This window comes from Schistocerca piceifrons, chromosome 2 (assembly GCF_021461385.2).
Source record: "Schistocerca piceifrons isolate TAMUIC-IGC-003096 chromosome 2, iqSchPice1.1, whole genome shotgun sequence".
NCBI classification, from domain to species: Eukaryota; Metazoa; Arthropoda; class Insecta; order Orthoptera; family Acrididae; genus Schistocerca; species Schistocerca piceifrons.
Genome location: NC_060139.1, coordinates 925,281,808 through 925,403,703, shown reverse-complemented (window position 1 = coordinate 925,403,703; position 121,896 = coordinate 925,281,808). Strand labels below are relative to the sequence as shown.

The 121,896-nt window shown below is 42.3% G+C and overlaps 1 protein-coding gene across 2 annotated transcripts; it reads right to left on the bottom strand.

The window, feature by feature from the left end:
* Positions 1 to 6,131: 6,131 nt before the first annotated feature.
* LOC124777339 (N-acetylglucosamine-6-sulfatase-like) lies at positions 6,132 to 75,057 on the bottom strand. 2 transcript variants are annotated; one of them, XM_047252704.1, is made up of 9 exons: positions 74,691 to 75,057; positions 39,763 to 39,822; positions 33,465 to 33,668; positions 19,566 to 19,724; positions 11,209 to 11,379; positions 10,554 to 10,755; positions 9,909 to 10,222; positions 9,560 to 9,676; positions 6,132 to 6,627 (listed from the first exon to the last, which is right to left on the bottom strand). In XM_047252704.1, exons 1-9 carry the CDS (start codon positions 74,823 to 74,825, stop codon positions 6,472 to 6,474), a joined length of 1,518 nt encoding a protein of 505 aa, XP_047108660.1. In that variant the 5' UTR covers positions 74,826 to 75,057; the 3' UTR covers positions 6,132 to 6,471. The 2 variants fall into 2 exon arrangements, with proteins under 2 accessions (XP_047108660.1, XP_047108661.1); XM_047252705.1 differs by having other exon boundaries at positions 74,687 to 74,756.
* Positions 75,058 to 121,896: the final 46,839 nt, after the last annotated feature.

Below are 121,896 nucleotides of genomic sequence, written 5' to 3'. Positions count from 1 at the left end.
TACCCAGATCCCTTTAAAAAGTTCCTCGAACATTTCATTTCCTTGAGGGTCAGTTGTAGCAGTACCCCCTGCCCCCCCCCCCCCCCCCCACCTGCCCCACAAATTCTGCCAAGGCCAAGTAGTATATTCTTTTCTACAGACAAGACAGATATTAATTCCCTAGACACATCCATATTCAAATACAAAGATATGTAATGGGCAGAATACAGCACTGTGCTCGGCTATGCCTGTATAAGGCAACAAATGTATGGCACAGTTGTTAGATTGGTTATTGCTACTACAATGGCAGGTTATCAAGATTTAAGTGAGTTCCAATGTAGTGGTATAGACAGTGCATGAGCAATGGGACACAACATCTCTGAGGTAGCAATAAAGTGGGGATTTTCCTGTATGAACAGTTCACGAGTGTACTGTGAATATCAGGAGTCTGGTAAAACATCAGATCTCAGATATCACTGCATCCAGAAAAAGATCCTGCAAGAATGGGACCAACGATGACTGAAGAGAATCATTCAACATGACAGAAGTGCAACCCTTCTGCAAATTGCTGCAGATTTCAATGCTGGGCCATCAACGAGTGTCAGCGTGTGAACCATTCAACAAAACATCATTGATATGGGCTTTTGGAGCCAAAGGCCCATTCGTGTACCCTTGATGACTGCATGACACAAAGCTTTACACCTCACCTGGGCTTGCCAACACTGACAATGGACTGTTGATGACTGGAAACATGTTGCCTGGTCAGATGAGTCTCGTTTCAAGTTGTATCGAGCAGATGGATGTGTACGAGTATGGAGACAACCTCATGAATCCATGGACCCTGTATGTCAGCAGGAGACTGTTCAAGCTGGTGAAGGCTCTGTAATGGTGCCGGGGGTATGCAATTTGAGTGATATGGGATCCATGATATGTCTAGATATGACTGACACATGACATGTACGTAAGCACCCTGTCTGATCACCTGCATCCATTCATGTCCTTTGTGTATTCCAACAGACATGGGCTATTCCAGCATGTCCCGAATTGCTACACAGTGGCTCCAGAAACACTCTTCTGAGTTTAAACACTTCTACTGGCCATCAAACTCCACAGACATGAGCATCTTTTCTCCATGGTTGCTGGCGGTGTTGTGATGTTGTCTCACACTAAATGTTCTTTATACAGACATTCTACCACTCTCCACTCAGTTAGATGTGGTGACCATGCAAGAACACCATTTCAATGTACAGGTGCTGTTATAATTGTACCCTTCCCTCAACAATCTTCGTGATCGGCTACTATTCTCTTGTGGCTGGAAGAGAATGATTTACTGGACTTAGACACTAATGAGATGAATTCTTTCCACTTCTGATTTTTTGCCAGGACTTGGTCCTCCTTATCTAAAAGGCAAATAGTTGTCTCTTGATGGACTAGAGTGACATTCTCCATTCCACCAGGGCACAGACTGCCTCTTTTGCTCTCCTGATTTCTATGGCAGTGCTTCTCAGCCTTTCCCTATTCATGGACCAATTCTCAATCACAGTTTTCATTGCACCCCTTCCCCCATTTTGTTTCATATGATAACAATATTTAAATACACTGTTTGATTTGTGATGGTATGTACCGGAACCCTGCACCAGAACTTCTGAAAAAAAGCATGTACTGTTACCATTTTTAACACCCTACTTTTTCAAAACTGGGTTTTCTGCATTTGCTGGTTTGAAAACAAAATACAGATCTTAGCTAAACACACAAAAAGAACTCTGAAAGATTATTTCTAATACCAAATCCTCCTTCAAAAAACTTTGCTCTGTGAGATTGGCCCTATGGAGTAACTAATAATTATAAAACCTGCTTTTAGTTTAGTACTAAGTTAATTATTAGATGCATTGTGTAATACTGCTACAGTCCTCTTTATAAGTGGGTTATATCAGTATAAATATGAATTTTAATTTCTTATTTTATCAGAATGTGTATTGCTTTTCTTTTCTTTCAGTAATATGATCAGTTTATGAATTCACATTTTTTTTCTTTTCTATAAGCTCGTGCCTAACCATTTAGCATTACCATGACCCCCCCCCCCCCCCCCCATACCCACAGGTTGAGAATCACTGTCTATGAGATGGTTGCATCAACGCCAAGGCAAGTCAAGTTGATGACGTGGCTCACAAATTCCTACACATTGCCTTCATGTTAAAACATACACAGCTGGAAGTGCAGCTTCTATTTAGTCATTTTGAGCAGTCATTTTGGCAGCTTCCTTTCCTTTTGGGTTCTGTTCTTTGTGGGAAGAGTAATCAAATTGGAATCCTACTAATGTAATACACTTGTGTCTCTGACCAGTGAAATGACTGCCCACTGTATTCCACATAGAAGATGAAGGAGAAACAGATAATGATGCAGAAGAAGACATATATCACTAATGTAACACATAATTTAAACAAAAATGTTCATCTGCATTGTAACAGTTAGATGTCTGATTTCAGTATATACAACAAAATAACAAAACATGTGGTAATGAGATTTAAAGTATAAAAACCAGTCAAGTGAATAAACTGTCCTAACAGTGGCTGTGGGAAGATCATTCACTGTCTTCCTCAATTGTTTCAATCAAGGACCCCCACAAGCATAGTTAAGATTAACAGTGCCTTACAATTCAGTTTAACTCTGATTTGTACAACCACAATAACAGAAAAATAATATTCAAATAGACTTTGTCTTGTTAAAATTTAGAGTGGATTCTTAAAATTTAGACAGGATTCTGTATTCTGCTGTGGAGGTTTGTTTTCAGTGATGAACCAGTATTCATTTGTCTATAAAATGTAAATAGGTACAAGGGTACGAACTGGGGAACAGTATTATGGAACTTTAAAGACATTCCTGAGAGTTCATTATTTCTATATGTGCTATGCGAAAGTATTATGCCATTTCTTCCTAATAGAAGGAAGGAAAGTTGGTGGGAGAGAACTGTAGGATTCCTCTGGATAGGTGAGAGTGCACTACACAGAAGAAACATTTACTTAAGGCTAGGTCATACTTTGTGGTCTTCTGATAGAAGGCTCACCGGTCAAAATATGCAGAGTGCAAAACTGATCATGTACAAAGTACAGGCACTTGAAATACCAAGATTTTAACAGCACATTGCTCTGAATTTACCAACCTCTCCAGAAAAGCTGTCATACCCAGAGTATACTCTGAAATGAAAGGTGAACAAAAGCCAAGTAGACAGCTCCAAAATATTTAACAAGACATGGAACATATACCGACAGGATATCGTCATAGGAGAGGGAGTGTTCATGGCAGTCAACAAAAAGATTATGTCTCTAAAATTGTATCTCATTGCAAAGTTATCTGAACATGAGTAACCAGACAAGGTCAACTCAAATTAATCATCTAATTTTTTACCACCTACCTGATTACACTGTAACAGCTGTTGAATCATTCAAAGAAAGTCTATACTCAGCAGAGTGGAAGTACCTTAATCACACAGTATTAGTTGGAGGTGACTTTAACCCATCAAGAAGAGACTGGGATGCTGCACATGGTACAGACAGATAACCTTGTGCAGTTCTGAACCTTTCTCTAAAAACAAACAAATAGTGAGACAACCCACACATAACGGAAATATTTATTACCTAGAGAAGCTACAAACAGGCCTGAACTTATCGACAGTGTCAGTAGAGACACAGGGATTAGCAATCGTGGTATTACAGCTGAAATAATTAAAAAAGTTAATAAACCTATCAAGAAGTCTGGGAAGATTTTATGATGGAAAGAGTACGTAAAAGTTGTTAGCATCCTGCTTAGACAATGAATGGACATCATTCAGTTCCTATATGATGGACATAGAGGAATTATGTGCAAAGCTTAAATTGATTGTTAATCTTGTTCTGGAGCACTGTGTATCTGGTAAGTGGATTAAGGATGGAAAAGACCTACTGTGGTTCAATAACAAAATGTGAGAAAACAGATTGTTGTAGCACTCTTGGTTCAAAAATGAACTTAGACATGTCAACATTCAAAAATTGGTAGAAACTTATGCATCTGTAAAAGGTGTGATCCACACAACTTCCACACTCATAGATTAGTGAAAGAGATAGTTAAGAATCCTAGAAAATACTGATAATATGTAAAACAGCTGAGTGGATCCAACGCTACTCTTAGACCAGTCAATTGTGGCAAGAGTAGACAGCAAAAGGAAAATTGAAGTTTTAAATTTTCACGATACATTCCACAACGGAATGTATTGGTTTTGTTGAAATGAGGCAAAAATGTAAATTAATGCTAAAAAAAAAAAAAAAAAAACAGTCTCTGGTTGCTGAAGCTACAATGCGAGTAGCATATGATGAGAGAGGCAGCCAAGTGGTGGGGATAAGGAGGAGATTGGGGCAGCTAGGGGGAGGGATGGCAGGTTAGGAGTATGAGCTGCTGGTGGAAGTGTTAAGGGACGAGGTTAAGGAGGGTAAGGCGGCTAGCTGCAGTTGGGAGGTTCGACGAAGTGCAGGGGGGGCACAAAAGGAGGAAAGCAGGAAGATCGTGGGTGCATTGGTGGAATAGAGAGCTGTGTAGTGCTGGAATGGGAACCAGGAAGGGGCTGATGGGTAAGGACAATGATTAACGAATTAACGAAGGCTACAATGATTAACGAATTAATGAAGGCTGAGGCTGGGAGGGTTATGGGAACATAGAATATATTCCAGGGACAGTTCCCACCTGCACAGTTCAGGGAAGTTGGTGTTTGTTACAAGGATCCAGACGGCATAGGCTGTGAAGCAGTCATTGATATGTTGGAGTTAGCAGTCATGTGTGTATGAGACATGCTTGCCTGTGTGTATGAATGGTATGTGTCTCTCTTTTGCAGATGAAGGCTGTGGCCGAATGCTTTATGTAAGTGTCTTTTCATTGTATCTGTCAACAACTTAACATGTCTTTTTTTACAGCAAGTAGCAATCTGCCTTCTCCCACATTGTTGTAATTCTTGCATTGCATACAATGATAGCAAAAGTTATGTTTCCCAATTTGTTTCAATCTAAGAACATAGCTAAACCTTCAATACAGATATTGGCTTCATTAAATGCCCCATCTTCTGCAGTTGTTACACTAACAGCAAAATCATTGTCATGCAAGATTGTCCCTTCTAAATCTCCTTTATTGCAATGCTTTTTGTCCTTGCTACTTGCTACACCACATTGCTAACTTCAGTTTTGTGGCTTTATGAGTATCAGCTAACTTTCTTCCACGGTTGTCAGAAAACAAAAGTATGTTGTACTTCGTTGATGATATCTGAGGGCAGTTGCTGTTACCTTAACTCTTTTTACCAGATTTGTTAACAGCCTTTTTTCCATCTAATTCCACAAGTTAACTACCTTTCATGACTGGAAACTGATTTCTGCTTTTTTTCCCCCCTTTGTGAACTGGTTTGTTCTTCTGTTAACATGCTGTTTGCAAAATCCGTCATCATTCTCACAATCATCATTACTTGTGACAGCACACTGCCTCTCTTTCTACCCACGACCATCATTTCATTTGCTAAGTTTGATACCTGTTTGGCACTTCCTTTCCACTCTTCGTAAGTCTTCTGATTCCCATTTTGCAATTTACTTGTTTTATTGTTAGTAACAATGTTGTGATATCTGCAACTCAGAATTTTTGTTTCTTAGATGTAAAATAACACTATTTAGAAGTTCCACAGCTTTTTGTTAACTTGAAGTGTGTTTGTTTAGTTTCAGAATTTCACTATTACGATTCCTACAAATTCCCTTTTTTATGGCAGAAGTGTAATTTCTATTTGCTTGATCATTAAACACAACTGCACTAAATGCCATCTTGAGCAGTAAAACAAAGTATGAAGATGTAGTTGGTTTTTATCAACTTTATAAAATTTAATCAAAAACTTGATGTAGTCTCACAAACCAGTTGTATTTTAATTCTGAAAGTGAATGTGGTGCTTTGGATTGGGTTGGCTTGATTTGGTGGAAGAGACCAAACAGCAAGGTCATCGGTCTCATTGATTAGAGAAGGACAGGGAAGGACACACACACACACACACACACACACACACACACACACACACACACACACTATGTGTAATGGTTTCTTTACATCAGAATTGGTTTACACTGTGTACAATCAGATAAGAAAAAACACCAAAGTTTAGGTGTTATCACTTACAAAATTTATTAACACTAATGCCAAATAATATTAAGAAATCATCACATTATTTTTAAATGAGCTTACACAGTGAGCTATTGGTTCCACAAAACACATATGTTTGTGGATAAGGCATTTTGGCTCACTGTGAGAGCCAGCTCAACATCTAGCTGACCGTGGGGAAAAAGTAGAGACAGCATATCATATTAGATGGGATACAGACAAAACGACAGTAATTACACAGTAATTTACTGGGTGTTGCCACCACAACAAACAGTTCTGCTAATATTTTCTCAGTGAATTATCTTAAACATTGATCAACTGGAGTTTTTAAGAAATGTGTCATCTGGTCATTAAGGAATTACATTTCAGTCCCACACAAGATGAAAGATATTTTAGTACTTTCACATACCACGATTCTGAATCTGAGGATAAATTGTATGCCAGATTTGTTAACTGGTATGGGTCAACATTCAGATTGTAAGCTTCTTTGTAGTTCTGAAATATAAACAAAAATGAATTATTAAAACCACATCAAACTGAAAGCAATTTTAGAGGCATTAGTGTAGTGCCTATTCAGGATATGACTATTAATGATATAAAATTGTGTGCTAAATCTAGACTCGAACTAAAATCCCTGTCTTTTGTGGGAAACTGAGATGGTAATTACAGTGTTACAGGTGCATCTAAACTGAAGTTCTGAATTAGTAAGTGAGGTATGTTTGAACAGCTGAACAGGAGGAGCACTTCTAGGAATGTCGGAGATTTGATACCATTTTCTTCTCCAGCAAACATTTATAAGTTGTTGCAAAGGCTGATTTAGAATGAGCATACTAAAATAATTTACTGGAACAAAAATAAAACTTTTCTCAAGAATGTAGTTCCCAGAGCTAAGAGCCTTATGTATTTAAAAATGTAGGTAACTATTTTAATAATTTAAGGAGTAAAGGTAATAACTCCACAAACAGTAGAAGTGTTGAGTCTTCAAAAGAAACATAAATAAGACAGAGAGCTTTTATAGATTTTGGAAGAATACTTCTGAGCTAGAAAAAGAATTTGCCTGAATACAAAAAGGTCCTCAGTTGTGTCCCTTCTGATGACTCAACACATATACTATTCATTGTGTTGTCAGGTTACTCCTTAAATTATTTACATTCCAACAGGACTTCCAATTACCATATGTAATTGAGAAATACTAATGTGATCAAGTAAATATTAAGCTAACAACAGGAGATAAATAGCAGCTATTTTGTGTAACTGAGAAAGCAGCTGCTTTTTTCTGCTGTTGCAGCTTTCTTTCTAGCTTCCTTATTTAAATTTATCTGGCAAAAACATGAATAGCATTGAGCAGTACAGTGATAGTTACTGTTAATACAGCACACACATTGTTTCTGCGATTTGCTTGTCTTTTGCTAATGTATACTCTGACTCATTCCACATCCCTGAAGGATCAACTTCTAAATGGAAAAGTCTATCGAACCTGATGAATGAATGTATGGATGAATAGGGTGTTATGAATTGTAAAGTAGAGAGCAGGGGGTGGGGGCACAACAAAATGTGAGTGGTATACAAATAGTAGAGGAAAGAAGATGGCTAGCAGAGATGGCAATGACTTGGGGCAACCAAAACTAGACATGTTACGAGAGAAATGAGATTAGATACTAGTTTGGTGTTTATTCTACAAAGTAAGTTAGTGTGTCCTTCTCAGCACAATGTCTGAGTGACCTGCTCAAACCTGTCCCTCCTAGAGGAAGGACCTAACAGTTTCAAAAGCTAAAAATAGTATCCACACTTTTAAATGTATTTACTGAAATTTCACCCCCTGAAAATAAGTATTGGCTAGCCAGTCTCCATCCTAGTAATTTTACATCTAAATGACTACTCTGCAATTCACAATTTTGTGCCTGGCAGTGTGTTCATCGAACTACCTTCAAGCAATTTCTCTACTGTTCCACTCTCAAACAGTGCATGGGAAAAATAAACACTTAAATCTTTCCATGTGACTGCTCTTATTTTATTACAATTATCAGTTGTCCCTATGTAGAAGGGCACCAACAAACTTTTTTGAAGTTCGGAGGACAAAGTTGGTGACTGAAATTACATGAAAAGATCTGCTGCTATAAAAATGCCTTTGTTTGAATGACTGTGATGCCAACTCATGTATGACATTCATGACACTGTCTTCCCTATTTAGTGACACCAGAAAATGAGCTGCCCTTCTTGGAACTATTTTGATGTGCCTCCTAAGTCCTATCAGATGCAGATCTCACACCATGCAGCAATACTCCAGATGAGGATGGCAAGGTGTAGTATAGGCAGTCTCTCTCATAGATGTGTTGCACCTTCTAAGTGTTCTGGAAATAAATCACAGTCTTTGGTTCACTTTTCCCACAACATTATCTAGGTGGTCATTCCAATTTAAGTTATTTAAAATTATGATCTTCACATATTTAGCTCAATTCAGTGCTTTTAGATTTGTGTGATTTGTTATGTAACCAAAACTTAGAGGAGATGATACTTCTGTAAGCATGCAATTTGATTAAAAGTCGTAGAAGTTGCTTGTGGGGAACAGTGTTAAATGCCTTATGAAAATCTAGAAATATGGAATCAGATTTGTGTGATTACTGTAAACGAAGTAATAAATAGAGATATTTAGTTTTTTTGTTCTAGTTGGGAGAAATGCAAAACAAACAATAAATAATATAAGATATCTGTCCTGGGATGGAAATATGAAAAACAAAATTAAGGGATTTCAGAGGGGGGCATTATCCTCTCTATGTGTAATATTTCTTTGGAGAATGAGTGAAAAAATTCTACCAATTCTGGTTATTGAACATGATCCACGCTACAATAAAATAATTGTTGTAGCATCCTTTATGTAAATTCTCACAATAAATAATTAAAACATGACTTGTGTGTGCCTCCAACATGTCAAAGTCACCAGAAGTTGTTGTCCCCTTCAGCAAAAGCTTCATTGCATCATACGCAAACCATGCACTGAACTTCATATCCTCCTGTCTGCCACCAGTAGGTTTTGAAGATGTTACTTTCTGTTATTTTTCATGGATAAATTATGAATGGAGTGTATGCAATCAGACTTCTATTTCTTTTCTCAGAAACTTTAGGTAAAAGCACAGTTTCATCTCCCCACACTACATACATGTTGAGGGTCATCTTGCACACGCAATTACACTCTGCAACAAATGGCATGGAACTGACACGACACGTGCACTCCCTCTTAGAGCGAGAGCTTGCAACATGTTCTGCATCATGTCAATGCGTCGCAAAATGTTATGCAGCACATTGTGGGACACTGAGCAACATTGCAGTGTCATGTAGATTGAGTGTTGTATGTCATGTTAGGGAACATTTTGTCCTATCCACAGCTTAAATATGCATGCTCTTAAAGAATATACCGAGATATAATTACCTCCGAGTCACTGAACTGGCAGTAAATAATATTCTCTGCTGAAGACATATAGCGTAGACAGGTGTAAGTGTTGTTACGTGAATCCTGACACTTGCAGGATGCTGCTTGAACACATTGCTATAACATAAAATTTGAAAAAAAAGTTAAACTTATTTACATCAAAATGGTCTTTCTTAAATTGTTACATTTCTCATCAGGTCATAAAGATCGACCGCAACAGTATTTATTGTCCCCAATGAATCAACTCCTGATCCAGAGCAGTACACAATACTGAGCTTGCATTGGAAAATTAATGTTTGTGAGAGTAGTATAATGAAGACAATATATTTCCAATGTGGAACATACTTACACTGATATCATTATCCACTGGTAAATGGCATTTTGGATCAATCGTTTCATCATTTCCTTCACCCACATATTCCACAAGAAAACCTCTTTTGTTAGTTTTGTTCACAGATATTAATAACTGTTTAAATGATTTTCCATCCATATTTATCAAAGGTGAAGCATTAGCAATATCAATAATGGTTGGTGCCAAATCTATATTTAAAACAATATCATAAATAACCTTTTTCTTGGGAATACCTGGGCCCCTAACTAACATAGGGACGCTGATATCAAATTCATATGGCTGCCTTTTATCCCAAGGTAGAGCAAACTGACCTGCAAAGGAAACATGGCTTGATATATGGACAAACAGTAAAGAATCTGTTGCTTGTAGAGTAGCAACACAATTAAGATATCAAATTAGGTTAACATACGTGAAGTACAGGTTACTGCTAGAATTCTCTCAAAGCAATCAGTAGACAAAGATAAAAAATATTTACATCTTAAGCAAAGATTTGTTGATCCTAAATATTGGAAACAGCATTACTCATTTGATCTTGAAGTAAGTACAGCTCACTCATTTACTGTTGTCAATAATATGCTATGTTCCACTTTTTTAAAAAATCTCTCAATTGAGAGCAATGCATGTAATAACTTGAATGCATACCTATATGAAATCCATTGTCAGATGTGTAAATAATATATGTATTGTTCAGTACATTCATAGAATTTAATGTGTTTACTACTGACTCTACCATATCATCCACTGATAACAATGTTTCCCATCGTTTATGGTAATATCTATCAAGTGTTTTCAAGGTAGTTGTTGGAAGCTCTTCAGGAGGCATACGTAGAAGCCAGTGCTTGTGCTGAAGATAAAAAAGAGGAGAAATTAGACACAAATACACAATGAGTACTCAACAGAAACAATGTCCTTTTGCAGGACATTTAGTTCTCAGTTGCATCCAGTGACGCATTAAAGGAGACAGGGCAAAGTTGGATTTTAATACAAAAAGAATTTAGACTGAAATACAATATTGCTTAAGGAATAATAAAAAACATAAATTTTAAACGGTGTGTTAAAAAAGTCTCTCCGCAGTGCCTTATGATTGTTAGCCACAGGTGCCGTATGCCGCAGTGAATATACTGAAATTAAACTCAGTGAATTACAAGTTATTAATTTATTGAATAATCATTTTTACTTACAAATTTTCACATTAAATGTCGAAAGTGCACGCATGGCTAACAATCATACGACACTGTGGAGATACTTTTTGAGCATCCTGTAGAACGAATTTGATAATAAATTTTGTGTGACTTACTTTGCTGGGAACATTGAAATTTTTTGTTCTCATGGCTGTGACATGCTTGAAGTAACCACTGTAGCTTTGTGCAGGTGTGAATGGTGCATGAGGTGCTGGTGGAGCCAGCATCATAAAAAAACCAGAGGACAGAACATCTTTCTGCTTTAAGAATTCCAAGCTGTATGAGGTCTGCAAATTTTTAGAAAACCTTTACTTTCTTTTTCAATACAAAAGAGAAAATTTTAACACAAGAAAGCAATGGCTCATGCTCATATTATATGCATAAATTATGCACATCAAATCAATGCAAAAAATAAACAAATAAAATAAAATAAATAAATGAATTTACAGATATACACTTTTTTCACTTTGGTCTTTATCTTTCATTGTTGACACACAATGAAACTAAATTTTGTTAAAAAAAATTTTGCAAAAACAGGCAGATCAGAAACTTAATCCTAGATACAAGGTAGGTGCCTTGCTGAAGACATGGCACTTTTGAAATAATTGTTATGGCATGTAGCTGTGAAGCAAACTGCCATAGAAAGAAGCCCAGAAGTCACTCAAGTGGAAAACCTACTTGGTATTTCCATTATGTGGATGACATGTCCATCATCTGGTCCCATGGAAGTGGCTATCTCCATGACTTCCCTCACACATGTAAACCAAAGATGAAATAGATAGCTGTTTGGTCAGATACCAGATGTCTAGCCATCCTACAAAGCCAGATATTCAGCCAAACATTGCCATGGAGTATGTCATAATACACAGGTTTCAGCGAGTCCGCAGTAGTCAGGCGTTCAGGCGTGGATGACTGGGAAGATTTACACAAATTACAACATCATAATTCATGAGTGAAACGAGCAAATAACATGTTGATGTTGTGACAGTGCCACAACATTTAACAGTGCCGCCACGACAGTACGCGCAAACGGCGATAGAGGCGCTCCGCACCTCGGCTGAGCGCGAGAATGCCACCTAGCTACGAACGGCGCCGGCCGCATGTCACGGCATGGCAGTCGTATGAGAGAGACTGAGTTGTTATCATGTAACCAGCTATTGTTTCTAAGTTTGAATATCCACGCAATTATTGGTGATTAAAGGTTATAACACTTTTAGGCGACAAGGTCGGATATTTTTTTTTTCACTGCATTGTGGATTTGTGTGTTCGTGATGGGGCAGACATGGAACAGCTTATGCAAGCACTCATTGAACAACAAACACCACTGACGGCTGCTATTCAGGCACAACAAAAACAGCTGACAGCACAGCAAACACAGCTGTCGGCTGCTATTCAGGCGTTGTCGACGTCGCTTACTCACCGTCTGTCTTCCTCTTCTTCGCCTCCCTTCCCTCCTTACGACGAGGCCGCTGAAGACTGGGAGGATTATGAGAAGTGTTTGCGGCAACACTTCTTGGCTTTCAGCGTTGTCGACGCTCCTATGTGTAAGTCGTTATTTCTATCTTGGATTTCCCCACTGATCTATCAGCTGCTATCTCAGTTAGCCCCTCTGCGGGAACCTGCCTCCCTCTCCTGCCAAGAAATGTGTGACTTATTGTCTAATTATTACTGCAAAAACACCCACGTCGTTGCCGCCAGCGTGGCGTTCTACCGGTGTCATAAACAGCCCCATCAATCTTACCGGGCTTGGGCGGCGGATCTACACGGTCCGAGTAGGAAATGTCAGTTTGTCACGGACACTCATCATGAGTCTTATGCTAATTCAATGGTTAGGGATGCTATTCTATGGCTTGCTCCTGATAAAGAAGTTCGGCAACGTGCCCTACAACTGCCAAACCCGCCGTTGTCGGAAGTTCTAAGCATTGCTCAATCCTTTGAAGTGTCGCACACTGCTGGCGTGAAAATAGACGCGTGGTGTGATGTAGGCGCTGTACAGTCAACTTTCGACATGGACAAATTGCCTGTTTCACAGGAGAACGAAGATGTGGCGACAGTTCACTCGCGTCAACAACGTCGCGTTGGGCCGCCACGCTCGCAGCGAAAACAGCAACCACAGAAGCAGGTTCGTTCCGCACTTCCTTCTTGTCCACATTGTTTCGTACAGCATGACAGGGCCGTGTGTCCAAAACGTTGGGCCACGTGTAATTCATGTAGGAAAAAAGGCCACATTGCTTCTGTGTGTCAGTCCCCTAAGGTTCCTGTCGACGGGACGAGGCCTCGGACACGGATGTTAACTGTGTGCTTTCTCAAACAAATAAGTTGTTTGTTACTGTTCGTGTTCTGGATAAAGACATTCGCATGCAAGTGGACACTGGCTCTGCAGTAACTCTCATTAATTCTCGCACGTATTTGGAGTTGGGCTCCCCTCCCTTGTCTCCAGTTACGCGAAATCTGAGAACTTATAATAAACAGAAAATTCCTATTATTGGCCAGTTTGATGCTTCCACTGCCTAGTAGATAGTGTCGGAAGTTCCATGCGGCTTTTCGCGGATGATGCTGTAGTATACAGAGAAGTTGCAGCATTAGAAAATTGTAGCGAAATGCAGGAAGATCTGCAGTGGATAGGCACTTGGTGCAGGGAGTGGCAACTGTCCCTTAACATAGACAAATGTAATGTATTGCGAATACATAGAAAGAAGGATCCTTTATTGTATGATTATATGATAGCGGAACAAACAGTGGTAGCAGTTACTTCCGTAAAATATCTGGGAGTATGCGTGCGGAACGATTTGAAGTGGAATGATCATATAAAATTAATTGTTGGTAAGGCGGGTACCAGGTTGAGATTCATTGGGAGAGTGCTTAGAAAATGTAGTCCATCAACAAAGGAGGTGGCTTACAAAACACTCGTTCGACCTATACTTGAGTATTGCTCATCAGTGTGGGATCCGTACCAGATCGGTTTGACGGAGGAGATAGAGAAGATCCAAAGAAGAGCGGCGCGTTTCGTCACAGGGTTATTTGGTAACCGTGATAGCGTTATGGAGATGTTTAATAAACTCAAGTGGCAGACTCTGCAAGAGAGGCGCTCTGCATCGCGGTGTAGATTGCTCGCCAGGTTTCGAGAGGGTGCGTTTCTGGATGAGGTATCGAATATATTGCTTCCCCCTACTTATACCTCCCAAGGAGATCACGAATGTAAAATTAGAGAGATTAGAGCGCGCACGGAGGCTTTCAGACAGTCGTTCTTCCCGCGAACCATACGCGACTGGAACAGGAAAGGGAGGTAATGACAGTGGCATGTAAAGTGCCCTCCGCCACACACCGTTGGGTGGCTTGCGGAGTATAAATGTAGCTGTAGATGTAGATGTAGATGTAGATGTAGACAAGTCTGTTGTCAGGCCCCTCACGTTTTATGTGGTGGATCATGCGGGCACTGAAAACCTTTTCGGTTATGATGCTTTCCAGTTGTTCGGGTTCTCCATTGATGATGATGTGCAGCTCATATCTGAGAATATTCCGTATCAACAGCTGGATGGATTTTGTTCTGAATTTTCGTCCATGTTCTCTGCTGGTCTGGGTCGTGCCAAGGATTTTGAAGCCCACATTACTCTTAAAACTACAGCTCGCCCCAAGTTTTTCTGGGCACACCCTATTCCGGTGGCATTGCGTGCACCTGTCAAGGCTGAGACAGACAGGTTAACAGCTTCAGGGATTCTCCTTCCTGTTACCTCCAATGAATGGGCATCCCCAATCGTGGTGGTTTCTAAACCAAACGGGAGTCTGCGATTCTGTGGTGATTTTAAAGCCACCGTCAACGCTCAGAGACTCATTGACACTTATCCTCTTCCCCGTCCTGAGGAGTTATTTACCAAACTCGCTGTGGGCCAGTTCTTTTCCAAACTTGACTTATTGGAGGTGTACCATCAATTGCGTTGGGTGCTTCTTCCAAGGAATTTCTCGTCATCAACACTCCTTGTGGGTTGTATCAGTACCAGTGGTTACCATTTGGCGTCGCTAGCGTGCCGGCCATTTTTCAGCAGTTTTTGGAACAGCTCACGGCTTCCATTCCCGGCTGCATAAACTATCTCGATGACATTGTTGTCATGGGGGCCTCCACTGAGGAGCACCTTCGCAATTTGAGTTCACTGTTTCAGGTTTTGCATTCGGCTGGGTTGAAGTGCAATCTGGACAAGTCACAGTTCTTCCAATCCTCCATTGTGTATCTTGGTTTCCACTTGTCCCATGAGGGTATACGTCCTCTACGTCAGCACGTTGCGGCCATTAACGCTCTACCATGGCCGTCTACAGTCAAAGAACTTCAGGCATTTCTAAGCAACATTGCTTATTATCACAAATTCATTCCATCCACGGCGGCGGTAGCTCATCCTCTGCATCAGAAACGTCCATTTCTGTTGGTCCGACGAGTGTGAGCAGGCTTTTGTCCACCTGAAGGCTTATTTGCAGTCGGCGCCTTGTCTTGCCACATTCTGTCTGGGTCAGCACTTGGTTCTGGCGACTGACGCGTCACAGTATGGCCTAGGGGCTGTTCTCGCCCATCGGTATGAGGATGGGTCGGAACAACCCATCGCCTATGCTTCCAAGACCCTCAACGATGCGCAACGGCGTTACTCTCAAATCGAAAAGGAGGCGCTCGCTATCATTTATGCTCTCAAAAGTTCAGCATTTTTTTGTATGGTTCTAAGTTTCACCTCATCACCGACCACAAGCCGCTGGTCTCTCTGTTCAGCCCATCGGCATCGCTTCTGGATAAGGCAGCTCACCACCTGCAACGTTGGGCCTTATACTTGTCTTGTTTTCACTATGAGAATCACTATCGCCCCACGGCCCAGCACGCCAACGCTGACACATTGTCGCGATTGCCGATGGGCCCCAACCCAGTTTTCGATTGTGATGAACTACTCTGTTTCCACATTGATGAGGAAGAACGTCGTGCAGTCGAGGGTTTTCCACTTACAGGTTCGCAGGTCACGTCGGCTACTGTGCGGGACCCGGTCCCGCGTCACATGATCGGTTTTGTTCAACGGGGTTGGCCGGGCAGGACAAAGGGCTGGGCATTGGATCCCCTTTGCAACTACCATGCCTTGCACCTTCGTCTGTCTGTTCATGATGGTGTTGTTCTTCTGGCGACGGATGGCGCATCTCCACGGGTCGTGGTGCCAGCCTCTCTTCGAAAAGATGTTCTCAAACCGTTGCATGAAGGCCATTGGGGGATTTCTTGGACTAAGTCCCTGGCCCGCAGGCACGTTTATTGGCCTGGTATTGATTCGGACATCACCCACATGGTTGCTGCGTGTGGTCAGTGTGCTCAACAACTGGCTGCACCTCGTACAATGCCCTCTCCGTGGCCTGATCTGGCGCAGCCATGGGAACGGGTGCATGCTGACTTTGCCGGCTCCTTCTTCGGTACTTATTGGCTACTGTTGAAGTTTCCGTTTGTTGTTCGAAGTCCATCACCCACCACTGCGGCGACGACGCTGGCTTTGTCCAAAACCTTTGCACTAGAAGGTCTTTCATCCACGATCGTCACGGACAATGGCCCTCAGTTCTCTTCGCAGGCCTTCCGTGATTTTTGTACTGGACAAGGGATTCATCACGATACAGCACCGCCCTTCCATCCACAATCGAATGGGGAGGTCGAGCGCCTTGTCCGCACTTTCAAAAGCCAGATGAAAAAATTCCTTTGTGATTTTTCCACAGATGATGCTCTGCTGCAATTTCTGAGTTCTTATCGGTTCACGCCTCTGGGTGATCGCAGCCCTGCGGAACTCTTGCATGGCCGCCAACCGCGCACTCTACTGCACCTGCTTCACCCTGTCAGGTCTTGTGCTGTGTCCCCTAGTGTGGGAAAATACTCGGTGGGCGCCGACGTGTGGGCACGAGGGTATGGATCTCGCCCTAAATGGATTCCAGGGGTGGTCAAGGCTCTTCGCGGCCGCCGGCTTTGTGAAATACGTATGGACGACGGCATGGTTGTTTGCCATTACGACCAGATGCGCCTACGCGTGGTGGCCACGCCGGTGCCACCGTCCCTTCCTTCGCCCCCACCAGCCCGAGAAGCCAGTCCTGTCGCTGCTGCCGATCTACCGTCCGTGATGATGCAGCCGACGTCACTACCGTTTCCGAATACGCCGGAACCGGCCCCAGTCGCGACGCCGCCTTCTCCGGGACCCATCTCGCTGGAGCACACCCCCAGGTCCACGACACCTATGGATGCTGCTCCGGAGTTTTCACCCATCATCTCATCCAGGAGGCACGTTCCACGCACGAGCTTCCGTCCTGGACATTTCGGACCATACTCTCATGTCTCTTCGTGGGATCTTCTCCGGGCCTCACAAGAGGCCATGGATGTCTCCGCACTGTCCATGACTCCAAGGAAGTGAGTGTTTTTTTTTTTTCAAGGGGGGAAAAGTGTTGCGACAGTGCTACGACATTTAACAGTGCCGCCATGACAGTACGCGCAAATGGCGATAGAGGCGCTCCGCAACTCGGCTGAGCACGGGAGCGCCACCTAGCTACGAACGGCGCTGGCCGCCTGTCACGGCACGGCAGTCGTATGCGAGAGACTGAGTTGTTATCATGTAACCAGCTATTGTTTCTAAGTTTGAATATCCACGCAATTATTGGTGTTTAAAGGTTATAACAGTTGACTGTCTTGATAATTAGATCAAGAAGCTCAATTCAGCATGATATGCCATTATCTCTCAATGTATTGATCTAAAGACAAAGGCATAGCTCATTTTCACTCCTTGTCTAACAGAACTATATTTTGAGGCAGTATACCTAAAGTAAATAAAGACAACAATTATGGAATGAATAGATTGTTACTTACTGTAAAGAGAACTTATTGAGTTGCAGAAAGGCACAACACATTAAGTTTTTTGGCCAAAGCTTTCATCAGAAAAAGAAAAACACATATGCATCCACATAAGCAAGCACACCTCACAGGCACATGATTGCTATTTCTGGCTGCTTAGGCCAGACTGCAACTGTAATGTGTTGAATGGGAGCAACAATCTGTAGTGTGTAGTGGAATGGGGAAGGGGGAGGATAGCAGGGTGTGGATGAGAGAACAGGGAACAGTGGAGTGTGTAGAGACTAGAGGTGGCAGACAGGGTTGTCTAGTGTAGGGTTGAGAAGCTGTGGGGGAGGGGGGGAAGGGGAAAAAAGAGAGCAGAAAGGAGAGGACCAGAGAAGGAGAAAAGATCAGTGAGTGCACTGGCAGAGAGCACTGCACAATGAGGTGAGGGAATGTGAGTTGAGAGGAGGTGATAGGACAGAAGAGGTGGAAAGTAAATAAAGTGTTTATTTAGCAGACATGAGCAATGGGACAGTGTACCTTAACCAAATAAGGTGTTTGTTCAGCAGGTGCAAGCATTAAGAATTCTGTGTAAAGTAACTAACCGTATATCTTGCAGAAGCCTTTTTAAGGATCTTGGAATTCTTACACTCACCTACCAATACACTTATTCCTTAATATGATTTCACTGTAAAGCTTCATGACAAGTAATAATGTTCTTTAAATTGGACTCAATATTTACAGATGTAAGTAAATATTTTCTTTGAAAACATACTGTTGTAGTCAAGTAAATATTAAGCTATCAATAGCAAATACCATCAGCTATATAGCACAATGGATATGGTAACAATATTTTTTGAATTAGCAGCTTTCTCGTTTACTCAGTTAAATTTAGCTATCATAAGCATAAATAGCATTAAGCATTACAATGATAGTTTGCTGTTGATATAGCACAGAAATTAAATTTCCATGATTTCCTGCCATTTAGTTAATGTATACCTTGTGTTATTCCACATTCAAGAATGTTGTCCTTCTTGGTGGTATTTATGAAACATGATGGATGGATGGATGGATGGATGGATGGATGGATGGATGGATGAAGGAATATATCCTTTAGCTGTGTGTGTAAATAATTTCGTTATTATATGTGTTCATGTTACCTCAATAGCAGGATTGTGTTTTGATTTCTTCAATTCCTAATGTAGACTGACTGGCTGTTGCTCAGTTAGACTGGAGCTAATTATCAAATAAACATTCTGTCCTCTGGCAGCTTATGGCATTTTCAATGGGTCATTCCACAGATATAGCCCACATTGTTTCTGTAATGAACACTTTGCCATGTTTGTCAGCAATGTGTATTACCCATTTTAATTTATTATCACAGTCAGAAAAGGAATCTAAATGCAAAAACCATTCAAGACCTGAGGATTTCTGAGTGAGCAATAGTTTGCCACTAGAACAAAACAAACATGTGCCTCAAAAAGCTGTTGAACTAATGCAGCAAAATGCTGTATTAAAATCTCTACAGTTTGAGTTTCAAATTATCATTGTAAAGCTGGTCAACTTGGGTACTGACTGGATATAACAAATTATCAACAAGTTTTTCAAGTCAGTCTACCTCATGTGATATCTCAGATTTAGAAAGATACTCACAATCACATCTGTCAAGTAATCACCCTCCTGATCTCCATGTTGAACTCTGCTTCCATTGACAGAGAGAGTGTAGTTATAATAACGGGAATTTCCAACAAGTCCAATCCACCAGTCCCATCCAGGTGGAACATGTGCAGTTCCCTTCTCTTTCCTGCCATACTGCAATGGATACAATAGATGTACTATCATACACTTAGACAAAACATGTACATCTTCAAATTTTTATATTTTATAATTTATGCTTCACTTATTTCTTTTTCATTTTCTTTCACACAAACTTGTTACTAAATAATTGATTCAAAATATTTTCACTGTGATACTGCAATGCAAAACACAAAATAAATATTTTAAATTTCTTGCCTCAGAAAAAGAAAAGCTATACTTACACAAAAACGTACAGTTGACTAAATTTTGACCCAACTAAGTTTACAATTCAGACAAGAGACCACAAAACAATGGTACTATTTGGATGCCTATATCACTATGCAAAGTACTTTGTTTCACAACCATAACTCACATTTATGACCTTTACAGGGACTTTTACCTTTCAACAACAGTTTCTTATAAAATTTATATCACAAGTTGGCAAACATATGCCATTTACTGCCTGAGAAGTGGGGATGGTTGGAGGATATCAGTGTTTTTGAAGATTAAATGCTGCAGTTACCCAGAAATGCAGTTCAAATTAGAACAATCATGACACACAGAGAGAAATAATGATATGACAGTAGCAACAGATGCAACCTGATAAGGTGTAAGACTATCAGTAGCAGACAGGGAAGACATAAAAAAAAGGACAGACTGCAACAAGAAGTGTTAGGATGACAAGGAGTGGAGGCAACAGAGAAAAACATTTAAACTTGCAAGACATGTATATGTTGAGCTGTCATTCTAATTACTTTTTGCTTGGATGATAAATTATTCAAACATATAACATGATGTGATACCACAGAATGAAAACATTTTAAACATAATTTCTGCTAATCAACTGGTGATAAAGACATTTTTAGGGTGAAATGCACCAAGTAACTTGCACTTAAATGTAATTTTCTGAGGTTCACTTGAAAGCTATGACTTGTAATAATCATGTATTTTAACAGTTTTACATGTATTTTTGCTATGGAAATGAATCAGCAAGAGGGGAGCCATAGAGGTTAATATACCTATCCAGTAAACGTTTTTCTGGAACAGTATACAGAGCACATAAAATTGCAGGTGTGTGTCGTATTTAACAGAAGGCTTTTATACACAATGACAACATTCTTAAACCTCTGCTTGCCACACACTGGTAATGGCAACAATTTCTAAAATCAAAATATGACCTGGCTACCTTCTGGCTATGAAAGTTGATTTAGTGACCTTTGGCAACAAATGAAGAACAAAATTACAAATCAAATATACATTGTCTTCATAGATTGTAGATGATGAATTACCTGAATGACAGTATGCTTATAGTGCCATTACTACAGTCTTATAGAGGCCACCTCATTTTTGATTCTCCAAGCACATCAGGAGTTGCTGTTGTCCTGGGTTCTGAGCAACCTATCATTGACACCCCCCTCCCTCCTTCCAACCCTTCTTTCCTACATTATTCAACTTCAGATACAATGCGCAAGCTCTCATGTAACAAATATGAGGTATCTGCTGCACACTACTTAAGGAAACCAATTTGGCATATGCTATAATCAGTTTAGATAAACCATGAAGTAGCTAAACCTGAGTGTCCAAACAGGGTTTCAGAACTTGACTTTCCCAAACATAAATCAAATGTTTCAATCACTGCACCTCTTCACTCAAGCTAAACTTTCGATGTACCTGAAACGGAAAGTTTGTCATCAGTTTGTATTACCAGTTGTGACTTGAGGATAGTGAGATGTGGACTTACAATGCAAAACCATCAGATCCCAGTTTCTCCACCATATAGAAAGCTAACAGTGGTCTGAGTACAGTTAAAATGATTTGTTTGAACTACAAGTATCAGATAAAAGCAGCTGAGTACTACAGGAGGAGGAGCAGTGGTTTTTTTTCATAGTAGCCATTGTTCCCCTGTTTTAAATAATAGCTATTTTTCTCATAAAGTACATGTATAAAGTGTTGTAGAACTAATTATTATAATTATCAATTTGAGTAGTTTAGCACTAGATATAATTTGTTATTAGTACACTTCACCAAAGTATCCAGCAGTTGTTCGTGTCTAGCTGTTAATGTATAACTTGACTCGGTCCACATCTCTAAAGGGACTCCTTCCTGATGTGGTTGATGGAACACAATGTGTGAATGAATGAATGAATGAATCTACATCTATATCTACATCAATAATCTGCAAATCACATTTAAGTGCCTGGCAGTGGGTTCATTGAACTACCTTCACAATTCTCAATTATTCCAATCTTGCACAGCGTGTGGAAAGAACGAACACCTATATCTTTCTGTACGAGCTCTGATTTCCCTTATTTTATCGTGGTGATTGTTTCTCCCTATGTAGGTCAGTGTCAACAAAATATTTTTGCATTCGAAGGAGAAAGTTGGTGACTGTAATTTCGTGAGAAGATTCCATTGCAACGAAAAATGCCTTTCTTTTAATGATGTCCAGCGCAAATCCTGTATCATTTCTGTGACACTCTCTCCCATATTTCATGATAATACAAAACGTGCTGCCCTTCTTTGAACTTTTTTGATGTAATCAGTCAGTCCTATCTGGTAAGGATCCCACACCGCGCAGCAATATTCTAAAAGAGGATGGATAAGCGTAGTGTATGCTGTCTCCTTAGTAGATCTGTTACATTTTCCAAGTGTCCTGCCAATAAAATGCAGTCTTTGGTTAGCCTTCCCACAACATCTTCTATGTGTTCCTTCCAATTTAAGTAGTTCATAATTGTAATACCTAGGTATTTAGTTTAATTTACGGCTTTTAGATTAGACTGATTTACCATTCCTTTTAGCATTCATGTGGATGACCTCACACTTTGTTATTTAGGGTCAACTGCCAATTTTTGCACCATTCAGATATCTTTTCTAAATCGTTTTGCAATTTGTTTTGATCTTCTGATGACTTTATTAGTTGGTAAACAACGGCGTCATCTGCAAACAACCTAACATAGCTGCTCAAATTGTCTCCCAAATCATTTATATAGATGTTGTTGTTGTTGTGGTCTTCAGTCCTGAGACTGGTTTGATGCAGCTCTCCATGCTACTCTATCCTGTGCAAGCTTCTTCATCTCCCAGTACCTACTGCAGCCTACATCCTTCTGAATCTGCTTAGTGTATTCATTTCTTGGTCTCCCTCTAGAATTTTTACCCTACACGCTGCCCTCCAATACTAAATTGGTGATCCCTTGATGACTAACAATACCAACCGATCCCTTCTTCTAGTTAAGTTGTGCCAAAAACTCCTCTTCTCCCCAATTCTATTCAATACCTCCTCGTTAGTTATGTAACCTACCCATCTAATCTTCAGCATTCTTCTGTAGTACCACATTTCAAAAGCTTCTATTCTCTTCGTGTCTAAACTATTTATCCTCCATGTTTCACTTCCATACATGGCCACACTCCATACAAATACTTTCAGAAACGACTTCCTGACACTTAAATCAATATTCGATGTTAACAAATTTCTCTACTTCAGGAACGCTTTCCTTGCCATTGCCAGTGTACATTTTATATCCTCTCTACTTCAACCATCATCAGTTATTTTGCTCCCCAAATAGCAGAACTCCTTTACTACTTTAAGTGTCTCATTTCCTAATTTAATTCCCTCAGCATCACCCGACTTAATTAGACTACATTCCATTATCCTCGTTTTGCTTTCGTTGATGTTCATCTTATACCCTCCTTTCAAGACACTGTCCATTCCGTTCAAAAGCTCTTCCAAGTCCTTTGCTGTCTCTGACAGAATTATGATGTCATCGGCAAACCTCAAAGTTATTACTTCTTCTCCATGGATTTTAATGCCTACTCCGAACTTTTCTTTTGTTTCCTTTACTGCTTCCTCAATATACAGATGGAATAGCATCGGGGGGAGATTTTTTTTTTTTTTTTTTTTTTTTTTTTTTTTTTTTTTTTTTTTTTTTTTTTTTTAGGGTGCAAAACTTCTATGGTCATTAGCGCCCAGCCCGTGACGTAGAAAACAGGAAAAAAACGAAATTTAAAATCAGCAGCAATGGGAACAAAGTCATAAAATTTGAGAAACTAAAGGCAGAAGGAATGCTTAAAAATCCACTATAGGAAGGGGTTGGTTGTCCCCCAAAAAAAAGGCTTCAAATGACTGACGTCATTTCACTGTCACTAATAAACTGTAGAACGCGGTCAGCTGAGCGCGTGTCATCTGCTAAAAACGACGATAGATCAGGCGATAGCTGTAGACGGGAGCGTAACGGATTAAAATAGGGGCATTCAATTAAAAGGTGTCTGACCGTCCACGGCTGAGAGCAGTGGGGACAGAGTGGGGGAGGATCACCGCTTAAAAGATGTCTATGACTAAAAAGACAGTGCCCTATCCGGAGTCTAGCTAAAATTACCTCCTCCCGATGACGCGATCGGGAGGAAGAGGTCCATGCGCAAGGAAGGGCTTTCACTTCCCGCAATTTATTATGGGGAAGTGTTGACCAATGCGCATGCCATAAATGAGCAACTTGGCGACATAAACCGCTCCGTAGATCGGTAAACGGAAGAGACTGAATAGCTGGCCGAGGAAGAGAGACTGCAGCCTTGGCCGCTATATCGGCCGCCTCATTTCCACAGATACCAGCGTGTCCTGGGAGCCAGAGGAACGCCACTGAGACGCCCCCCAGGTGGAGCAAGCGCAGACAGTCCTGAATCCGGTGGACCAGAGGGTGCACAGGGTAAAGAGCTTGGAGACTTAGGAGAGAGCTGAGAGAATCTGAGCAGATTACGTACTGTATCCGCTGATGGCGGCGGATGTAGTGGACAGCCTGGAGAATAGCGTAAAGCTCCGCAGTATAAACCGAACACTGGTCGGGAAGCCGAAAGTTATTTGGGGTGTCGCCAACAATATAGGCACTCCCTACACCTAACGATGTTTTCGAGCCATCGGTGTAAATAAATGTGGCTTCCGTCATTTGTGCACATAGAGCAGCAAATGCCCGACGGTAAACAAGTGTAGGGGTACCATCCTTGGGAAATTGACATAGGTCTCTGAGCAAGTCGATCCGGGGACGGAGCCAAGGCGGTGCTGTACCCCAAGTTGTCAAGAAGGTTTTAGGAAAGCGGAAGGAAAGAGAATGGAGCAGTTGACGGAAGCGGACTCCCGGGGGTAGTAGGGAGGAGGAGCGGCCTGCATACCCGACATCAAGGGAGGCGTCGAAAAAAGGATCATGGGCTGGATTAGCAGGCATGGAAGACAAATGGCTAGCATAACGACTCAGAAGGACTGCCCGCCGATTGGACAGCGGAGGTTCAGCAGTCTCAGCATAAAGGCTTTCCACAGGGCTGGTGTAAAAAGCTCCAGACACTAAACGTAATCCACGGTGGTGGATAGAGTCGAGACGCCGAAGAATAGACGGCCGAGCAGAGGAGTAGACTATGCTTCCATAATCCAATTTCGAGCGCACTAAGGCGCGATAGAGGCGGAGAAGGACCACTCGGTCCGCTCCCCAAGAGGTGCCATTCAGGACACGGAGGGTGTTAAGGGAACGCAGACAGCGAGCCGAAAGATAGGAAACGTGGGAGGACCAGCACAGTTTTCTGTCAAACATAAGACCCAAGAATTTAGCGACGTCGGAGAACGGAAGGTTGACAGGACCTAGATGTAAGGAGGGCGGAAGAAACTCCTTACGTCGCCAAAAATTAACACAAACAGTCTTACTGGGTGAGAAACGGAAGCCGGTTTCGATGCTCCACGAGTGGAGGCGATCGAGACATCCTTGAAGACGTCTTCCAAGAAGGCTGGTCCGTTGAGAGCTGTAGTAGATCGCAAAATCGTCCACAAAGAGGGAGCCCAAGACATCAGGAAGGAGACAATCCATAATTGGATTAATGGCAATGGCAAACAGTACAACACTCAGCACGGAGCCCTGGGGTACCCCGTTTTCTTGGGAGAAAATACGGGATAGAGTAGTGTTCACCCGCACCCTAAATGTGCGCTCTGCCATAAATTCGCGAAGAAAAAGGGGCAGCCGGCCTCGAAAGCCCCAAGAGAACAGTGTGCGGAGGATGCCTGTCCTCCAACAGGTATCGTATGCTCTCTCCAGATCAAAAAATATTGCTACCGTTTGGCGTTTCCGGAGGAAATTGTTCATGATATAAGTGGAGAGAGCAACAAGATGGTCAACGGCAGAACGATGTTGTCGGAATCCGCATTGGGCTGGTGTTAAAAGACTGCGGGATTCCAGCCACCAAGCTAAACGGTAATTCACCATACGCTCCAAAACCCTACAGACACTACTCGTGAGAGAAATGGGGCGATAGCTAGAGGGGAGATGTTTGTCCTTTCCAGGTTTCGGAACGGGAACGACAATAGCTTCCCGCCATCGCCTGGGAAAGGTACTGTCGGTCCAAATTCGATTATAAAGGCGAAGGAGGTAGCGCAGGCTATGGGTTGATAAATGCAGCAACATTTGGACATGGATACCATCCGGTCCTGGGGCGGAGGAGCGAGAAGAAGAGAGTGCATGTTGGAGTTCGCGCATGGAGAAAACAGTATTGTAGCTTTCGCGATTTTGAGAGGAGAAAGCAAGATGTCGCACTTCCGCTGCACGTTTCTTCGGGAGAAACGCTGGCGGGTAATTTGAAGAGCTCGAAATCTCAGCAAAGTGCTGACCCAATGAGTTAGAAATTGCGACGGGGCCCACTAAGGTATCATGCGCGACAGTGAGCCCAGAGACCGGGGAGAAACTAGGCGCGCCTGAGAACCGTCGAAGCCGACTCCAAACTTCCGAGGAGGGAGTGAAGGTGTTAAATGAGCTAATAAAGAATTGCCAGCTTGCCTTCTTGCTATCGCGGATGACGCGACGGCATCGCGCACGGAGCTGCTTATATCGGATACAGTTGGCCAAAGTTGGATGGTGACGGAAAATGCGAAGAGCACGTCGCCGCTCACGTATTGCGTCACGGCATGCCTCGTTCCACCAAGGAACTGGGGGGCGCCGGGGCAATTCGGAGGTGCATGGTATTGAACGTTCCGCAGCTGTGAGAATAACGTCGGTAAAATGTGTGACCTCATTGTCGACGCTGGGAAAGCGACGGTCATCGAATGTCGCTAGAGACGAAAAAAGTGTCCAATCGGCTTGGGCAAACTTCCAGCGTCGCGAGCGCAGATATGGCAGTTGAGGCTGCAGTCGAAGGACACATGGAAAGTGGTCACTCGAGTGTGTATCAGCAAGGGCGAACCATTCGAAGCGCCGGGCTAGCGGAACAGTACCGACCGCAAGATCCAAATGAGATAAATTTGCCGTGGAGGCAGACAAAAACGTGGGGACCCCAGTGTTGAGGCAGACTAGATCCGCTTGGTGGAAGACGTCTAGCAATAGTGAGCCACGTGGACAAGGATGTGGAGATCCCCAAAGCGGGTGGTGGGCATTGAAGTCCCCAACCAGCAAATAGGGGGGTGGAAGCTGATCAAGAAGATGAAGGAGATCAGCTCGTGCCAGAGGTGTAGACGATGGAATGTATACCGTACATAGAGAAAACGTGTATCCAGAAAGGGAAAGACGGACGGCGACAGCTTGGAAGGAACTGTTTAAGGGGAGTGGGTGATAATGGAGAGTATCATGGAGCAGAATCATGAGTCCTCCATGGGCTGGAGTGCCTTCAACAGAGGGGAGGTCATATCGGACGGACTGAAAATGAGGGAGAACAAAGCGGTCATGGGGACGCAGCTTTGTTTCCTGAAGACAGAAGATGACCGGCGAGTAGGATCGTAAGAGGATCGACAATTCATCCCGATTGGCGCGAATGCCGCGGATATTCCAGTGGATAATGGACATAGGGTGAACAGAAAATGGAGAAACGTGACCAAGGGTGCTGTCAACTCAACGACTGCTCAGAGCTTGCGACCGACAGCATGGAATGGCATTCAGTCGAAGGCAGAAGATCCTGATCCATAGGCTGGTCAGGAGCAGCTCCTGCCACCAACGATCGGCCAGTTGACCGGCCACCAGCAGTGCGCCTCGGCGACACGGAAGATGGCCGAGGGCGATTTCCGCCAGGTGGTGCTGTAGTTGGGACACGCCTTGGCGGAGAAGGAGAGGAACTGTGTTTCTTCGTAGCCTTCTTGGAGGTATGATGTTTAGATGAAGGAGGAACTGATGGTTGTGAAGTTGCAGTACGTAAAAACTCTTCACGAGAATGCTCTTTTTTCGACGACTTGGCGTCTGACTTTTGGGCTCGAGATTTAGCAGAACCCGACGAAGGGTGAGCCATAGAGTGGGCAGGCGAAAGTGGTGAGGTTGAACGGGCGATCTTTGCGCTGGCTGATCTGACGACCGTGGTACTAAATGTGAGGTCGCAAGTCTGCGTGGCCGCCTCCTTTGTTGGCCGAGGAGAAGCAAGGACAGTGCTGTATTTTCCTTTCTGAGGCACGGAGGGCTGTCGACTGGCGAGTAACTTTCGAGCAGCAAAGGTCGACACCTTTTCCTTCACTCTTATTTCCTGGATGAGCTTTTCATCCTTAAAAACGGGGCAATCTCGAGAGGAAGCAGCGTGGTCACCCATACAGTTGATGCAGTGTGGGGATGAAGGTGGACAAGCACCCTCATGGGCATCCTTGCCACACGTAACACATTTGGCCGGATTGGAACAGGACTGGCTGGTGTGATTGAACCGCTGACATCGATAGCAACGCGTAGGGTTTGGGACATAAGGGCGAACGGAAATGATCTCATAGCCTGTTTTGATTTTTGATGGAAGTTGAACTTTGTCAAATGTCAAGAAGACAGTACGGGTTGGAATGATGTTCGAGTCAACCCTTTTCATAACCCGACGAACAGCGGTGACGCCCTGGTCAGACAGGTAGTGCTGAATTTCTTCGTCAGACAATCCATCGAGGGAGCGTGTATAAACGACTCCACGCGAGGAATTTAAGGTACGGTGCAGTTCCACCCGGACAGGGAAGGTGTGGAGCAGAGAAGTACGCAGCAATTTTTGAGCCTGGAGGGCACTGTGTGTTTCTAACAACAGGGTACCATTCCGTAATCTGGAACAAGACTTTACAGGACCCGCAATTGCGTCGACACCTTTCTGAATAATGAAAGGGTTGACCGTGGAAAAGTCGTGACCTTCGTCAGACCGAGAAACAACAAGGAACTGTGGCAACGATGGAAGAACCGTCTGTGGCTGAGACTCAGTGAACTTACGTTTGTGAGCAGACATAGTGGAAGGTGAGGAAACCATTGCGGAAGAAACCCCCATGATTACCGGCGTCTTCGATGGCGCGCTCCTCCCTTGTGGGGGCCCTCACCGAGGGCACACCCGCCTTAGGTGATTGGTCACACCTCAGGTCACACCTCCCGACAAACGGTCGGAGGGACCAATCGGCACTTTCGGAAGGTATCAGCTCGGGTAATCACCCCTCCCTGGGCCTGGCCTTTACCAGGGGGTACGTACGTGTCCTACCTGTCTACCCGGGGCGGGGAATTACGCGTTACCCCGTCACCGGCTACGCATGGAAGTGCGTGGGTCGGCCTTCAGACACGCACAGGGAGGAAGAAAGAGAAAGGGAAAGGAAAGAAGAGGGGGTCTCAAACGCCGCAGCGGAGAAAAGGGTAAAGAGAAGAGGTAAGGAAAGGAGAAGGACAAAGGAAGGAAGAAGACAGACAAGCAAGGAAGAAGAAGAATGCGGCACATTTACAAGCGTCCGTCTCCGGACGTAGGCGCAAACCATACTCCCAGAGGGGGAGAAAGTGAAGGAAAGAGCCAGAGGTGAGGGGGGGGGGGGGTGAAGACAGGGGATGGGGAAGGATGCGGAAAGGGAAGGTATGCAGCCCGGAAAGGAAGGAAGGCCACATTAGCTCGGGGCCCCGTGCTCGCTACGCACGTATCCACAAAAGAGTTGTGGATCCCCTGGGGGGCATCGGGGAGAGGCTACAACCCTGTCTCACTCCCTTCCCAACCACTGCTTCCCTTTCATGTCCCTCGACTCTTATAACTGCCATCTGCTTTCTGTACAAATTGTAAATAGCCTTTCGCTCCCTGTATTTTACCCCTGCCACCTTCAGAATTTGAAAGAGAGTATTCCAGTCAACATTGTCAAAAGCTTTCTCTAAGTCTACAAATGCTACAAATGTAGGTTTGCCTTTCCTTAATCTTTCTTCTAAGATAAGTCGTAAGGTCAGTATTGCCTCACGTGTTCCTACATTTCTATGGAATCCAAACTGATCCTCCCCGAGGTCGGCCTCTACCAGTTCCTCCATTCGTCTGTAAAGAATTCACGTTAGTATTTTGCAGCTGTGACTTATTAAACTGATAGTTCGGTAATTTTCACATCTGTCAACACATGCTTTCTTTGGGATTGGAATTATTATATTCTTCTTGAAGTCTGAGGGAATTTCGCCTGTCTCATACATCTTGCTCACCAGATGGTAGTTTTGTCAGGACTGGCTCTCCCAAGGCTGTCAATAGTTCCAATGGAATGTTGTCTACTCCGGGGGCCTCGTTTTGACTCAGGTCTTTCAGTGCTCTGTCAAACTCTTCACGCAGTATCATATCTCCCATTTCATCTTCATCTACAGCCTCTTCCATTTCCATAATATTGTCCTCAAGAACATCGCCCCTGTATAGACCCTCTATATACTCCTTCCACCTTCCTGTTTCCTTCTTTGCTTAGAACTAGGTTTCCATCTGAGCTCTTGATATTCATGCAAGCGGTTCTCTTTTCTCCAAAGGTCTCTTTAATTTTTCTGTAGGCAGTATCTATCTTACCCCTAGTGAGATAAGCCTCTAAATCCCTACATTTGTCCTCTAGCCATAGCCATGGCTGCTTAGCCATTTTGCACTTCCTGTCAATCTCATTTTTGAGACATTTGTATTCCTTTTTGCCTGCTTCATTTACTGCATTTTTATATTTTCTCCTTTCATCAGTTAAATTCAGTATCTCTTCTGTTAACCAATGATTTCTACTAGCCATCGTCTTTTTACCTACTTGATCCTCTGCTGCCTTCACTATTTCATCCCTCAAAGCCACTCATTCTTCTTCTACTGTATTTCTTTCCCCCATTTCTGTCAATTGTTCCCTTATGCTCTCCCTGAAACTCTGTACAACCACTGGTTTAGTCAGTTTATCCAGGTCCCATCTCCTTAAATTCCCACCTTTTTGCACTTCCTTCAGTTTTAATCTACAGTTCATAACCAATAGATTGTGGTCTGAGTCCACATCTGCCCCTGGAGATGTCTTACAATTTAAAACCTGGTTCCTAAATCTCTGTCTTACCATAATATAATCTATCTGATACCTTCTACTATCTCCAGGGCTCTTCCATGTATACAACCTTCTTTCATGATTCTTGAACCAAGTGTTAGCTATGGTTAAGTTATGCTCTGTGCAAAATTCTACCAGGCGGCTTCCTCTTTCATTTCTTAGCCCTAATCCATATTCACCTACTATGTTTTTCCTTCTCTTCCTTTTCCTACTGTTGAATTCCAGTCACCCATGACTATTAAATTTTCATCTCCCTTCACTACCTGAATAATTTCTTTTATCTCATCATACATTTCATCAATTTTTTCATCATCTGCAGAGCTAGTTGGCATCTAAACTTGTACTACTGTAGTAGGCATGGGCTTTGTCTCTATCTTGGCCACAATAATGCGTTCACTATGCTGTTTGTAGTAGCTTACGCTCAGTCCTATTTTTTTATTCATTATTAAACCTACTCCTGCATTACCCCTACTTGATTTTGTATTTATAACCCTGTATTCTCCTGACCAAGAGTCTTGTTCCTCCTGCCACTGAACTTCACTAATTCCCACTATATCTAACTTTAACCCATCCATTTCCCTTTTTAAGTTTTCTAACCTACCTGCCAGATTAAGGGATCTGACATTCCACGCTCCGATCCGTAGAACTCCAGTTTTCTTTCTCCTGATAACGATGTACTATTGAGTAGTCCCCGCCCAGAGATCCGAATGGGGGACTATTTTACCTCCGGAATATTTTACCCAAGAGGATGCCATCATCATTTAATCATACAGTAAAGCTGCATGCCCTCGTGAAAAATTATGGCTGTAGTTTCCCCTTGCTTTCAGCCGTTCGCAGTTCCACAACAGCAATGCCATTTTGGTTAGCCTTACAAGGCCAGATCAGTCAATCATCCAGACTGTTGCCCCTGCAACTACTGAAAAGGCTGCTGCCCCTCTTCAGGAACCACACGTTTGTCTGGCCTCTCAACAGATACCCCTCCGTTGTGGTTGCACCTACGGTACGACTATCAGTATCGTTGAGGCACGCAAGCCTCCCCACCAACGGCAAGGTCCATGGTTCATGGGGGATGGGGGTTATATAGATAACAAACAGCAAAGGGCCTATAACACTACCTTGGGGAACACCAGAAATCACTTCTGTTTTATTCAATGACTTTCCGTCAATTACTATGAACTGTGACTTCTCTGACAGGAAATCACAAATCCAGTAACATAACTGAGACGATATTCCATAAGCACGCAATTTCACAACAAGCCGCTTGTGTGGTACAGTGTCAAAAGCCTTCCGGAAATCCAGAAATATGGAATCGATTTGAAATCCCTTATCATTAGCACTCAACACTTCATGTGAATAAACAGCTAGTTGTGTTTCACAATGAAAGAATACAAGAACTGAGGGTTGGCTGAGTAAACAATGGAGGGATACACGGAAGGAATTCCTAGGACAGTGAGCTGAAAATGAAATTGAGGTGGACAAGGTAAGTATCTACATGAAATTCTACAAGATAAAATCGAGGTAACAATATTAATGGAAAGTGAGTATGTGACAGAAGATGGGCAGAAGAAACATGAATGCATACAGCTGAAGACTTAATGTATGGGGAAGTACAGAGAAGGCCTGTATATGACAATGGATGTCACACAACAGACAGTGACATTTATAAGTCTGTAAGCATTGTTTTGCACAAGTATCCCATGTTCAACACCACATGTGCTTCCAATGTTGTATGATGGCAGGTGCTCAATACACAATGGTTGATAAAACATTTACTGGTCAGTACATTAACCCAATATGAGTTTACTGATAATTCTTAATGATAACTAATCCAAAACGATGGCATTCTCTCAGTATTTGGTTCTTCATGTACTTTTACTAATTCAACATTACCACAAAAAGAAACAGTTTATAAATCATTTTCAAACTTATAAACTGGTGGGTATCATAAATAATACAACAGAGAATGACAAGAGTCCAAACACAATTTTTGGTATCACAAACTAGGTGACGCATCAGACACTTAAATGGGCAGAATATTATTCTACTCCCTGTCTAGCCACCCACAGTAATGTCTCTCATGCTTTCCCCAAATTGCTTAAGTTGACTGACAGCATGATACCTTGCAAAAAGCAACAGTCAGTTTCATGTGCCATGCATGTCCTATCTAAGCTCATACTCTCTCTAATAGCGCTACTGCTAGTACATTGAACAGCAATTTGCCTGTCAAAATATTTTTATCATACTGCAATCCAAGTATGTTTCTTTTATGCAAATCTATGTTCAGTCAAACATGTATGTAATTCTCAGCAGAATAGAGTCATAACGAAATTGAAAGTACTTTTAATATTAGTTAACCAAATCCATTAAGATTAAGTATTTATTATGCTACACTTACGATGAACAGTGTTAGTATCAGGCTAATTTAAAAACAACTTAGTAAAATTTCCATATTATTGTTATTTATCTTGATTTCCTAGACACAAATGAGAATGAGTATGTTCTTGAAAGAGAACAGATAACTTACTGACCTGATTGAGGTATTTTCCAGCATAAAATGTTTTATAACCAAGAGCTCTCAGAGGAACTGGTAAAGCATATGGTTCCAGTTCATTTTGCCATTTCCTCCCAAAACAATTCCCTTCAAATGAATTGTTCACAGTGCGATGATTATGCTGGTAAAGGCCCGTTAAAATAGATGTTCTGCTGGGACAGCATATAGGTGTCGTAACAAACTGTAAGAACTCAACAGGTCATTTCATTGCAGGCAACAGTAAATGTCAAAACAGTGGCAGGTTACATTGAGTCCTTCAGTCCTATCTATACAAGCAGTGAAACATAGTTGCTATTTACAAGCTTCTCTTACACTTATTTAAACTTTTCTTATGTTCTGTGTTACAAACATAATTTCAATCTAAAGGTATGATGCACCAAAACATTATGACCAATTGCCTATTAATGTGTTGGTCCATGATTCTGCATGGCATGGATTTGACAAGTCCTTGGTAGGTTTGCGGAACTATGTGGCACCAGATTTCTATCCACAGGTCATGCAATTCCCTTAAAGTATATGACGATGGTTTGCAAGCATGGAGCTATCAGTTGATAAAGTACCAAATGTGTTCCAGTGAGTTCAGATCAGGCACATTTGGTGGCCAAGACACCAACACGAGTTCACCATCAGGATGCTCAAACCATTCTAACATGATTCAGACAGTTTTCCTGTTAGAAGATGCCACCATCATTGGGAATAAAATCAAACATGAAGGAATGCAGCTGGTTTGCAATAATGGTCACATAATCCACAGCTGTGATGGTGACTCCGATTACTATCATAGGTCTCATGGAAGGGCAGGTGAATGCCCCCCACAGTACAATACAGTCTCCAGTGGCCAACCTGGCGTAACAAGAAACATGATTCACTTGACCAGGCAACACATTCCCATTGAGCCATGGTCCAAACTCAATGATACCATGCCCACTGAAGTCTTAATTGATGATGTTGCTGGGTGAACATAGGCACATGCTGCGGAGCCGCATGTTCAAAAATATGCACTCTGAAATTCTTTTGCCTGCATTAGAATTGTAATTTGTGATCAGGTCTGCCTCAGTTAACCATCTATCCTGCTTTACAGTGCAGGCAAGCCTCCAACCTTCACAATCAGTCTGATGTGTTGACAACCAACACCTTGTCACCTACTCGTGGTTTTAACAGCTTTCAAACAGTTTCCATAGATGCTCACCACAGCAGCATGCGAACAGATGACCACCTCTGCTGTTTCTGAAAGTTTGGTTTACAAATGCTGGGTAATAACAATCTGCAATTTGTCATAGTCACTTCACCAGCATTCAGTCTCTTTTTTGGACAATGGTCGTATTGTTTCGGCTCATCAGTGTATGTTAACATGTTCAGACAAGTACTTTCCATAAATTGGTTATGTTAAATGTATTGTATGATGGAAGGAGAAGTGCTAGTTAAACTATCACAAGGTGTTACTTAGCTCACACAGTTGGGCATAGAAATATACTGTAGTGATAGAAATTCAGCACTCAGCCAGTCTCACATTCTGTTCACTTCTTTATAAACTATATTTGCATCTTCAAAAATGACATTTCTGACATGTGTGCCAAATGCTTTCCCAAACAGAATGAATACGTATGTGTATGTAATAAGACTACAAAAACAGAGTTTCTTGTAAAGTGTCCTACTTTAAAAATTTACTTTGTCCTCCACATGAGTGTATGTTTCAAAATGACACATCAGAAATGTATGTCAATATTCACTTTTTCAGTTTCTTTGCACATGCAGAAATGACAATATGTTGTCTGAAAGCTCCATTTATCAAGTATATTAAGAGTACAGACAGTGGAAAGTCCAAGTAGGAATATCAAAAATATTATGAAAAGGATATATTGCTACTCACCATAAAGATGACATGTTAAGTCACAGACAGGTACAACAAAAAGATTGTTACACATTGAGCTTTCAGCCTAAGCCATCTCCAGAAAGCAAACACACAAATTTGCACAAGCACACCTCAGATGTATCCTTTCTTTCGGAGTGCTAGTTCTGCAAGGTCGGCAGGAGAGCTTCTGTAAAGTTTGGAAGGTAGGAGACGAGATACTGGCAGAAGTAAAGCTGTGAGTACCGGGCGTGAGTCATGCTTCGGTAGCTCAGATGGTAGAGCACTTGCCCACGAAAGGCAAAGGTCCTGAGTTCGAGTCTCGGTCGGGCACACAGTTTTAATCTGCCAGGAAGTTTCGACACATGAATAGATTGGCATACGAGGGGGCCATCCTGGTACCCATGGCTGTTCCCTTTAATTGTTGGTATGTCTGGCCTTCAAAAGTGAAGAAGTTGTGGGTCAGGATGAAGCTGGCTAAGGTAATGAGGAAAGAGGTTTTAGGTAGGATGGCAGGTGATCGGCGTGAAAGGAAGTGCTCCATCGCAGTGAGGCCCTGGACGTGCGGAATATTTGTGTATAAGGAAATGGCATCAATGGTTACAAGGATGGTTTCCGGGGGTAACAGACTGGGTAAGGATTCCAGGCATTCGAGAAAGTGGTTGGTGTCTTTGATGAAGGATGGGAGACTGCATGTAATGGGTTGAAGGTGTTGATCTACGTAGGCAGAGATACGTTCTGTGGGGGCTTGGTAACCAGCTACAATGGGGCGGCCGGGATGATTGGGTTTGTGAATTTTAGGAAGAATGTAGAAGGTAGGGGTGCGGGGTGTCGGTGGGGTCAGGAGGTTAATGGAGTCAGGTGAAAGGTTTTGTTGGGGGCCTAAGGTTCTGAGGATTCCTTGAAGCTCCACCTGGACATCAAGAATGGGATTACCCTGGCAAACTTTGTATGTGGTGTTGTCTGAAAGCTGACGCAGTCCCTCAGCCACGTACTCCCGATGATCTAGTACCACAGTCGTGGAACCCTTGTCCGCCGGAAGAATGACGATGGATTGGTCAGCCTTCAGATCACGGATAGCCTGGGCTTCAGCAGTGGTGATGTTGGGAGTAGGATTAAGGTTTTTTAAAAAGGATTGAGAGGCAAGGCTGGAAGTCAGAAATTCCTGGAAGGTTTGGAGAGGGTGATTTTGAGGAAGAGGAGGTGGGTCCCGCTCTGACGGAGGATGGAACTGTTCCAGGCAGGGTTCAATTTGGATAGTGTCTTGGGGAGTTGGATCATTAGGAGTAGGATTAGAATCATTTGTGGCAAAGTGATATTTCCAGCAGAGAGTACGAGTGTAGGACAGTAAATCTTTGACGAGGGCTGTTTGATTGAATCTGGGAGTGGGGCTGAAGGTGAGGCCTTTGGATAGGACAGAGGTTTCGGATTGGGAGAGAGGTTTGGAGGAAAGGTTAACTACTGAATTAGGGTGTTGTGGTTCCAGATTGTGTTGATTGGAATTTTGAGGTTTTGGAGGGAGTGGAGCTGGAAGTGGGAGATTGAGTAGATGGGAGAGACTGGATTTGTGTGCAATGAGAGGAGGTTGAGGTTCGCTGGAAAGGTTGTGAAGGGTGAGTGAGTTATCTTTCCAGAGGTGGGAAACCAGGAGATTGGATAGTTTTTTGAGGTGGAGGGTGACATGCTGTTCTAATTTGCGGTTGGCCTCTAGGAGGATGCTCTGAACAGCCGGTGTGGACGTGGGAGAGGAAAGATTGAGGACTTTTATTAGGGATAGGAGCTGACGGGTGTGTTCATTGGCTGAGTTGATGTGTAGGTGAAGGATTAGGTGGGTGAGGGCAATGGATTGTTCAGTTTGGAACTGGTATAGGGACTGATGGAAAGAAGGGTTGCAGCCAGAGATGGGAACTTTAAGTGTGAGGCCTTTGGGGGTAATGCCAAATGTCAGACAAGCCTGAGAAAATAAAATGTGGGACCGTAATCTGGCTAGGGCGAAGGCATGTTTGCGGAGGGAATGTAAATAAAACTTAATGGGGCCGTTGTGGGGGTGTTGTGAGGGTGACATGGTATTAGAAGGTGGAAAGTGTAACATGAGGCTGAAATGAAAATGAAAATAAAAATATATGGGGAGAGATAAAGGTGAACTAGCAAACAACTGGAGATCTGGTGTGAAAAAAGGCGAAAAAGTGTTGGTTAAAGCTGGGCTATGTTGATCCGGTGGTCCAGGGCCTCGCTGCGATGGAGCACTTCCTTTCACGCCGATCACCTGCCACCCTACCTAAAACCTCTTTCATCATTACCTTAGCCAGCTTCATCCTGACCCACAACTTCTTCACTTTTGAAGACCAGACATACCAACAATTAAAGGGAACAGCCATGGGTACCAGGATGGCCCCCTCGTATGCCAACCTATTCATGGGTCGCTTAGAGGAAGCCTTCTTGGTTACCCAGGCCTGCCAACCCAAAGTTTGGTACAGATTAATTGATGACTGTGGTGTCACCGCCAGAGACCACACTTGATAGGTGGTAGCCTTTAAATCGGCCGCAGTCCGTTAGTATGCGTCGGACCCGCGTGCCGCCACTATCAGTGATTGCAGACCGAGCGCCGCCACACGGCAGGTCTAGAGAGACTTCCTAGCACTCGCCCCAGTTGTACAGCCGACTTTGCTAGCGATGGTTCACTGACAAAATACGCTCTCATTTGCCGAGATGATAGCATAGCCTTCAGCTACGTCATTTGCTACGACCTAGCAAGGCGCCATTACCAGTTACTATTGATGTTGTAAAACATGTACCGTCAAGAGAGATGTTCACCAATTATGGATTAAAGTTAAAGTATTCCAACAGATACGTACTATTTTTGCTAGTCTCAATTCCTTGTCCTGTTCCAGACCTCACGCCAGCCTGTGTGAGCTTAAACGCGTGCCTATCGGCTTCCTGTCATAGTGGATTGGCTGTCTTGCCAGTCCACAACAATGACATCTTCATGATCTGGACTCACAGTGAAGAAGAACTCCAGAATATCCTCTACAACCTCAACTCCTTTGGTTCCATCAGATTCACCTGGTCCTACTCCAAATCCCATGCCACTTTCCTTGACATTGACCTCCATCTGTCCAATGGCCAGCTTCACACATCCGTCCACATCAAACCCATCAACAAGCAACAGTACCTCCATTATGACAGTTGCCACCCATTCCACATCAAACGGTCCCTTCCCTACAGCCTAGGTCTTCATGGCAAACGAATCTGCTCCAGTCCAGAATCCCTGAACCATTACACCAACAACCTGAAAACAGCTTTCGCATCCCGCAACTACCCTCCCGACCTGGTACAGAAGCAAATAACCAGAGCCACTTCCTTATCTCCTCAAACCCAGAACCTCCCACAGAAGAACCACAAAAGTGTCCCACTTGTGACAGGATACTCTCCGGGACTGGATCAGACTCTGAATGTGGCTCTCCAGCAGGGATACAACTTCCTCAAATCCTGCCCTGAAATGAGATCCATCCTTCATGAAATCCTCCCCACTCCACCAAGAGTGTCTTTCCGCCATCCACCTAACCTTTGTAACCTCTTAGTTCATCCCAATGAAATCCCCAAACCACCTTCCCTACCCTCTGGCTCCTACCCTTGTAACCGCCCCCGGTGTAAAACCTGTCCCATGCACCCTCCCACCACCACCTACTCCAGTCCTGTAACCCGGAAGGTGTACACGATCAAAGGCAGAGCCACGTGTGAAAGCACCCACGTGATTTACCAACTGACCTGCCTACACTGTGAAGCTTTCTATGTGGGAATGACCAGCAACAAACTGTCCATTCACATGAATGGACACAGGCAGACAGTGTTTGTTGGTAATGAGGATCACCCTGTGGCTAAACATGCCTTGGTACACGGCCAGCACATCTTGGCACAGTGTTACACCGTCCGGGTTATCTGGATACTTCCCACTAACACCAACCTGTCAGAACTCCGGAGATGGGAACTTGCCCTTCAGTATATCCTCTCTTCTCGTCATCCGCCAGGCCTCAACCTCCGCTAATTTCAAGTTGCCGCCGCTCATACCTCACCTGTCTTTCAACAACATCTTTGCCTCTGTACTTCCGCCTCGACTGACATCTCTGGACAAACTCTTTGCCTTTACAAATGTCTGCTTGTGTCTGTGTATGTGCGGATGGATGTGTGTGTGTGTGTGTGTGTGCGAATGTATACCTGTCCTTTTCTCCCCCTAAGGTAAGTCTTTCCGCTCCTGGGATTGGAATGACTCCTTACCCTCTCCCTTAAAACCCACATCCTTTCATCTTTCCCTCTCCTTCCCTCTTTCTTGATGAAGCAACCGTTGGTTGCGAAAGCTTGAATTTTGTGTGTATATATATCAAATTTTATAACTTCTTTTTTACCTAGCTGTTCTTAAAAGTCTTACCGCATTAGGGAAGGTAATTCCCTCGTTGGCTATAAGTTTCTGTGTTTTCTTCATAGGAGTCTGAAAATAAAACAAAATCAGCTTGAGTGACTCGGATTTTTTTCATGTTATACTGCACAAATACAATTTTAAATCACATGCCACCAATCATTATTTGACCAATGAAATAAGAAAAAGAAGACAAATAACTTATTTCCATTGACAAGAAAGTGCTTCATACTTTATTATTTGCGTGACATGTTTCACCTAATGCATGTGCAATGGAACTTTGAACAACTGTCTGCACATCTTTGCAGAAATAAGACCTTTTTTCTTATTTACAGTGCTGAATACAATCTTTTTTCTCATCTATTCAGTACGAGTAAATTTTTTCTCACAACCACATGAACATCTAATAAATGAAAACTGTATCATTTGATTAAGAAAACAATGCTTCACTTTTAGGAACAGTGAGGAGGTGGGGAAGATAGGGAGAGGGAGAGACCAGAGGAAATTTGGAGAATCTGTTGACAAGTAGTCAGGTCATTCCAGGTGAATCCGTCTTATGATATTCAGGGCAGAAAGGGCACATAAACACAGATAAGTTACATATAAGAACACTGTTAGGTTAAATTCAATTGAAGAACACAGATAGAAGCACTGGAATGAAGATAAATGCAGTAACAAATAGATATAACACACAGTATGTGAAAAGTAACCACACAGTTCAAAAAAGGAATTACAAGAGTGACTCAAACATAAACTGGAATGTTTTCAATAAGTTTACGTAATCTTAACAAAAATTTATACACATGAACTTTTTTTTTCACATTGTCTCCTTAACAGGAAACACATTTTTCCCAGAGGATAGGGAGTTTCTTGGTCCTGCTTTTGTAAAATGAACAAGGCTGTTAGAGCAGCCAGTTGCACATGAACACATCGACAGCGCCATCATCATCATCAAATCTGTGTCCTATGACTGCTTCTTTTAGTGGTCCAAGTAAATGAAAATCACAGGGTGATACTCCAGATCCTTGGGAGGATGTTATAGTGTGGTCCACAACAGCTACTGAACTTTTTGTTACGTGCACCATCACATCTCGGATTGGAAATAGATGTCTTTTCAAAAGATATGCATGTTTTGTATGGTCAAAAAGTTGACAACAGTACACAGTGTTCACAGTATGGTGTTCATGGAAAAAAATGATCCAAAGAAAACCTTTAAAACCCAAGAAGAATGTTGAGAGAACTTTCCCAGCAAAGAGACAGCTTTTGGCTTTGGCAGGTGCAGATTTGTCGTTTTTGTGTCACACCATGCTGCTATTTTTTTATTTCAGGGTGTAAGTAATGAGTGCTGTCAACAAGGGATCTCAGATCAATTCCATATTCCTAGATTTCCAGAAGGCTTCTGATACCGTACCTCACAAGTGACTATTAACCAAATTGCGCGCATATGGAGTATTGTCTCAGTTGTGTGACTGGATTTGTGATTTCATCTCAGAGAGGTCACAGTTCGTAGTGATAGATGGTAAATCGAGTACAACAGAAGTGATATCTGGCGTTCTGCAAGGTAGTTTCATAGGCCCTCTGCTGTTCCTGATTTACATAAATGATCTAGGTGATAATCTGAGCAACCCCCTTAGATTGTTTGTAGATGACACTGTAATTTACCATCTAGTAAAATCATCAGACGATCAATTCCAATTACACAATGATCTAGAGAGAATTTCTGTATGGTGCGAAAACTGGCAATTGGCACTAAACACAGAAAAGTGCAAGATCATCCACATGCGTACTAAAAGAGATCTGATAAATTTTGGGTATACAATATATTGCACAAATCTAAGGGCTGTCAATTTGATTAAATACCTAGGAATTACAATTACAAGCAACTTAAATTGGAAAGACCACATACATAATATTGTGGAGAAGGTGAAACAAAGACTGCGCTTTGTTGGCAGAACACTTAGAAGATGTGACAAACCCACTAAAGAGACAGCCTGTATTACACTTGTCCATCCTCTGCTGGAATACTGCTGCACGGTGTGGGAGCCTTACCAGGTAGGATCGATGGAGGACATCGAAAAAGTGCAAAGAACGGCAGCTCATTTTGTGTTATTGCACAATAGGGGTGAGAGTGTCACTGATATGATACGCGAGTTGGGGTGGCAGTCACTGAAACAAAGGCGGTCTTCTTTGCGGCAAGATCTATTTACGAAATTTCAATCACCAACTTTCTCTTCTGAATGTGAAAATATTTTGTTGACACCCACCTACACATGGAAAAATGATCATCGTAATAAAATAAGAGAAATCAGAGCTCGAACGGAAAGATTTTGGTGTTCCTTTTTCCCATGCGCCATTCGAGTGTGGAATGATAGAGAAGTAGTATGAAAATGGTTCGATGAACCCTCTGCCACGCACTTAAGTGTGAATTGCAGAGTCACCATGTAAATGTAGATGTAGATGAATGGTGCACCCACGTTTCACCGCAAGTCACTATATGGTACAAAAAATGTTCCCTTTCAGTTTGGTAGTGTGTCAGTAGCTGTTTGCACACCTAAAGATGACACAGTTTGTGCTCTGCAGTGAAAAGACAAGGCACCCACCCTGCGGCCATTTTTTGAAATCTAAGGCTATCAGTAATGATCACCTGACCACTACTGTAGCTTACGCCAACCTCAATAGCTATTTCAGCAACTGTTATTTGGTGATCATCTTCAATAAGCTAGCTAACAGTGTGAATATTCTCCTGAGTCACGCTAGTCCTTGGGCAACATCAGTAAGCTGCTTTCTCAATAGTTTCTGGATCTCATAAAAAGTGTTTGTACCAACTGTCCTTCAGTCTTTTTCAGAGAGTTGTCCCTCAACTTTGCTACAAATTTCCAAAATTTTGGACAGTTTAATGACCTTTGTTGTGATAAAATTGATTTTAATGCATCATGTAACAGATGATGCATAAAAAGTTTTTGATGGTGCTGACCCCAGTCATAAAGCATTTTTTGAAAGAATGCACTGGCATTTGTCTGTATATTACTGCATTTTTCTTCTGTAAATCTAGATTTCGGATTTTACATTGCTATCAGGCAAAATGTACACAATAATGACGTAAAAGCCAAAATCTAGCTTATACAGAAGAAAAATTACAGTAATACACAGTCAAATGGTGATGTGCATCTGAAAAGAGACAGAGAGAGAGAGAGAGAGAGAGAGAGAGAGAGAGAGAGATTGGTACCTCTTGCTCTGACACTATGTTTATGAGTAAAGAAACGGTATGACAATGCTCTAGCTGTGGAGAACAATCACTGGGAATGAAAGCAACAATGAGCAGAGATCGCACTGCTCTCTACTTACGAGAAGTTTTACAAAACTAAAATTCCAATTTATATTTGATTCCCTCATATACAGCAGTTTCTTGAATTTTGGATTTGCATGTGGTGCTGTAAGTAAGTCAGTCCTCTAACTTGACTGGCTGTCACTACCTGATATTAGCCTCACATGATATAAACCACTGATCATCCATACTGCCCCTGTTGCTTGAGAGACAGTGATAGTATTATGATGGTACTTATAGCTGAGTACGCAATATTCCTGCCAAAATGTATTATAATAGTGAGGATGTTCCTTGGTGGAATGTTTTCTTACAGAAGAGGCACTATTTCATCTGAATGTATTTCGCAACAGCTGCAGCATTCATGGCTGGATTACTAATAAGCCACCCAAGTGGAAGGAAGGAAGGAAGGAAGGGACTATATGAACAGAAAGGAACTGTATCAAAAATACCCAGTGTGCATTCCTAATTGGCTTGAAATTTATTTTTTTATGTGTGCATATCTCTCTCTCAGCCCACATGAAGTAGCTTTATGTTGATTCATTAACTCATTCATGTTTCCCTGCTTCATTTTGTTAAAGCAGATCTCATCTCATTTCACTTTCCCTCATGAAAGAACCTACTGAACATGATGAATGCATCAGGAATGGCCTCACTGACAAACTTTGTGGGATTTCATATTTTATTTTCGCACCATTTCAAATTTGACTTTATTTCTGGGGTGGACTTTGTTAATGTGATTCTTTGCTTTCTGTTACTAAGGTAAGACTCCATCCAAACAAAAGGGATGTCATTCATACCACAAAATTTTAGTTTTGCCAAACACAATTTTGTGGTTCGACTGATAAAATATTTTGGTAATCTCATGGTGGCAGCATGTGGCATGGTCCAACCTTAGTCTCAACTGTATTGAGATACTAATCTTAGTCTCAATGACATTGAAATAATATATTTATGAAAGTGTGGCATATAAATCATGAAGTTATGGACCCTGCTTCTCAACAATGCTGTGTCCAGGCAGGAGGTGGCTCAGTTCTGGCCCAGGCTGTGTTCGCATAGTCACAATTAGGCCCACTGTCTTGTAGTAAGAATCACTGACAGATGCACATTATGTGAACATTCTTGCAGGTCATCTACATCCTTTTCTGGAATTAGAGTAACCTGACAGAAATGCTGAGTGAATGCATGCAGGTGGCTTGATAAACAGTTCAGAACAATTCCATCACCTTATAAAGTCCATACGTCAGTCCGTTACTGCAGTTTTGAGGGCTCGTAAAGGAACCAATCCCTATTAACATCACACCCAGTACCTTGCCATGACTTTTGGTCCTCAGTATAGTTCTCTTTGGTGCGTCACCTCTTCGGGGTTCACAAAAAATACGCTTCATACATCAGCAATTGGGCTTGTCTATTTGGTATTGAAACACTGTGCCTATATACGGATCATTAGATCACACTTGAAAAAGACTGACGTGGAGCTAAATGACACTATCAGAAAGACAACAAAATCCACCCCTACTGCATGGCTGCTCTCCTAGAGCTGTATTCCACCACTGGAGATAAGGTGTAACAATGTTCTTCTTAGAGAGTACCACAAGATTAATAATAAGTGACACCTACACATGCATAACGCATAACTGCCCTGGATTGCAAATAACTAAAATCAAGGTGGCCAACGTTAGTCTTTAGTCATTACTAAGAAAAGACAAGCTCAAATTCCGACATTCACAATGTCTGTAAACAACAATAACATGAGCACTGCCCACCACAGTGTCAGAGTTTTGCAGTCACACAAAAGCCCCCTGGTTTCAACCAATCATGTAAAGTGCAGACAACACCAAACTGAATATCCACTGGCCACACCAGAAGTGCCGATGTCTTCCATAAATGGGGGGAGATACCATCTCCAAAAAGCAAATTATCTGACACAGGGTGAAAGAACGTACAAATCAAGCCTGCAGTGAAACCATATTTGTCTGTACAAATTTGCCTCCGTCAAATCTAGCTCAAAAGTTGGTGTTTGAAAATAGGCTATATTAAATGATATGTTCCAAACAAAGGTTACAGTTCAAACATTTTAACTACACTTTGATTACTAAAGAAACTAATGTTTATGGCCTGACTGAGTCTCATTTACTTAAATTATGCACAGATAATTGACTAGCCACATACTACTCTCGGTTGATGATCTGTGATGTGATTGTTCGAGCACACTAACCTAACACTGACATGATTATTCACAATAGTACTCATGTGGCAAATGTATATTATTAATGCAGTCACTGAAGCCATTTCTTCACTGTCCTTGAAATCTAACAGTCAAATCAATATAAAAACGATGTGCACAGTAAAAATACTTTGGAAATAACTCAATTCACAGTCTGACCCAATTGTCACAGTAGATGATGATCATTACTGAAGATTAACGCCACTGATGACAAAAATTACTAGTTCACAATAAGTCGCCAAAAAATGGTCACTGGACCCATGGAGCGAACTCTCAGACTCTAAATTTGAATAAATTGTGGTACATTTTCTGACTTGTAAACTGTACTAAATTGTCTGTGGTACATTGTCCAGTAATTTTGGGCACAGCTCTTGCTGATATCACAACCTTCTGGAGACTGACGAAAATGGTTTCCACCTTGACTTTTCTATAAATCTGCAATAATTTGAAAATTCAGCTATTGATGTTTGCCAAGTTTTCCCAAATTAAAATTAAAGGTTTATGTTTCTGAGCAAAAGAACAGTAGAGGAATATTCTTCTGAATGAGGACTTTTAGATAAAATAATAATCTCTATTGAATTAAGCTGACTAGTTTGCTTAGTTGTGGAATTCTATTCCAGTAACAGTTTTAACTAAAGAAGCTAATTACACTGACACTAAATGAGGGAAAATCTCACAAACATGTTTTCATAATTAGCTGTACAATTGCTGCTGTTACTTACATACCTTTTGCATCTACTCTATCAGGAAGGTGGTAATTGGATATATATATTTACATATGAACAATGATAATGAAGTTTTAGATTACTGGTATTTTGTAAGTAGCACAGTTTTTAGGTAAACTAATTACACTTATGGATTCTAAATAATAAACAGACTGTAATAGGTACTAAAGTTAAGTTGGCTAGATCCTGGGTTAATATCAGATATTTTTATGTACTATTCACATTCCATATAAATGACAATACTTAAAATATTTGGAGAAAAATTAAAAAGTAAATAATAATAATAATAATAATAATAATAATAATAATAATAATAATAATAATACAGGATCAAACAATAAACACCAGATATTACAGCAAGCATATTATTAAAGATCCCAATATCACAACAGATAAATGCAGACTTTGCAAACAACAAATAGAAACAGTAGATCACATCACAAGTGGATGTACAATACTAGCAAATACAGAATACCCCAGAAGACATGACAATGTAGCAAAAATAATACATCAACAACTTGCCATACAACATAAACTAATAAAACAACATGTTCCCACATACAAGAATGATGAATACAAATTATACTGGAACAGATCCATTATGACAGATAAAACAACACCACATAACAAACCTGACATCATACTCACCAATAAAAAGAAGAAATTAACACAACTAATCGAAATATCCATACCCAATACAACAAATATACAGAAGAAAACAGGAGAAAAAATTGAAAAATACATCCAACTGGCTGAGGAAGTCAAGGACATGTGGCATCAGGATAAAGTTGACATTATACCAATTATACTATCAACTACAGGAATCATACCACACGATATCCACCAGTACATCAACACAATACAGCTACATCCAAACATATATATAAAACTACAGAAATCTGTAATTATTGATACGTGTTCTATTTCCTGAAAGTTCCTAAATGCAATGTAACATATACCGTACAGTTAAAAGGAAGTCATGCGTGATCAAGGTCCGCGTCACTTTCCATTTTTAACCAGACATAACATCTGAGAAAGGAAAGAAATAATAATAATAACAACAGTAATTAATAATAATTCTAGGGCAGGGGGGAGGGGGGGGGGAAGGGGGAGAAAAATATAAGAGATGGAAAGTATCCGTCTGATTTTTTACAATTCTGAAATGGACCCTTCATTGATTTCCTTGCAGGAGAAGATGAGGCGATCAATTATATCCAATGATTCGATGTTAATTTGTGACCAAGTTTGCTACATAATACGCACACATAAACATGAACTATGTTGAATTTATTTTTATATGAATATACATATATTATGTAAAAATAGCAAGCAAAGCACCACATTCCAGCCCAGAGGGGCCAACGTAACCAACCAACCACCGTATCATACTCTGGCAGTGGCATCATTTGGATGGCCACGCGGTCAGTACACCTATCTCTCAGCCATTGTCGGCTTTCTTGACCTAGTAGTCGGATCTTCCGCACAACAGCTAGGCACACCAACACCTCAGCTACAAAGGTGGACTATAATGATGTATGTCATATGATAAAAATAAATAAAATGATGCAGATAAGACTGTCATAGTCTTTTCCACCAAAGGATTCATGAATGGAAAGAATGGTAAATAAAATTTCAGTAAAATTACTGGTTCCTCGATAACGGACATTCACTTAACTTAGAAGTAGATATGGTTTATGCTATACATGAGAATATGTTTTTGTACAAAATGAACTTTCCTCATGTTGTCTACTGTGCACAGCCAGCACCATCTGACTTTGTGGTTCGTCAGATTCAGTCTCCCACTGTCATTGTGTTCTATAGCCTCTGGTTTTCATTTTATTTCCATTCAGTTTCTTTTTTCATTAAGTGTTCTTTTTGCTTTCTCCATTGGTCCTGACTGTTTCTACAAACTCATTCATTTATTCATTCACACACTGTATTCTGCAAGTCCCAACATTGAGAAGAGCTTTCAGTAGTGTGGAATGAGATACTGTATACATTGACAGACAGAAGCATAAACTAATACCAACTTCTTTGAAGGATGGTACAGTAGAGTCTCAATAGTTGGAGGTGAATGGGACCGGAACCACCTCGAACCATCGAAAACTCGGACTATCGAAATTTACATGGGAAAAAGAAATATTGTGATATTGTAAGTAATAAAGGTCAAAATATGAACTTTATCAAAATAAAAGTATTTACACATGCATTTGCATTGGCAGAATAACAATAATTATTTATTTAGACAAGTAATAGTGAAGGTCTTTTGTCTGGCGAAGTTGCAATGTTTCCTCGTGGCAAAGTCATGCCACCGTCTCAGGAGCGGTAGGTCAGCTGGTGTTGCCTCAGGCTGTTGTTCCACATAGCATATGGCGGCCTCGAGAGCAGCGTAACCATCGGTGTGACTCATCATCAGTGCAACCTCTGCCTCGTCACTCTCACACTGCGATGGAATGTTAACCATGTCAATTATAGAAGAGTCTGTCACTTCCAACTGTTCGTCAGAATTTAACCACTCGCCTACTTCCACCTCTTCTGCCTCTTCAAACCCTGGCAATCTTCTGATTAAATTACACAATAGTTGATCGGCCTCATCTGCTCAATCTTCAGTCTCTGTGTCTGGCATACTTTCCTGTAGAATTTTCCTCCATGACTTAGAAATTGTGTCCGATTTTATTTCGCTTCAAGATTCGCTAATCTAGTACACGACGTCCTTCAAAGTCACTTTCTTCAAAGCTCCTACAATGCTTTCGTTGTCTTTGGAATGCAGGATTGACAGTAGCAATCGCCGTCGATACTTTTTTTTAGACATTCCAGAACACCCTGATCCATGGGCTGAATGAGATAGGTAATGTTTGGTGGGAAAAACAAAGTGCGGATACTGTCGCACTGCAGTTCTCCTGCACTTGGATGTGAGGATGCATTATCCATGAGCAAAATTGCTTTACATGGCAGTCCCCTTTCTTTTAAAAAATTCTTGCAGTCAGGTACAAATGAGTTCTTGAAGATTTCCTGATTCATCCAGGCATTATTCTGATGTGTATAGACAACCATAAGAGCTGAGATGGATACATTCCTGAATCCTCTTGGCTGGGCAGACTTCCCAATCACAAGAAGTTTTAGTTTGTGGTTTCCAGTTGCATTTGAAGGTGCCATAACTGTGAGCCGCTCTTTGCTTTTTTTGTGCCCAGGAGCACTTTTTACTTCACAAGGAGCAAGTGGTCTCGCTGGTAACATTTTAAAATTTAACCCAGTTTCGTCACAGTTATATATTTTTTCATTAGACAAATTTTCATCAGTTATGATTTTTTTTAAACTCGACGATAAATTTTGAAATGGCCTGAGCATCACCAGAGAGTTTTTCTCCACATACGTCTAGTTGACACACTCCATAAATCATCTTCCACTTGTCGAGCCAGCCCACACTAGCAGTGAAATCGTCATCTCCTTCCTGCAGCTGGTTTCTGAAAAATAAAGCTTTTGCTTGCAAGATTGGGCCAGAAATCGGAGCACCCTTCTGTCTCTGTTGGGTAAACCACATGAACAATGCCTCACTTGTTTTTTCGAAGTCTGGCTTCTTTACACTTCTTCGACTGAGAGATTCCTGTGAGCATTTCTTTGAAGAAAACTGTTCCAGTTTAAGTTGGTTTCTTCGCCAGTCACCAACAGTAACTTCACAGACACCATATTCGAGAGCAAGGTTTTTTATTGTTTCTCCTTTGTCAAGTTGTCTTAGTGCTTCTAATTTTAGATGCAAAGGCACAAATTTCCTCTTTTTTGTTACAGCACTCATCTTTGTAAGGTGTACAATGGAATGCACAGTCAACAAACAAAATGACACACAACGCTGTACAGTACAGGTACTGGGAACTACAGCAGCTTATGAACTCCCCAGTTTTGATCAGTAGCAGCCAGCAGCAGTCGGGGTATTTAGTGCCATACTGACAACAGATGTTCATGCAACAGGGCAGCGAGCTAATCGTCGGTGTTGATTGCATTGTTGTCTGCTTTGTCACTGAGCTGTACTCTCCCCTAACTATCTTTTGCAATGATGTTTTCATTATTTATCACGTTAGTAAAAAAAAGAAAGTAGAGTGTTGCATCCTTTTTTTATTTATTTATTTATTTATTTGACTCTACTGTAACAACAAAATCTACTTAGACAGGTACTTACAACCACTACTTTAACATACACTGACGGGAAAACAAAACACAACACGAAGAAGGAACTGTGGGACAAACGAAAATTGGTAAGCATGTTTCTACATGTGAAAGATGTCTATTCAAACTTCGCACTAGTCGCGTAAGAGTTGTATCAGAAATGCCTCTTTGAGGATGCAAATCAGGTTTGCCTGATATACACGCTGTAACTGTCATGAGTGTTAGTTACCTTTGAGATTTGATGTGGTGAGTTGATGTTAATCATGAATATGTTTAAGTGACAAAAACACAATTATTAACACTTTACTGAGTTTGACTGAGATTGTGCAATCAGGTTACAAGAAGCTGGTTGTTCCTTCTGCGATATTGCAGGAAGACCTGACAGGAATTTAGCCACTGTACATGATTGATGGTGGTGTTGGTCACAAAAATATGGTCACAAGAAGATAGGGCTCCGGATGGCCAGGTGGCACTACTGAGAAGGAAGATCATCATGTTTAGTGTATGGTACTGACACATTGTACAGTGTCTGCAGCAGCAATCTGAGCAACAACTGGCACCAGAGTGACACAAGAAACTATTATAAATATGTTACTTCACCAACAGCTCCAAGTCAGATGCTCTGTAGTGTGCTTTCCACCGATCTCAAACCACTGCCATGTTCAACTTCAGTGGTGTCAAGCGAGAGCTCATTGGAGGGGAGGTTGGAGGTCTGTTGTGTTTTCTGATGAAAGCTGGTTCTGCCTCGGTCCCAGTGATGGCCGTGTATTGGTTACAAAGAGGCCAGTTGAGGGCCTGCAACCACATTGCCTGTGTGCTACATACACTGGACCTACACCTGGAATTATGATCTGGGGTGTAATTTTGTATGACAGCAGGAGCATTCTCGTGGTTAACTCACGCACCCTGACTACAAATTTATGCATCATTCTGGGGATTTGACCTGTTGTGCTGCCATTCATGAAAAGCATTCCATGGGGTGTTTTCCAACAGGTTAACACTCGCCCACATGCCGCCATTGTAACTCAACATGCTGTAGAGTGTTGACATATTGCCTTGGTCTGCTTGATTATGAGATCTGTAACCAATCCAGCACAAATGGGACATCATTGGATGGTGATTTCAGCATCATCCACAACTGGCATTAACTATCCCTGCATTGACCGACCAAGTGCAACAGGCATGGAAATCTATCCCACAATCTCACGTCGGGCACCTGTACAACACAATGTATGCACATTTGCATTGAACATTCTGGCTGTTACACTGGTTATTAATGTATCAGCATTTAAAATTTGCATTGGCTTATCTCACACTTAAACTAACCTGCGATTTTGAAACATTAGTCACTTCAATATGTTACCTACACAAACATCTTCCTGGAATTTTATTACTCCATGTTAATTATTTTTTGGTGTGAGATTTTTTTCCATCAATGCAACTGCCTGACATTAAAAGTTTGCAGGAGGTTATCTTAAACAAGGTTTTGCAGTGTTCTTTTGGAAAATTTTTAATTTACCAAGATCTCAAGGAAGGATACAATTATTAGTTTTGACCAGTTAAATGGCCATCTTCAAATTGCAAAATAGACAACAGTGTCTGCAGTGGTTATTGAAGTAAGACACTTTGTCTCAAGCGTGTTTACAATTCTAACTACAGGTAAACACTCTCTCTCTCTCTCTCTCTCTCTCTCTCTCTCTCTCTCTCTCTCTCTCTCACACACACACACACACACACACACACACACACACACACACAAAGTCTCACTTTAATAACCAATGTAGATTTCAGCTGATCATATAATGGAACAGTTGAAAAAGAAAAGAAAGGATAATAAAAAAAAGTGTTTATTAATATCCTTCAGTGTCTCCAATAAATCATTCAGGTAGGTCAAGAACTGGTGCATGCTGAATGGATTAACGCTATCCAAATTTTCCTTTGGGGCTATTATTTTCAACTTCATGCAACTTTTGCACTAAATTTCACTTACAAGCTGTTTTTCATACTTAGCCCCTTTGGCCATCCCTGCTATTTTTTTTTTCCATCTGCCACTTCTTCCAGCAACAAGTCAAGTGTTCCTGGATGTTGCAGCTGTCCCTTCTTCTGACAGCTGTCTTCCATATCTTCCTCACCTATTCTTTCTAGCAGTTAATTTTGATTTTTATCTGTCCACTTAGTTATTAACGTCCTTTCATTGGCTCATATTTCAAATGTCTCAATTCTTCTTCTTCGGATATTTTGTAGTCCATGTTTCACATCCCTACAGTACTGTGCTCCAGACATACACTTTCTCTGACTTCTACATCATTTACAGATCTATATTAGATACCAGAAACACTGTTTTACTGAAGAAACCTTTCTTCACCTGTGAAAATCTAGTTTCGATACCTTCTTCCTTCGGCCATCCAACGTAATCTTGCTTACTAGAAAATGGAAGTGTTTCACTCCAGAAACTGATAGTAGGTAGTTGTGGCTTCTCTTTTATGCAGACACACCACCAGCTGAATGGCCACCATGAGGCATGGTTATGAAGCTCTGGAAGTATACTGAAGCAATGCCGGCAGTAGGTAGGGCTGCAGCCAAATCTTAGTCTGGTCATTGGGTATTTTCTGTAAGCACTGCACAGAGCATATTCCAAAAATTTGTGTGACAGGGCTGGTGAGATAGATGTGACTACACTATTTGAACATTTGTCAATGTGAACAGTTCTGGGTATCCAACAGGGTAGCATTGTAATTTCTCCACAATATTTCGGGAGACGTAAATGCTGCCATCTTCAGGCGGTTCCTGACGAATGCTGTGCTGTTCCTCTCAGTACCCTATATATACTAGCCGTTACCCCCTCCACTGTTCCTCTCCTGGTGTCTTTGGTGCGGCCGGCGCGGCGGCTACTGGAGGTGGTGGGGGAAGCGGCGCCTGGGTTTGAACTGGGGTCTGCAGTCTCCCTGCTGCCGCTGACAGAGGGGGGTGGGGGTGGGGGGGCGGTCCTCGATCTCTGGTGGGACCGCATCTTTCTCTCCAGGCTGAGTGCAGGGTTCCAAGTCTGACTAAGTTGAAGGCCGCTGTCTTTATTAATTAGATCGTCCTGTAGTCGGATTTCAATGGCCTCTTTAGTAACGCAGTCCCAGAAGTAGGAGGATTGACAGAGTATTTTTGTTTTTTCATAGTCCATAGTATGGCCAGTCTTTATACAATGGTCAGCCACGGCTGATTTAGTGGCCTGGCGTAATTTGGTATGGTGGGAAAACTTCAGATCGCATTTGTCAGTGGTTCCATGATGAAAGGTGTGCCCCTACCACAAGTGGGTGAGTGACAATGAGATGGCTTTCGGTGGTGTATGACACACAAGGGGTGGAATTGGTAGTTTTGCTCCAAGGCCAACATTTCAATGCACAGAGACTCCTTTGGCCACAGTATCCATTGTTCTACTTGTGGGAAGAAACTGTAGGTTGGAGTGTTTTTCTAGAGTGTGGATTATACTGGTGATGGCCAAAAGTTGTAATTCCATCAGATTGCATTTTATCAAAGATGTAGGTAATACACGCATAATACACAGTCACATGGAATGTCAGATTAATTTTTCATAAAGTGCAGCTGAATAGACTGCAGCAGTCTAGTTCAACTGCACTTTAAGAATATATCTACATAGTAAAATTGATTTAAGTCTGTTTTATTCTAGCACTGTGCCAATAGAGCTTTAGTAGTGCAGCCTATCAGTAGTCAAGTTCAACAGGTCACAACAGCACTTTGTAACAGATTATGTAATCACTGGAGTCACACACAATCCCAGATTATAGGATATTGAGGTGAGGGTCCAGGGTGGTTAAAAATGAAAACAAGAAATCACTTCTCAGCTTTTGAGAAGATCGTATAGTTTATTTAACCATTCATTACATCTTTAACTTCTCGATGTACTCTTGTCCAGTTCTCGACTGATGTTACAGATCTCATATACTATTACACTTGGTCTTATCAGCAACAAACTTGAATTTCATAGACTTTCCATAATCCCTGGCAAAAACAGATACAGTGTGATGGATCTACATTAAAGAAAAAAATGTTTCAGCTACTGGACTGTCAGCTGGAGGATCCTGTGATCATCTTGTGCACACTGACCACAGTAAGTTGACAATTCGCATGGTGGCTATCAGGAATGGTATGAGTCACACCTTGCCCACACATCATGATTGGCAAGAGGAGAGGAGCAGTGAGGGCAAAGCAGCTTCATCTCCTTACCACAGTGCTGGCTCTATTACCCATGTACTGTAATGAGACAAAGCCAGACATGACAAACACAGAAATACTAGCAGCACTGGGAGGCAAATGAATATCTTACAACTAGTGCCAATTTTTTTCTGCTACAAGCCACACCAGTAAAAATCATCAACTTATTGTGGCCAAACTGTATGCATTTTATTACAGAATTTAGTAGGAACTCAGTGGCTGTTGACTGTGCTACTACGAGGGCCATCCAAGGTGACTAGTATTTTGCAAGTCTGTGTCTAATTGGAAACATTTCTGGCCTGTTTGGGGTGGGACCTGTGGATAATCTCAATAAAGTGTCAACATACTTACTAGCATCAGAAATATATTTTATAATTATTTAGGAACATCTGCCATTACTGCTGCTTTTGGGCAGCTGTCTCATGCAATCTTAAATCTGCATTGAATAAATCAATAATTTCATGTGTTGCAGAAAAAAAATTTAAATTTTTTTCACTGCATAAATTATTGTTAACACTTCTTCCAAAACTGAAAATAGTCTGTGCTACATTTAACAGCTCCGAGACAAAAGTATAGGTTGTTTTGTGCAGGCCTGTCTGAATTCTTCTGGCGAAGAACTGCATTACCACCATTTTGAAAGGCATTATTGCTAAGACCGAATGACACTCTGACATACAGGTTGGGAAATGTAGTGCTGACTATACTCTCACTTCCATGAAATTCCAAGGTCAATTACATTTTATTACCAATCAAATTTTATTCCTTTGTTTCTGAGTTCATTTCAAGGCATGGAATAGTGCTACATTAAAGATAAATTTCCCATTAATAAATTACTTTTCTCAATAAAGCTTGCGGCATCTAGTCTCGTTTTCTTAGATGATGATCTCTCGGGGTATAGCCTACTGGGTGGATGTAACTGGTGTAATTATGTTTTGATAATGTAATTTATCCACCCTGACCTTAAGGTTATTAATGATTGTGAAAGGCATTGGATAAGTTCCGCAACACTGAGAAGGCATTTTCTTCAGCATAATGTGTGCTTCATAATTTAATGCACTCTCTCAATTTGCTTTGATCAGCACATAATAATAATGATATAACTCTTCTAGATCGTTATGTGTGAGAGTTTCTGACACTAGAGTCACTGTAGAAAGAATCTGAAAAACAAATGCTGAAAATGGTCTCATCCTGAAAACATTCCCCCGTACGGAAGATGAAACAATATGAAAAGCCGAGGCTTGTGTCACCTTCTGATATGACATTGTCACAGGTATTTATCCTCTTAGAAGCATTTTTGTAACAATTCAGGTAGTGTTTCTCGGTTTGATGTAGTGGCAAATGACCTATTTTGCTGTATTTTTTCCAAATGAATTATGGAAACTGATGAAAACACTCTCCACAGGAATTTCACGGCTGTGCCTGATAAGGAAAGCATAGAAGCAATTTTTGGAGAAATGTTGTCAGTCATGGTCTGCCAGCCATCAAGTCTGTATTTTGGCTGTCTGCACTGTTATGGTGAATTTGTGGCTATTATTTATATTTGGAAAAGAACCTTAGAACCTTTGAGTGGAAGACAGTTTATATTTGATATAAGGAACAGAGAAGAGCCAAAAGAAAAAGAAAAGAGCAAACTGTAACAGATTTCACCGTAATGCTGAAGAATTCAGCTGCAATTTAGGCACCTTGCATAATTCATTTACTTATACAAACAATGGAAACTTCACGTAGGAGTATCAACAAAGTAGGAAAAGACAGATTGCTAAAATAAATGTCATGTAACTAGGGCCTCCCGTTGGGTAGACCGTTTGCCAGGTGCAAGTCTTCCGATTTGACGCCATTTCGGCGACTTGCGCATCGATGGGGATGAAATGATGATGATTAGGACAACACAACACACAGTCCGTGAGTGGAGAAAATCTCCAACCCAGCCAGAAATCGAACCCGGGCCCTTAGGATTGACATTCTGTCGTGCTGACCACTCAGCTACCAGGGGCGGACAGATAGATTGCTAATTACTATAATGAAGACGTGAAGACTTACACAAAGCTTGTGGCCACAGACTTCATCAGCAAAAGAGAAACACACACCATTCATACACACAACTGCCAATTGCGGTAGCTTGGGCCAGAATGTGATGCTCCCATGTACCGGAAACAAAGGAGTGTCCCCTTTGTCACCCAGTACCACCCCGAACTCGGTCAATTGAATCATATCCTTTGCCGGTGCTTTGATTACCTATCACTATGCCCTGAAATGAGGGACACACTACTCGAGACCCATTCCACCTCTCCTAAAGTGTAGTGTCATTGTCCATCCAACCTCCACAACATCCAAGTCCATCCCTATGATGCTCCCAATCCCAACCCCCTCCAACAAGGATCATATCCCTGAGAGAGACCTAGGTGCAAGATCTGCCTAGTACCCCACTGAGCACTTCTTATTCCAGTCCTCTCACAGGTTTATCCTACCTCGTCATGGGCCAGGTCATCTGTGAAAGCAGCCATGTCATTTACTAGCTCTGTTGCATTAATCGCACAGCCTTTTATATTGACATGAGTACTAACCAACTGTCCCATGATGAATGGCCATCACCAACCTGTGGCCAAGACCAAAGTAGACCACCCTGTGGCACATGCGGGTGAGCATAACATGCTCGATTTCAATGGCTGTTTCACTTTCCGAGCCATCTGGACACTCCCCTCCACTACCAGATTTTCTGAACTGTGCAGATGGGAGTTATCCTTACAACATATTCTCCACTCCTGTAACCATCCCAGCCTCAAGCAACGGTAACATACTGCCCCCACACCCTCCACCCAACAGTTTCCAATGCCTATCATCCTATCATCTCCTCCCTATTCCTGTCTACCAGCCTCTTTGTTTGCCACCATCTGCCAACACACTTGCCCATTTTTCCCCACTCCCCTCCTTTTCGTTCCTGTAGCTCCACCTTCCTGCCCTACAACCTTCTGATCCTGCACTTGTTGGTATTCTAGTCCCTGCACATGCTGCCAGACAGTGTTCCTCTGTACCCCCATACACTACTATCCCTTCCCTCTCCCTGTCCCCTCCAGACTGCTGCTGCCATCCCTCTTCATAGATGCATTCTGGCCTGAGCTGCAGGTACCATCAACCACCAGCAATACTTGCCCTTTGACAGCTGCCACACATCACATACCAAGACTTTCCTTCCATACAGCCCAGCCATCCATGGACGTCGCATCTGTAATGATGAGTGGTCCCTCTCAAAATATATTGAGGATCTCACTGAGGCATTTATAGATAATAATTACACTCCCAACCTTGTACAAAAACAGATCTCCCATGAATTATCTTTCCAGCCACCCAAAACCTCCCACAGCTCCACCGTCCAGCCACAGAGGAGCATTTCCCTCATGACTCAGCACCACCCAGGATTGGAGCAACTGAATTACATTCTCTGCCAGGGTTTCGACTACCTATCGTCGTGCCCTGAAATGAGAAATGTCCTACCCACTATCCTTCCCACACCTCCCATAGTGGTATTCCACCACCCACTGAACCTACACAACATCCTCATCCATCGCCAAACAACTCCAGCTCCCAACCCCTTGCCTCATGGCTCATATCCCTGCAATAGACCTAGTGCAAGACCTGTCCCATACATCCTCCCACCACCATCTACTCCAGTCCTGTATAAAACATCGTGTATCCCATCAAATGCAGAGCTACCTGTGAAACAAGTCATCTGATCTATAAGCTAAGCTGCAACCACTATGCTGCATTCTACGTGGGCATGACAACCAACAAGCTGTCTCTCTGTGTGAATGGCCAAAAAACAACTGAACCACCCTGTTGCTGAACACACTGCACAACATGACATTCTTAATTTCAATGATTGCTTCACAGTCATGGATCCTTACCAACAACACCAGTTTTTCTGAACTGTGCAGTAGGGACTCTCCCTGCAATATAACCTACATTCCCGTAACCATCCTGGCCTCTTCCTCTATCCGCCGCCCTCCATCTAAACTTCCAACTGCATCTAGCTGTCCCACTCTCCACCTCATCCCTGCAGGCTGCCAGCAGCTCTTTATCATTCCCCATCCCTACCCTGTTATCCCTCCCCCTCCTTGCCGCAGCGTCCACCTTACTCCCACCCGGTTGCCCCTTCCATAATGCCCAGCTGCCAGAGACACTGATCATGTGCGCGCAAGTTGTGTTTGCGTGAGTGTGTGCGTGTATGTATGTTGTCTATTTTTGACAAAGGCCTTGTCGGCTGAAAGCTAACTTTTCAACAGTCTTTTTGTTGTGCCTTTCTGCAACTCAGATTCTCCACTATATAGTGAGTAGCAACTATCCTTTTCATTGTATTGTTACACTCTGTCCTGGATCTTCCATTGTTTGGAGGAAGTCATCCAATTAAAATGATAGGAGAATCATAAATGAAACCAACGTGAAGTGAATGTTATGCAACAAAGAAGTTCTAGTGAAGATCATGAATTGTTAACAATATGATAAGTCATACGAAGAATAATGTGGATTTCAAATCTAGAGGCTTTTGCACATTATGATAATTTCAACAGAAGTCGCTGGTCTTACTATTCTTAACTTATACCGTATTTACTCGAATCTAAGCCGCACTCGAATCTAAGCCGCACCTGAAAAATGAGACTCGAAATCAAGGAAAAAAATTTTTCCCGAATCTAAGCCGCACAAGAAATTTGAGACTTGAAATTCAAGGGGAGAGAAAAGTTTTAGGCCGCACCACCAAATCGAAACAAAGTTGGTCCATTGTAATGTTGTTGTGGTCTTCAGTCCTGAGACTGGTTTGATGCAGCTCTCCATGCTACTCTATCCTGTGCAAGCTGCTTCATCTCCCAGTACCTACTGCAACCTAAATCCTTCTGTATCTGCTTGGTGTATTCATCTCTTGGTTTCCCTCTATGATTTTTACCCTCCACGCTGCCCCCCAATGCTAAATTGGTGATCCCTTAATGCCTCAGAATATTTCCTACCAACCGATCCCTTCTTCTAGTCAAGTTGTGCCACGAACTTCTCTTCTCCCCAATCCTATTCAATACTTCCTCATTAGTTATGTGATCTACCCATCTAATCTTCAGCATTCTTCTGTAGCACCACATTTCGAAAGCTTCTATTCTCTTCTTGTCTAAACTATTTATCGTCCTTGTTTCACTTCCATACATGGCTACACTCCATACAAATACTTTCAGAAATGACTTCCTGACACTTAAATCTATACTCGATGTTAACAAATTTCTCTTCTTCAGAAACGCTTTCCTTCCCATTGCCAGTCTACATTTTATATCCTCTCTACTTCGACCATCATCAGTTATTTTGCTCCCCAAATAGCAAAACTCCTTTACTACTTTAAGTGTCTCATTTCCTAATTTAATACCCTCAACATCACCCGACTTAATTCGACTACATTCCATGTTCCTCGTTTTGCTTTTGTTGATGTTCATCTTATATCCTCCCTTCAAGACACCATCCATTCCGTTCAACAGCTCTTCCAAGTCCTTTGCTGTCTCTGACAATTACTATGTCATCGGCGAACCTCAAAGTTTTTATTTCTTCTCCATGGATTTTAATACCTACACCGAATTTTTATTTTGTTTCCTTCACTGCTTGCTCAATATACAGATTGAATAACATCGGGGAGAGGCTACAACCCTGCCCCACTCCCTTCCCAACCACTGCTTCCCTTTCATGCCCCTCAACTCTTATAACTGCCATTTGGTTTCTATACAAATTGTAAATAACCTTTCGCTCCCTATATTTTACCCCTGCCACCTTCAGAATTTGAAAGAGAGTATTCCAGTCAAGATTGTCAAAAGCTTTCTCTAAGTCTACAAATGCTAGAAACGTAGGTTTGCCTTTCGTTAATCTAGCTTCTAAGATAAGACGTAGGGTCAGTATTGCCTCACGTGTTCCAATATTTCTATGGAATCCAAACTGATCTTCCCCAAGGTCGGCTTCTACTAGTTTTTCCATTCGTCTGTAAAGAATTCGCGTTAGTTTTGCAGCCGTGACTTATTAAACTGATAGTTCGGTAATTTTCACATCTGTTAACACCTGCTTCCTTTGGGATTGGGATTATTATATTCTTCTTGAAGTCTGAGGGTATTTTGCCTATCTCATACATCTTGCTCACCAGATGGTAGAGTTTTGTCAGGACTGGCTCTCCCAAGGCCGTCAGTAGTTCTAATGGAATGTTGTCTACTCCGGGGGCTTTGTTTCGACTCAGGTCTTTCAGTGCTCTGTCGAACTCTTCACGCAGTATCTTATCTCCCATTTCATCTTCATCTACATCCTCTTCCATTTCCATAATATTGTCCTCAAGCACATCGCCCTTCGCTGCGGTCGCAGTTTCGAATCCTGCCTCGGGCATGGATGTGTGTGATGTCCTTAGATTAGTTAGGTTTAAGTAGTTCTAAGTTCTAGGGGACTGATGACCTAAGATGTTAAGTCCCAAAGTGCTCAGAGCCATTTTTTTTTACATCGCCCTTGTATAGACCCTCTATGTACTCCTTCCACCTTTATGCTTTCCCTTCTTTGCTTAGAACTGGGTTTCCATCTGAGCTCTTGATATTCATACAAGTGGGTCTCTTTCCTCCAAAGGCCTCCTTAATTTTCCTGTAGGCTGTATCTATCTTACCCCTAGTGAGATAAGCCTCTACATCCTTAAATTTGTGCTCTAGCCATCCCTGCTTAACCATTTTGCACTTCCTGTCGATCTCATTTTTGAGACGTTTGCATTCCTTTGTGCTTGCTTCATTTACTGCGTTTTTATATTTTCTCCTTTCATCAATTAAATTCAATATTTCTTCTGTTACCCACGGATTTCAACTAGCCGTCATCTTTTTACCTACTTGATCCTCTGCTGCCTTCACTACTTCATCCCTCAAAGCTACCCATTCTTCTTTTCTTCTTCTACTGTATTTCTTTCCCCCATTCCTGCCATTTGTTCCCTTACGCTCTCCCTGAAACTCTGTACAACCTCTGGTTTAGTCAGTTTATCCAGGTCCCATCTCCTTAAATTCCCACCTTTTTGCAGTTTCTTCAGTTTTAATCTACAGTTCATAATCAATAGATTGTGGTCAGAGTCCACATCTGCCCCTGGAAATGTCTTACATCTTAAAAACTGGTTCCTAAATCTCTGTCTTACCATTATATAATCTATCTGATACCTTTTAGTATCTCCAGGGTTCCTCCATGTATACAACCTTCTTTCATGATTCTTGAACCAAGTGTTAGCTACGATTACGTTATGCTCTGCACAAAATTCTACCAGGCGGCTTCCTCTTTCATTTCTTACCCCCAATCCATATTCACCTACTATGTTTCCTTGTCTCCCTTTTCCTACTACCGAATTCCAGTCACCCATGACTATTAAATTTTCATCTCCCTTGACTATCTGAATAATTTCTTATATTTCATCATACATTTCTTCAATTTCTTCGTCATCTGCAGAGCTAGTTGGCATATGAACTTGTACTACTGTAGTAGGCGTGGGCTTCGTGTCTATCTTGGCCACAATAATGCGTTCACTATGCTGTTTGTAGTAGCTTACCCGCATTCCTATTTTTTATTCATTATTAAACCTACTCCTGCATTACCCCTATTTGACTTTGTATTTATAACCCTGTATTCGCCTGACCAAAAGTCTTGTTCCTCCTGCCACCGAACTTCACTAATTCCCACTATATCTAACTTTAACCTATCCATTTTCCTTTTTAAATTTTCTAACCTACCTGCCCGATTAAGGGATCTGACATTCCACTCTCCGATCCATAGAATGCCAGTTTTCTTTCTCCTGATAATGACGTCCTCTTGAGTAGTCCCCGCCCGGAGATCCGAATGGGGGACTATTTTACCTCCGGAATATTTTACCCAAGAGGACGCCATCATCATTAACCATACAGTAAAGCTGCATGCCCTCGGGAAAAATTATGGATGTAGTTTCCCCTTGCTTTCAACCGTTCACAGTACCAGCACAGCAAGGTCGTTTTGGTTAGTGTTACAAGGCCAGATCAGTCAATCATCCAGACTGTTGCCCCTGCAACTACTGAAAAGGCTGCTGCCCCTCTTCAGGAACCATGCGTTTGTCTGGCCTCTCAACAGATACCCCTCCGTTGTGGTTGCACCTACGGTACGGCTATCTGTATCGCTGAGGCACGCAAGCCTCCCTGCCAACAGCAAGGTCCATGGTTCATGGGGGGATTGTAATATGAGAAACAATTTAGGTGGAATGAATGACGATACAGCTACAGTAGGTTCGAGTCGTAAGCTTAGCAATTAAGCTTTACTAGGTAGCCATTGCTATGCGCCATGCGCTCCATCCGTATTTATACAGGTACCTTTCCTTTTTCATGTGCTTCGTCTGGTTTGAATTGATTGTTTATTTTGCTTTGATCTGGTAAGTTCCGATCTCTTTGTCATCGGTGTTTACGTCACTCTAAGCTGAAAATGCATTACTGTACTGGGCCATGCATTGTTTGTCGTTTTCTGATAATGAGTGTTTACAGCCTGTCGCCGCTCGCTGCATGGCTTGCTTTTGTGCGCACTACCGCCGCTTACAATAAAAAAAGAGAGGAATTGTCTCATTAGCAAAACAATGGCAAGAGACTGCTATTTGTTTTTACTTACACTGCTCCTTTCTTTGATAATGATCAACAAGAACCAAATAATAGACTGCTTATGACAGAAGACGTTCTGAACAAGAGTTTAGCGAAAATTTTTCTCGGTTTGAAAATCTTTGCAGGCGCCTCTTTAGTACATTACATTCTGCACAGAAATTAGGGTCATCTTAGATTTAAAAATCTAGTCAATTGCCGTGCGTCATTTCTAACTGTATCACTATTAGGCATAAGAATAATATGAATATAAACATGACATGATACGTATATTCTTCCGCGTTTGCTGCTCTGTCATCCTAGTTTCGTAGTTTATTAGGCAGACAGGATTTAAATGAGATAGCAGCAAACACGAAAGAATACATGGCAAAATGTTTATATTCGTATTATTCTTATGGCGAAGAGAATACTGCATGTGATTCACAATTCATAAAAGTTTCTATTAGCAACCATCTCTTCTCACAGGTAGGAAAAAACTCAGAACGTAGAGTTGGCCATATTGACAAACATCCCAAACAGTCTTGCCAGTTGGATTTTCATAGTACATTGAAATGCTGTTACATTCGAAGATGAACAATACGGAATTTGTATTTACTTCGTTGGATAATGTATAAAATGCAGTGGTCGAAACTCAGGGCGGAGAAGAAAGGTCGTCTTCCACAGTTTTTTTTTTAATTTATTTACTGACGCGGAGGTTTTGGCACCAGTATATCTTTGTGCCTGAAAAGCATGCCCGTGTAGCGCTACATATAGTTGTGGCGGCACTTAGCAACATTTTTCAGAACTTCCGCTTACTTTGCACTCGATTCTAAGCCGCAGGCAGTTTTTTGGATTACAAAAACCGGAAAAAAGTGCGGCTTAGATTCGAGTAAATATGGTAATCCCATTCTTGTGCGTTCTTTGTCAATGGAGAAAGTAAGCAAATAGAAGAAAAAACAGCAATAAAATTGTCCACACTTTCATTAATGGTAGCAAGACAGTACTGGCCTATCAATTTTCAGATGTGGTGTGGTAGCTGCATAGGGAGGAAGACAAAAGTGAATCCCCGGTAGAGGGGGGAAAAAGTATATCAGCACATAATCAAGCTAAAATAATTTGTGTATAAAAATACTTTATAATCATTTAACACCTTAACACACAGTTCTGTTTGTTGTTTCATATGACTACCATGATCAAATTTTTACAATGTTTTATTCTTCTTGCATTTAAAAAGCTCCTCTTTCATTTAAATAGATTATATACCTTGTATCTTGTGTGTTGTCAAAGTTTTACAATTGTGTAATTTATTCCCTTCTGGAACCAAAGGCAGGTTCACTTGAAGGTAGTGCAAATCATTACTCTTCTGAGTACTGTATTTGCGAATACCTCTATTGCCCTCAAACTGCACTGGGTTGCGGGTAACAAATTTCACCTGTGAATACATGTACTGTTTGGTTTTGTTTTGCTTTAGGGTGTGAAACCCAACTGGAGTCATATGCACCCAAGTCAAAACTATAGAACACAAAGACAGAGAGGAGTTAAAAAATGGCTATACGTCAGTCCCAATTGACATAAGAGAAGACAGCTAAAAACAAGCATGTGGAGAAAGGCCTGAAAAAAGACACCATACCGAGAGGAGGTCGTCCAAGCCGCTGGGAGAGGCTTAACCCTTTAACTGCTCTGGATGTGTTAACTCGTGTGCCTTTGTACCTGTCCCTGTGTGCTCTGAATGTGTTTACATGCACCACCAGTCCTACCTGGTACTCTGAACGTGTCTATGCAGGTACAAAGGTGCACGCGTTAACACATCCAGGGCAATTAAAGGATTAATAAGTCAGAGCTTATTACTGTGAAGAGAGGGCCATTGGCGATGCCGAAGAGACACCACCTCCTGACAGACGGCAACACAGAGATCATCAGAGGGAATATAGGAACTAGGAAGCCAAGGTACGAGGACTGCAGCCTTGGCAGCAGTGTCAGCAGCCTCATTTCCTGACAGACCGACATGACCAGGAACCCACATAAACATCACACTGGCTACACCAAGAGTGAGCAAGTGACAGTTTTCCTGGACCCGCTGCAGTAAGGGATGGGTGATGTACAGTGCACATAGACTTTGAACAGCACTGAGTGAGCCTCAGCAGAGGACACAATTGAAAAGCCTGTGTCGCCGGATGTACTCCGTGGCCTGATACAGGTGAAGAGCTCAGCTGAAAATATTGAGCAGTATACCAGAAACTGATACCAAAAGACACAGGTGCCAAGGATGAAGGTGCACGGTCAGTCCAAGAGCCATCAGTGTATACAAAGGTACTATTGCGAAGTTCCATGCAAAGGTCATGAAACTGAAGGCAATAGAGCAAGGCTGGAGTAGTGTCCTCAGGAAGCGAATGAAGACCAAAGTTAACACGGGCTGCTTCACGAAGCCAAGGTGGTCAGGGGTTCACACCCACTGGGAAAGTTGCAGTAGTGTGAAGTTAAGCCGCTGTAGCAATTGCCGAAAGCGGACTCCAGGAGGTAACAGAAGAGGGACGCGCCCTAAGCTGGCAACCAAAGGAATCATTAAAGAAAGAGGCATAGGACGGGTGGCCATGCATGGCAGACAAACGGCATGCATAACTGCTGAGGAGAAAGTCAGACGGTGCTAGTTCAGCAGCTTCAGCATACAGACTCTCAACCAGGCTATGGTAAACGGCACCAGTGACCAAATGGATGCCACAATGGTGGATAGTGTTGAGATGGCGTAAGAGGGATGGACGTGCAGACGCATAAACAAAGCACCCATAGTCAACTTTCGAATGGACGAGGGACCAATACAAATGGGGAAGGGTGGTTCGATCGGCACCCCAGGAAGTACCATTGAGGACATGCAGGACACTGAGGAACCGCATACAGCGGGCTGCCAGGTAAGACACATCGGAGGACCAAGAGAGTTTCCCATCGAGCATGAGCCCCAGGAATTTCATAGTTTCAAAGAATGGAAGGGCAACAAGCCCAAGATGTAAAGATGGTGGGAAAAACCAACTGCGCTGCCAGAAATTCATACAGATGTTTTTGTCAGTGGAAAAGGGATAGTCATTGTCGATGCTTCAGGAGTAAAGACGATCAAGACATTGCTGAAGATGCCGCTCAGAGAGACAGGTCCATGTAGAACTGCAATAAATGACAAAATCATCAACAAAAGGGGGGCAAAGGTGCCCGGCGGGAGACAGGCCATTATAAGGTTAATGACAAAGGCAAAGAGGACAATTCCTAGATAAAGGTGTTCGACACGGTGGAACCTACATGCACCTTGAAAACTTGGTCTTTTAAAAATTGCTGAATAAAACAGACAGGCAGCCACAGAAGCCCCATGTGTAAAGAGTACAGAGGATACCAGCAGGCCTTCTACAAATCAAAAAACATGGCCACAGTCTGGGATTTCCACAGAAAACCATTCATGACATGGGTGGGAGAAGTAATGAGATGGTCAACTGCAGAACACTGCGCTCTAAATCCACACTGTGCATTCGTCAGTAAATTGTGAGACTCGAGCCACCATACCAGCTGGGCATGAATCATATGTTCCATCACCTCGCAAACGCAGAGGGTGAGAGAGATGGGGTGGTAGAAGAAGGAAGGTTTTTGTCCTTACCAGGCTCAGGTATAAGTATGACGGTGGCTTCACACCAACATCTGGGAAATGTGTCCTCTGCCCAGATGCAGTTGTACATGTTAAGCAGAAAGTGTATGCCCGCAAGAGAAAGGTGCTGCAACATCTGAATGTGGATGGCGTCTGGCCCTGGGGCGGAGGATCAAGATGAACTGAGAGCATGATCTAGCTCCCTCATACTAAAGACAGCATTGTAGCACTCACGATTCAGAGAAGAGATGGGTATCGACTCATTTCCATTGGAGGAAGGCAGGGTGATAGTGGGAAGAGCTCGAAATGTCCACAAAATGGTGGCCCAAGATGTTGGAGATAGGAATAGTGTCCATGATGACATTGTCTTCTTCTGTCAGGCTGGAAATTGAGGAATGGATATTGATCACAGAGAGCCATCGGAGGTTGGTCTGCACGACAGAGGAAGGGGTGGAACTGTTAAAAGAACTAGTGAATAAAATCCAGCTAGCTCTTTTGCTATCCCAAAGAATGCGATGACACTTTGCATGCGTATGTTCATAATGAATGCAGTTTGCATCATAAGATGACGGTTAAAAATGCAGAGAGCATGTCTTTGTGCCTGAATTGTGTTGCAGCATGCCTCAGTCCACCAAGGGACTGGGACACAATGTGGTAAAGAGGAAGTGTGAGGAATGGAATGTTCTGCAGCAGTAAGGATAACATTTGTGAGATATTCCACCTTGTCATCACAACTGGGGAAATCTTGTTCTTCGAAGGTCGCCAGGGAGGAGTAAAGCTGCCAGTCAGCCTTAGTAAGCGGCCATTTGGGTGTGCATGCTGGTGGGGTAGGAGTTGGCAAATGGATAGTACATGGGAAATGGTCGATCGAGTAGGTGTCAGAAAGAACGGACCACTCAAGACGATGGACAAGCTGGGCAGCACAGAAGGATAGGTCCAAATGGGAATAGGTGTGTGAGGAGTTGGAAAGGAAAGTGGGTGCCCCAACGTTAAGGCAGAAGAGGTTAAGTTGGCTAAAATCAGCCACGAGGGCACCTCTCTGACAGGTCCTGGGAGAACCCCAAAGGGGATGATTCTCATTCAAGTTACCAAGTAGCAAAAATGCGGGAGATCGCTGCCCAATAAGCTGAAGGAAGTCTGTGAAAGCTCAAAGTGATCGTTAGGACGCAATTTCGTTTCCTGAAGGCAGAGTACAAGGGGGCACTGCTATGCTAAAAGAAGCTGTAAATCCACTTTGTGGGACCAAAGGTCGCAAACGTTCCATTGGAGGAAGGTCATGATGAGGAAAGAAATGAAGGGATGTCATCTCAGCAGTTGCTGAGTGAGAGCCTGTGAAGAGTTGCTGCCACAGGGCATAGAAGGAGGAGGATCATACTCCATGGGATCCACAGAAGCATTGGCTTGCGCGTGCTGTCAGTCTGCGAGTCCAGCGCTGAAAAACGGTTTGTCATGCGCACTGGCGACACAGAGGTCGGTCAAGCTAAGGTATCACATGGCAACACCGTTGAAGAGGATCTTCAAGTCGGCAAAGGAGAAGACTGTTTGCCTTTAGTGGACTTCTTCGAGCCTTTCCGGTTAGCAGAGGAAGACTCAGGTGTTGTTTGGCTGGAGGGATGTACGAAGTCTGCACAGGAGTACTCCTTCTGTCCTTTCCAGTCTATCGGTTGTGTAGCTGGTGGTTTCGCCTCTTGAGGTGAGAGTTTGGTGGCTTGTTGCATAGCTGGATGGGGGGATGGTGATGCTACCTTGACACTGGGCGATTTTACAACCTGAGAGCTGAATTTGAGATCACATGTCCGCATGGCCATGTCCTTCATGGAGCAAGGGTTAACAAGAATAGAACTACAGGTGCCAGATGGGAGAACACAGGGCTTGCGACTTGCCAATAACCTCCGAGCAACTGGGTAAGGCACTTTTTCCTTTACCCGGATCTCTTGGACAGCCCCCTCATCAAGATACGCAGGACAATCTCCAGAGGAGGTGGCATGGCCGCCTTTGCAGTTGATACAGTGTGGAGAAGGAGGCAGACAATCGCCCTCATGTGCATCCCTACCACAGGTTACACAATTGGCTGGGTGTCGACAAGACATTCTAGTGTGGTTGAAATGATGACAATGGTAGCAGCATATCAGGTTCGGAATGCATGGTCGGACTGTGATAATTTCATAGCCTGCTTTGATCTTGGACAGAAGCACCACTCTATCAAAGGTGAGGAAAAGAGTGTGGGTGGGCACCAAGGAGGAATCTAGCTTTTTCATCACCCAATGGACAGCAATGACACCCTGATCAGAGATGTAAGATTGGATTTCGGCCTTGGTTAGACCGTTGAGCAGCCTAGTGTAAACAACACCCCAGGAAGAATTCAGAGTTCTATGAGCCTCGACAGAAACAGGGTAGCCGTGGAGAAGTGAGGCGGCAAGCAGTTGTTGTGCTTGATAATCAGAAGTAGTCTCCAAATGCAAAGTGCCATTCCATAAGCAAGAGCAGGATTTCACAGGGCCAGCAATTGCATCAACACCTTTCTGAATAATAAACGGATCCACTGTGGCAAACGACTGACCGTCTTCAGTACTTGAGACCACGAGGAACCATGGTGCAGCAGGAATGATCTTTGAATCATTAGCCTCATTATGTTTATGTTTCGTAGACATTGATTGGGAAGATGATTGGCGGGAAAATCCCCCATGATTGCCAGCATCTCCAATGGCACACTCCTTCGAACTGGGGGCCCCCTTCACAAGGGGGCACACCTGCCTTAGGTGATCATTCACATCTCAGGTCACACCTCCCAAACACCTGACAGAGTGACCAATCAGCAATTTGGGAGGGTTGCAGCTCAGGCAATCACCCGTCCCTGGGCCTGACCTGTACCAGGGTGTATGTGCGAACCCTACCCGTTGACCTGGGGTTGGGAATTAAGCGTAACCCCGTCACCTGTTACACGTCAGACTTGTGAGCCGGTCTTCAGGAGCGGACAGGGAGGAAGAAGAAAAAGAGAAACCTCAAATGCCGAAGCGGAGGAACAAGAGCAGAAGGGAAGCAAAGAAAGGAAAAGGGAATGAAAGACAGTGGTGAGACTGTTCTTATGTCAGCGACAGACAATGCAGAACATTCCTAATAACACCCCAGACACGTTCCCCAAGGGATGGGAAAAAGAATAGCAAGAGGATAGACATGCAGCACACAAGGGAAAAGAAGCTGCAAAGGCTGAGGCCCCGTGGTAGCCAAGCACGAACCCGGCAAAGAGTGGCGAGCCCCCTCGGGGGGGGGGGGGGGGGGGGGGGGGGGGGGTTATGTGTACTTTGATTAATATTCCTGAATGCTTAAACAGACGCCTGAAAGATGTGCACATGACAACTCCCACACTTGTCATTTCTTTCTTTTCTGCACTGAATACTTTTTGCTAAGTGAGAATTTACTCAAGAATATTACTCCATAGACTGCCACTATACGAAAATATGTTAACTTACTTATTTCTGTGCCCTACAGATGGCAATTTGCCTTCTGGCAAAAGCTGCTGTACCAAAATGTTTTAGTAGGTCTACTATCTGTTCTCATCTGTTTTCACCAATATGGACACCTGAGAACTTAGTGCCTTTTACTGTGTTTATTATTTTCTGTTGGTACACTACATTAACAGGAGGTGGGGAATTATTGACAGTATGAAACTGGATGAGTTTTTTGCCAACATTACAGCTGGCACATTTCAGAAACCCACTTAACAACTTTAACAAACTATCATTTATTATTTTCCCTGTTGATGCTTCTTTGCTCAGATTGACAACAATGCTTATATAATTGCAACATTAACTAATGCTCCCACATAAAGCTGACTTTTTGTTTTTCTTTTTTGAAATGCGTGTAGAGATTAATCCTGATGAATAAAGGGATTTGAAAGTGACTCTCACCACAGCAAAAGGAATCACCAATCCCTATGACAGTTACGTCAGTCTATGGAAGTGTCTGATTCCACCTGTCTGCTTTGACCTGTGGCGTAATGGTGGTGTTGTGTGTGAGGTCACTATGGCGTACTTTGTAGATGTTGTGTTGTACTTGATGGTGTCCTCTGGTCGTGGATGTAGACAAGTGGTGTTTAATGCATAGTATTGGGTTCATTTGAGTTCTGATTGTCATCTTGCTAACTTAGTTTTGAGTTTATATTGTTGATAACAAGGGTTGTGGAAGTGATTTCAGTGAGTTATTAAGGGTTTTTCTTTATTTCTTTAATGTTTTTGCCATTTTCGTATGCTCTGATTTGTTTGGTGTTTGTTGTGTAGAAGGAAGCCTAATTTTTTTATTGCTTTTTTGTTAGGTATGGATATGGCAGTGAAGTACATGAGTGTATCATTACGTTCTGTGATGGGTGATGACACAATGTTTGTCATACAATTGCTGTAGATGTTCAATCTTATTGCTGAATATGTTAAGTGTCACATTTGTGGTAACATGAGGTTGACGAAATTTCTGGCGGCTCAGACCAGTGACATGTATATGTGGCATTATTGGTGTTACAGTATTTGGTGGTTGATAAGATGTGGTACTTGGTTCGAGAAACTATGTTGGCCATGAGGGAGACTGTCTTGCTTCCTTATTGATCTTGTTATTGGTCCTCTATAAGTTATTGAGCACATGAGACTGGTGTGAATGAGAGGGCTGTTTTGGATTAGTTTTCATTTTGCTGAGAGGTTTGTTTGGAGTACATGAAGTGTAGAGGGAAATTAGCTGGGCTGGGGGTGATTGTTGAAACTGACGAATCACAGTTCGGTAAGAAGAAGTATGGGAGGGGCAGTTCTTGGGTTGGTTTGAGGGTGGGGGGGAGGGCTGTTATTTTTTTTTTGGGGGGGGGGGGGGGGGGGTATGCTGATCGTGTTTTTAGGGTTTTGCAGGGGCAAAGTGTAAGGGAACTAGTGGGTCTGATTGAGCGATATACAGGTATTGAAGAGGTAGTACTATAATTTATGACGCATTTTCATGAGACGAGCGGCTATAATCATTGAATAGTAAACTACAGAATTGAGTTTAAGGATTATGACACTGGTGCTTGTACTAACATGATAGACAGATTGGGGGGGGGGGGGGGGATTAAATCAGTTATAGAGAGGGGGAAAAGGCACTCTCCAACCTACGGTCTCATTTAGATGAGTATCATCCTTAACAATTTGTATACTTTTTGTACCTTTTAGAGGGCTGTGGCGAGGATATATAGGCCAAGGGTGGTGAGTTGAGAGGGCTGGGTATGTGTGTGTAAGGGATGGAGGAGCTGTGAGTATTGGTTGTGAGGTTAATGGGATATGTTATAGGTTGGGGGAGGGTGTTTAGAAATTATGTTGGAGAGGACCAGTTTGGTTGCAGTTTTTGTTTTTTGTAAGGTGTGACTGATTGTATTTTTTCTTTGTTGGTGGTGTTTTTTTCAAAGGTGACAACGGATGGATTGGGGTAGATTTATGGGTGGCAGGTTGTGGGTGATTTAGGAGATTTTTTTTTTTTTTTGTTTTCTGTGTGCATGTGTGTGTGTGTGTGTGTGTGTGTGTGTGTGTGTGTGTGTGTGTGTGTGTGTCTGCGTGCACGTGTGGTGCCCAACAGTAGTACTGTCAGAGGCTTTTGTTGGTAAGTAATTTTTGTTTTGGTTTTATTCCCTGGTAATTGTGATGTTTTGCCTGCTGCTGTATATTTACGGTAAGTTGGATGTGTGTTAATTGTTGTCGTGACTGTCGGGTAATTGAGCTGTTGGTATTTTGGTTATACTTTTCGGAGTTGTAGGTATTAATTTTTTGGTATTGATAGCTGCAGTTGAGCTATATAGGTCAGTGTCCTAGTCCTGTGGTTTTTTGGCGTAGCGGAATGCTGTAATTTAATTTATACTTTTTGTTTTGGAATGGTGCAATGTTTTTTTTATTGTTGTATATTTAGCTTGTTCCCAACCTAAACCCCCAATTTTCTGCAGTCGTCCAGTTAGTTTTATTTTATTTTTGGATTGATATGTTACTGTTTAATTTTTATTTTTGTTCGCATTTGTTGGCATGTGTATGTAGTGGCATCATTGTCGCCATTTTGTATATGCTGGAAGTAACCATTTCTCTCATATTGATGACATCATGGGTCAAATCAGATGGGTGGAATTGGATGCTTCTGCTTTCATGGAAGCCTAGAACATGGGCATAGGCTGATAGCCCTTCGACAGGAAGGCGGGGCTTATTCCCCTGCACTGCTCCTCACCCCTCGGACAATCTAAGTTCTCGTTTGTTTATGGTCAGGGCCAACTGCCACGATACACAATAATAATAACACTGGTCAAAGCAGAACAACATTACCATGAACTTCAATGCATTTACTATCGTCACTAGGCTTATTTAAACCTAATAAACAACAAAATCTAAGCCTGCACCCATGAGAACTAAACAGCTCACTGCAAATATAGCTCACGAACAATATCCACAACTGAAACACAATAAACACCGAACACATGTGATCTCCCACTTCAAAGAATAAACTACTGTGTTGCATTCTTCACAAAATCTGCGTTTCACCTGGCCATGAGTGTAACCATTTTCTGACAGTTCTCCATCCTAGAGGGAAAACCACAGAGGTGGTCTTTTGAGTGAAACACTAGGGGCATTTCTGGGGTAGCTTATGTTCTCTCATTAAATAGTAACAAAAGAGAAGTTTTCAAGCATTTGTCAAATCTTATACCTTCCTAATAAGCAAATTTTTGACTGATAATGTTGTTCACTGTAAACATCAGCAATGGAGAGTTAATAATTTGAGATCAGTTGCACAAATGCAGGAGATACATGTATATTACATTTTACACCAAGTAGATGTGATAGTAAATCTGGTACTTACGTTTTCTAGTAAAGAAACTGACAATCTTACATGAAAATGAGGATAGGAATGAGATATAGGCTACATGTGATATATAAGCACAGATCTGTGAGTTTCAAGATGCACAGAAAAAAAAGTAATAATAGAACTCCCTCTGGAAGACAGTGGTACTTAGTAATGAAATACATGTCTGGAAATTTCTAGGTGTAATATAGTGAATAGCTGTCAATTGGGGAACTATTGGCCTGTGGCCACAATATTTTGAGAGAAAAAGAGAAACTCAAGAGTGCCACTGTATGTTCAGAATATAATTATAATAATGGTTTGCCATCTAGATTAGATTAACACCCGTTCCACAGATAATCTTTACTGCTAAGTGTCAACAAGGATAGAGTTATACCCATTGCATAATTGGGATAACATTCTCAGTTATGTAATATTTCTGTCTGCAGTGCCTTATAGTCTTTCTTACATATTCACGCTTTTACAAATGACTCCACCAACAAAATAAATGTGTGTCAGGCCTATCTGAAAATTATGTTTTTTTTTATAACTGTATGATTCTTTAAAGCATAAATAAATACAGAACTGTGCAGAATCATGTAATTAAATAAATGTTAATTGCAGGAGGTGAGCTTTCTAAGTGATGTAGATGTAGTTGAAGCTTTTAATGGAGTGACACATGTTGTTGTTTTAAACATCTTCAGGGCATTGATAAATTTTAAATACACTGATCATACCTTCGTTTTAACATACGAACAGTTACATACTTATGAGCAACATTTTATTTCAAAATCACTTCTGCTGTTGTCCACGTTTCGATATCCACCACTGGAATGCTGTAGGGAGTACAAATGGTTGCTTCGGGGCCGAACTTTGCCATTTTTATAAGAAATACATTCTCAGAAACATAACAGAGTTTACTAAAGGAGGGGCAACAGTCAAACGGTTTCAAAACATTCGTTGCCCGAATAATATAATTTATTATTCTTTTCTCTTTGGAAACTGAAGAATTATTCACATAATTTAACAACGTTTTCGTACAGAAAGAGATATACAAAACATACTGCTGTTCTATCACGCCATTCATACGCTCGTTTTAACTATTCACGTCTCAAGAGATTAATGACAACATCAGTTTAAAGAACGCGTAAGCAATTTTGTATCTGAGGGCACGAAAAAGCGATGGAAGACGTAAAGGTTATATCGTCTACTTACGCACCATTCCGCCAATGGTTATGTCTTGATCATCCGTAAGAATAACAACGAAATTTGGCTTGGTCGATTCGCTGCTGCATCGTGAAATTGCTACAACTACTGTAAGTTGTAGGAAAAATTTAATGGTTGAAGCTGTCATTGCGATCCTATGCTTTGTCCTTCACCTTGATTAATCTGATTACTTCATCCTTTCACGTCACGATTGTCAGAAAAAATTAAATACTATCGACACTTTCGCGAGTTCTCATTCCAGAAAGCTAAACCTAAAACCGACGTCACTGACAACGTAAAGCAAATGAAGCGGAATTATGCCAAAAGTTCTCTTCTAGACACCTCGCATTACCCGCCACAACAGGTGTTTATGTTTACAAACTCTACGGACAGCAAAACTCGGCGCCAATCGGTTGTGCTCGGGCATGCAGCTTGCAGCGCATTCTGGTAGCAGACAGCGAAAGTCTACCGGCAATACTCACAGTACTGTAACGTTTGTTGTGTTCGCGCGCATTTGATAGGCTGTTGTCTGTATTTGTACAGCCACATTGCTACAGTCTCATTTGGAGAATGGAGGAATATAGTTGGAACTGGTACACTGCTACATGTGGCAGCAACAAAACTTGAATCGCCACATCTGCTGCAAGCATCCAGTTACCCATGATGAAAAATTTACTTGTGTTTTGTGCAGACTCTCTCGAGCAACATGAGAACACTACACCAAACGGATCGGGAGGGTAAAGTGCAGTATGCTTTGTCAATTTAGCAGCCCCGACGTAAAGAAATGTTTCAGCATTTGATACATAAGCAAACTATCTGTGAAGATATTCACGAATTTTGGCATGAAACTCAGTTTTATGAAACGAAGCACGAAGTTGAAAAAGAAACTCCGAGTGTGTTTGTATAGATGTAAGGACAGTGGGTTAAAAGTGCAGATGAAAGCACGAAGTTATATTTTATGTGACACTATGATGGGGTGTTCAGGTTCTGTGGAAGTAATGTACGTCACAAAAAATGTTGGCCAATATTTATATTGGTGGTCTCTGCTCAACCAGAATGGACGTACATTTTACCCATCTTGTGAAGTTAAAGTTACCTTCTGTGGTACACGTGTGGATCGTTATTGGGAGATAATCAATTTAAGATCCTTGAAATGTAAAAGAAACGAAATATCCAGGAAAACAGCATCAAAAATTACATTTGACCACATTCGTGACTGTTTAGGTATCTAGGTCAAGACAATAGTTAGCAACATCCTAACTTGTTGTCAAGAAAAGATATACAAAATGAAGTACAAAGTTACTACTTAAACTGTGAGGCAACAAGACACTTAGACTATTGCACTAGTGTAAATCTTAGGTGAGGGACTTGGAGGAAACAGTTTCACAGTCCAGTTCCGAAAGCACAAGGTGTTGTGCCAGAAACATATGATCTACGAAATGAATGTTTCATTGTAATAATAATAATGAATGAAATGCAAAAAAACATCTTAAATAAATTTGGAAGTAACTTTCTTTGTATAGGTAACACCTACAATTTAAATGAATATGGGTTTGCACTAACAACTTTACTTTTTAGATGAATTACTGCTGGGATTTCCATGTTCACTCATGTTTTTGAATTCACGAGATCGTCAAGTTATGGAAGTTTTTTTAAGTATCATAAAAATACTTTTTAAGTATGAGTGCAGACAGATGTAACTGATGTCTGACATGTCAGAAGTATTTTTCAAAGCTTGGTGCAAAAGAATGACTCCATTGACTGCCAGTAACTGCCACCTACGAACTGCAGAGTAAACGGTCTTCGGGGACTCGTTGTTCTTTGGGTTTGGTCTTGTGGACTTGGGTTACGGTGTGCGTGTTATGATTTTCTGTAGTGTTTTTCTTGTGTTTTGTGTAATTACATGCACTTTAATAAAAGTGCCTGATCATAATAGCTTGGAATTTTCTGTGTGTGGTCAGTCGTTATAGCCAGAAAAACCACATTGGTCACCCTGAGTCGCGAAAATACATTGTATTCACTCGCTGTGTACCACTGGTTTCGTGCCAATAGACAATGTCACAAACTCCAGTCTTTCCGGCAGTGCAGGACACCATGACTGCAGAAAGGACATTCGACTATGAAGCACAATGCTTTACCCCATGTGCTACTAATACACCAGGAAAGTTCGTATGTCCGGTGTTTGTTTCGACTGGACAAGTGACGCTAACCCTCTTCGGCACACCCCACCAGCCACTGTACACATTGGTGTGGCCACATTCTTTGGCATTCTACACTCGACAGAATGCTCCTCCAAGACAAGATCATGGAAACCCCTAGCCCGAGTTTCTACTGCACATGGACCATGCAGCTGTCCAGTTTCGGGGTCCACACACATGGCCGCCCCCTCCTCAGAGTGGTCTACCGTTTAATGTATCCCCCTCTGTGCCAGTCAAAAGGACATTCGTGCAACTGCATGTTGGCATGTGTATGCCTACCCGTCCTGCCACCCCACCCACACGTCGGGTGACACTCCTGCCGTGGTTCCACCCTGTCACTCAGCGATCAGTCACGATTTCCTGCCTCTGTTCAAGATTTTGTCTGCATCGGACATTGATACTTCCACACCTGCCGTGCCGTGCTCGTCATGTGGTAATACAGATTTCCTGCCTACAAGGACTGGATATCACTTCTCGCCTGCACAGCTAACGGATGTTCAATGCAACACCTGAGGTAAAGTTTGCATCAGTAAACACCGTGCAGAATCCCCGTATAATTTGTGCCTTCCCTACACCCCCACAAGCACTGGTCCCCCGTCGTCTTCCGAAGCTGCCGCCGTCACAACCAGACAACCCAGTGATGTGGTTTACCATGGACAACGTGTTGGACATACATGGTATTGCAGATGACAGCACTCGTTTTGTGTGTTTAGTGAACCACTTGCATGGGCAACCTTGATCTCATCAGTGACTTGTTGTGGAACCCACCCAGGAGCAAGAAATATGCCTCTGCTCACGCACTACTCATTGAATGCCTTTCTCATCTGACAGCCAATACAATTCACAAAATTATGTATGACGAGACTTTAGGTGACAGAAACCCCTCACTGTGGTGGCGACGCTTGCGTGCGCAAGTCAGTACTGAGATCTGGCCGTACTTAGTGCTTTGGGCATTGCAGTTGTAGAGCTGCTGCAAGAACTACAATTACATTTACGTCCACATACTGCAGTGTCACTCACAGATAAACTACAACTGGCAGACCAGGCATACGCCATTATTGAGCACTGTCACCTCCCTCCAAGCAGTACAGTGCCTAGGTAAGTAATCCTGTGAATATACTTCCACCATTGGGTGGTAGAGGCCAGGTGCATGCGTATTGTGGACAGCACAAGGAACAGCAGACATCTAGTGGCCAAGACAGGGCATCGCAAGCAGGCCAGCACCAGCCCCTCCCCACCTCAACCTTCCCCTTGCCTGACACTTCAGTAGGTGGGGCGAGTACAGCTGACTCATGCATATGCTGGTTCCACTCCACTTACAGGGACGCTGTTCACAACTACCACCTGCCCTGTGCATTCCCAAATACTGCACACGGGTCACAGTAGGCCCCACGGCTCCTGGATACATGCAAGGGTGCCCACAGACATTGCATTCTGTCAGATACCCCACCTCACAAGGACATCTGTATGCCTTGGATTTAGGTTCTTGCCGGTATTTTCTCGTCGATACCGGAGCAGACATTAGTGTCATAGCTCCCACATTTACCATAAAGAACATGAAACTAGCCAAACTGTATCTTCAAGCAGCAAATAAACTGCCATTTCGTGTCGACAATTTGGCCAAGTTACCTATTGAACTTATACCTGGCAAACAGTTTACTTGGTCCTTCTACATGGCTGACATAGAAGACCCAGTATTAGGCATTGACTTCCTTTTTCATTTTGGACTGTTGCCAGACTTCTAGTCGGTTGCATTATTGCACCACACCTCATCCACTCACATTGTCTGTTAATTCAGCTCCTCGGCCCCCCCTCTCCCTCAGCTTATTGACGATTTTGACACGGCTCTCATCGAGTGTTCTTCACTGACGGACAGCCTCGCAACTTCCATCGCCCAGCTACTGACGGACAGCCTCGCAACTTCCATCGCCCAGCTTCAGTCTGAGCACTCTGCAGTTGGTGATTTCCGCAACTGCAACATCAAATTGAACCGCACCATATCGAAGGCTACGCAAGCTCTCAGTGAGGCATGATGCCTCGTACAATGCCTGTCAATGCCACCACCCTCCATCACTGGTGACCCACCATGTGGGTCTTTGATGCTGCTGCCCCCAACACCATAGATGCACCTCGTGGAACTTTGTCACTGCCGACACGAACAGCTTCCCTGGCACATCAGGTTAGTGACTGTTACATGCCACTGATTCCCGTTCGTGACAACCCACGAGCAGGTTCGCCAGCCCAGCTGAACCTTATCACGAATTGCACAACACAAAACTGTCACAACAGATGGGTCATAAAGTGCACTGACTGCTGCCACTGCTAACTACACCTTGCTAAGGCCGCAGCAGAGGGACTTCTGATGGCAGGTATTGTTCGCCTGTTGGACAGCAACTGGTCTTTGTTCGTACATTTACTTCCCACGAAGGATGGCACAGTGCACCTCTGCGGCGACTATCGCTGCCTCAAAGTGCACACCGTATTAGACAATTAGCCGATACCTCATATACAAGACTTCATGCAAGTACTTAGCAGAGCATGCATCTTCAGTGTCTTGGACTGCCACAAGGCATATTTGCAGATACCCATTGAACAGAGTGACATACCAGACAGTGTTGATCACATCTTTCGGCCTCAAAACACGGCCAAAATTTGGCAACGTTTTATAGATTCACTTCTGTTTAACTGCACATATTGTTACACATACCTCAATGACATACTCATTTTTCATGTGCCATGGTGGTGAGTGGTCCGATGCCCTTCCCTGGGTTATGTTAGGAATACATAAGGCTTGTAAGACAGACCTCCAGGCTTCACTTGCAGAGCTCATGTATGGTGAGACCCTACTTCTCCCCGCAGAGTTTGTCAATGACGAAAGGGACGTCGACCTCTCCAGCCTCCCTACTCTAGTTGAGCTTGTCTGGACACACGTAGCTGCAATCCGCATGCCCCTTCCATGACCACATATCCATACTCGGGTCTTTCTGCATTCGGCACTAGACTCTTGCGACATTGTTATGTTACGGGATGACACAGTCAAACTGGCATTACAGCCACCTTATTCTGGCCCACATCGAGTAGTAGCTCACACGGACAATACTATGGACATTCTCATCAGTGGCCATTGGCAGACAGCTTCCCTTCAACACGTGAAACCAGTCAGGATGATCAAGGAATCTGTACCACACCATCTTGAGTGTTCCTGTGTCAGATGATGACTCTGATCTCACACAGACCTACTACTCCCTGCACCCTGCCATGATCATACCTGCAGTGAGCCTACACCTGTGGGCAGCTCAATTGTTGCATGTGACAATACTCTACCCTCGTTTCACTCGGGCACTGTGTGTGACAATTCACAACTTCAGGCTCAACCATATGTTGCGTGTCACATAACACCGTTACAAGTGTCAGTACCCAATGCGCCCACAGAGTGTTCCAGTGTTTCTTCTGAACTACGTTATTTTTCCCCACTACCTCCCCTAGTGCCCCCTATGTCCATTGTCAACGAGATTTGTATCTCAATCAGTGCCTCTGAGTGCCCACATGATGAGCTTTCCTTGCAGCTCCATGAGGGATCCATCTTCATCCTTCGCATGGGGGACACTTCACGTGAGTGCACTCTCACATCAAATATCACCAAGGGGTGGATATGGCTGGCATAGCTGCAACGTTCAGCACTGACGGGATGCTCAAGATTCACATCCTCCTCTCTGCCTGTACTGAAACACTGACATCTTCTGTGCCAGTCCAGTTCACACGTGCAGGTTGACCAGTCCGCCACTAAACTGGATGGGGGACTCTACCAGCGCAAGTCCACCCTGCACAGAGAGCATGGATTCTCCACACACACCTCTATCAACCAGCGAGCATCCCACAACACCACTACACAGGAAGATGCCCGGGGGGGGAGGGGGGGGGGCTCTGTGGCGGCCATCGATTACCAGTAACTGCCACTTACAAAGTGCAGAGTAAACGGTCTTTGGGGACTCGCTGTTCTTTGGGTTCGGTCTTATGGACTTTGATTACAGTTTGTGTGTTGTGATTTTCTGTAGTGTTTTTCTCGTGTTTTGTATGACTACACAAACCTTAATAAAAGTGCCTGACTGTAATAGGTTTGAGTTTTCTGTGTGCGATTAGTCGCTATAGCCAGAAAACCCACAACTCCATCACAGCACTGATTGTTTTGTTCACTGTACATTGACAATGTGTGGTGAAAAAATGTGTGTTAGAGATATAGAGACGTGAAAATCAAGTATAGGTTTATAAGCTTAGCAGGGCATTCGTGGAACGAATGACCGAGAAAGCTTCCAGGAAATGTTAGAAGAGACCATACTTTACATGAAGACAGACCCAGATTCGGCATATATATTGAAAAAAAAAACTACAAGGCCACAATTGCAAATTGCGTATGTTGTTACAGACAACACAACGGCCTTAACATCAACATGCGCTTAGGAAGGATGCATTATGTAATAAAACATATTTGTCTGAAGGGACAGAAGCCAAAATGTGACTGGGCATGACCGTTCATGAGCTTATGCTCTACTTGTATGACACTTTACATTTGAATGAGGAAAAGTGACATCCAAAACGTCAGCCATAAGGCAGCAGCGTGAGTCATCAGAGGAGCTTAAGCCTGAACATGTCATTTGTGGAGATGGTATGGAAAGTAGCAGTACCAACCAATAAGGAGACATAGATTGTGAAAAAAGTTACAAGGCAGTTCCTGCACGTGTGAACTATGTTGTTCAGACTGCAAAGCCTGCATTCATAAATACATCTGTAGCTGTATCGATTCAGCCATAAAATTCAACGTCTGTAAATATATTCATTTCATTTGCAGATTTATAGCTGAAAAAGTTGAATGAATCTGAGTCCTCAGACACTGAGTTGATTATCTGAGAGTCATGTAGCAGTGATAATCAGCACATCATAACAAAGGAGCTGCAGGACAGTGTGGAATCCTGGAAGACATGCGAGAACAGCTTTTGCAACAATTTGAACTCTGTCTGAATGAAGAAAAATCTGAAGAGCCATATGAAGCCATCAGGAAATGTCTCTTCTCTCTAATGCCCAGTGGAATCTTTGTCAACTTTACCTAAACTTTTGTCGAGTAAAGGTTCTAAATGTGAGCCTCAGAAAAGATATGTAGCAATCAAAAGGAAATGTGAGATGACATGTTTGTGTATAATGAAGCCTGACACCTCAGAAAGGAAAAATATTGTCACCAGACTACTGTCAATACACGAAGATGGATGATAAAGCAGTAATTTATGTCCACTTTGCAGTCAGGTCCTTCACGTCTTCAACGCCAAGATTTGCTGCTGTTGTCACTCTCCAGCACTGCAGTTCAGCTGCGAGGAGGCATGGATAATTGGCTGCAGGCCATGAGCTGTGGCCGCATCACCTGGTTGTGCTGCTGGCGGTGGTAGTGGTTGGTTTACTGGCTTTAGAACTGTGATGTATGATTAATGTGTGTTGCAGTTTAACCTGACCCAAAAAAACCATGAGTGAGTTTTTTTAAGAGAAGAAGCTGTATTTGATTATTAAAATTACATAGATAGCATTATACAAATTAAAAAGAGTGATCACCTTTATTGAAGGCAACTGTTAACTGTCACAAGAATTATTTTACTAATATTGCGTTGTATCATGTCTTGCAATATAAGAAACACGATTAAATAACATTTATACTTCCAGAAAAAAAAACTTTATACAGAATTGTAATGGCTGTAAAGTACAAATTAGCCCGTTCTGGAATCATGCAGATATTTATAGATTTTAATTAATTCCTCAGCTCTTGTCTCTCCAAAATTATTTCTTCATTTTGATCAAACAAGTTCTTAGTTGGAGGACATTTTCTCAGTGAATGCAGCACTGGCAGGGTAAAAAATGGGGCTTTTTGCAAAAGTAATAAATCCTGTTGATAATTTTCGTTTTTTTTAGTCCATTATCTTCCAACATTTGTTTGGATTGATCTGTGTTGCAATTGCACCAGAAAACATAGTGGCAAGAAAACAATCGGGATCAGCAATCCTAAAAGACATAACATTTGGAATCCAACCTGGATGCATTTTTGTGAGCCAATATTCTACACTTTCTTTTCGTCCATATCTGCATTTTTCTCAACTCTTGGGCTGTGGCAATGTGTCATCCGTGATGTGTGTGTTTGTCCAGATTGTGTGTATTTGTTTTCTTCTTTCATTTTCTTTCTTCCTGAGGTTCGCATTTAGGATATTTTCTGGATAAAAGTGCAAGTAAAGTTGAACAAGACTTGTTGCTAAGGACATGAGAAAAGACCGATTTATTCTCATAGCTTCAAAGTCATCCTGAGTGTCTGTGTTGTCGGTAGTTAAGTCACAACTTGAGGTTTCAGAGCCACTGATGACATTCAAGCAGTAACTCTGTAAATTAGTTGAAAATATTTGGAACTCTGGCGACTAACATCCTTCTCAATGTTTCTAGGTGGTACTTTACAGTCTCCATCTCCACAAATCACATTTTTATACATGTAAATTCATTCGTTCTGCAGTCCTAAATAGCTCATTAATGCATCAGAATCCCTTGGTGCCACGTCAGGAGCGTAGCAAGTTGCACATCTAGTATTCTGTCTGCTTTTGCAATTTTGTCTTGCACTTAGACTTGGTAGGATGGGTAGGATGTGTGCATACTGTGCAAACGCAGGAGGAACTAGGCACAGTTCGTGAACAACTGAAAGCACTTTTGGCTATGGTCAGTCACCTTCAAGCCACTGCCTAGGGGTGTAGAGGTGGCAAAGAATCTGTCACATCACATGGGACAGCTCAGATATTGCTTGTTTTGCCCAAGGGATCTGCTGCCAAGGTACGTCCTAGTGTACCTGACACAGTGGCGGATGGTAACACGTTCACGATGCTCGGAGCAGAGGGCGAATGTGAAGACTAGCCATCTGGCTTTGTCCCTTCATCCTGTGAGTGGACATGTGGCTGCTGCTTCAGCAGGTTCCAGCAGGAAAATGGGGAGAGGAGTTCACTAGTTACAGGGAGCTCCAACGTTAGACATATTATGGAGCCCATTAGATACGTAGTGTTCAGGGCTGGAAAGAAAGCCAGTGTGCACTCAGTATGTCTGCAGGGGGCTTCATCTGAGATGTACAGGCAGCTCTGCCTGTGCCTGTTGAGTGTGCAGGAAGAAATCATCTGCAAGTTGTGGCTCATGTTGGCACCAAACACGTCTGTTGCATGGTTTCTGAGGCCACCCTCAGTTTGACAGGTCGCTGGCGGAGGTGGTGAAGGCTGCTAACCTTGCGTGTGAGGTGCAAGCAGAGCTTGCATTTTGCGTCATTGTTCCCAGAGTTGATTGGGGTCTTTTTGATTTGGAGTCTAGTGGAGGGTCTCAAACAAAGGCTTCGTTGACTCTGTGGCAGTCATGGCTGCAGATTTATAGGTCTGTGTTACCGGGTATCGATCGATCTTGATAGGTCAGGGTTGCACTATGCAAAGGAAGCAGCTACTTGGGTACCAGAGTACTTGTGGCGGGATTTTTAGTGTAGGTGGTAGTTTAAGATACTCGGATGAACACTGGTCAGTCAATACACAGCAGGGGAAGTCAGACTGCATTTAGAGTGAAGATACCTAAACTGTCAAAATTTTATCAGTAGGTTGTCAAAGTATTCATAACAAAGTTCCCAAATTTACTACCCTCCAGGAAAATTCTTGCGCCGAAATTATTCTTGTGACAGAGAGGTGGCTGAAACTTGAAGTGGAAAGCTCTGAAATATTTAGCAGGACATGGAATATATAATGAAAAGGCAGATTAGAGGCTATAGGAGGGGAAATATTCATGGCAGTTGACAAACCTATTGTTCCTACTGAGGTCTAAGTTGAGTGTGACAGTGAAGTTACCTGGTCACACTTGTTGGATGTTTTTAACAGCCACCTGATCTCACTGTGACAGTTCTAGAGTCATTCAAAGAAAGTTTGCGGTCAGTGACTTGTAAATACCGAAATCATGCATTACTAGTTGGAGGCGACTTTAACCTGCTGAGTACAGATTGGGATGTCTATGGATCTATTACGGAGGATACCTACAGACCATCATACAAAGTGCTTTTGAGCACATTTTTTGAAAATTGTCTTGAGGAGCTAGTTTGGCAGCCCACACGTAATGGGGATATCTTAGCTACAAATAGGCCAATCCTTATCAACAGTGTCAGAGTAGAACCAGGGATTAGCAATCATGATGTCATTTTAACAACTATGATTATGAAAGTTAATAAATCAAGAAGGCTACGAGAGTGTTTATTCAAGAAAGAGTAGATAAGCAGTTGTTAGCGTCTCACTTAGGCAGTGAACTGACATCACTTGATTCCAGTAAGATCGACACAGGGGAATTATGTGGAAAGTTTAAGTAGATTGTTAATCATCATCTGGTGAGTTATGTGCATAGTAAGTGGATTAAAGATAGGAAAGACCCACCATGATTTCATAATGGAATTCGGAAAATGCTGAGGAAGCAGAGGCTGTTGCACTCTTGTTTCAAAAGAGAAGGCACAAATGACGACAAGCAAAGTTTAGTAGAGGTTCATGCAGCTGTGAAAAGACCTAGTCGCGAAGCATACAACAGCTACCACTGTCAACCTTAGCAAAAGATCTTGCAGAGAACCCGAAAAAATTGAGGTCCTGTTAGAATCACTAAGCGGGTCTAAGGCTTCCATCCTGTTCCTTGTTGACAAATCTGGTGTGGTAGCTGAAGATAGCAAAATGAAAGCTGAAGCTTTAAATTTCACATTTAAGAAATTGTTCATGCAGGAGAATCCTATAAATATACCGTCATTTGAACATCGGACAGACTCCTGCATGAACGTTATAGTAATAAGCATCCCTGGCGCAGAGAAACAACTGACAGACTTGAAAGTAAGTAAGTCACCAGATCTGGATGGAATCCCAATTCAGTTTTACAGAGTATTCTAGGGCATTGGCCCCTTACCTGTATTGCATTTATCGCAAATCTCTCACCTAGCAGAATGTCCCAACTGGCTCAAAAAAGGTGCAGGTGCCTCCCGTATACAACAAGGGTAAAAGAAGGGACCCACAAAATTACAGACCAATATACCTAACTTTGGTTTGCTGCAGAATTGTTGAACAAATTGTCATTTCAAATATAACAAACTGTCTTGAGACTGAGAAGCTTACGTTCATGAATCAGCTTAGTTTTAGAAATCTTCGCTTGTGCGAAACTCAGCTTGCTCTTTTCTCAAACGATATACTGCGAACTGTGGATGAAGGGCAATAGGCAGATTCAATATTTCTAGATTTCCAGAAAGCATTTGACATGGAGCTCCTTTTTCAGGCTGTTAACGAAAGCATGACCGTATGGAATAGGCTCGAAGACTTCTTAAGTTATAGAACCCAGCACGTTGTCCGCAATGGCGAGCGTTCATCGCAGACAAGATTGTCATGAGAAGTGCTCCAGGGAAGTGTGTTAGAACTGTTGTTGTTCTCTATATACATAAATGATGTGACAGACTGGGTGGACAGCAATCTACGGTTGTCTTTTGCTGATGATGCTGTGGTGCACAGTAAGGTGTTGAAGTTGAGTGGCTGTAGGTGGATGCAAAATGGCTTACACAAATTTCTAGTTGGTGGGATGAATGGCAACTAGGTCTAAATGTACAACAATGAACGTTAATGCAGATGTATAGGAAAAACAAACCTGTAATTTTCAGATACAGCATTAATAGTGTTCTGCTTTACACAGTCACATCATTCAAATGTGTGGGCATAACATTGCAAAGTGACATGAAATCGAACAAGCATGTGAGGTCTGTGGTAGGGAAGGTGAATGGGCAACTTAGGTTTATTGGGAGAATATTAGGAAAATGTGGTTCATCTGTAAAGGGGACTGCACATAGGACCCTGGTGCAACCTATTCTTGAGTACTTCTTGAGTGTTTGGAATATATGCCAAGTTGGATTGAAGGAAGACATTGAAACAGTTCAGAGGCAGACTGCTAGATATGTTACTAGTAGGTTCAAAAGTGCTCCATATATGCTTAAGAAATTCAAATGGGAGTCCCTGGAGGGAAGACTATGTTCTTTTTGAGGAATGCTGTTAAGCAAATTTTGAGAACCATCATTTAAAGCTGACTGCCGAACAGTTCTACTGCTGTCAACATACATAGCACCTAAGGACCTTGATGATAAAATATGAGAAATTAGGGTTCATACAGAGGCATATAGACTATCGTTTTCCCCTCGCTCTATTTGTGAGTGGAGCAAGAAAGGAAATGACTAGTAGTGGCACCGGGTACCCTCCACCATGCGTATCTGCGTAGATGTAAAAATTGTATCCTTGGATTTGAGCTGCAGTTATGTTTTGTGCTGCTGTTTTACATCACCTATCTTTACTAAATTATATTCAGCTGTAGCAGCCTATCACACAACTTTTATCTACAGTACTGAGATGTGTACATCTACTTACTTTCCTCCAGGCCTTTCAGATATGTATATTTCAGGTTGCCTTGCATTATTTTAACTGTGTGTGTTGAGGCCCTTGTACTGGCAGTAGCAAGAAATTTTTATTGCACCAGTGATCTTGTAGATTTATCTGAAAATTCTGGTATATACGAAATTAAGAAATGTGCAGGTCCTCTTTCGTATAGTGCGAAGCCACTTCTAAAAATCTCTAATACGTTTCTTGAATAACCCACCAGGCTAGCTAAGAGCGCTAATGTGCTGCTTCCTGGACTTGGGTAGGCGCACTGGCCCTGTATTAAATCCGTCCGAAGGATTAACGACATAGAGCCGGTGTGCTGGCCTGCCTGGATGTGGTTTTTAGGTGGTTTTCCACATACCACTAGTGAAAACTGGGCTGGTCCCCACATCCCACCTCAGTTACACGACTCGCAGACATTTGTAACACCTTTGCACTATTTCAAAGTTTTGCACTAGACGCAATCTGGGGTACACTATTTCCATCCCAGGGGGTATGAGGTGGCGACAGGAAGGGCATCTGGCCACCCTCTGAAACTAACATTGCCACAATCCATAGTAACAACTCAGACCAAGTGGTCGCTGGAGCGGCATTCGGATACAACAACAATGTTTCTCGGTTGTAGTGTACCATTATATTCTGCTTGTTTTACTCATTTGTTTACCTTCTACCGAAATTTCTACAGTATAGTTGTCAGTTCAAAACTATTGCATTGGATGCAAAATTTTCCATTAACAGTTTACAAACACACTACGTGTGAAGAAACAAGTAGTGTTGATCACAGTGTTAAATTTTTTTATTATTTCCCTTATGCTCTCTTTAGGCATCTTCTGACAGGCCTACAGAAGAAATACAAAATTTCATAATAGCGGTGTGACCCCATTTAGTGAGAGTGGATTACTAAAAAAATCTAAAAGAACTGATATTTGGTGCATAAAATATCCCAGCAGGTAAATGTCCCTTGTCAAAGCTTTGAAAACACTGGACGGTGTCTTGTAAAATGTAATAAAACAGAAGATGGCCGAAAAAGTATTTAAAAAAATATGTAACCTGCTTTGTCCTTACGTTGGCATCGCACACTAGAAATAAAAAGGAAACAGCAGATTACCTTTTTACAACATGTGGTGCATTCCAGTGCAAACCAAGCAAGCTCAGTCTTACAGTAAATCTGTATGTCAGAAATATACTAGAGGTGCATAATCTGACTGCACACATCACACTCAATGAAAACATGCAAGAGTCTTAAGACTACTGTATGCAGCTCTCAGCAGGTGAAACCTGCTGGCTGGGAGTTACGATGGTGTTCAGTTGCTAAATCTTGTCATAACAGCAAACTATGACAGTTATTATCGACAACTGGTGCTCTAAAATTTCTGATAAAATGCTTAAATTAATAGCTAGAAATGAGGGTGAATAACAATGAAAAACTAAAGTATATCACAAATAAAAAATACATTGCTGTAATGGGAAAGCATAAAGGTACATAGGTATCTCCGAGTACCAGTTTTGAGTGTCCCAACTAGTATTATAGCCAACAACATTGTTCATACCTGAATCTCCATAAATCTGTCACTACTGACTAACATTGCCAATGCCTTGTCCACGTGCCAAACAAGTGTGGCATCTAAGTCGTAAAATATACTTCAGTGGAATGCTGATAAATGCAAATACCAACATGAAATATAATATATAGTCACATCAATGTAAAAAAAAAAAAACTGCTGTGGTTATCTATATGGCACCCAGTATAAAACACAGAGACCTCTCAGAGCAAAAGCTGATAGCAAAAATTAATCTTAAAAATCCCACTTTCAGACAATAATGAACCTTCTTGTTAAAAATGTAAGAGCTACATCAGTGGAAGAGCGCCAGTGGCAGCTATATGTCACTGTGTGCATAATAATAGAACATCCACTAAAGGGTGCAAGAACTAAAAATAAAAATCAGTAAACTTTAAAAATAAGACATTTAAAAGGATAAATTTTTGAAAAATGTAGTGGGTGGCATGATTCAATTACATAGCATCCAAGGCTTAGCTCTTAAACATTAAACAAAATCTCCTACTGTCGAAGTTCATTTGGTACCTTCTAGCCAGCTGATGGTTTAGGAAGCACCTGTCTGCGTTCGCTTTGTGCTTGGCTATTTTTATTTCTTCCATGATGTTGAGATTTTATCTTTCTCAGCACAGTGGAGAATTTTTGAATTTTGCAGAGTGGGAGGGTGATGGTCACTGGACTTTACATGATTTGTGAAGGTTGAGTTTTTCTTAACTTGGCCTTCCTTACTTAGAAGGTGTTCTTGAAATATAGATTTAAGTGTTTTTTCAGTTTGGCCAATGTATGCAGCTTGACATTCATCACATTCGAGCAAGTAGATGCCTGAACTCAGGAATTTATCTCTGGTAGGTGTCTAATTTTGTATGTACATACTCTGAATATTGGTACCTCCATGAATGTCTGTTCTCCTGAAAAGTTTAGCTGGATCATATCAAATGTTGCCTAAAAAGGGCAAGCATACATAGTTAGTGCTTCCAACAGATGGGCTGTCAGGAGAACTAACGTTATCTTTACCCTCTTTGCTTCATAGAGTTTGTTTACATGGGAGCGCTGTAGCCACTCTTAATAGCAAAGTGTTTGAGGTTTTTAAGTTCTACGCTGATGCCTGCGTCACTAAGAGGTACCTGTAGAACCCAGCCAACCATTACTTTAATAAGGCTGGATCGGACTAGGAAAAGGAGTAAGACAAGGATTCTGTCTATCACCTGCCCTTTGCAACCTCTACTTGGAAAATATGATTGACCAATGCTCATTAGATGACAAAGGAGTAGAAATTGGAAGAAGGAGAGTAGGCTGTTTGAGGTTTGCTGATGACATGCTCCTTCTAGCCACAGGGGAAAAAGAATTACAGGTTTAGTGGACACCTATGAATATAATGGAAAAAAATTGTGGAATGAAAATTAACACAAAGAAAACAAAAAGTATTGGTACTAGGAGGAAATAAAGAAATAAAAATTATGCTGAACGAAGAAATATTGGAACAGCTACAAAATTTTAGGAATCTTGGAAGTGCAGCACAGAAATTAAAACAAGGCTAGCAATGGCAAAAGAGGCCCTTTATAAGAAAAGGAGAATTTTCAGACTCATAAAATGTTTTGTTTGGTGTGTTCTTCTGTATGACACTGAAACATGGACTTTGTGAAAGAAAGACAGAAAGGCTGGAGGCTTTTGAGATGTGGACATGGCAGAGGATGGAAAGAATGGGTTGAATGGACAGAGTAAAAAATGAAGAGGTACTGAGAAGAGTGGGAGAGAAAAAACGGTTACTAGATGTAATAAAAAGAAGAAAAAGAAATTGGATTGGGAATATGTGAAGAAAGAATGACAGTTTTAGAAGGTTATGTAGAAGGGAAAAAGGAAGCGAGGAAGGAAGAGATTACAGATACAGGATGACGTGATGGGCGGTACAACATACAGCAAACTTAAGAAGGAAGCAATGGATCACAGAAAATGGAGAGGCAAAGGCCCTGCTAATATAGCAGAAAATTGATGATGACCTCGTGTACTGATCGCTACCAAATGTCAATAAGTTCTTTTTTATTTCCTTGGTGATCCAATCTCACTACAACGGATCACACCACTATTATGAAATTCTGTTTTTCTTCTGTAGGGCAATCCGAAGATGCTTCAATAAAGGTGAAATGCATCATTGGGAAATAATAAAACTTTTAACACCAAGACTGCTTGTTTTTTCATATCATACACACTGGCTGCTGAGCCAACCCCATGATGAACGGAAAAAAGTTTCACAATAATCTGTCTAGTTGGGCAGAGATAGGGGGAGTGTCGTAACTACAAAACTTGAAATACAAAACTATGAAGGCACCACTGAACATCAAATTTAACAAACAATGCCTGGAGAAAAAGCTAATTCCGGTGTATGTGCACAAGTCTATTAGAATAAAAAAGGAACCAATTCCCAAGTCATATTATGTTTAAATGTGCTAAGACTATAATTGCCAATTAAATCAGACAACTGTGTGTAAAGAATGTTAGTTCAAATGTCGTAGGTTACAATGCATATTTTTCCACAGCTTCATTACTTAATGCCATTACTTTTGATGTTATGATACAGTTTATTAATGTCATTGTTTGGGAGGAAGGCCAGATGATCGAACAGGGGCACAAACATAAACTAGAAGGTCTTACACAACCGTACACTTGGCCCAACAGGCTGCCCCCACACTCTGGTAAAGGTGTGTTTACATTTGCGACAAAGCTGGTCACCCTTACAGTAACCTCCTTTAACAATAAAGAAACAAAATTACTTGAGAAAGGGTTAAAGAGTAATATCAGGCTCAATGAGATGATAAAATCATTACAGCATCGACAGCTGACTTTAAGATAGCAGTAGACAAATGTGGCCCTAACAAAGAGGAAAGTCGAAAAGATACATGTTAAGAGAGTGATATTATTGCTAAAGCTACTCAGAGGCAATCAGGTAATAATGACTCTATAGAAAATACCGTAATAAGTATATTGACAAAGTACTGTCTGTTTTTGCAGAGAATGACATACAAAGATTAGACCAAGATCGCTTGGCTGTCTACGTGAGGGAGCTGAGGTCTTGCTTAGTCAGGTGCTTGTATATCATACCTTGCGAGGCGCCGGGGCTAGCAGTGTATTTAACACTAAATTCTTCTAGAATCTTCATATGCAAATGATGCTCTAAGGCCCCCCCCCCCCCCATTCTAACTCTGACTTTTGCTGTTGCACATGAATTAAAAAGAAATGCGAACTGATTGTAATCGACCCTGCAAGTGGAGTAGAAAAGAGTTTGGCACCTGCAATAATTTAATTTGATATAAATTAATTAAATAATGGAAAGTTTCATTAACGTAGTGAGAAATGAAAGGGTTCTCGACCGACTAACAGAATGAAAGTTCTGTCCAAAATAACAATATGATTTATTATGACTAAACTCAAAATAATAAACAAAACACATGAAACATTTACAATACATCAAATTGGCTCAAACTGGATACTCAAATAAATGCTGCATGGGGGCTTAATTAAATATACGATTGAAAATATTTTTTAGTTTTTGTAGTTGTATGTCCGATTACGCTGTGTCTCGTAATCGGTTGGCCCTGACTAGTATTATTACGCTATCTGACTGCAACAAACAATGTAAGTAGATTTTCGTAAACACAGTTAATTAATTAAGTCCCCAGCAACTATAAAATCTACGAAACCAATAACCACAAGAGTAACTGTTCTGTATGTGGGAGTGTGACTCAACGTCCACATCTGGCACGGTTCTTCTCCAACAAGACAAGAATTTTTAAATACCAATTATACTGACGTGACAAAAGAAAATTAGAAAAACTATAATTACGCAAGAAAACCAGAATTCACTCTAATACAAGAACACAAGCCAGATGCTTTGTTGACTGAACCTGTAGTGACGCATTATTTCAGACACACAATTAATAAAAGAACATTGTAGTCTTTACCTTCATATATATTGACGAAATGCACTCATTACAATAACATCTGCTATCTCTCCCATCAAATAACTGCATAAACATGGAACAACACTCTTTACTACCACATCTCACTCCGACTTCACGACAAGCAGTGCCCAGTAGCACACCTCGGTACGACTGACTACAACGAGCTCTCAACAAGCACTGACTTCTACGATCTCTTCACAAGCACTGACTGCTACAAACTCCCGACAATCACTGACTGCCACAAACTCTTAACACGCACTGTGGAGGCGGCTTAATAGTACTCTTTGGCGCAATCTCTGGTGCAGTGGCACAGTGTAGCCACCTTTCATATGCCCCTCCTCCACAGGCCAGAATTTGATGGTATTTTTGCCAGCATTGGTGGTGAAAATACCACCAAATTCGTCCAGAAAAATACAGACAAAAATAAAAGATGATATTAATACTTAAATATCACATAATTAGTTAAAAATTTTGGCTTTGCACTGACCTTTCACTAACCTAATATATGAAATACAGTAAGCAATACAACTTCTTTTCATACATGTGACTTTACATAATAGTTTACACAATATACAAAAAATCAGTTTATACAAATGTTCACATAAAATGCTTTCAATGATTAGTTTATACACAAAAAAAAAAAGACACCAACAGGTTACATCTTTTCAGTAGAAGCAGTTCATCAGAGGCACCCAGCAGAGTTTAGCAGGTACACCCAGCAACAAGTCACATTAGTTCAGTAGAACCAGTCCATCAGAGGTACCCAGCAATGTTGAGTAGGTGCAGACACCAACAAGTGACATCATTTCAGTAAAAGCAGTCCATCAGTTGCACCCAGCAATGTTGAGAGCAGGTGCCCACAGCAACAGGGGACATCTTTTCAGTAGAAGCAGTCCATCAGTGGCACCCATCAATGTTGAGTAGGTGCAGACAGCAACAAGTGACTTCATTTCAGTAAAAACAGTTCATCAGTTGCACCCAGCAATGTTGAGCAGGTGCAAACAGCAACAAGTGACATTATTTCAGTAGAAGCAGTCCATCAGTGGCACCCATCAATGTTGAGTAGGTGCAGACAGCAACAAGTGACTTCATTTCAGTAAAAACAGTTCATCAGTTGCACCCAGCAATGTTGAGTAGGTGCAGACAGCAACAAGTGACTTCATTTCAGTAAAAACAGTTCATCAGTTGCACCCAGCAATGTTGAGCAGGTGCAAACAGCAACAAGTGACATTATTTCAGTAGAAACAGTTCCATCTGTGGCACCCAGTAAAGTTCAAGAGGTACACACAGCAACAAGTCACATTAGTTCAGTAGAAGCAGTCCACCAGTGGCACCCAGCAATGTTGAGTAGGTGCTCACAGCAATAGGGGACATCTTTTCAGTAGAAGCAGTCCATCAGTGGCACCCAGCAATATTGAGTAGGTGCAGACAGCAAAAAGTCACATCTCTCAGCAGAAGCAGTTCCATCAAATTCACTAGCACTGATCACACTGTTCATCAGAGTTTATGAGCAGAAATTAAACATGTCCTAGTGGCACCAATCATGAAGGAAAGGTACAAGTAACAGTCCATAATTTTTTTTTACAATCACTGATCACACAGTTCATCAGCAGAAATTAAACACGACCAAATGTCACACATCATGTTGAAAAGTGCAGGTAACAGTTCAGAATATTTATCTTCACTAATCAGACAGTTCAGGCCTGAACAATAGTTTGAATGCACATACAAATGCTTTTACAGTAACATACAAATCATAACAAACACACAAATGATGTCAGATAATTTTCATATTAACTATTACAAATACTCAAATATCAGAAAACCTATAATATTTATGGGTGTCAGTGCAAGCCACTACAAACAAATAAAATAATATTTAGGAGATAGGTGGTTAGGATTAGTAAAGGAAAACACACAGAACACACTCACTCATCTCTCATCCACATTAAGTACTACTGTGTAACTGAATAGTGTTAATTGTGTAAATGAAATTCTGTCTAAATCTGATGTTCATCATGTGTATCAAGTAGTACTGGCAGCAATGTATAACAGTCAATAATAGTTAGTCAACGTCATAGTCATCATGTCAAGACCAATGTTTGCCAAGCCAGATCAAATGTACTGTTGTTGAACATCTGTCAGTGAGCCACGATATGCAATTACTTCCTCTCTTAAAAAAAAAAGTATATACTGCTTAGTGATTTAACAAAGTGTGTGTATAGACTATCTTCCTTCTACTTTAGTGTTCTAGTCTGCTATCTTCATCCTCCTTGTTCCATAAGACCAACCAAAAAAAATATGCTCCTCACTTACTTTACCTCTTATACACCAAAACTCCAATAATCATCAGCTTCACACAATCTCAATAATACCTCAATAATACCTCTTCAATACGTCTTATCATCAATATCATTTACCTTACCTCTTGTCCACAAAAACTCCAATAATCATCAACTTCATATAATCTCTATACCTCAATAATACGTCGATAAATATAAACCTCAGCACCAATATCATTTCACTTCCATAACAACTCTTTCCTCTAGTCAGTCTCCTCGAACAAGTACAGATAAAATCCTAGTGCAACTTCAATTCAGCATCCCATACAATCCAAAGACACATTGTCAATACACAACCTCTGTGTAATCCATCTAACCCAAATTTTCTACTCATTATAAATTATAAGATACATTTTGGATCCTTGTCCATCATTAAATAAAAGAAATGCATACCTGACCTCTAACAGACTTAGTTCGAATAACTCTCAGTAATTAAGTACGATTATGGAGTGTGAATGATCATAATATTTCACAGTGTGTACACCACTTCAAGAATCATAGCAGAAGCAAACATGTGGAGTATTTTTTGTGTCAAGTGTCACTTCCTATTTCAATTGCTTACGAAAAATGCAGTCTAATAATTGTTAATGGTCTAAACCTAGTTTCGGTCTGTCATGTCGTTAGCCTCCTTCCTATTAGCATAAATTTATACAGCTTCCATAAAACCTCAGCTCATGTGACTTCTATGACTTTCTTGTACTAATGTCGTTCGTCGAATTATAGCAGTTCATTTTCTTATCTTAAAAATATAAGGCACTGAGCGTAAGCAAAACTTGCAATAGCGAGTAAATATACCAGTAGAGAACAGAATGTCAACAAGTGGATGCAGCACAATTCTTATAACGAGGCTCTGCCAAGCGAACAATCTATGATTAATACAGTAGTGTGACCTAAACTCTATGTTTATACACTGTACATCAGCATTGCTATATACCAAATTAAAGAGCAGTTATGGCAACAAAACAGAAATGTGTAAATATGTAATCCATACAAAAAGCAGCAAACATATATCTTACGTAATAAACAAGTCATTAGCATCATATCAGCATAAGCAAATAAATGTTCATAAGTCATCTTAATAAGTAAACATGAAGGCACAAGCAGATAAATCACAAAGTATAACTTACATACCTAAACACATCAGCACAATAAATCAGGTTACCATTACAATTTAAATAAATAAGCACAGCAGGCACATAATTAAAAAAAAAATGACATCAGTGAAAAAGCAGTGCAGCCAAGCGATGCATAATATACACAAGTTACAACCCAGTTCATTAATAATAATTGTCAAAATCAGTAAATGTACGCAAGCATGTCGCTTCACAAGTAAATTCATAGAACATGAAATTAGCACAAAGTATGAATCACGTAATCGCGAGCAGCAAATTACGTCTAAAGTACGTACCTAAGTGGAAATATGTTACCTGAAAAATAAACTCAATTAATAGTTACCTTTTTTAGTTAATTAGTTTCTTCTTGGAAATTACATTCTTCCTGAAAATTTTCTCGATAGCAAGTCGTCTTAACGTCGGACACGCACAGAATTTACCTGAAGTTCTTAAATATTTTATACAACCGTATCCTGCAAAATACTGAATGTTAATAACACAATTCAACAAGTCCTTATAGCTTTATACAGAATTTAGTCGGAGAAATTAGACTGTGCATTTGTTTACGGCTGTCAGTGCATTCGCACTGAGCTCTCGATCAGCTGTAGGCGCGTGACGTAGGAAGCTATTGTTTTCGGTCAACGACTGCCTTGTGCGGCGCGCAGACTTCACTGTTGCTTTGAGTATGTGCCGCCGCCAAAACACAGCGCGGTATCCTTGTACTCTCCTCATGTTTACATCTAGCTGTTAGTTTCTCTAAAGTATGTTATTCCACAAAAATTTTAACGTTTGATATATGATGTATTCCTTTAGAGCGTCGAGATTTAAGAGTTTCTACTTCAACAGTGTTATCATGAATAATTTTGCGAATTCTGTATGGACCGTTATAAAGCAGAAAAAATTTGCGACACAAGCCTTTTCCTTTGTGCGACAAACGATGAGACTTAATTAATACCTTTTGACCAACTGACAAGAATTTTGAACGACCAGGACGTCTAGCTGATTTCTCTCTTCTAGCAGCCGCAGATGCAATATTTTCTAGAGCCAGGTTAACAACTTCAGAATGCCGCAGTTTCCGTGAAGGCGGAAAAGGAACGATTTCAGAAATGCGATTTGTTGGTACCTTATTTTTTAATATCAATAGAGGCGGTAAAGAAGTTGAGTCATTAGGAAGTTCATTCAGAATGTTTTGAAAAATATGAAGGTACTGATCCCAAGTTCTGTGATTCTGATGACAATAAAGTCGACACAATTTATTGATTTCCTTCATCCATCTCTCTGAAGCGTTAGATTGAGGGTGAAAAAGTGAGATGAAGATTGGTTTAATTTTACGACGCTGTAGAGTACGAAGCCAAATTTTAGAACGAAACTGTGATCCATTATCTGATATAACCTTATGAACATGACCGACTTCTTTAAGAAAATGTTTGATAAAAGCATTAGATACTGAACGAGCAGTTGCTTTGCGTAAAGGTGTAAAACACACATATTTTGATGTCAGTTCCACTGCTACGAAAATGTACGCAAAACCATTAGTAGAACGAACCACTGGACCAAACAAATCGACTGCAGCCATCTCCTTTAATTTCGCTGGAATGATGGGAAACAACGGTGCTCTGTGAGAAATCGTTGGAGGCTTAGCCATTTGACATAATTTGCATTTGGCAAGAACAGATCGAATACGTTTTTCCATATTACTGAAGTAACAATTTTCTCGTAATTTATGAAAGCATTTTCGGGGACCAAAGTGTGCATAACTGAGATGCGTATACCAAATCAGCTTATTAACCCACTCATCAGGAATACAAACTAACCAAACGGAGTTGTCGACCGATTTTCGTTTAAAAAGAATGTCATTGCGGACTAGATAATGCTGTCTAATCGCTACGCTTTCCTTTCTCCTCCACTTCTCCTTAATGTCCTTCCAGATTGGATCCTTACTTTGCTCCTTAGCGATGTCCTGGAGCGAAGACGAAATAAAGTTCTCAAACGCAACACCTTGAATATACATCAAACAATAATTGTTTTCCTTGCCGTCCTCTTCAGCACTTTGTTTCAAACCCATAGGTGCACGTGATAAAGCATCAGCAACAATATTTGAAGAACCCTGTATGTAAACAATACTAAAGTCAAATTCCTGTAGGTACAACGCCCATCGTGACAATCTGCCGTGAGTTAATTTTGTTGACATAAGAAATTCCAGAGCTCGATGATCGGTGTAAACCTTAGTATGTCTGCCAAACAAAAATGTGCGAAATTTTGTAAAAGCCCAAACAACAGCCAAAGCTTCAAGTTCCGTAATCGAATAATTCTTTTCTGATTTAGAAAGAACACGACTTCCAAATGCAATAGTTTTCTGGACTACAACGCCGTTTTCTTCTATTTCTTGAAATAAATGTGCACCTAGGCCTTTGTATGATGAGTCCGTCGCCAAACAAAATTCTTTAGATAAAACCGGATGTGAAAGAAGTGGAGTAGCAACTAAAGCATCACGAAGCTGTTCAAATTCTGACTGAGCTTCCTCATCCCAACACCAATTAGATTTCTTTCCGGATAGTTCACATAAACGAGGTGTGGCCAAATCGTCCAAACTAACAAAGCGTCGAAGAAAATTACAGAGACCAAGAAAACTACGAACATCACGTTTTGTAGTAGGAACAGCATAATTACGAATAGCATCTAATTTCTCTGGATCAGGGAGAATACCTTCTGTAGAAATAATGTGACCGAGAAATTTCACCTGAGAACGACCAAATTCAGATTTTTCTAAGTTCACTGTAATACCAACTCTTGCAAAGATACGTAACAATGAATCCAAAATTTTGTTGTGCTCACTCCAAGAACATTTAGCAATAATAATATCGTCAACATAAGAAGTAATGTTGTCACGAAGATAAACAGGTAACATTTCGTTTAAACTACGAATGAATGCTGCAGTAGGTACATCAAGTCCAATCGGTAATTTCCAAAGTCACTTTTGGGTACAATTAGTCATATTCGGTTATTGTTTACTTACTCACTAGATAGATTGATAGTCGAAGAGTTGGTTTGACAGATGTAAAGAATAGTAAAAGAGTAGGCAGCGGTACAGAAAACTAAAAGAGAAATAGCACCACTACAGCTCGGGGCCCTATGCTCGCTACGGCACATATTCACTTAGAGTAGTGAATCCCCTGAGGACGTTAATAAGTTCAAACAGTAATTTTCGAAATCTCATTTAGGTAAATAGTCAAATCCGGTTATTGTTTATCTACTGTCTAGATAGATTGATAGTCGAAGAGTTGTTTTGACAGATGCAAAGAATAGTAAAAGAGTAGGCAGCGGTACAGAAAACTAAAAGAGAAATAGCACCACTACAGCTCGGGGCCCTATGCTCGCTACGGCACATATTCACTTAGAGTAGTGAATCCCCTGAGGACGTTAATAAGTTCAAACAGTAATTTTCGAAATCTCATTTAGGTAAATAGTCAAATCCGGTTATTGTTTATCTACTGTCTAGATAGATTGATAGTCGAAGAGTTGTTTTGACAGATGCAAAGAATAGTAAAAGAGTAGGCAGCGGTACAGAAAACTAAAAGAGAAATAGCACCACTACAGCTCGGGGCCCTATGCTCGCTACGGCACATATTCACTTTAGAGTAGTGAATCCCCTGAGGACGTTAATAACTGCACATAATTTCTAGTTTGTGACTTAATGGCAACTTTGGCGGAAGTGCGTACATAAATTGATCTAGCCATGAACATGGATGTATGTCATCCTTAGAATTGCGGAAGATCTTAAATTTCCGGACAGTCAAAAAGTGTTTATAATCAAAGTTTTCGCCTCGTGGCGACAAAGACCTACCGCGTCTGTCCCAGTCCCAATAACGATTGTTGTCAAGTTCACGCGCCTGGCGCTCTCTTGTCGCATCCCGTAAATGAAACAAAATACTTTCTTCACCCCCTTCTGCTAAACTAACACTTGTCAATTTATCTGAGATCTCCTCAACTCTTTCCGATGAGTCACTTAATTGTCCTTTCTGTTTATTTACGTCTTCCGTAAGTGTCGCGACTCGGGTTTCGGTATTGTCACATTTATTAGTTAACTGTTCACACTGTTGCGTTAAGTTATTTATTCTGTCATTTGATACGGACTCCTCGATTCTCTCAAGTATTTCTTCCTTATCGTGTGCACATTGTAAATTTAACTCTGAAAATTTCTGTACTATCACGCGATCTTTTTCTTCCTGGTCCCTGCCCTGTTCCTCATGTCTGACTTCTGTTGAAATTAAGCTATTATTGTGAGCCTTCAAAATCGGTTGTACATCTTCTCTAATTTCTTTATTTGATTCGTCTTTCATGTTGAAACATGTCCCTATTCGTGAACTTAACCGTGTTTCCATTGTTCCCATCTCAGTTTTAATTGTCCCTATCTCTGTTTTTAATTCAGATCCTAACTGTGTTTCCATTGTTCCCATATCAGTTTTTAATTCAGATCGTAACTGTGATCTCACTGCTTTCAACTCGGTTATAATTGTTCCTAGTTCTGATCCCAAATTTAATATAGCACTCATCAACTGCTCCATAGTAACTGGTCTGAAACTCTTTTCACCCCTAACATTTCCCACAAAACTAACTTCCTTCTGCATAGCCATAAGGCTATCTGTGTTCAATACTATTCCAGAATCTTCTGTCATTAATCTCGTATTCTGTGAATTTTCTGATTGAGAAAAATTTTGAACTGTTTCCGGACTATTTTCCCTGCTTATTAAATTGTTTTCCACTACATTATTCATGACACTGTTTTCCTCTGTTGGCGAGTTCGCCATGTTAACAATTTCGTTGTTCTGACTATTCATCATTTTTGCCTGTTTCAGTGACCGCGTAATCATTTACAAAACATAAAAAAAATTCGTCACTGTTCGAAAATCACACAATGCCTCCTTATCTCCAACAATACCATTCACATGCAATGTCTCCCTCAAACACGATCAATCGAACAATTGAAATAATTGCACTAATTTGTCAAACGCGTATACAAGGCAATAAAAATTAAATTTTGAAAAATATCATTAGAAGAATGCCAATTACCAAATCTACACATGCAAAATAGACTACAATTACTAAACTACAAATTACCACAACAATACTACAGTCTACAATTTTCACAATCAGAAGAATCCAAGGGACGATCCGAAGCAGCGGTCGCCACGTGCATGGGGGCTTAATTAAATATACGATTGAAAATATTTTTTAGTTTTTGTAGTTGTATGTCCGATTACGCTGTGTCTCGTAATCGGTTGGCCCTGACTAGTATTATTACGCTATCTGACTGCAACAAACAATGTAAGTAGATTTTCGTAAACACAGTTAATTAATTAAGTCCCCAGCAACTATAAAATCTACGAAACCAATAACCACAAGAGTAACTGTTCTGTATGTGGGAGTGTGACTCAACGTCCACATCTGGCACGGTTCTTCTCCAACAAGACAAGAATTTTTAAATACCAATTATACTGACGTGACAAAAGAAAATTAGAAAAACTATAATTACGCAAGAAAACCAGAATTCACTCTAATACAAGAACACAAGCCAGATGCTTTGTTGACTGAACCTGTAGTGACGCATTATTTCAGACACACAATTAATAAAAGAACATTGTAGTCTTTACCTTCATATATATTGACGAAATGCACTCATTACAATAACATCTGCTATCTCTCCCATCAAATAACTGCATAAACATGGAACAACACTCTTTACTACCACATCTCACTCCGACTTCACGACAAGCAGTGCCCACTAGCACACCTCGGTACGACTGACTACAACGAGCTCTCAACAAGCACTGACTTCTACGATCTCTTCACAAGCACTGACTGCTACGAACTCCCGACAATCACTGACTGCCACAAACTCTTAACACGCACTGTGGAGGCGGCTTAATAGTACTCTTTGGCGCAATCTCTGGCGCAGTGGCACAGTGTAGCCACCTTTCAATGCTGTGAAGGTGAAGTTGTCCCTAAACTAGATTGTGACATTTATGACGAAGTGGTATGTGTAGCCAATTCCTTGCAACTCAAATCTTAAGAGAAACACACAGCCAACCCAACATTAATTGCTGCTACAGTAGTGAGAACTCAGACAATGAACACCCAAGACATAACAAAGTTAGAAAAAGACGAACAGGCGCGCTCTGCTGAGCTCTGATTATCACCTAGGAATATCCCTAATCTGCCGGTGCTGCGGACATACGTTACCAAGCTGTCTTCTTAACTGCAAGAACACGATCTGGTGTACCGGAGGTGATGGCTGGTTGCTTCGATGTCCCATTGTGGGGATGATAATGTCGCGAGTATAGCCCGAAACAAATTATCCTGGTCTGGTTGTTCCAGACTAAAGACTTCCTAGCAATACAAATGCACCTCTGAGGGAGATGAAGAAGGTTCGCCATACAATCACTGACGGTACAGTGATTGATTTTAACAAACGAAGTCACACAGTAAACCTGATACAGTCAACTTTAGCCAAACCTGATCAAGACAGACAACATAGGCCGCTTGTACGCAGAACGCTCAATTGCCAACTGTACTGGGAAAGTTACGTTGAAGTCTAAACTTAAGCAACTTCGTCAAACAGTTACAATTAAATAAAAGTATATTAGACAGCCAATGGAAGGCAAGCTGTCCAGAGCAGCGAGAGCTCAGACTTGTAGCCTACTCCGACCGAAAGACGAGAGCCGACTCCTTCAAGAGCACCCGTACAAGCCGAACACAGCACATTCCCGCCCCCATGACAGTGGCTGTGGTTAAACGTTCCAATCAGCAACTCGAAAACCGGCGGAAAATTCCACTCTATTGCCAAAGCACTACCATTCCACCAATGGAGATTCTTGGCGCCAATCTCTGCACCGGTTTCGCTACGTCACGGAGCTATGCCCTGAGAAAGCCAATCACAGTTACGATTTTGCAGAAAACACGTGAATTTGCCCGCCAAGACTGCCTGGGAACACAAGTCATTCCCATACCTCGCTGGTAGCCCGCCAGAAACGGTTTTCACTAAGTTTCTGCGAAGTAACGGAATCTCTAGCCCAGCCGCCCTTTCCGGCCCATCTGGGCGTGTCACTCCCGCTCTTATGGCAATGTCGGCGTCTGAACTCAATCACACATGATACTACACTCCTGGAAATTGAAATAAGAACACCGTGAATTCATTGTCCCAGGAAAGGGAAACTTTATTGACACATTCCTGGGGTCAGATACATCACATGATCACACTGACAGAACCACAGGCACATAGACACAGGCAACAGAGCATGCACAATGTCGGCACTAGTGCAGTGTATATCCACCTTTCGCAGCAATGCAGGCTGCTATTCTCCCATGGAGACGATCGTAGAGATGCTGGATGTAGTCCTGTGGAACGGCTTGCCATGCCATTTCCACCTGGCGCCTCAGTTGGACCAGCGTTCGTGCTGGACGTGCAGACCGCGTGAGACGACGCTTCATCCAGTCCCAAACATGCTCAATGGGGGACAGATCAGGAGATCTTGCTGGCCAGGGTAGTTGACTTACACCTTCTAGAGCACGTTGGGTGGCACGGGATACATGCGGACGTGCATTGTCCTGTTGGAACAGCAAGTTCCCTTGCCGGTCTAGGAATGGTAGAACGATGGGTTCGATGACGGTTTGGATGTACCGTGCACTATTCAGTGTCCCCTCGACTATCACCAGTGGTGTACGGCCAGTGTAGGAGATCGCTCCCCACACCATGATGCCGGGTGTTGGCCCTGTGTGCCTCGGTCGTATGCAGTCCTGATTGTGGCGCTCACCTGCACGGCGCCAAACACGCATACGACCATCATTGGCACCAAGGCAGAAGCGACTCTCATCGCTGAAGACGACACGTCTCCATTCGTCCCTCCATTCACGCCTGTCGCGACACCACTGGAGGCGGGCTGCACGATGTTGGGGCGTGAGCGGAAGACCACCTAACGGTGTGCGGGACCGTAGCCCAGCTTCATGGAGACGGTTGCGAATGGTCCTCGCCGATACCCCAGGAGCAACAGTGTCCCTAATTTGCTGGGAAGTGGCGGTGCGGTCCCCTACGGCACTGTGTAGGATCCTACGGTCTTGGCGTGCATCCGTGCGTCGCTGCGGTCCGGTCCCAGGTCGACGGGCACGTGCACCTTCCGCCGACCACTGGCGACAACATCGATGTACTGTGGAGACCTCACGCCCCACGTGTTGAGCAATTCGGCGGTACGACCACCCGGCCTCCCACATGCCCACTATACGCCCTCGCTCAAAGTCCGTCAACTGCACATACGGTTCACGTCCACGCTGTCGCGGCATGCTACCAGTGTTAAAGACTGCGATGGAGCTCCGCATGCCACGGCAAACTGGCTGACACTGACGGCGGTGGTGCACAAATGCTGCGCAGCTAGCGCCATTCGACGGCCAACACCGTGGTTCCTGGTGTGTCCGCTGTGCCGTGCGTGTGATCATTGGTTGTACAGCCCTCTCGCAGTGTCCGGAGCAAGTATGGTGGGTCTGACACACCGGTGTCAATGTGTTCTTTTTTCCATTTCCAGGAGTGTATTTGAGTTAACAATCTCTTTGTGAGCTTTCAGATTCTAATTACAACCCCCGATTCATTCTGTCTCCATGCAGTAAGAATAACCTTTACAAAATGTTCCCTGAACTGATGGTCAATTAGCCGGCCGCGGTGGTTTCGTGGTTCTAGGCGCTCAGTCCGGAACCGTGTGACTGCTATGGTCGCAGGTTCGAATCCTGCCTCGGGCATGGATGTGTGTGATGTCTATAGGTTAGTTAGGTTTAAGTAGTTCTAAGTTCTAGGGGACTGATGACCACAGATGTTAAATCCCATAGTGCTCAGAGCCATTTTTTGATGGTCAATTCACAATGACAGTGGTGGTATCTGCTTCAGTTTATGGGGACTTTAGGCACACTGTTTGCATACACACAACAATAAATACTGAATACAAAAAAACACGGTGTAGAGAACAATACAGTAATTTGTAATTTGTGTGCCATACTGTATCACTTACATAAGAATTACAGTGCAAATTCACAAACTCATACAAGGTATAACATACATTACAAAAACATCACTAGAGAAAGAAATTAAAAAAAAAAAAACAAGGTTCATGGGGTGTCAAGTTGTGCTTGCACATTGCACAATGTTCACAACTGTGCTGAGAATGAGGCACTAAATCACATTGTTAGAAATATTCGAAGCACTTCACAAAAAAATGGCTCCGAGCACTACGGGACTTAACATCTGTGGTCATCAGTCCCCTAGAACTTAGAACTAATTAAACCTAACTAACCTAAGGACATCACACACATCCATGCCTGAGGCAGGATTCGAACCTGCGACCGTAGCAGCCACGCGGTTCCAGACTGAAACGCCTTTAACCGCACGGCCACACCGGCCGGCTGCACTTCACAAATTCGTTAGTTTCTCTGAGGGGCTTGGTATGTTGAGTCATATGCATTGATGCACGTGGTTCCATGTCTTGGGCATTGGACGGGGCCTTTGGGATGGGGCCACAGTATTGACATCACATAGGGCTAAACGTCTGGTGTTGTTGCTACGTTGTTGCAACAGCAATAGGGTGTGCTGGAGCATCTGCAGTATGCTTTTGAGATTGCAGCAAGACCCATGCATATGATCATGGCAGTACGGTAGGAAGACATAGTGATAGGCTCCCCTCACGTTGATTAATTGTCTCTGAGGTCTACTAGTTGGGATGCATCACTAGTCCAGATCTCTTCTCTCCCTGGGCAGTACTTTACATTTCCCAATATTGAAGTTCGACGAGGGATGATGGCACGAGGAGTGACTCCACAAGTGTGTGAGATCATCCATACAGGATCTAACTAGGAGCGACAATTGCTACAACTGCTCTCTAATAGAGAGGAGAAGTTAGAAATGAGACAATTCATTTGCTAGAGTTTGTGGCATGATACTGCTTTGTATATGCAGATCGGCCAATGCTAGTGAGTTGTAAAAACTCAAACAGGTGAGTATATAGCGTCCCTTTCTGTCCTGAGGCACATGAGGCGCAGGTTCTGACACTGTACGTGATCTTCTTTGTGTACTCACGACAACGTGGTCTGCCGCAGGGAATCCCTCCAAACGGCTGCCGCGTCCGGAGAGCTAGCTGGCTATTGCGTCCTGGTCGCATGTCAGTGTCAACGGCCAGCCTCACTTTCACTTGTGGCCCGGCGAGGGTTGTCTGCCGCCTAATCCCTCAGGTATACGGTCCGGTGACCGTCAGCTTGTAGGACCGGATGCTCCCGCGCTCTTCTCGTCAGGTGGCGCGCTGACGCTCCCCTTCTTGCAGATAGCCGATGACCTCTTGTTTTTGCTCGGGCTTGCTTCTGCGTTGCCACGATTCCCGTCATCTGCACAGTTCTGACAAAAATCTTATGCCTAACTTTTTGCCATGACCTTCTATGTTATAATAAATTTACATAACGATACATTGATGGTCTGTCATTTCAGACACTCTTAATTTTATAGTATCAATCTATGGCTATCATTATAACAAAATTTTGGTCTATCTAATCTAGACATGGAAATAATTTATCTTGATATTTGTGTAGAGACCGATTTCAGTACTGTACATGGTGTGTGACGCTATATTGGATGAACAACTAAATGTGCGGGCCCGCACTAATATTACTATTACTTATATAGAGCGACAGTAGACATGCTCAAGAGTTAACTACCATTTGCCAACGATCTACATTCTATGTCTTTTGAATATATTATGTTATTATGCAGGTGGAAGTTTTACTGAGTTATAAAGAACATGCAACTATTCTACGTTCCCTCGCCCGTCGTACCTCCATCTCGGGGTCTGTGGTTTGGAGACCTGAAAAATAGCATCCTAACAGGCGCGCGCCAAACACTTGTGGTAGAAAACCCCCACAATATTAATGATATAGTTATTGTTAAATCCTAAAGTTTAACTTATCCTAGTATATGGTATTCTCCTTTTTTTTTACCTTATACAATACTCTTACATAATTCCTGTTACGCTGAGATGTCTCGCTGCTCGCCGCTATTGACGACGACAGTGATGTGAGCGCCATACGACACGGCCTCCGAGTTCTCACTACGCCTCACAAACTCCAGAGACTGGGATAGCCACGGCTATACAAGACAATAAATTTATAGTTGCAACTTCTTTTTTCTATGTGATGCTGTTTTAGCGATCAAAGGGCACCTTTCCAAAGGCGATGTAATATGACCGAGCCAGGACTGGTTCCTGTTGAGAATTCCGTCACCCACCGCACGCCAGCTACACAGTATGTCACGAATCTCCAAGTATAATTCCTTGGTTATTCATCTGTGACAGTCACGAGCAGCACACTAAATCCCCAACTAGCACATTGGCATGGTAGGCTTTATGCCCGCAATTCTACCGTCTAGGGCACCATTGGAGTCAAACGCTCACAGGTTCACCCCGACTTGCAAGACAACGATGCTGGCGCATCTCTGTAAAAACTATACTGCCCATATTCATCCTCGAAATCACGCAATATACCACAATCTTGCGTGTCTGCAAGCATTGGTATGAACGTCTCACGAACTGGTTGTGGCCGCTATGGAGCATATCTCGACTTCTCAGAACGCTTCTAAGAGCACGTTCTTGTATGCGCCCGTTTGTGCTACATCTCCTCACTCATCATTATCCCTCAACATGGACACCAGACAGGAAAGGACAAAAACATTGCTTGTGGTGTCACCGCCAGACACCACACTTGCTAGGTGGTAGCTTTAAATCGGCCGCGGTCCATTAGTACATGTCGGACCCGCGTGTCGCCACTGTCAGTGATCGCAGACCGAGCGCCACCACAAGGCAGGTCTCGAGATACGGACTAGCACTCGCCCCAGTTGTACGGACGACTTTGCTAGCGACTACACGGACGAAGCATCGCTCATTAGCCGAGCAGCTAGTTAGCATAGTCTTCAGCTAAGTCGATGGCTACGACCTAGCAAGGCGCCATTAGAATTACATTGCATGAATCTACAGAGTCTCACTTGTATCATCAAGAACGCTGTATACAAATGATGGATTAAAGTTAAGTATTCCAGCAGCTACGTACTTTTCTTTATAGCATTCATTACGTATCCTGTTTCAGACCTCACGCCACCCTGCGTGAGTTAGCGCGTGCATCTTGGCCGCCTCTTTCTATTAGTGTACGTAGTGTTGGCAAGTCTGCCGACACTACGTTGCTCATGAAAAGGTAGTGTCTCCTACTCCATCGACATTGGAAGTCGCAAACATAAACAAAACAAAAAGTTAGCAGCAGTAAATTCTTATGCGAGAAAACGCAGCGTGTTAATACTTTAACAATCTTAATCTATTAATGCAACGATTATTGTTCCCCGAAGAAAGGTTCATATATTTGCCTATTCTACTGTGTACACCACTTAAACTACTATTATTCCACGAACTTCTTTGTGTGAGAGATGTGGTGGAGTCCTGTGGACTAGCGCCAATCCCTTGTCAGACTCCCCCCTCCTCTAACGTGCATTAAGATTTGCAGGTCTAATTTCAATCTCCTGGTTCTCCTGTTGTCCTTGGTTTCGCTCGCTCCAATTACGGTCGCTTTGCCGTTCGTTATTCCTCCTGTCCCAGATTCCTTGTCTAGATTGACCCTGTTCCCTGGCGTTCTGGTTTCCGTGTCTCTGGTTTCCATAACCTTGAATAGCGTAACCTTGATTTCCGTAACCCTGGTTTCCTAACTGACCAGTGTGATTATGCGATCTGTTGTCGTCTTCCCTTGTTGGCCCGTCGTATTTGTTATTTTGTGACTTCTTCTTGTCCTTTGCGTCTTGTTTATCAAAGACTACTTCGAGTTTGCGCAATAGACTCTTGAACGTTTCTATGTCAGATCCACACTTCCCGACAAGTGTCTGTTGATACCTAAATGGCAATTTGGAAAAGCAAAATTTAATGATTTCTCCGTTGCTATATGGACTATCTAAAAACTGATTATTCTTGAGTAAATCATCAAAAAATTTGGTTGCGCTCCTATGACCTGGCACTTCCACTTTCCTCTTTAATCCCGTCTTGCGTTTCCTTTGACCAGTAGGTCCGCAGGAATGCACCAACAAATTCCTGATAAGTCCGACACGTCGCTGCCACACCCCGCATCTTTTCCGCGGCTTGGCCTTCGATGTGTCCACACATGAATTCTAATTTTGCCTGGGTTGACATGACGACGGTAATTATCTTTGAACTTCTGGAATTTTAGTATCGACCGGAAGTGATTCTGATCAAAATCCTGTCCGATCCTCGCACTGGTGTTGTCACTCGTTTCCGATACTTGCACGTCTGCTGAGTGTCCTGATCTATCTTGTTGATAACTATGATGTGCTACCTCTGGATCACATTGGAAGTGGCATTCAGCATTCACTCTTCTAAGTGGGCTGCAATTATTGGAGCATTGTTAATTCCACACTCTGTCATTGGGCTAGAGCACGGCGAGCTTTTCCTTGGAGACACAATTCTGTGTACTCCATCATTGGTATCCGAACGTGCAGTGCTCGTGTGCCCGTATCGCTCTAGTTTTGCTAGCCGACTCTCTACTTCTTTCATTCGTTTCGTGATGTTCGTAACCGCGATATTACCTTGAGTTTTTAAGAACGCTAGGGATTTTGAGTGGGCTTGTGTCGCACGTCGCAAGCGCTCTTCGAGTTGAGAAGTTGCTTTTGCGATTTTCATTGCCCTTGTTGCTGCCGTTTTGGCTAGGCCTACTACTTTTTGTGCTACTATTGACATTTGTTTTGCTTCTCCACATTCTTTCTTTATTGTTAGTAATTCCCCACGAATTTCCCCTATATGCGAAATTATTGCCTAAGTGTCTTTCTTATGCTGTTTGTCAGCTTCTTCCTTCTCCTTCTTACGTTGTTTCTCATCTTCTTCCTTCTCCTTCTTACGTTGTTTCTCATCTTCTTCCTTCTCCTTCCTACGCTGTTTCTCATCTTCTTCCTTCTCCTTCTTGCGTTTTTCGTCAGCTTCTTCTTTCATTGATCGTATGAAGCTCAGTATTGGGTTTATGTCATCTTTTTGATCCTCGTCACACATGGCGATGTAACTCAGGACACCTGGGCGCTAGAGCTCTGACGTGACCGAGCTGGCCCCTGTCTGCTCTCGTTCGTTTGATTATAAACATCTGCTACCGTCTCGACCTGTGTGCCTGTCTCTGTTTCATCCTCTACCTCACTATCATAATCACGGCCGCGACGTTGCTCTAAGATCGCGTCCAAATCACATTCCTCATCAATGACCCTGTCGTCCTGTCCTGCTAAAAATGTGCCCATCTCATCTCCGAACCTATCCCCGTCAGTAAACTGTCCCTTATCCGTTATGCTATCCTCTTTTGTTTCAGCTTCGTTCGATAATAGTTGTGCCTTACTTCTCGTGATCATTCATGAAAAACAAATTTATCTAAAATGCACAGTAAAAATAATCTACTCCATATATTTTTCCACATCGACATAAAATTTCAACAACATCGTTCCAACGTTGTAATTACATGCACGATTTGTTGTGGTACAGAAAGTGCACACAAACCCGACAAAGTGTGATGTGGTGCGGACACCACATCAAAGAAACACATAAAACAATGAACAGACTAACAAATATATACGCTGAAAACAAAAACAGTAATCATGCGCCGCTACTTAAAACTAATCACGGAACTACAAGAAAAAGAACTTGGTTATTAATCATTAAAAAAAAGTAGAGAAAAAAATTTGAATGTTCCTACTGAGAATACTGTTTGCTCATCAGTGATTCACAGGAAAGATCCGAGGCTAAGGGTCGCCATTTTATGCGATGCGCCGGGGCTAGCAGTGTATTTATCACTAAATTCTTCTAGAATCTTCATATGTAAATGATGCTCTAAGGCCCCCCCCCCCCTATTCTAACTCCGACTTTTGCTGTTGCACATGGATTAAAAAGAAACACGAACTCACTGTAATCGGCCCTGCAAGTGGAGTAGGAAAGAGTTTGGCACCTGCAATAGTTTAATTTGATATAAATTAATTAAATTAAGGAAAGTTTCATTAATGTAGTGAGAAATGAAAGGGTTCTCGACCAATTAACAGAATGAAAGTTCTGTCCAAAATAACAATATGATTTATTATGACTAAACTTAAAATAATAAACAAAACACATGAAACATTTACAATACATCAAATTGGCTCAAACTGGATACTCAAATAAATACTGTGAAGGTGAAGTTGTCCCTAAACTAGATTGTGACATTTATGACGAAATGGTATGTGTAGCCAATTCCTTGCAACTCAAATCTTAAGAGAAACCCACAGCCAACCCAAAACCCAAGACATAACAAAGTTAGAAAAAGACGAACAGGCGCGCTCTGCTGAGCTCTGATTATCACCTAGGAAAATCCCTAATCTGCCGGTGCTGCGGACATACATTACCAGGCTGTCCTCTTAACTGCAATAACACGATCTGACGTACCGGAGGCAATGGCTGGTTGCTTCGACGTCCCGTCGTGGTGATAATGTTTCGAGTATAGCCTGAAACAAATTATCCTGGTCTGGTTGTTCCAGACTAAAGACTTCCTAGCAATACAAATGCGCCTCTGAGGGAGATGAAGAGGGCTCGCCACACAATCACTGATGGTACAGTGATTGATTTTAACAAGTGAAGTCACACAGTAACCCCGATACAGTCAACTTTAGCCAAAACCGCTCAAGACAGACAACATAGGCCGCTTGTACACAGAACGCTCAATTGCCAACTGTACTGCGAAAGTTACGTTGAAGTCTAAACTTAAGCAACTTCGTCAAACAGTTACAATTAAATAAAAGTATATTAGACAGCCAACGGAAGGCAGGCTGTCCAGAGCAGCGAGAGCTCAGACTTGTAGCCTACTCCGACCGAAAGACGAGAGCCGACTCCTTCAAGAGCACCAGCTCAAGCCGAACACAGCACATTCCCGCCCCCACAACAGTGGCCGTGGTTAAACGTTCCAATCAGCAACTCGAAAACCGGCGGAAAATTCCACTCTATTGCCGAAGCACTACCATTCCACCAATGGAGATTCTTGGCGCCAATTTCTGCACCGATTTTGCTACGTCACGGAGCTATGCCCTGAACAAGCCAATCAAAGTTACGATTTTGCAGAAAACGCGGGAATTTGCCCGCTAAGACTGCCTGGGAACACAAGTCATTCCCACACCTCGCTGGTAGCCCGCCAGAAACGGTTTTCACTAAGTTTCTGCGAAGTAACGGAATCTCTAGCCCAGCCGCCCTTTCCGGCCCATCTGGGCGTGTCGCTCCCACTCTTATGACAATGTCTGGAAAGCATCCACTCGACTCCCTCACACCCGTAGGCTTAACCCTTTCAAGCTCAGGAGAACTCGCCTGTCACCAGACCACCTGGGTGACGAGAGACGCTGTGTGGGAAGTCCGCGTGTGAAGGAATAGCAACTTTTCATGGCATGCAATCAGAGAGGAAAATCGAATTACTCAGAGTAAGATAGAAATATGAGAGGCGGCTCCTGCCACCTCTCAGCCTCCTAGTCAGTTACTGAAATTACGTGTTATGAACCCAAAAACGTTGGCACTTAGTCGTTGTATTAAGACAAACAAATATGGATTCCCAATTTGCCAAATATTTAAAGGAAGGGAGGATCCTGGAAACCCCACCAAAAAGTTTATGCTGTATACGAATGCATAGTTTCACTGCGCTATATACAGATAAAATTTTTTCGGGCTACCAGTCGCATCCAGCGGTTTAAAATCAACGAGCTTTCGGCTGAGTAGTCCTCAGCCATTGTCAAGTGGTGACTGTCGAATAAATGCTGTTGCTGTCCTTACAGAGTCTCACTCTCTTCAGTGATGTCACTGGTGCTCGCTCGAGCGCCATATACGGCAATGTCTTCATTGCATGCTTGCCGCGCCCGCTTCAACTTTCCGATGGCTGGGTTCCAAGCTGTTCTTACCTGCAGGGCGCCGCCTTTATTGAGTGTGTTGCCAGAAAATTTTAACTCGATGGCTTCTTTTGTAACATTGTCCCAAAAATTAGCAGTCCGCATAATAACTGATGACTTGGAAAATGCAATTCGTTGTCCATTCTTTAAAGCATGACCGACCACAGCTGATTTCTAAGGATATTGTAAGTGAAAATATCTCTTGTGCTCCACATGGCGCTGTTCAATAGTATGTACAGCCTGTCTGATATAGAGCTGTCCACACCCACATGGCAATTTACATACTTCTGAGACCAACACCGTCTTTCACAGGTCTCATTAGATGTCGAATTTCAGACGGTGCCCTAAAAACCGTATCAATTTTGTGCTTCTTTAGAAGACAGTTAACCTTTCCTGCCGCGTGGGGTAGCTGCGCTGTCGAAACGCCTTGCCACAGTTTGCGAGGCTCGGTTCGAGTCCTCCCTCGCCCATGGGTGTGTGTTGTCCTTAGGGTAAGTTAGTTTAAGTTAGATTACGTAGTGTGTAAGCCTAGGGATCGATGATCACAGCAGTTTGGTCCCATAAGTACTTACTACATATTTCCAATCTTTCCAGTCATTGAGCCACAGAAGGCTAAAGACGCAAGCTTCTTCGTGCCCTCCTCAGGGGTCTCCTGATTTATGTTTCTTTGGCAACATGGCTTGCGAACTCTGGCACTTGTTGTACCCGTTTTCTTTGAAGACTTTCCGTAAGTGGCTCAGTTTCTTTGGAAGGCTTTCAGTGTCTGAAGCGTATTCCGCTCGTTGCACCAATGCCCTGAGAACAGCTGGTAGTATGCAGATATTGGTCTGTGTGAGTGAGTTTCCAATAAACACTGTGGCTGAGACACCCATTTTATTTCCGGCGGACGAGGATGTCTAGAAAAGGCAAGGCACCATCTGTCTCTGCTTCCATAGTGAATCTGATGTTATCATGGATGCTTTTGATGTGACTGAAAAATTCCCTCAGTTTTTCACGCCCATGAGTCCATACAACGAATGTGTCGTTGATGTAACGATAAAAGCGACTAGGCTTTACAGGGGCAACGGCCTTGCCGCAGTGGATACACCGATTCTCGTGAGTTCACCAAAGTTAAGCGCTGTCGGGCGTGGTCGGCACTTGGATGGGTGACCGTCCAGGCCGCCATGCGCTGTTGCCATTTTTCGGGGTGCACTCAGCCTCGTGATGCCAATTGAGGAGCTACTCGACCGAATAGTAGCGGATTAGGTCAAGAATACCATCAAAACGACCGGGAGAGCGGTGTGCTGACCCCACGCCTTTCCTATCCGCATCCTCCACTGAGGTTGACACGGCGGTCGGATGGTCCCGGTAGCCACTCGTGGCCTGAAGACGGAGCGCTTTAATGCTTTACAAGAGCCATGTCCAGGGCTATGTTCTCAAAGTACTCCATCACTAGATTGGTTATAACTGGAGCTAATGGGCTTCCTATCGCGAATCCGTCCATCTGGTTAAAATAATCTTCGTCACACAAAAAATACTATCAAGTCAGAGTGTGCTTAAATAAATCCACAACAGTGTCATCAAATATTTGGGAGAGCAAACATAAAGAGTCTTTGATGGGAACCCAAGTGAACAATGGTACCACCTCAAAGCTAACCGTCATATCTCCTTCTCCAAGATCTAAGCATTTAATTCGACTGATGAAGTCGGTCGTATTCTTGATGTGGTGCTCACAATGACCAACGTGTGGAGTAAGGAGGCTGGCCAGATGTTTAGCTAGTCGGTACATTGGTGATCCAATTATGCTTACGATGGGGCACAGAGGAGTGTGTTCCTTATGAACCTTGGGAAGGAAATACAAAGTAGGTGGACGAGATGCCTGAGTAATCAGCTTTTTAATGACATTCCCTTCTAGTGAAGACCACTTTAGAAGCTTCGACGGCTTGTTAATTATTCTACATGTTGTGTCCCAGTGAAACTGCAGAAGAAATCCGTCATGAAATGAGTCGTTTTCTTTCAAAATCCAAGCCACCAGCCTCGAACTTTACAAGAGCTGAGTGTAATGGTCTTCATGAGCTCCCCAATGATCCTCTCATCGTAGTTTTACCAGCAGGGCAGGGCAATGCAGCCGTCATTATGGAAAGATCGGACTATGACGCGAAGATCCGGTTGATGCTGGAGGAGGAGATGTACCAAAAACTTTCAAGGGGCCCAACGAATCAATCACGCTGGTAATGTGTCGTGGAATGTCTGACTGGGACAGTTCGGAAATTAAGCCATAATGCCAGACTCTATCAAATGCTTTCTTAATGCCGATAAACACTGTTCCTGTGATGTGTTTCCAGTTTCTCGCCCTGCATATGTGTTCCACCAGACACAGGGATTGGAGGATGATGCTGTGCTCTGCATGGAAGCCAAACTGCTCAGGGCCAATTAAGCTGTTGTCTTCTGGAACTTGTCTTGGGACTGGGTGAGAGATCTGTGGATAAGACACTCCAGTACCTTCTCTAGAAAGCACAGGAGTTTAATGGCTATGAAGCTTTGGGGAAGGAGGAGGTTTTTATTGGATTTAAGTAATGTTATGATCTGAACACTTATCTAAACGGTTGGCAAGTGGGTTAGGAAGAGGCACTGGTAATAGGCTGTGGCGAGGTAGGTAATTATAGAAGGATATAGGTGTTTTAGTAAGGGAACGTGATCCCTTTGGATATCAGGAGCTCTGTTGTTTTCTGTACATCTGATACAGTCACACACAAAGTGATCGGAAACAGGTATAAACTCTGTCTCTGATCTTATCTGTCTCAGAGCCAGTCTTCCGACTATTTCCCTTTCCTGCCTACCACTCTCATCATGCTTGATAACATGAGTTCAGAAGCCCTGGGTATAGCCTTCTACAATTTCGTAATCTTCCACACATTGCTCATGTTATGATCCCCATCTCTGAGTTTTTCTTCCCAGCAGAGGCCACTGCGCTCTTGTAGTTTTTCTTTCACCTGGCCTCATAACTGACTAAGTGCATGACGATTGGTGGGATCACATTAGCATTGCCAGTTCCTTCTCATGCGCCACTTTGTCAGATTGCAGGTGTAAGGATGGAGGTCCCTATCTCCAGATTAGTGGTCAGCTTGGTCCTTGTTTCTCAAACACAGGTCTGGAGGACAATTGAAAATACTCAGCTGCCACATCCATCTATCTTTCGCTCCACATTGGCGGTGGGTTCTCCATATGATGTCCCACCCATGGTGTTGTGTTGTCCCAAGTTAGTAATGTACGTTATGTTTGCCATCCTCCTGCCTGGTTCTTCGGCATTGGCATATTCCAGGATAATTGGACTGTAGCTGAGTCCAGATCACAGTGACTTTGGATGCAGCCCTCCACAGCAGGCCCTTGGACGGGAAAATATCTAGGGTATCTCGACTGAACTGAACTTGGTAGGAGATGTGTGTAGGCTCCTCAGGAATGACTATCATCAAGGAGGGATCGCTTTAGACAAACCGTCTCAGTCTCCTTCCACTTGCTTTTACAGAACTGCAACCCGCCATGTTTGGCATTCAGATTCTCTGCTATTTTGTAACCTTGAAACTGCCTGTCGAACCTGAAGGTCCTGTGCGGTTATGTAACTGTGGGGAGGGTTATAAGTTGAAACTATTGTGAGGACATGATTACCTATTTTGAAGTCTACACTAGCAGCCTCAACCGTCAGTAGATTCATTATATTGACAGTCTGGAGGCAGATTTTCCGATTCACAAGGACGGTCGCCCCTTCAACTGTGGTGGTGACAGTGAAGTTTATCCACCTTGAGGTCAGTGTAGTTGCTGTAATTTATGCGTCTCCATAATGCAGGCGACATCTATAGCACGCCAGCCTACACAGGACTGTAACTGTGTTGTCTTATCAGAAACGATGTTGGCATTTATAACGATATGTTTACGTAATGTGTATACATAAACATACAGTTATAAATGTCCCCGTTCGTAGCCGCTAATTATAACAATATGTTTACTTTTGTGCTGTAACATATAGCTATAATCAGCGGTGGAAACATATTTGCGAACGCCGACCGTGTGCGGCTGTTTCTTGTTGGATCGTCTGATCAGTCGGAAGTTGCATTGCGGAAGAGAGTAAATGCCTATTCAAAATATAATTATTTTTGGATAGCTCAACATGAATTTCCTAAAGGACCGTAGTTTATCATGCATTTACCAATAGAATATGGCGCGGAGAAAATATTTCGCCGCATACAACTTCCGTCCGATTTCGACGAAAGAATTCGTGACTGTGAACTCTCTATTTGGCAGAAACATAAAGAAAATTAAATAACTTCATGAAGGAGTGAGACATAGATTCTATATTAAATAAATAGTCCATACACCAGTTCCATTTAAATATGAATTTATGGCAATTAATAGACGAACTTACACTGCAATGAAGGATTTAACATGGATGCCGTTTTGACTAGCACTTCTCGTAATGAAAACAATTCCTTTGACGTTTTCACATAGACGTCGCACAATAAATCTACTGCTAGGCACTTTTAGTATTACACATTTACTTTACACTAGAACAATATTATTTTTAACAATAATAATACGGCGGCAAGACATGCGCGTCCGACACACGTTACAGGAGACAAGAGAAGAATGAGTCGCTGTTCATCGAGAATATCTCGCACATAAAAAAAAAATGTGTAAAAAAGTGTTCTTCTTCTGTCCGTTTTTCGCGCCGCGGTTTTCAAAGTCAGTAACTCACAGCATCTGTGACGGCGCTTCGACAATAAACAAGTTACGTCACAGGTCGTTCACCTTTTACATTCTCGCAACATTATTTGCTAACTGTAGCTGTTGCCGAGCGACTGCTCGATTAGTGAATGATTTAAAATGATAAGGTAATCACATAACGTTATACATTCCAATTTAAGATGCAGATGTTTCTACAGCTAAGGGTCATTATCTAGTAGCGACATGGCGGCTTTCACTAGTACAATTACTTGCGCGAATTTATCTGCCTGCTAATTGAGTCCCTGTACAATAAGGGGTGGAGCCCCTCCATGCCCACACCAGCATGATGGCCAACTCAAAAGGTCTACTGCCATCTCTGCATAAAGGGTTAGTGTTTACTAAAGTGAGGTGTCGCAGGATGTGGGTACTGCCATGTTTGCGTACGTCTGGCTAAGGTTAGCCATTTATACGCGCTCATCTGGAGATAGATTACGTCGAAAGTCGAACGAAGGGTAGCGGCTTTAAGGGCAGAGGGCAAGCGCCAAGGGAGAAAAAACCTCTGCGATAGTTAGGTCGGATAGTAAGAGCAGTAGCGGATGTCATGCAAGGGTAGGTTATGTTAGAAGCAGGTATCATGCAATCGGATAGCGTGTCATGCCAAGTTTCGTCATAAGAAATCAGTCCTAGACGGTGCTGCAGTTGGGTGTGCTGTAGTACCTGCTGGGCTCGTGTGGATTCTCCTGGGCCTGCTGCAGTGGCTTCATCCCTGTAACAAAGGAATTCAGAGCGGCAACGCATGCGTTGCCTTTACGCCCTCTACCGCGCCATATCGCCAGTGACTTGGCACAGCTTCACCAGGCTGGTGCCGAACGGCGTCCTCCTCTACGTTGAGTGGGACGGGGGCAGTATTTATGCCTACTGCCTTCCCCCTCCATGGACGGTTTTAGGCACACCGTCGGCAGTCCGGTGCCCCTGGCTTGGAGCTGGTGTTCCGTTTTCGGTTTGGTGTGCCTCACTGGAATGTGGAGCTGTGTTCTCGGTACATTGTACCTGAAGCTCTGTCTGGCAATCGTGCACCATGTCCAGACTCTCATTTCTCCTTCTTGTTGAGTTTTGCTGCTGAAACTTGCGTTATAAGCAACTCTATTGCAAGGTCCTGTCCTTTGCTTAGTTGGTAGCCAGTCTCACGATTCAAGAGCTTTTCCGCCATCTTTATCTCTGTTGACTCTCTTATAACTCTGTCCCAGTATCCAGGGTCTTGCCAGAACCTTCGTTCCTTCATATATCACGGTATATATAAGTTCAGATAGTGACTATGTAGGCTTTCCCAGCGTAATAACTGCTAATATTATTCTCCGGTCTGCAACCGGATTATGAAGTCATCTGGACACAATATATCTGCAGTCCTTCTGGCCGCCATCTTCAGGTTAGTAAACTGTTTTATGAACTCACCGGTACTGAATTCAGACTGCTAGCGGCGGCTCCTTTATGAACTGCAGAAGGCCAATAGTGCATGCGTAAGAAACCATTGTAACTGCCCTTTAATGCAAGTGAACATATAGCGCCCCAGTGATGGAAGCTGGCGAAATCGACAAATCGAAATCGAAAAATATTCTGATGGCTTAATCAAAGACCGTTTTTTGTTTGATAAAACTGGGTTCCAAACTTACTTAAAGGGCAACCCCTGTCTCTAAAACTGTCAGATAGTCGAATTTCAATGGGTTCTTTTAAAACACAGTCCCATTAGCGAGACGAAGGGGCAACCGTTTGTATCTCTTCGTGCAACGTTTTATATCACTTGGAAAGACAGTGCTCTGCCGCTGCAGATTTCAGATTTGTTTCAGTCTGAGAAATCTGCGGTGGCAGAACACTGTCTTCCCGAAGAACATAAAACATTGTGTGAAGAGCCACAAATGGTTGCCCTGCCTCGTTCTTGGGACTGTATTTTAAAAGAATCCATTGAAATTCGAGTGCCTGACAAACAAGGGTTATCCAGTAAGTAAGATTTGAAATCTGTTTTATCAGAGATTGACGAATAGCGGTCTTTGAGTCAGCTATCAAAATAGTTTTTTTTTTCATAGCAATTTATCAGTTTCACCAGCTCCCACTTGCGCTAGAGGGCAATTATGACGATTTCTTGTGCATGCGCTCTTTGCCTTCTCCGGCGTATAAAGGAGCTGCCGTTCGCAGTATGCATTCAGTTCCAGCGAGTTTGTGGAACAGCTTACTCACCTGAAGATGGCGGCCAGATGGGCTTCAGAAATATTGTGTCAAGATGACTTCATGATACGGCTACACACCCGAGAAGAATATTATAACTTCCGACAGTGTTCGACAAAGGTTAATTTAGCTGCCTGTCTCAGACAGGTGTGCCAATGACAGTCTTGGCGTCTGATGTCCACTGTCCTAGTTGTTTGCCAACGTACGACACGCCACACTGGCTAGGTATATTACAAATTCCCGGTTTTCGTAAGCTTAGGTCATCTTTCACATTTATCAGTAGACTAATTTTGTTAGGTGGACAGAACACAGGTCATGTTACGCTTCTTGAGACTTCTGCTGAACTTGGCAGAAATAGATCCCACATACGGCAGATAATCCATCTTCATCTTCATCTTGTTCTTCCTTTCCATCATGTGGCAGAATGCGTGGTTGAATCTGTTCGACCATGTATCCATCATTGTAGAAAACTGATCTTAGATGCTCTGTTTATGAAGTCAAACTATCTTGGTCTGACAAAGTGTGCGTCGTGTGGACGTGTCACCAAACGACCCATCTGCTCCCCTTCTTCGCAGTACAGCCAGAAACGGTAGAAGACATCAGCCAGGAGACATGCAGCGCGATCACCACGACGAAACCTCCAAAATCGAACATTTACACTACCGAGAAGCTGGCAGTCTGGCACTCAAGAAGCTCTGGGAAGGCAGCAGCATTGCGGTTCTGTCGCCAGAAAAAAGGAACTCCACAGTCGTTATTCAACAGATCGAAAATGATCAGAAAGTTCGTCAACTTCTGGAGGACCAGCTACAGACTTTAGGAATATGACATTTCGGCAGAGCAGACAAGATCAGGGCTCTATTGAACGCAGCAGACATGTCTCTCAAGATCATCAAAGAAATATGACCCACAGTGCCATTTACACCTACACTCTATGGACTCCCGAAAATACAGGAAACGGGTGTGCCACAACATCCATTTGTCAGCAACAATGACGTGTCAACGTACCCAACAGCTAAGTATTTGAAAAAAAAGAAAGCCAGCTGTGCTCATATGTGGGGAAGTGTATTCTCCACATCCTAGATGTCTTGCAACGTCTCAAGCAACATCACAGAATCTGATGTAATGGTCAATTATGATGATGTCGTCTCCCTTGTTACCAAGGTACCACTGAAAGACTCACTGGAACTGATTGCAGAAAAATTTGATGATGCTCTCATGAACCTGTTCGAGCATATATTGTCAACATATTTCCCGTATGGGGGCCAATGTTGCAATCATACAGAAGGAGTGACCATGGGCAGCTCCCGTTTGCTGTGATTGCCAATCTGTTCATAGGAAAGGAAGCATTAAAGATGGTTAGATACGAACCCAAATGCTTCTTCACATGTCTAGGTGATTTCTTTGTGATCTGACCTCATGGAAGGCAGATCTCAATGAATTTTTGGAACATCTTAACTCACACTAACCAAATATAAATTGCACCACTGAACTCGGAAAGAATGGTCAGCTGCCGTTTCTGGATGTACTGGGAAAAAGGAGAACAGATGGGTCATTTGGTCGCAGTGCGTATTGCAAACCAGCACTCACTTATTTGTACTTGGAAGATAATAACTGTCAACACCTAGCACAAAAGAATGAAGTTCTAAAGAAATTGGACCACATGGCACGC

Excerpts from the sequence above, each read along its gene's own strand:
- LOC124777339 (XM_047252704.1), bottom strand. The coding sequence starts at position 74,825 with ATGACAGCTTCAACCATTAAATTTTTCCTACAACTTACAGTAGTTGTA. Across the intron at positions 19,725-33,464 it reads CTGGAAAATACCTCAATCAG|TATGGCAGGAAAGAGAAGGG; the intron begins GTCAGTAAGTTA and ends TATCCATTGCAG. Across the intron at positions 6,628-9,559 it reads GCCAGTTCAGTGACTCGGAG|AACTACAAAGAAGCTTACAA; the intron begins GTAATTATATCT and ends TTTATATTTCAG.